This window comes from Pseudophryne corroboree, unplaced genomic scaffold (genome assembly GCF_028390025.1).
Source record: "Pseudophryne corroboree isolate aPseCor3 unplaced genomic scaffold, aPseCor3.hap2 scaffold_498, whole genome shotgun sequence".
Taxonomy (NCBI): Eukaryota; Metazoa; Chordata; class Amphibia; order Anura; family Myobatrachidae; genus Pseudophryne; species Pseudophryne corroboree.
In genome coordinates this window covers 12225-152436 of record NW_026970104.1, presented here as the reverse complement: position 1 = coordinate 152436, position 140212 = coordinate 12225, and the positions used below count along the sequence as shown (strand labels likewise).

The following is a 140212-nucleotide window of genomic DNA, read 5'->3' as shown; positions in this document are numbered from 1 at the left end:
CGCCTGACACGCATACGCATATGCAGCGCCTGACACACACGCACACACACAGCACCTGACACACACACACACACACACACGCACACACACAGCACCTGACACACACACACACAGCACCTGACACTCACACGGACCTGACACACGCGCACACACTCACACGCAGCACCTGACACACACGCAGCACCTGACACACGCACACACAGACGCAGCACCTGACACTCACACGGACCTGACACACACGCACACACTCACACGCGGCGCCTGACGCACATAGACACGCGGCGCCTGACGCACACGCGGCGCCTGACGCACACGCGGCGCCTGACGCACACGCGGCGCCTGACGCACACGCGGCGCCTGGCACACACGCACAGGCAGCGCCTGGCACACACGCACAGGCAGCGCCTGGCACACACACACACGCAGCGCCTGACACACAGACACGCAGTGCCTGACACACACAGACACGCAGTGCCTGACACACACAGACACGCAGCGCCTGACACACACAGACACGCAGCGCCTGACGCACAGGCAGCGCCTGACACACACGCACAGGCAGCGCCTGACACACGCAGCGCCTGACACATGCAGCGCCTGACACACACACGCACCTGACACTCACATGCTCCTGACACACGCAGCACCTGACATGCTCACACGCAGCACCTGACACACACGCAGACACGCAGCATCTGACACACACACACACACACGCAGCACCTGACACACACACGCAGCACCTGACACACAGACACGCAGCGCCTGACACACACGCAGACACGCAGCGCCTGACACACACGCAGCGCCTGACACACACGCAGCGCCTGACACACACGCAGAGCCTGACACACACGCAGCGCCTGACACACACGCAGACACGCAGCGCCTGACACACACGCAGACATGCAGCGCCTGACACACACGCAGCGCCTGACACACACGCAGCGCCTGACACACACGCAGACACGCAGCGCCTGACACACACGCAGACACGCAGCGCCTGACACACACGCAGCGCCTGACACACACGCAGCGCCTGACACACACGCAGCGCCTGACACACACGCAGACACGCAGCGCCTGACACACACGCAGACACGCAGCACCTGACACACACGCAGACACGCAGCACCTGACAGACACGCACACACACACACACACACACACAGCACCTGACACAGATATGCAGCGCCTGACACACACACGCAGACATACAGCGCCTGACACACACACACGCAGACATGCAGCACCTGACACACACATGCAGCACCTGACAGACACACACACACACACAGACATGCAGCACCTGACACACCCACACACACACACATGCATCACCTGACACACCCACACACACAGACATGCATCACCTGACACACCCACACACATATACAGACATGCAGCACCTGACACACACACACACACACACAGACATGCAGCGCCTGACACACACACACATACAGACATGCAGCACCTGACACACACACACACACACGCAGCACCTGACACACATATATACATGTGGCATTTAACGCACACACGCACAGCACCTGACACACAATCATATACACTCAGAGCACCTAACACACACATACACTCGCAGCACCTCACACACACTCGTATACACACGCAGCACCTGCCACTCACACATATATACACATGCAGCACCTGCCACTCCCACATACATGAACAGCACCTGACACACACATACACGCGCAGCACCTGACAGTCACACACATACAGATGCGACAGCTGACACAAACACATACACGCTCAACACCTGACACCCACGTGGCAGCTGACGCATACAAATGCAGCACCTGAAATACACACATATACACGTGCAGCACCTGAGACACACACATACACGTACAGCACCTGAGACACACACACACACATGTATGTACACGCGCGGCTCCAGGCACACACATACGTACGTACGTACGTACACACACGGCACTTGACACACACACGTACACGCGCGGCACCTGACACACACACACACACGTACGTACGTACGTACGTACGTACATGTGTGGCACCTGACACACACACTTATGCACACGTGTGGCTCCTGACACACACGCGCGTTGCTCCTGACACACACACATGTACGTACACGCTCGGCTCCTGACACACACACGTATGTATACGCGCGGCACCTGAAACCTACACGTATGTACGTATATGCGCGGCTCCTGACACCCTCACGCATGTACACGCGTGGCTCCTGGCACACACACACACACACACGTACACGCGCGGCACCTGACACATACACGCGTGTACGTACACACATGCACAGCACCTGACATACACACATGTAGGTACGCGCCACCTGACACACACACACACGTACACGCACGACACCTGACACACACGTACGTACGCGCACGGCACCTGACACACACGTACATACTAGTGATGAGTGGGTTCGGTTCGTCGGAATCCGGACCCCCCGAACTTCACCCATTTTACATGGGTCCGAGGCAGGTTCGAACCTTCCCGCCTTGCTCGGCTAACCCGAGCGCGCCCGAACGTCATCATCCCGCTGTCGGATTCCCGCGAGATTCGGATGTCTGCATTCGTGGAAAGGGGTCCCATGTGTAAACATGGGACCCCTTTCAGTCCGTCTGGTCCGGGTGTTCGGTTTGTTGTTTTGCCAAGTACGTGGATTTAATCTGGAACCTGGATCAGGTGAGTATAATTATCTTTTATTTTCAGGTACCCGTGGATTCTACTTGGAGAAGAGGACCGACTGCTTCGTGTCAACATAGGTAAGTATGTGTGTGTCGGCAGGTGTGAAATAAAGTTATACTTTCACGGTGTCTGTGTCCTGTTTTTATTTGGGTATTTTTTTCCCAGTAGAACTACAGGTACCAGCGGGCCCGTTTTTCTCCCGCATGCTGGTACTTGTGGTTCTCAAAGTACCAGATTGCGGGGGAGGCTTGCTGGGACTTGTAGTACTACTGGAAAAAACAATATTCTTTCAATTTTCTCAAGGCTATCAGCCTCCCATCCGCAGCCCTTGGATGGGGGGGACAGCCTCGGGCTTCACCCCTGGCCCTTGGGTGGCTGGGGGGGGGGACCCCTTGATTGAAGGGGTCCCCACTCCCCCAGGGTACCCCGGCCAGGGGTGACTAGTTGGATATTTAATGCCACGGCCGCAGGGCACTGTATAAAAGTGACCCCCGGCTGTGGCATTATCTGTCCAGCTAGTGGAGCCCGATGCTGGTGTAAAAATAATGGGGGACCCTACTCTTTTTGTCCCCCGTATTTTTTGCACCAGCACCAGGCGCAGAGCCCGGAGCTGGTTTTAAAAATACGGGGGATCCCCTGTCCGTTTTTCCCCCGGATTTTTAGAACCAGGACCGGCTCGAAGAGCCCGAGGCTGGTTATGCTTTGGAGGGGGGACCCCACGCAATTTTTCTTTTCCGGGTTTTTCACATTCCATTTAAAAAAAAATAATAATAATAATAATCTTTTAAAAAATATATAAATAATACTTGTGCCTCCAAAAAAGACAAACCAAGTACCTAATCCCTTCTAATATAAATAGATATGCTATTACCCCAAAAAAATATTATTTTTTATTAGATTCCGCCTGCAAAGTGTGGCGGATTGAAAATGACGAATTTACTGTTTAAAAGCACTGTTGTCGAATTTACAAACTTCAATTGAATATACTTTTGTTGAATTGCCGCATTTGTACCATTGCAGAAAAGACGAATTTGTCAAATGTCGAATTTTAAAAAGTCGAATTTTGAAAGGATGCAAGAATAGGCCCCGCCCCCTTCTTCACATCAGCCGTCCCCTTCTACCCCTGTACCTTGCTCTCTCCTGTCTGTGCTCTCTCCCGTCTGTAGGACTAGGCCCCACCCCCTTCTTACCCTCCAGTGACTGCTCTCTCCTGACAAGTGGACCAGGCCTGCCCCCTACACGCTGCTGGTGTCTTCATTGTTACTTGGTCTGGAGCTCCGTTGGGGAGAGAACTCACGTGAGCTCATTAAGAATGAGGAACTGGGATGTTTTAATTTTATTGTGAGTAGTGTAGTGTGGTGATGTAGTATGTTGTATGGGGGGTATAGTGTAACTATGAAGTGCAGCATATGGGAGGGCTATAGCATAGTGATGTAGTGTGGCATATGGGGGGTGGTAGCGCATAGGCGTGCGTACAGGGGGTGCCTGGTGCGCACAGGCACTCCCTAATGTCCATCACCGCTGCACGCCACGCTTGCTGTGGCACAGTGATCGCTGAGTGTGTGATCGGTGGAGCCTAGCCTGTAGCTCATTTCCGTACCTCCCACCACCGCTGCGCCCGCCCCCCCTCTGCCTGCTGCTAATACTATGCTGAGTGCATTCGTCGGCGGCCTCACTGGGGGGACTGGTGTCACCTTGCAATGTGACGTGGTGATGTCCGCCTATGCTCTCCTCCCGCCCACCCGTGCTTTCCTCCCGCTGCGGTCTCTCAGTCCTAGTGTGCCGCGGCTGCCACACCACTAGCAGTGTTCCTCTAGGGGGGACTGGGAGCCACCGGCAGACACATTCTGCTGAGACTTACTTGTCAGTGCGGGTTCCGGATGGCAGGCGGCGGGTGGGAGGGCAGACGGGGAGCAGGTGTCACAAGGAGTGTGTGGGTAACTAATTCACAATACTTCCGCTCAACGTGGCACTGCTGGTCCTTCATCTCCCATGTCTCTTCACCAGGTGGCGGGCGGCCCGGAAATTAAGTGATGTGTTGTGCAGCAGTCCGTGTGAAGTGACTGTGAGTAACACTGATGGTGCTGATGATGCTGCTGCAGAATCGGGAAGCAATTAATTCATAAATATAATGTACTCTATCAGTGTATTATACATACATAAACATGTACATACGTGTATTTGTGTATACATGTATATACATGAGTGTGTGTGCATGCATATATATATATATATATATATATATATATATATATACAGCCAGTTCCCAGGAACAAAAGTCCTCCCCCGCTTCCGCTAAGTCCACAGCATGACGCTGGGGCTCCACTGGTGGAGCCAGGTGCCCAGGTGCGGTGGGGGCCCGTCTCAAGTGCTTCAGCAATCAGTGGGCTTGCTCACAGGTGGATCCCTGGATTCTACAAGTAGTGTCTCAGGGATTCAAGCTGGAATTCGAGACGTCTCCCCCTCGCCGTTTCCTAAAATCTGCCTTGCCAACATCTCCCTTGGACAGGGAGGCTGTGATAGAGGCAAATTCACAAGCTGTATTTGCAGCAGGTGATAGTCAAGGTACCCCTCCTTCAACAAGGAAGGGGTTACTATTCCACAATGTTTGTGGTACCGAAACCGGACGGTTCGGTGAGACCCATTTTAAATTTTAAATCTTTGAACACGTATATAAAACGGTTCAAGTTCAAGATGGAATCGCTCAGGGCGGTTATCTCAAGCCTGGAGGAAGGGGATTACATGGTATCACTGGACATCAAGGATGCTTACCTGCATGTCCCCATTTACTCTCCTCACCAGGAGTACCTCAGATTTGTGGTAAAGGACTGTCATTCTGCGGCGGGACTGCCGCATTCTAGATCAGTAAAAGCCCATTCCACGAGGAAGGTGGGCTCTTCTTGGGCGGCTGCCCGAGGGGTCTCTGCTTTACAACTTTGCCGAGCTGCTACTTGGTCGGGGTCAAACACATTTGCAAGATTTTACAAGTTTGACACCCTGGCTGAGGAGGACCTGGAGTTCGCTCATTCGGTGCTGCAGAGTCATCCGCACTCTCCCTCCCGTTTGGAAGCTTTGATATAATCCCCATGGTCCTTACGGAGTCCCAGCATCCACTTAGGACGTCCGAGAAAATAAGATTTTACTCACCGGTAAATCTATTTCTCGTAGTCCGTAGTGGATGCTGGGCGCCCATCCCAAGTACTTGTACATAGTTATTGTTAACAAAAGGGTTATTGTTGAGAGCCATCTGTGCAGAGGCTCCGTTGTTGTCATACTGTTAACTGGGTATAATATCACGAGTTGTACGGTGTGATTGGTGTGGCTGGTATGAGTCTTACCCGGGATTCAAAATCCTTCCTTAGTGTCAGCTCTTCCGGGCACAGTATCCTAACTGAGGTCTGGAGGAGGGTCATAGGGGGAGGAGCCAGTGCACACCAGGTAGTCCTAAAGCTCTCTTTAGTTGTGCCAAGTCTCCTGCGGAGCCGCTATTCCCCATGGTCCTTACGGAGTCCCAGCATCCACTACGGACTACGAGAAATAGATTTACCGGTGAGTAAAATCTTATTATATATATATATATATATATATATATGACTTGGGGTTTGTTTTATTAGATAGAGCATGTCCCTGTGAAGTGCCTTTTGGGGTTGTGGTTTTTCAGAAAGTTACAGGTTTTTTTTAATTAAGAGAAATATGCCCCATTATAGAGATCGGGCATTTCAATTTGTTGCGCCTGCGCAGTGGCCGCCAGCAGGGGGTGTACTAGAGTGCCTTCTCTTGAGAGCCGCAATATGGCCGCCTTCTCCCCGGTTATTCTGTAAATAGGAAAATAACCTCACAGGTTCACATAGGGCAGAGTTGCCACTACTAGTGCAGGGCTGTAACTTACAGTACTAAGGAAAAGCCATATACTAAAGCGGCACGGTGACCTCACCCCTCTCAGAGACACCAGGGCGCAGCACATTGGTACACACACCTGTTAGCTCAGGGCAGCACTATAGGACCCTCCTGTAATGCTGTGCTGGCGGCGTGTAGTGATCAGGGCACTGGGAGACTGGCTGGCTGGTCTCCGTCTCTGCTGCCTATAGAACTTCCACCTCTGTTATATATCAGGGCTGCTCTCCTGTTATGATTCCAATACTCTGGTCTGGGGATATCTTATAGCAAGGACCTGAGTACTGGAACGTAATGCTTGGAAAGGGAGTGGGAACGGGAATAGCCCCTGGCGCCCTATCTCCGTTGTCTCGCCCGTGCTGTCAGAAATCTCTTGCGAGACTATGGTTGCTTGGGCCCATGGCAGCCGCGTTTGAAGGGCGGATTACGTCTGCCCAACTCTGATGCCCCCTCAGGTCTTAATGGGAGACAAAGAGAAATCCGAGACAGGGTGATAACAAGGGGCCCTCTACTAAACAACAAAGCCAGGGGCTCAAAATAACTTTAAACTAGAGTATGTGCGGAAAACCGCCAGGGAAAAGGACAACCAAAATACCCACTTGTCCACTCTTCTACCCGGCACCGGCGAGTTCCGGAGAGGAGTGTGGGAGCCTAAACCTCCGCAAATGCACCAACACAGAATACAAAATAAATTGTGCTTCCTAGCTGTTTTTATAAAATCACTGAATCAAATCTAACTCTGATTACATCAGAGAAGGCCAGGTACCCTACACCATAACAGGGGGTTTGAAATTTTGACTTGTCTACTTAAAGATCACCAAAATCTGATAACAAGGTCAATTAGGTCCCTGGGTGGGATTGAACCACCAACCTTTTGGTTAATAGCCGTACATACTAACTGATTGCGCCACAGAGACACTTTGCAAAAGTCCATACTGACAAAGGCTAATAAGCATTCATCTAAAACGTTTCCTAGAAAAACTTTAAAAAGTCAATAATCTGGAGAGTTTTTGTAAGATGTTTCTTCCATCAACCAACGAAGAAACACATTGGTACTTTCCCATGATGAGTGAGTGCTTCAGGATCTCTTGCACTTACATGTGCAGCAGAGTACAGCAATGGAAGCATGCTGGGCCCATAACCCAGAGGTAGGCAGATTGAAACTATCCTCTGCTATATGCATTTTTTTTTGATAATTAAAGTAATCCAAAACTGGGATTGATATTTTGTCTCTTTTATTTTTACTTAAAGTACAATAACTTTTACCATTTTAATTTGTTTTAATAGTATATTGACAGTATTGTTTTCTTTCAAAAATCCACTTCATTTTCTTTACCCTATTATTAAAATGGTAATTGACAAAAACAAACTACATTGTCACCAGAAGAGCAATACAAAATGTACAAGTGATATATTAAAATCATCTTTCCAGCTTGAATTTCAATGATGCATTGGGTCAACAAATTTGTGAGAAACATCTTCACCCTTAAATAAAGATTTTCTTAATTCCTTACCTGTGTGCTAATTAGATATCACCTTGTTTTCACATTAAACAGACTTCCACATGAGAAAGCAGCAAGGAAGCAGTGGCGTTAATGTTTCCTGGTGTCAACTTGTATTATTTCAGTAGACATTGAAATGAGGATGCATCTTGCTGCCTTTCCAATGAAGCAAGTTTAATTTAGTAATAGGTGAAAAACCATCCTTACAAAGGTGTTAATCAGAGACTTGGCTTTGTGGACACTTTTCAGAGAACAAATTTGTTAGCATAAAAATAAAGCCAGAAAATGAAGACCTGTTTAATCACTCGATTGGATTTTTCTGCCAGCATATTTTTTTTCTCTGCAACCCACTGCTAAATTGTGCTTCCTAGCTGTTTTTTATAAAATCACTGAATCAAATCTAACTCTGATTACATCAGAGAAGGCCATGTACCCTACACCATAAGAGGGGGTTTGAAATTTTGACTTGTCTACTTAAATATCACCAAAATCTGATCACAAGTTTAATTACGTCCCTGGGTGGGATTGAACCACCAACCTTTTGGTTAATAGCCGAACACACTAACCGATTGCGCCACAGAGACACTTTGCAAAAAGTGCATACTGACAAAGGCTAATAAGCATACATCTAGAACGTTTCCTAGAAAAACATTAAAAAATCAATAATCTGGAGAGTTTTTGTAAGATGTTTCTTCCATCAACCAACGAATAAACACATTGGTACTTTCCCATGATGAGTGAGTGCTTCAGGATCTCTTGCACTTACATGTGCAGCAGAGTACTGCAATGGAAGCATGCTGGACCCATAACCCAGAGGTAGGCAGATTGAAACTATCCTTTGCTATATGCATTTTTTTTGTTAATTTAAGTAATCAAAACTGGGATTGATATTTTTGCTCTTTTATTTTTACTTAAAGTACAATAACTTTTACCATTTTAATTTGTTTTAATAGTATATTGACAGTATAGTTTTCTTTCAAAAATCCACTTAATTTTCTTTACCCTGTTATTAAAATGGTAATTGACAAAAAAAACTACATTGTCACCAGAAGAGCAATACAAAATGTACAAGTGATATATTAAAATCATCTTTCCAGCTTGAATTTCAATGATGCATTGGGGCAACAATTTTGTGAGAAACATCTTCACCCTTAAATAAAGATTTTCGTAATTCCTTACCTGTGTGCTAATTAGATATCACCTTGTTTTCACATTAAACAGACTTCCACATGAGAAAGCAGCAAGGATGCAGTGGCGTTAATGTTTCCTGGTGTCAACCTGTATTATTTCAGTAGACATTGAAATGAGGATGCATCTTGCTGCCTTTCCAATGAAGCAAGTTTAATTTAGTAATAGGTGAAAAACCATCCCTACAAAGGTGTTAATCAGAGACTTGGCTTTGTGGACACTTTTCAGAGAACAAATTTGTTAGCATAAAAATAAAGCAAGAAAATTAAGAGCTGTTAAATCACACAATTCGATTTTTTTGCCAGCATATTTCTTTTTCTCTGCAACCCACTGCTAAATTGTGCTTCCTAGATGTTTTTATAAAATCACTGAATCAAATCTAACTCTGATTACAGATGTGTCCACTATTACCTTTCTGAAAAAAGTATCATGGCCTGCCGTTCATGGCCCGAGATAAGCTTTCCTCTTAAGATATACACGGCAAGCCATGTGTATCTCCTCTGAAATATAGTGCAGTACCACTTTTCAGACAGCAGGTGGCATTTTCAGAAACTGAGCAAGCAGAAAGTCTGATAAAGAGATTCTAGAGGGAGTAGTTCAGACCTGATTCTAGCAGCATTTTATTTGCAAATGGGCAAAACCATGGGGGTCATTCCGAAATGATCGCACGCTAGGTTGTTTTGCAGCGGTGCGATCAGGTCGAAACTGCACATGCGTATGCACCTCAATGCGCATGTGCGTCGTACGGGTACAAAGCGGATCATTGCTGAGCAATGGATTTAACGAAGAATCGATTCGCACAGCAGATCGCAAGGAGATTGACAGGAAGAGGGCATTTGTGGGTGGCAACTGAACGCTTTCTGGGAGTGTTTGGAAAAACGCAGGCGTGTCCAAGCGTTTGCTGGGCAGGTGTCTGACATCAATTCCGGACACGAACAGGCTAAAGTGTTTGCCCCGAATTTACATCAGACACCCACCCTGCAAACGCATTGACACACCTGCGTTTTTCCAAACACTCCCAGAAAATGGTCAGTTGACATCCACAAATGTTTTCTTCCAGTCAATCTCCTTGCGATTGTCTGTGTGAATGGATTCTTCATTAAATCCATTGCTCAGCAACGATCCACTTTGTACCTGTGCGACGCGCCTGCGTATTGCGGGGCACACACATGCGCAGTTATGTCCTGATCGCAGCTCAGCAAAACAACCTAGCGTGCAATCAGGCCTGCATGACCCCCATGGTTTTGCCCATCTGCTAACAAAATTGCAGCTATGGGGTGTCATTCCGAGTTGATCGTAACCCTGCAAAATTTTGCAGGGCTACGATCAGGAACAGAGACATGCGGGGGATGCCCAGCACAGGGCTAGTCCACCCCGCAGGTCAGTTACGCCCCCCCCCTGCAGAAGTGCAAAAGTATTGCACAGCGGCGATGCTTTTGTACTTCAGGAGTAGCTCCCGGCCAGCGCAGCTTTAGCGTGCTGGCCGGGAGCTACTCATTACTACACGACCCGCAGCGGCTGGTCAGCAGCAGCGATCGGGTCAGAATGACCCCCATGAGCCGTGTGTGCAGGGCAATTTATCGATCATGCACATGGGAATATCAGCTGCAGCAGCTAATTGTGAAGTATTAATATTTTTCCAATACATCTCTCATACTAACTTCCAACATGTACCTGGCTCAATGTTGCCTATATGTTTAAAAAAATCTTTTTCCTTGTGATTGATAATGTGCTGATGAAGAGTTCATACAAACTCCACACAGAGATTCGATATAGAAATTATGATACTAACTAAAAGGCACTATTGATACTTGTCATTTTTTGCAATTGTTTGGTGGTTAAGGTGTGAGTAGAGAGAATTTTTGGTATTTCAATACCACATATATTTCACTGGGATCCGGTCTGAAGATCGACAGTGTCTGCCATACAAGTGGGTGCTGCGTCTGTCTGCCACAAATCGGTCCAGCGCTGAGGCTGTGTTGCCATAATAAGTCACTGGGTGCTCTGTGTGCCATACACGTGGGTGCTGCACCTGTCTGCCACAAATCAGTCCAGTGCTGGGGCTGTGCTGCCTTAATAAGTCACTGGGTGCTCTGTCTGCCATACAAGTGGGTGCTGCGCCTGTCTGCCACAAATCAGTCCAGTGCTGGGGCTGGCTGTGCTCCATAATAAGTCATTCAGTGCTCTGTCTGCCATACAAGCGGGTGAAGAAACATGAGACCCGGGGCCTGAGCAGCCATAAGGCTGCAGCCTGGATGGCTGAGTCCTGGGGGGGGGGCAGCACCGGTCCAATAGACGCTTAGGCTCTACCTACTACTGGAAGCTGCAGATTCAATGCAGACAGCATGGAAGACGGCCCTTTAAAATGGCAGCTGCCTTCTAGGAGACAGATGCTAGAGGTATTACTAGACCATTACCCAGCGCTACCCAGAATGAGCATGTAACCCCCTGGCACTGAGCATGTAACCCCCTGGCACTAAACATGTAACCCCTATGGCAACAAGCATATGTAACCCCTGGCAGCGAGCATATAACCCCTGGCAACGAGCATGTGACCGGGTCCAACTTCCGGTCAGCAGAATCATGGATGCTGGTGGCTTCTCCTCCCACCTCTAGCCACCAACAGCACCGTGGGCAGCAACATGGACATCTGTATGTGCAGGGCAATTTATCCATCAGGCACACAGGAATATTAGCAGCGGCAGCTAATTGTGTAGTATTAATATATCTCCAATACATCTCTCATATTACAGTAACTTCCATATAGGTACCTGGCTCTCTCATCCCAGCAGCCGGGCAGACTTCACACAGATATTTGATATGGAAATTATGATACTAATTAAAAGGCACTATTGATACTTGTCATTTTTTGCAATTGTTTGGTGGTTAAGGTGTGAGTATAGAGAAGCCAATTCTCTCAAAGTATTGTAACGAGGTAATACACCTCTGAGAGATTTTTGGGTATTTCAATACCGCATACTGCATATTTCACTATAATAATACATTGGATTACTGTATCAAAAAGTTTATGATTACAATTTTTACATGTCGCCATGTCGCTTTGTGAGATGATCTTTTTTAATTGTGAATATTAAAAGTTATATTTTATTAATCATTTTTGACAAGTGTGCCCCAGGACAGACTTAAAGTCTCCTTTTGTCTTTACCTCCTATGTAAAGATTTTCCATTTATACAGTTTATTGTACTATTTTTTCTGGGAGCACCACCAACCAGGTGCCAGGAGTATTTGACCCTTTACAGTGCATGTGCTACTTTGTGAGTAAGAGACTGAACAAAAGTCTCAATACAACATCAATTAGCATTAACATAAGGCAGGGGGGAGGGCAAATGGAAATCTAATTAGTTGTCTGTCTTGGGACAGTGCACTGGGCCTGATGTACTAAGCTTAAAGTTTATTGAACTATTTTTTCTGGGAGCACCACCAACCAAGTGCCAGGAGTAATTGACCCTTTATTGCCTTTATGTTGGTTTTTTGAATTTCTAACTAATCATAGTGTGAACCAAACACAGGTCCTGTGCAGTTTTAAAAACCTCTCTTTTTACCTGTCTAATTAATATGCATGTGACCTGAGCATTGTGTCGCAATAAAGAACACTACAAACACACCATTGTACACTCATTATAATGTGTGGAGTTTGTATATTCTCCCCGTACTTGAGTGGGCTTCCTCCGGGTACTCCAGTTTCCTCCCACAATCCCAAAATATAGTGATAGGTTAATTGGTTCCTAACAAAATTAACCCTTGTGCAAATGTGTGTGTGTACATGTGGTAGGGAATATAGATTGTAAGCTCCACTGGGGTAGGGACTGATGTGAATGGCTGAATATTCTCTGTAAAGCGCTGCGGAATATGTGTGCGCTATATAAATTACTGGTAATAATGTAAGACACATACACCTAGACATCAGGTGAGCGCAGATATCACCACCCCTGAAACTACATAATACTACCATGAGCCTGGACAGCTCATTATATACCGACTGCTCCCAAATTAGGAAACAACTACTCACAGCAGCAAATGGTCGACATGGAAATGGTTAAAACACACATATGGTCAACACAAGGTTTTGGGAATGTTTTCATATTTTTTTTACTTTTTCCATCCTTGTCTATCCATGTCACAAATCATAACCTTTAGTATCCTTGTAGTGAGCAAAGCATTTAATGCAGGTCTGAGCACCAAGCATTGGGGGTCATTCTAAGTTGATCACTCGCTGGCCAATTGTAGCAGCCGTGCAAATGCTATGCCGCCGCCCACTGGGGAGTGTATGTTAGCTTAGCAGAAGTGCGAACGCATGTGCAGCCGAGCTCTGCAAAAACAGTTTGTGCAGTTTCTGAGTAGCTCTAAACCTACTCAGTGCTTGCGATCACTTCAGCCTATTCGTGTCCAGATTTGACATCACACATCCACCCAGCGAATGCCCGGCCACGCCTGCATTTTTTCAGACACGCCTGCGTTTTTCCAAACATTCCCTGAAAACGGTCAGTTGACACTCAGAAACGCCCCCTTCCTGTCAATCTTCTAGCGGGCGCCAGTGTGAAGGAAAACTTTGCTAGAATCTGTGCAAAACCACAAAGGGCTATGTACCCGTACGTCGCGCATGCGCATTGCGGGACATATGCATGCACAGAAATGCAGATTTTAAGCCTGATCGCTGTGCTGCGAACAACGGCAGCTAGCGATCAACTTGGAATGACCCCCTTTATGCAGCTCTGTGTGTTCTCCCCTCCCCCAACAGAATGACAACAATCAGGCACAGTGCACACAGCTCAAGCAAGTCCCATCCCCCACGCTGCCCGATCACAGCAGTGGCAGCTCTGTGTGATAGCAATTACTTTACACAGTCACAGTGCACACAAAATAACTAATATTTTTTAAATGGACGAATGGGAAAGAATTATGCTGCGCTATGTAAGAAACTGTAAATAAATAGTTATGATGCTATATTTCTTAAACTGGAACCAGACTTCAACAGTGATTATGTGGCTGATAGGTACTGTATATCCCAAGTACATAGATGTTCAGTTGTCGCAATGGTGCAGCGATTAAGATCCTGCATGCAGGATAAATCTAGTCAGATCGCCTCTCAGGGCCAGTGTTCACTGGCCCTGACAGATCGCTCAGCACACATCGTTGACACATTGTTGTGCAGCGCTGTGTGCTGAGCAATCTTGCTGAGTGATCTAGCATCGCTCAGATCGCTCAGCACAGTCACCCCATGTGTACTGTGTAGGCCCTTTTATACAGTAGATGCTGTGATGCCCACTCCCTACTCTCCTCTAAGGAATGGCACAGGCTCCCCTCACAGACAAGAGTGCATTTCCTGAGCATTTTACATTATTTGACCAGTTATGAAGGAAGTTGAATCAATTATATTTTTTAATACCATATTTGTTTATTGCAAGGAACAAGAAATGTATAAAAAATCTTTTGATATTGTAGCTGCATAGACTAAAGTTAGAAGCTGAAAACACTTAAATTGGAATTGAATTATTCATTTCAAATCCCAGGCCATCCCCCAGACAGGATATATGCTATCTATACTCTCCAAGGAATCTACTACAAAGGCCTCACACACTGAGATTTTCACACCTACTGTAAACAATTAGGAATTGGACTCTAATGCTATGGCATGATTGCTACTTTCCTGTGTTCAATTGGCCACTCACTGTAGTCTGTAAACAGATCTTTATTAATATGGGGTAATATGCTCTTTATTGTACAGCTCCTTTATGGAGAATGATTTTTAGCTTGTGTTTTGCTGTGTGGCTGCTAACATTACAATAAACTATAGTCAGATGGAGAGAGAAAGTGAGACAGTCATGTGAGAGAGATAAAGTCTAGGAGAAAGAAAATTAGAGGGTGGTAGACAATGAGAGACAGAGTTAGGGGAGTGCAATAGAGTCAGGAGGAGAGAGCGACAAAGTCATGGGACAGAGACACAGAGAGATAGTTTAGGGGAAAGAGATAGAGTCAAGAAGAGAGCAATAGAGTTAGAGGGAGAAAGACAAAGTTTGATAGAGAGACAAAGTGAGAGAGTCATGTGAGATAGATAGTCAGAGGGAGAGAGATAAAGTCTAGGATAAAGAAAATTAGAGGGTGGTAGACACTGAGAGACAGTCAGGGGGTGAGCGATAGAGTCGGGAGGAGTGAGCGACAAATTCAGGGGTCAGAGACACAGAGAGATAGTTAAAGGGAGAGAGATAGAGTCAAGGAGAGAGAGAGTGATGGAGTTAGAGGGAGAGAGACAAAGTTTGACGGAGAGACAAAGTGAGACAGAGTCATGTGAGAGAGATTGTCAGAGGGAGAGAGATAAAGTCTAGGAGAAAGAAAATCAAAGGGTGGGAGACACTGAGAGACAGAGTTAGGGGAAGAGCGAAAGAGTTAGGAGGAGGGAGTGACAAATTCAGGGGACAGAGACATAGAGAGATAGTTAAGGGGAGAGAGATAGAGTCAAGGAGAGAGAGTGATAGAGTAATAGGGAGAGAGACAAAGTTTGATGGAGATAAAGAGTCATATGAGAAATAGTCAGGGAGAGAGAGATAAAGTCTAGAAGAAAGTAAATCAGAGGGTGGGAGACACTGAGAGACAGAGTCTGGGGGAGAGCGATAGAGTCAGGAGGAGATAGCGACAAATTCAGGGGACAGAGACACAGATAGTTAAGGGGAGAGAGATAGAGTAAAGGAGGGAGAGAGATAGAGTAAAGGAGAGAGAGTGATAGAGTTAGAGGGAGAGATATAGTCAGATGGAGAGAGACACTGAGACAGAGTCATGTGAGAGAGACAGAGTCAGAGGGAAGGCGATAAAGTCTAGGAGAAAGAAAATCAGAGGGTGGGAGACACAGAGACAGAGTTAGGGGGAGAGCGATAGAGTCAGGAGTAGAGAGTGACAAAGTCAGGGGACAGACACAGAGAGAAAATTAAGGGGAGAGAGATAGAGTTAGAGGGAGAGAGAAAGTCAGATGGAGAGAGAAAGTGAAACAGAGTCACGTGAGAGAGATAAAGTCAGGGGAGAGAGATAAAGTCTACTTGAAAGACAAAATCAGAGGTTGGGAGGTACAGAGACAGAGTCAGGGGGAGAGCGATAGAGTCAGGAGGAGAGAGCGACAAAGTAATGGGACAGAGAGACAGTAAAGAGGAGAGAGATAGAGTCAAGGAGAGAGAGAGTTAGATGGAGAGAGACAAAGTGAGACAGAGTCATGTGAGAGAGATAAAGTCAGAGGGAGAGAGATAAAGTCTAGGAAAAAGAAAATTAGAAGGTGGTAGACACTGAGAGACAGAGTCAGGGGCAGAGCGATAGAGTCAGGAGGAGAGATCAAAAAAATTCAGGGGACAGAGATAGTTAAAGGGAGAGAGATAGAGTCAAAGAGAGAGAGCGACAGAGTTAGAGGGAGAGAGACAAAGTTTGATGGAGAGACAAAGTGAGATAGTCATGTGAGAGAGATAGTCAGAGGGAGAGAGATAAAGTCTAGGAGAAAGAAAATCAAAGGGTGAGAGACAGAGTCAGGCGGAGAGCGATAAAGTTAGGAGAAGAGAGTGACAAATTCAGGGGGCAGAGACATAGAGAGAAAGTTAAGGGGAGAGAGAGAGAGTCAAGGAGAGATAGTGATAGAGTTATAGGGAGAGAGACAAACTTTGATGGAGATAGTCGTGGAGAGAGATAAAGTCTAGGAGAAAGAAAATGAGAGGGTGGGAGACACTGAGAGACAGAGTCAGGGGGAGAGCGATAGAGTCAGGAGGAGATAGCAACAAATTCAGGGGACAGAGACACAGAGATAGTGAAGGGGAGAGATAGATTAAAGGAGAGAGAGCGATAGAGTTAGAGGGAGAGAGACAGTCAGATGGCGAGAGACACTGAGACAGTCATGTAAGAGAGAGTCATGGGGAAGGAGATAAAGTCTAGGAGAAAGAAAATCAGAGGGTGGGAGACACAGAGACAGCAGATCGCAAGGAGATTGACAGGAAGAGGGCATTTGTGGGTGGCAACTGAACATTTTCTGGGAGTGTTTGGAAAAACGCAGGCATGTCCAAGCTTTTGCAGGGCAGGTGTCTGACGTCAATTCCGGACACGAACAGCCTAAAGTGATTGCCCCGAATTTACGTCAGACACCCACCCTGCAAATGCATGGACACACCTGCGTTTTACCAAACACTCCCAGAAAACGTTCCGTTGACATCCACAAATGTTTTCTTCCAGTCAATCTCCTTGCAATTGTCTGTGCGAATGGATTCTTCATTAAATCCATTGCTCAGCAACGATCCACTTTGTACCCGTGCAACGCGCCTGCGTATTGCGGTGCACACGCACGCGCAGTTATGACCTGATCGCAGCGCAGCAAAAAAACCTAGCGTGCGATCAGGTCTGCATGACCCCCATGGTTTTGCCCATCTGCTAACAAAATTGCGGCTATGGGGGGGGTCATTCTAAGTTGATCGTAGCCCTGCAAAATTTTGCAAGGCTACGATCAGGAACTGAGACATGCATGGGGATGCCCAGCACAGGGCTAGTCCGCCCCGCAGGTCAATTCCGCCCCCCTTTCCCCCACAGAAGTACAAAAGCATTGCACAGCGGCAATGCTTTTGTACTTCAGGAGTAGCTCCCGGCCAGCGCAGCTTTAGCGTGCTGGCCGGGAGCTAATCATCGCTACACGCCCCGCAGCGGCTGGTCAGCAGCAGCGTTCGGGTCAGAATGACCCCCATGAACCATATGTGCAGGCCAATTTATCCATCATGCACACGGGAATATCAGCTGTAGCAGCTAATTGTGAAGTATTAATATTTTTCCAATACATCTCTCATACTAACTTCCAACATGTACCTGGCTCAATGTTGCCTATATGTTTGAAAAAATCTTTTCCCTTATGATTGATAATGTGCTGATGAAGAGTTCATACAAACTCCACACAGAGATTCGATATGGAAATTATGATACTAACTAAAAGGCACTATTGATACTTGTCATTTTTTGCAATTGTTTGGTGGTTAAGGTGTGAGTAGAGAGAATTTTTGGTATTTCAATACCGCATATATTTCACTGGGATCCGGTCTGAAGATCGGCAGTGTCTGCCATACAAGTGGGTGCTGCATCTGTCTGCCACAAATCGGTCCAGTGCTGAGGCTGTGTTGCCATAATAAGTAACCGGGTGCTCTGTCTGCCATACAAGTGGGTGCTGTGCCTGTCTGCCACAAATCAGTCCAGTGCTTGGGCTGTGCTGCCATAATAAGTAACCGGGTGCTCTGTCTGCCATACAAGTGGGTGCTGTGCCTGTCTGCCACAAATCAGTCCAGTGCTTGGGCTGTGCTCCATAATAAGTCACTGGGTGCTCTGCCTGCCATACAAGTAGGTGAAGAAACATGAGACCCAGGGCCTCATCAGCCATAAGGCTGCAGCCTGGATGGCTGAGTCCTGGGGCTGGGGGGGGCGCAGCAGCGGCACAATAGATGCTTAGGATCTACCTACTACTGGAAGCTGCAGATTCCATGCAGACAGCATGGAAGACGGCCCTTCTAGGAGACAGATGCCAGGGGTATTACTAGACCAGAGGTTCTCAAACTCGGTCCTCAGGACCCCACACGGTGCATGTTTTGCAGGTAACCCAGCAGGTGCACAGGTGTATTAATTACTCACCGACACATTTTACAAAGTCCACAGGTGGAGCTAATTATTTCACTTGTGGTTCTGTGAGGAGACCTGCAAAACATGCACCGTGTGGGGTACTGAGGACCGAGTTTGAGAACCTGTGTACTAGACCATTACCCAGCGCTACCCAGAATGAGCATGTAACCTCCTGGTACTAAGCATGTAACCCCTATGGCAACAAGCATATGTAACCCCTGGCAACGAGCATGTAACCCCTGGCAACGAGCAAGTGACCGGGTCCGACTTCCGGTCATCAGAATCACAGATGCCGGTGGCTTCTCCTCCCACCTCTAGCCACCAACAGCACCGTGGGCAGCAACATGGACATCCATATGTGCAGGGCAATTTATCCATCAGGCACACGGGAGTATCAGCAGCGGCAGCTAATTGTGAAGTATTAATATATCTCCAATACATGTGGGAGTGCCAGTAGTGTCTTCGGTGCAGAGGTGCAGGTGGTGTAATCAGTGCAGGAGTGCTGGCAGTATCCCCAGCGCAGGGGTGCCAGCAGTGTCAGCAGTCAGGGGTGCCGGCAGTGTGGGAGTGCCGGAAGTGTCCTCGGTGCAGAAGTGCTGGCAGTGTCGGCAGTGTAGGAGGTGTCCTCAGTGCAGGAGTGCTGGCAGTATCCCCAGTGCAGTTGTGCCGGCAGTGTCCTCAGTGCAGGAGTGTCGACAGTGTGGGAGTGCCAGAAGTGTCCTCGGTGCAGGGGTGTCGGCAGTGCCGGCAGTATGCTCAGTGCAGGGGTGCCGGTGACTTACTTACCTGCTGCAATGTTTTCAACCTGTTCGGTCCTAGCTCTGACGTCAAACACTCGCCCTGGACACACTTGCGTTTCTCTCACCATGCCTGCGTTTTTCTTACCACTCCCCGAAAACGGCTGCAAACGGTGAGTTGCCCAGGAACGCCCTCCGCCTGTCAATCTTCGTGCGATTGGTGCTGCGATCGCTTTTTTCGGTCCCAGCGTCGTTGCCCTGCGATGGCCATGCGTGCACATAGCAGCCGCCGCACATGCGCAGCACGGACCCGATTGCAGCTGTGCGAACGACGACATGCTGCGATCGAGTCGTAATGACCCCCTAAGTCCAGACCTACTTAGAAACTGCACAACATTTTTTACCATAGCAGGCCTGCACAAGCGATTGCAGCTTTGCTATGGGAAAAAACCAACCCTCATAGGTGGAGATTAGATGATTGCACGGGCTGCAAAAAGCAGCTTCGTGCGATCAACTCGTAATGAGGCCCTTTATTTGGAAATATTTTATCATTGCAAAATCTTATATGTTCTTTTACTCTCTAGCACTAAGGTTTTTCTTAACTTATTATTTAATTTCACTTTAGACTTCATTCACCTCTGTGCTATGAGCAACATATAGTAACATCCCCCAGCCAGGATAAAATCTGTACCCCCCAAGGAGTCTACTTCAAAGGCCTCTCACACTGTGATTTTCACACCTACACAATTAGCAATTACACTCTAAAGTTGGCCATACATCACAACGACCTGATTACAGTGTCTATTTAACAGCAATGTTGGTGGAAAGCTACGTTACGTGATGCACTGGACACCCAGTGGTGAAACTATGAATTGTCATGAATTGTCACAGCACAACATGATGGCCCAACAACAAAAGGAATTCATGTCATGCCAAATTTACTGCCATGGCACTCTTTTCAGAAAGGTAATAGTGGACACATCTGTACATCAGAGAAGGCCAGGTACCCTACACCATAACAGGGGATATGAAATTTGACTTGTCTACTTAAAGATCACCAAAATCTGATAACAAGGTCAATTACGTCCCTGGGTGGGATTGAACCAACAACCTTTTGGTTAATAGCCGTACACACTAACTGATTGCGCCACAGAGACACTTTGCAAACGTACATACTGACAAAGGCTAATAAGCATTCATCTAAAACGTTTCCTAGAAAAACTTAATAAAGTCAATAATCTGGAGAGTTTTTGTAAGATGTTTCTTCCATCAACCAACGAAGAAACACATTGGTACTTTCCCATGATGAGTGAGTGCTTCAGGATCTCTTGCACTTACATGTGCAGCAGAGTACTGCAATGGAAGCATGCTGGGCCCATAACCCAGAGGTAGGCAGATTGAAACTATCCTCTGCTATATGCATTTTTTTTTTGTTAATTAAAGTAATCCAAAACTGGGATTGATATTTTGTCTCTTTTATTTTTACTTAAAGTACAATAACTTTTACCATTTTAATTTGTTTTAATAGTATATTGACAGTATTGTTTTCTTTCAAAAATCCACTTCATTTTCTTTACCCTATTATTAAAATGGTAATTGACAAAAACAAACTACATTGTCACCAGAAGAGCAATACAAAATGTACAAGTGATATATTAAATTCATCTTTCCAGCTTGAATTTCAATGATGCATTGGGTCAACAATTTTGTGAGAAACATCTTCACCCTTAAATAAAGATTTTCTTAATTCCTTACCTGTGTGCTAATTAGATATCACCTTGTTTTCACATTAAACAGACTTCCACATGAGAAAGCAGCAAGGATGCAGTGGCGTTAATGTTTCCTGGTGTCAACTTGTATTATTTCAGTAGACATTGAAATGAGGATGCATCTTGCTGCCTTTCCAATGAAGCAAGTTTAATTTAGTAATAGGTGAAAAACCATCCTTACAAAGGTGTTAATCAGAGACTTGGCTTTGTGGACACTTTTCAGAGAACAAATTTGTTAGCATAAAAATAAAGCCAGAAAATGAAGAGCTGTTTAATCACTCAATTGGATTTTTCTGCCAGCATATTTTTTTTCTCTGCAACCCACTGCTAAATTGTGCTTCCTAGCTGTTTTTTATAAAATCACTGAATCAAATCTAACTCTGATTACATCAGAGAAGGCCAGGTACCCTACACAATAAGAGGGGGTTTGAAATTTTGACTTGTCTACTTAAATATCACCAAAATCTGATCACAAGGTCAATTACATCCCTGGGTGGGATTGAACCACCAACCTTTTGGTTAATAGTCGTACACACTAACCGATTGCGCCACAGAGACACTTTGCAAAAAGTACATACTGACAAAGGCTAATAAGCATACATCTAGAACGTTTCCTAGAAAAACATTAAAAAATCAATAATCTGGAGAGTTTTTGTAAGATGTTTCTTCTATCAACCAACGAAGAAACACATTGGTACTTTTTCATGATGAGTGAGTGCTTCAGGATCTCTTGCACTTACATGTGCAGCAGAGTACAGCAATGGAAGCATGCTGGGCCCATAACCCAGAGGTAGGCAGATTGAAACTATCCTCTGCTATATGCATATTTTTTTTTGTTAATTAAAGTAATCCAAAACTGGGATTGATATTTTGGCTCTTTTATTTTTACTTAAAGTACAATAACTTTTACCATTTTAATTTGTTTTAATAGTATATTGACAGTATTGTTTTCTTTCAAAAATCCACTTCATTTTCTTTACCCTATTATTAAAATGGTAATTGACAAAAACAAACTACATTGTCACCAGAAGAGCAATACAAAATGTACAAGTGATATATTAAAATCATCTTTCCAGCTTGAATTTCAATGATGCATTGGGGCAACGATTTTGTGAGAAACATCTTCACCCTTAAATAAAGATTTTCTTAATTCCTTACCTGTGTGCTAATTAGATATCACCTTGTTTTCACATTAAACAGACTTCCACATGAGAAAGCAGCAAGGATGCAGTGGCGTTAATGTTTCCTGGTGTCAACTTGTATTATTTCAGTAGACATTGAAATGAGGATGCATCTTGCTGCCTTTCCAATGAAGCAAGTTTAATTTAGTAATAGGTGAAAAACCATCCTTACAAAGGTGTTAATCAGAGACTTTGCTTTGTGGACACTTTTCAGAGAACAAATTTGTTAGCATAAAAATAAAGCCAGAAAATGAAGAGCTGTTTAATCACTCAATTGGATTTTTCTGCCAGCATATTTCTTTTTCTCTGCAACCCACTGCTAAATTGTGCTTCCTAGCTGTTTTTATAAAATCACTGAATCAAATCTAACTCTGATTACATCAGAGAAGGCCAGGTACCCTACACCATAACAGGGGGTTTGAAATTTTAACTTGTCTACTTAAAGATCACCAAAATCTGATAACAAGATCAATTACATCCCTGGGTGGGATTGAACCACCAACCTTTTAATTAATAGCCGTGCACACTAACTGATTGCGCCACAGAGACACTTTGCGAAAGGGCATACTGACAAAGGCTAATAAGCATTCATCTAAAACGTTTCCTAGAAAAACTTTAAAAAGTCAATAATCTGGAGAGTTTTTGTAAGATGTTTCTTCCATCAACCAACGAAGAAACACATTGGTACTTTCCCATGATGAGTGAGTGCTTCAGGATCTCTTGCACTTACATGTGCAGCAGAGTACAGCAATGGAAGCATGCTGGGCTCATAACCCAGAGGTAGGCAGATTGAAACTATCCTCTGCTGTCTGCTTTTTTTTTTTAATTAAAGTAATCCAAAACTGAGATTGATATTTTGGCTCTTTTATTTTTACTTAAAGTACAATAACTTTTACCATTTTAATTTGTTTTAATAGTATATTGACTGTATTGTTTTCTTTCAAAAATCCACTTAATTTTCTTTACCCTATTATTAAAATGGTAATTGACAAAAACAAACTACATTGTCACCAGAAGAGCAATACAAAATGTACAAGTGATATATTAAAATCATCTTTCCAGCTTGAATTTCAATGATGCATTGGGGCAACGATTTTGTGAGAAACATCTTCACCCTTAAATAAAGATTTTCTTAATTCCTTACCTGTGTGCTAATTAGATATCACCTTGTTTTCGCATTAAACAGACTTCCACATGAGAAAGCAGCAAGGATGCAGTGGCGTTAATGTTTCCAGGTGTCAACTTGTATTATTTCAGTAGACATTGAAATGAGGATGCATCTTGCTGCCTTTCCAATGAAGCAAGTTTAATTTAGTAATAGGTGAAAAACCATCCCTACAAAGGTGTTAATCAGAGACTTGGCTTTGTGGACACTTTTCAGAGAACAAATTTGTTAGCATAAAAATAAACCAGAAAATGAAGAGCTGTTTAATCACTCAATTGGATTTTTTTGCCAGCATATTTTTTTTCTCTGTAACCCACTGCTAAATTGTGCTTCCTAGCTTTTTTTTATAAAATCACTGAATCAAATCTAACTCTGATAACATCAGAGAAGGCCAGGTACCCTAAACAATAAAAGGGGGTTTGAAATTTTGACTTGTCTACTTAAATATCACCAAAATCTGATCACAAGGTCAATTACGTCCCTGGGTGGGATTGAACCACCAACCTTTTGGTTAATAGCTTTACACACTAACCAATTGCGCCACAGAGACACTTTGCAAAAGTACATACTGACAAAGGCTAATAAGCATTCATCTAGAACGTTTCCTAGAAAAACTTTAAAAAGTCAATAATCTGGAGAGTTTTTGTAAGATGTTTCTTCCATCAACCAATGAAGAAACACATTGGTACTTTCCCATGATGAGTGAGTGCTTCAGGATCTCTTGCACTTACATGTGCAGCAGAGTACTGCAATGGAAGCATGCTGGGCCCATAACCCAGAGGTAGGCAGATTGAAACTATCCTTTGCTATATGCATTTTTTTTTGTTAATTAAAGTAATCCAAAACTGGAATTGATATTTTTGCTCTTTTATTTTTACTTAAAGTACAATAACTTTTACCATTTTAATTTGTTTTGATAGTATATTGACAGTATTGTTTTCTTTCAAAAATCCACTTAATTTTCTTTACCCTATTATTAAAATGGTAATTGACAAAAACAAACTACATTGTCACCAGAAGAGCAATACAAAATGTACAAGTGATATATTAAAATCATCTTTCCAGCTTGAATTTCAATGATGCATTGGGGCAACGATTTTGTGAGAAACATCTTCACCCTTAAATAAAGATTTTCTTAATTCCTTACCTGTGTGCTAATTAGATATCACCTTGTTTTCACATTAAACAGACTTCCACATGAGAAAGCAGCAAGGATGCAGTGGCGTTAATGTTTCCTGGTGTCAACCTGTATTATTTCAGTAGACATTGAAATGAGGATGCATCTTGTTGCCTTTCCAATGAAGCAAGTTTAATTTAGTAATAGGTGAAAAACCATCCCTACAAAGGTGTTAATCAGAGACTTGGCTTTGTGGACACATTTCAGAGAACAAATTTGTTAGCATAAAAATAAAGCCAGAAAATGAAGAGCTGTTTAATCACTCAATTGTATTTTTTTGCCAGCATATTTTTTTTATCTGCAACCCACTGCTAAATTGTGCTTCCTAGCTGTTTTTTATAAAATCACTGAATCAAATCTAACTCTGATTACATCAGAGAAGGCCAGGTACCCTACACAATAAGAGGGGGTTTGAAATTTTGACTTGTCTACTTAAATATCACCAAAATCTTATCACAAGGTCAATTACATTCCTGGGTGGGATTGAACCACCAACCTTTTGGTTAATAGCCTTACACACTAACCAATTGCACCACAGAGACACTTTGCAAAAGTACATACTGACAAAGGCTAATAAGCATTCATCTAGAACGTTTCCTAGAAAAACTTTAAAAAGGTAATAATCTGGAGAGTTTTTGTAAGATGTTTCTTCCATCAACCAACGAAGAAACACATTGGTACTTTCCCATGATGAGTGAGTGCTTCAGGATCTCATGCACTTACATGTGCAGCAGAGTACAGCAATGGAAGCATGCTGAGCCCATAACCCAGAGGTAGGCAGATTGAAACTATCCTCTGCTATATGCATTTTTTTTTGTTAATTAAAGTAATCCAAAACTGGGATTGATATTTTGCCTCTTTTATTTTTACTTAAAGTACAATAACTTTTACCAATTAATTTGTTTTAATAGTATATTGACAGTATTGTTTTCTTTCAAAAATCCACTTAATTTTCTTTACCCTATTATTAAAATGGTAATTGACAAAAACAAACTACATTGTCACCAGAAGAGCAATACAAAATGTACAAGTGATATATTAAAATCATCTTTCCAGCTTGAATTTCAATGATGCATTGGGGCAACGATTTTGTGAGAAACATCTTCACCCTTAAATAAAGATTTTCTTAATTCCTTACCTGTGTGCTAATTACATATCACCTTGTTTTCACATTAAACAGACTTCCACATGAGAAAGCAGCAAGGATGCAGTGGCGTTAATGTTTCCTGGTATCAACCTGTATTATTTCAGTAGACATTGAAATGAGGATGCATCTTGCTGCCTTTCCAATGAAGCAAGTTTAATTTAGTAATAGGTGAAAAACCATCCTTACAAAGGTGTTAATCAGAGACTTGGCTTTGTGGACACTTTTCAGTGAACAAATTTGTTAGCATAAAAATAAAGCCAGAAAATGAAGAGCTGTTTAATCACTCAATTGGATTTTTCTGCCAGCATATTTTTTTTCTCTGCAACCTACTGCTAAATTGTGCTTCCTAGCTGTTTTTATAAAATCACTGAATCAAATCTAACTCTGATTACATCAGGGAAGGCCAGGTACCCACACCATAACAAGGGGTTTGAAATTTTGACTTGTCTACTTAAATATCACCAAAATCTGATCACAAGGTCAATTACATCCCTGGGTGGGATTGAACCACCAACCTTTTGGTTAATAGCCGAACACACTAACCGATTGCGCCACAGAGACACTTTGCAAAAAGTTCATACTGACAAAGGCTAATAAGCATTCATCTAGAACGTTTCCTAGAAAAACTTTAAAAAGTCAATAATCTGGAGAGTTTTTGTAAGATGTTTCTTCCATCAACCAACGAAGAAACACATTGGTACTTTCCCATGATGAGTGAGTGCTTCAGGATCTCTTGCACTTACATGTGCAGCAGAGTACTGCAATGGAAGCATGCTGGGCCGATAACCCAGAGGTAGGCAGATTGAAACTATCCTCTGCTATATGCATTTTTTTTTAATTAAAGTAATCCAAAATTGGGATTGATATTTTAGCTCTTTTATTTTTACTTAAAGTACAATAACTTTTACCATTTTAATTTGTTTAATAGTATATTGACAGTATTGTTTTCTTTCAAAAATCCACTTAATTTTCTTTACCCTATTATTAAAATGGTAATTGACAAAAACAAACTACATTGTCACCAGAAGAGCAATACAAAATGTACAAGTGATATATTAAAATCATCTTTCCAGCTTGAATTTCAATGATGCATTGGGGCAACGATTTTGTGAGAAACATCTTCACCCTTAAATAAAGATTTTCTTAATTCCTTACCTGTGTGCTAATTAGATATCACCTTGTTTTCACATTAAACAGACTTCCACATGAGAAAGCAGCAAGGATGCAGTGGCGTTAATGTTTCCTGGTGTCAACCTGTATTATTTCAGTAGATATTGAAATGACGATGCATCTTGCTGCCTTTCCAATAAAGCAAGTTTAATTTAGTAATAGGTTAAAAACCATCCCTACAAAGGTGTTAATCAGATACTTGGCTTTGTGGACACTTTTCAGAGAACAAATTTGTTAGCATAAAAATAAAGCCAGAAAATGAAGAGCTGTTTAATCACTCAATTGGATTTTTTTGCCAGCATTTTTCTTTTTCTCTGCAACCCACTGCTAAATTGTGCTTCCTAGCTATTTTTTTTATAAAATCACTTAATCAAATCTAACTCTGATTACATCAGAGAAGGCCAGGTACCCTACACCACAAGAGGGGGTTTGAAATTTTGACTTGTCTACTTAAAGATCACCAAAATCTGATAACAAGGTAAATTACGTCCCTGGGTGGGATTGAACCACCAACCTTTTGGATAATAACCGAACACGCTAACTGATTGCGCCACAGTGACACTTTGCAAACGTACATTCTGACAAACGCTAATAAGCATTCATCTAGAACGTTTCCTAGAAAAACTTTAAAAAGTCAATAATCTGGAGAGTTTTTGTAAGATGTTTCTTCCATCAATCAACGAAGAACATTCAAGCTGATTTCTTGCAGCAGCTGGGCACTGTAACAGCTCCAGAGCTGCTCTGTAAGGCAACTAAAAGGGTGTGGGCCCTGCAGCACTACCTGTAGTTCGCATTGTGCGTTGGAAGGCACAAAGTAAGCAGACGGGAGAAGTCAGGATAGTGCGCAAGGGCATAGAAGGGAGCGGCTCAAGAAAAGAGAAGTGGAAACAGACAGCAAACTAGGCTGGAGAGAGACCTGAGACAAAGAGATCTGAATTATATGAGAGCCGACCAGGGGAAACACAAATTATGCAGTCAAGTTTCCCACATTTGGGGAAATCAAAGGGGCAGCACACCCAGAGTGCAATGGGTGAGCCTTGCCCTGGGAGAAGCACCTACATGATCATAGTATCTCACCTGGCAGGTAAGTAGGAGTTGGGCTAGAGCTGGGGAGGGTCGCTGCTCGGGCACCCCCCTGTCAAGTGGAGGAGATCCAACTGAGGCAGCACAAGGGAACTCTCGAAAGAAGAACAAGGCTAGAGGAAGATCTGAGACAAAGAAATCTGACTTTTACCAGAGCTGACCAGAGGAAAGCACAAACACAGTCCCCCACTACCACAAATAATGCAGTCGAGTTTCCCACATTTGGGGAAATCACAGGGGTCATCATACCCAGAATGCAATGAATGAACCTCACCCTGGGAGAACAATCTTCATGACCATGATATCTCCTATGCAAAATAAGTATGATTTGGGATAGGGCTGGGGAGTGCCGCTGCTCAGGCACATCTCTGTCAAGTAAAGGCGATTCAACTGAGGCAGCACAAGGGAACTCTCATCTGGGGACAACAACTGCAGGGAGAACACATATTTTCAGATGAACATGGGAGGGCAGAAGGCTGCCTAATACTGAAGCACCCCCAAACAACAAACCAAATGCAACAACTAGTGCAAGCATTCCTGGGGGAAGGCCTGCAGCAGATGGATTTGCATATGGTGATGTCATCCAAGCAGTGGGTCAAAGTTGGCTTCAACCCTCGTCTGCATATGAAAAGAGAAAAGGGGCGTGCAGGGCATGGCGGCCTTTTGCGGCGCTTGGGTGACCCTTAGTTCGCATTAAACACCCCCACCCTCCTTCGGTGTGGGGCTCATGTTGGCAATGCCCCAGCCCCTGAAGCATTCAAGCTGATTTCTTGCAGCAGCTGGGTACTGTAACAGCTCCAGAGCTGCTCTGTGAGGCAAGTAAAAGGGTGTGGGCCCTGCAGCACTACCTGTAGTTTGCATTGTGTGTTGGAAGGCACAAAGTAAGCAGACGGGAGAAGTCAGGATAGTGCGCAAGGGCATAGAAGGGAGCGGCTCAAGAAAAGAGAAGTGGAAACAGACAGCAAACTAGGCTGGAGAGAGACCTGAGACAAAGAGATCTGAATTATACGAGAGACGACCAGGGGAAACACAAATTATGCAGTCAAGTTTCCCACATTTGGGGAAATCACAGGGGCAGAACACCCAGAGTGCAATGGGTGAGCCTTGCCCTGGGAGAAGCACCTACATGATCATAGTATCTCACCTGGCAGGTAAGTAGGAGTTGGGCTAGAGCTGGGGAGGGTCGCTGCTCGGGTACCCCCCTGTCAAGTGAAGGAGATCCAACTGAGGCAGCACAAGGGAACTCTCGAAAGAGGAACAAGGCTAGAGGAAGATCTGAGACAAAGAAATCTGATTTTTACCAGAGTTGACCAGAAGAAAGCACAAACACAGTCCCCCACTACCACAAATAATGCAGTCGAGTTTCCCACATTTGGGGAAATCACAGGGGTCAGCATACCCAGAATGCAATGAATGAACCTCACCCTGGGAGAACAATCTTCATGACCATGGTATCTCCTATGCAAAATAAGTATGATTTGGGATAGGGCTGGGGAGGGCCGCTGCTCAGGCACATCTCTGTCAAGTAAAGGAGATTCAACTGAGGCAGCACAAGGGAACTCTCATCTGGGGACACCAACTGCAGGGAGAACACATATTTTCAGATGAACATGGGAGGGCAGAAGGCTGCCTAATACTGAAGCACCCCCAAACAACAAACCAAATGCAACAACTAGTGCAAGCATTCCTGGGGGAAGGCCTGCAGCAGATGGATTTGCATATGGTGATGTCATCCAAGCAGTGGGTCAAAGTTGGCTTCAACCCTCGTCTGCATATGAAAAGAAAAAAGGGATGTGCAGGGCATGGTGTCCTTTTGTGGCGCTTGGATGACCCCTCCTTCGGTGTGGGGCTCATGTTGGCTATGCCCCAGCCCCTGAAGCATTCAAGATGACTTCTTGCAGCAGCTGGGCACTGTAACAGCTCCAGAGCTGTTCTGTAAAGCATGTAAAAGGGTGTGGGCCCTGCAGCACTACCTGTAGTATGCATTGTGCGTTGGAAGGCACAAAGTAAGCAGACGGGAGAGGTCAGGATAGTGCGCAAGGGCATAGAAGGGAGCGGCTCAAGAAAAAAGAAGTGGAAACAGACAGCAAACTAGGCTGGAGAAAGACCTGAGACAAAGAGATCTGAATTATACGAGAGCCGACCAGAGGAAACACAAATTATGCAGTCAAGTTTCCCACATTTGGGGAAATCGCAGGAGCAGCACACCCAGAGTGCAATGGGTGAGCCTTGCCCTGGGAGAAGCACCTTCCTGATCATAGTATCTCACCTGGCAGGTAAGTAGGAGTTGGGCTAGAGCTGGGGAGGGTCGCTGCTCGGGCACCCCCCTGTCAAGTGGAGGAGATCCAACTGAGGCAGCACAAGGGAACTCTCGAAAGAAGAACAAGGCTAGAGGAAGATCTGAGACAAAGAAATCTGACTTTTACCAGAGCTGACCAGAGGAAAGCACAAACACAGTCCCCCACTACCACAAATAATGCAGTCGAGTTTCCCACATTTGGGGAAATCACAGGGGTCATCATACCCAGAATGCAATGAATGAACCTCACCCTGGGAGAACAATCTTCATGACCATGATATCTCCTATGCAAAATAAGTATGATTTGGGATAGGGCTGGGGAGTGCCGCTGCTCAGGCACATCTCTGTCAAGTAAAGGCGATTCAACTGAGGCAGCACAAGGGAACTCTCATCTGGGGACAACAACTGCAGGGAGAACACATATTTTCAGATGAACATGGGAGGGCAGAAGGCTGCCTAATACTGAAGCACCCCCAAACAACAAACCAAATGCAACAACTAGTGCAAGCATTCCTGGGGGAAGGCCTGCAGCAGATGGATTTGCATATGGTGATGTCATCCAAGCAGTGGGTCAAAGTTGGCTTCAACCCTCGTCTGCATATGAAAAGAGAAAAGGGGCATGCAGGGCATGGCGGCCTTTTGCGGCGCTTGGGTGACCCTTAGTTCGCATTAAACACCCCCACCCTCCTTCGGTGTGGGGCTCATGTTGGCAATGCCCCAGCCCCTGAAGCATTCAAGCTGATTTCTTGCAGCAGCTGGGTACTGTAACAGCTCCAGAGCTGCTCTGTGAGGCAAGTAAAAGGGTGTGGGCCCTGCAGCACTACCTGTAGTTTGCATTGTGTGTTGGAAGGCACAAAGTAAGCAGACGGGAGAAGTCAGGATAGTGCGCAAGGGCATAGAAGGGAGCGGCTCAAGAAAAGAGAAGTGGAAACAGACAGCAAACTAGGCTGGAGAGAGACCTGAGACAAAGAGATCTGAATTATACGAGAGACGACCAGGGGAAACACAAATTATGCAGTCAAGTTTCCCACATTTGGGGAAATCACAGGGGCAGCACACCCAGAGTGCAATGGGTGAGCCTTGCCCTGGGAGAAGCACCTACATGATCATAGTATCTCACCTGGCAGGTAAGTAGGAGTTGGGCTAGAGCTGGGGAGGGTCGCTGCTCGGGTACCCCCCTGTCAAGTGAAGGAGATCCAACTGAGGCAGCACAAGGGAACTCTCGAAAGAGGAACAAGGCTAGAGGAAGATCTGAGACAAAGAAATCTGATTTTTACCAGAGTTGACCAGAAGAAAGCACAAACACAGTCCCCCACTACCACAAATAATGCAGTCGAGTTTCCCACATTTGGGGAAATCACAGGGGTCAGCATACCCAGAATGCAATGAATGAACCTCACCCTGGGAGAACAATCTTCATGACCATGGTATCTCCTATGCAAAATAAGTATGATTTGGGATAGGGCTGGGGAGGGCCGCTGCTCAGGCACATCTCTGTCAAGTAAAGGAGATTCAACTGAGGCAGCACAAGGGAACTCTCATCTGGGGACAACAACTGCAGGGAGAACACATATTTTCAGATGAACATGGGAGGGCAGAAGGCTGCCTAATACTGAAGCACCCCCAAACAACAAACCAAATGCAACAACTAGTGCAAGCATTCCTGGGGGAAGGCCTGCAGCAGATGGATTTGCATATGGTGATGTCATCCAAGCAGTGGGTCAAAGTTGGCTTCAACCCACGTCTGCATATGAAAAGAAAAAAGGGATGTGCAGGGCATGGTGTCCTTTTGTGGCGCTTGGATGACCCCTCCTTCGGTGTGGGGCTCATGTTGGCTATGCCCCAGCCCCTGAAGCATTCAAGATGATTTCTTGCAGCAGCTGGGCACTGTAACAGCTCCAGAGCTGTTCTGTAAAGCATGTAAAAGGGTGTGGGCCCTGCAGCACTACCTGTAGTATGCATTGTGCGTTGGAAGGCACAAAGTAAGCAGACGGGAGAGGTCAGGATAGTGCGCAAGGGCATAGAAGGGAGCGGCTCAAGAAAAGAGAAGTGGAAACAGACAGCAAACTAGGCTGGAGAAAGACCTGAGACAAAGAGATCTGAATTATACGAGAGCCGACCAGAGGAAACACAAATTATGCAGTCAAGTTTCCCACATTTGGGGAAATCGCAGGAGCAGCACACCCAGAGTGCAATGGGTGAGCCTTGCCCTGGGAGAAGCACCTTCCTGATCATAGTATCTCACCTGGCAGGTAAGTAGGAGTTGGGCTAGAGCTGGGGAGGGTCGCTGCTCGGGCACCCCCCTGTCAAGTGGAGGAGATCCAACTGAGGCAGCACAAGGGAACTCTCGAAAGAAGAACAAGGCTAGAGGAAGATCTGAGACAAAGAAATCTGACTTTTACCAGAGCTGACCAGAGGAAAGCACAAACACAGTCCCCCACTACCACAAATAATGCAGTCGAGTTTCCCACATTTGGGGAAATCACAGGGGTCATCATACCCAGAATGCAATGAATGAACCTCACCCTGGGAGAACAATCTTCATGACCATGATATCTCCTATGCAAAATAAGTATGATTTGGGATAGGGCTGGGGAGTGCCGCTGCTCAGGCACATCTCTGTCAAGTAAAGGCGATTCAACTGAGGCAGCACAAGGGAACTCTCATCTGGGGACAACAACTGCAGGGAGAACACATATTTTCAGATGAACATGGGAGGGCAGAAGGCTGCCTAATACTGAAGCACCCCCAAACAACAAACCAAATGCAACAACTAGTGCAAGCATTCCTGGGGGAAGGCCTGCAGCAGATGGATTTGCATATGGTGATGTCATCCAAGCAGTGGGTCAAAGTTGGCTTCAACCCTCGTCTGCATATGAAAAGAGAAAAGGGGCATGCAGGGCATGGCGGCCTTTTGCGGCGCTTGGGTGACCCTTAGTTCGCATTAAACACCCCCACCCTCCTTCGGTGTGGGGCTCATGTTGGCAATGCCCCAGCCCCTGAAGCATTCAAGCTGATTTCTTGCAGCAGCTGGGTACTGTAACAGCTCCAGAGCTGCTCTGTGAGGCAAGTAAAAGGGTGTGGGCCCTGCAGCACTACCTGTAGTTTGCATTGTGTGTTGGAAGGCACAAAGTAAGCAGACGGGAGAAGTCAGGATAGTGCGCAAGGGCATAGAAGGGAGCGGCTCAAGAAAAGAGAAGTGGAAACAGACAGCAAACTAGGCTGGAGAGAGACCTGAGACAAAGAGATCTGAATTATACGAGAGACGACCAGGGGAAACACAAATTATGCAGTCAAGTTTCCCACATTTGGGGAAATCACAGGGGCAGCACACCCAGAGTGCAATGGGTGAGCCTTGCCCTGGGAGAAGCACCTACATGATCATAGTATCTCGCCTGGCAGGTAAGTAGGAGTTGGGCTAGAGCTGGGGAGGGTCGCTGCTCGGGTACCCCCCTGTCAAGTGAAGGAGATCCAACTGAGGCAGCACAAGGGAACTCTCGAAAGAGGAACAAGGCTAGAGGAAGATCTGAGACAAAGAAATCTGATTTTTACCAGAGTTGACCAGAAGAAAGCACAAACACAGTCCCCCACTACCACAAATAATGCAGTCGAGTTTCCCACATTTGGGGAAATCACAGGGGTCAGCATACCCAGAATGCAATGAATGAACCTCACCCTGGGAGAACAATCTTCATGACCATGGTATCTCCTATGCAAAATAAGTATGATTTGGGATAGGGCTGGGGAGGGCCGCTGCTCAGGCACATCTCTGTCAAGTAAAGGAGATTCAACTGAGGCAGCACAAGGGAACTCTCATCTGGGGACAACAACTGCAGGGAGAACACATATTTTCAGATGAACATGGGAGGGCAGAAGGCTGCCTAATACTGAAGCACCCCCAAACAACAAACCAAATGCAACAACTAGTGCAAGCATTCCTGGGGGAAGGCCTGCAGCAGATGGATTTGCATATGGTGATGTCATCCAAGCAGTGGGTCAAAGTTGGCTTCAACCCTCGTCTGCATATGAAAAGAAAAAAGGGATGTGCAGGGCATGGTGTCCTTTTGTGGCGCTTGGATGACCCCTCCTTCGGTGTGGGGCTCATGTTGGCTATGCCCCAGCCCCTGAAGCATTCAAGATGATTTCTTGCAGCAGCTGGGCACTGTAACAGCTCCAGAGCTGTTCTGTAAAGCATGTAAAAGGGTGTGGGCCCTGCAGCACTACCTGTAGTATGCATTGTGCGTTGGAAGGCACAAAGTAAGCAGACGGGAGAGGTCAGGATAGTGCGCAAGGGCATAGAAGGGAGCGGCTCAAGAAAAGAGAAGTGGAAACAGACAGCAAACTAGGCTGGAGAAAGACCTGAGACAAAGAGATCTGAATTATACGAGAGCCGACCAGAGGAAACACAAATTATGCAGTCAAGTTTCCCACATTTGGGGAAATCGCAGGAGCAGCACACCCAGAGTGCAATGGGTGAGCCTTGCCCTGGGATAAGCACCTTCCTGATCATAGTATCTCACCTGGCAGGTAAGTAGGAGTTGGGCTAGAGCTGGGGAGGGTCGCTGCTCGGGCACCCCCCTGTCAAGTGAAGGAGATCCAACTGAGGCAGCACAAGGGAACTCTCGAAAGAAGAACAAGGCTAGAGGAAGATCTGAGACAAAGAAATCTGACTTTTACCAGAGCTGACCAGAGGAAAGCACAAACACAGTCCCCCACTACCACAAATAATGCAGTCGAGTTTCCCACATTTGGGGAAATCACAGGGGTCAGCATACCCAGAATGCAATGAATGAACCTCACCCTGGGAGAACAATCTTCATGACCATGGTATCTCCTATGCAAAATAAGTATGATTTGGGATAGGGCTGGGGAGGGCCGCTGCTCAGGCACATCTCTGTCAAGTAAAGGCGATTCAACTGAGGCAGCACAAGGGAACTCTCATCTGGGGACAACAACTGCAGGGAGAACACATATTTTCAGATGAACATGGGAGGGCAGAAGGCTGCCTAATACTGAAGCACCCCCAAACAACAAACCAAATGCAACAACTAGTGCAAGCATTCCTGGGGGAAGGCCTGCAGCAGATGGATTTGCATATGGTGATGTCATCCAAGCAGTGGGTCAAAGTTGGCTTCAACCCTCGTCTGCATATGAAAAGAAAAAAGGGATGTGCAGGGCATGGCGGCCTTTTGCGGCGCTTGCATGACCCCTAATTCGCATTAAACACCTCCACCCTCCTTCGGTGTGGGGCTCATGTTGGCTATGCCCCAGCACCTGAAGCATTCAAGCTGATTTCTTGCAGCAGCTGGGCACTGTAACAGCTCCAGAGCTGCTCTGTAAGGCAACTAAAAGGGTGTGGGCCCTGCAGCACTACCTGTAGTTCGCATTGTGCGTTGGAAGGCACAAAGTAAGCAGACGGGAGAAGTCAGGATAGTGCGCAAGGGCATAGAAGGGAGCGGTTCAAGAAAAGAGAAGTGGAAACAGACAGCAAACTAGGCTGGAGAGAGACCTGAGACAAAGAGATCTGAATTATACGAGAGCCGACCAGAGGAAACACAAATTATGCAGTCAAGTGTCCCACATTTGGGGAAATCGCAGGAGCAGCACACCCAGAGTGCAATGGGTGAGCCTTGCCCTGGGAGAAGCACCTTCCTGATCATAGTATCTCACCTGGCAGGTAAGTAGGAGTTGGGCTAGAGCTGGGGAGGGTCGCTGCTCGGGCACCCCCCTGTCAAGTGAAGGAGATCCAACTGAGGCAGCACAAGGGAACTCTCGAAAGAAGAACAAGGCTAGAGGAAGATCTGAGACAAAGAAATCTGACTTTTACCAGAGCTGACCAGAGGAAAGCACAAACACAGTCCCCCTCTACCACAAATAATGCAGTCGAGTTTTCCACATTTGGGGAAATCACAGGGGTCATCATACCCAGAATGCAATGAATGAACCTCACCCTGGGAGAACAATCTTCATGACCATGATATCTCCTATGCAAAATAAGTATGATTTGGGATAGGGCTGGGGAGGGCCGCTGCTCAGGCACATCTCTGTCAAGTAAAGGAGATTCAACTGAGGCAGCACAAGGGAACTCTCATCTGGGGACAACAACTGCAGGGAGAACACATATTTTCAGATGAACATGGGAGGGCAGAAGGCTGCCTAATACTGAAGCACCCCCAAACAACAAACCAAATGCAACAACTAGTGCAAGCATTCCTGGGGGAAGGCCTGCAGCAGATGGATTTGCATATGGTGATGTCATCCAAGCAGTGGGTCAAAGTTGGCTTCAACCCTCGTCTGCATATGAAAAGAAAAAAGGGATGTGCAGGGCATGGTGTCCTTTTGTGGCGCTTGGATGACCCCTCCTTCGGTGTGGGGCTCATGTTGGCTATGCCCCAGCCCCTGAAGCATTCAAGATGATTTCTTGCAGCAGCTGGGCACTGTAACAGCTCCAGAGCTGTTCTGTAAAGCATGTAAAAGGGTGTGGGCCCTGCAGCACTACCTGTAGTATGCATTGTGCGTTGGAAGGCACAAAGTAAGCAGACGGGAGAGGTCAGGATAGTGCGCAAGGGCATAGAAGGGAGCGGCTCAAGAAAAGAGAAGTGGAAACAGACAGCAAACTAGGCTGGAGAAAGACCTGAGACAAAGAGATCTGAATTATACGAGAGCCGACCAGAGGAAACACAAATTATGCAGTCAAGTTTCCCACATTTGGGGAAATCGCAGGAGCAGCACACCCAGAGTGCAATGGGTGAGCCTTGCCCTGGGATAAGCACCTTCCTGATCATAGTATCTCACCTGGCAGGTAAGTAGGAGTTGGGCTAGAGCTGGGGAGGGTCGCTGCTCGGGCACCCCCCTGTCAAGTGAAGGAGATCCAACTGAGGCAGCACAAGGGAACTCTCGAAAGAAGAACAAGGCTAGAGGAAGATCTGAGACAAAGAAATCTGACTTTTACCAGAGCTGACCAGAGGAAAGCACAAACACAGTCCCCCACTACCACAAATAATGCAGTCGAGTTTCCCACATTTGGGGAAATCACAGGGGTCAGCATACCCAGAATGCAATGAATGAACCTCACCCTGGGAGAACAATCTTCATGACCATGGTATCTCCTATGCAAAATAAGTATGATTTGGGATAGGGCTGGGGAGGGCCGCTGCTCAGGCACATCTCTGTCAAGTAAAGGCGATTCAACTGAGGCAGCACAAGGGAACTCTCATCTGGGGACAACAACTGCAGGGAGAACACATATTTTCAGATGAACATGGGAGGGCAGAAGGCTGCCTAATACTGAAGCACCCCCAAACAACAAACCAAATGCAACAACTAGTGCAAGCATTCCTGGGGGAAGGCCTGCAGCAGATGGATTTGCATATGGTGATGTCATCCAAGCAGTGGGTCAAAGTTGGCTTCAACCCTCGTCTGCATATGAAAAGAAAAAAGGGATGTGCAGGGCATGGCGGCCTTTTGCGGCGCTTGCATGACCCCTAATTCGCATTAAACACCTCCACCCTCCTTCGGTGTGGGGCTCATGTTGGCTATGCCCCAGCACCTGAAGCATTCAAGCTGATTTCTTGCAGCAGCTGGGCACTGTAACAGCTCCAGAGCTGCTCTGTAAGGCAACTAAAAGGGTGTGGGCCCTGCAGCACTACCTGTAGTTCGCATTGTGCGTTGGAAGGCACAAAGTAAGCAGACGGGAGAAGTCAGGATAGTGCGCAAGGGCATAGAAGGGAGCGGTTCAAGAAAAGAGAAGTGGAAACAGACAGCAAACTAGGCTGGAGAGAGACCTGAGACAAAGAGATCTGAATTATACGAGAGCCGACCAGAGGAAACACAAATTATGCAGTCAAGTGTCCCACATTTGGGGAAATCGCAGGAGCAGCACACCCAGAGTGCAATGGGTGAGCCTTGCCCTGGGAGAAGCACCTTCCTGATCATAGTATCTCACCTGGCAGGTAAGTAGGAGTTGGGCTAGAGCTGGGGAGGGTCGCTGCTCGGGCACCCCCCTGTCAAGTGAAGGAGATCCAACTGAGGCAGCACAAGGGAACTCTCGAAAGAAGAACAAGGCTAGAGGAAGATCTGAGACAAAGAAATCTGACTTTTACCAGAGCTGACCAGAGGAAAGCACAAACACAGTCCCCCTCTACCACAAATAATGCAGTCGAGTTTTCCACATTTGGGGAAATCACAGGGGTCATCATACCCAGAATGCAATGAATGAACCTCACCCTGGGAGAACAATCTTCATGACCATGATATCTCCTATGCAAAATAAGTATGATTTGGGATAGGGCTGGGGAGGGCCGCTGCTCAGGCACATCTCTGTCAAGTAAAGGCGATTCAACTGAGGCAGCACAAGGGAACTCTCATCTGGGGACAACAACTGCAGGGAGAACACATATTTTCAGATGAACATGGGAGGGCAGAAGGCTGCCTAATACTGAAGCACCCCCAAACAACAAACCAAATGCAACAACTAGTACAAGCATTCCTGGGGGAAGGCCTGCAGCAGATGGATTTGCATATGGTGATGTCATCCAAGCAGTGGGTCAAAGTTGGCTTCAACCCTCGTCTGCATATGAAAAGAAAAAAGGGATGTGCAGGGCATGGCGTCCTTTTGTGGCGCTTGGATGACCCTTAATTCGCATTAAACATCTCCACCCTCCTTCGGTGTGGGGCTCATGTTGGCTATGCCCCAGCCCCTGAAGCATTCAAGATGATTTCTTGCAGCAGCTGGGCACTGTAACAGCTCCAGAGCTGTTCTGTAAAGCATGTAAAAGGGTGTGGGCCCTGCAGCACTACCTGTAGTATGCATTGTGCGTTGGAAGGCACAAAGTAAGCAGATGGGAGAGGTCAGGATAGTGCGCAAGGGCATAGAAGGGAGCGGCTCAAGAAAAGAGAAGTGGAAACAGACAGCAAACTAGGCTGGAGAAAGACCTGAGACAAAGAGATCTGAATTATACGAGAGCCGACCAGAGGAAACACAAATTATGCAGTCAAGTTTCCCACATTTGGGGAAATCGCAGGAGCAGCACACCCAGAGTGCAATGGGTGAGCCTTGCCCTGGGATAAGCACCTTCCTGATCATAGTATCTCACCTGGCAGGTAAGTAGGAGTTGGGCTAGAGCTGGGGAGGGTCGCTGCTCGGGCACCCCCCTGTCAAGTGAAGGAGATCCAACTGAGGCAGCACAAGGGAACTCTCGAAAGAAGAACAAGGCTAGAGGAAGATCTGAGACAAAGAAATCTGACTTTTACCAGAGCTGACCAGAGGAAAGCACAAACACAGTCCCCCACTACCACAAATAATGCAGTCGAGTTTCCCACATTTGGGGAAATCACAGGGGTCAGCATACCCAGAATGCAATGAATGAACCTCACCCTGGGAGAACAATCTTCATGACCATGGTATCTCCTATGCAAAATAAGTATGATTTGGGATAGGGCTGGGGAGGGCCGCTGCTCAGGCACATCTCTGTCAAGTAAAGGCGATTCAACTGAGGCAGCACAAGGGAACTCTCATCTGGGGACAACAACTGCAGGGAGAACACATATTTTCAGATGAACATGGGAGGGCAGAAGGCTGCCTAATACTGAAGCACCCCCAAACAACAAACCAAATGCAACAACTAGTGCAAGCATTCCTGGGGGAAGGCCTGCAGCAGATGGATTTGCATATGGTGATGTCATCCAAGCAGTGGGTCAAAGTTGGCTTCAACCCTCGTCTGCATATGAAAAGAAAAAAGGGATGTGCAGGGCATGGCGGCCTTTTGCGGCGCTTGCATGACCCCTAATTCGCATTAAACACCTCCACCCTCCTTCGGTGTGGGGCTCATGTTGGCTATGCCCCAGCACCTGAAGCATTCAAGCTGATTTCTTGCAGCAGCTGGGCACTGTAACAGCTCCAGAGCTGCTCTGTAAGGCAACTAAAAGGGTGTGGGCCCTGCAGCACTACCTGTAGTTCGCATTGTGCGTTGGAAGGCACAAAGTAAGCAGACGGGAGAAGTCAGGATAGTGCGCAAGGGCATAGAAGGGAGCGGTTCAAGAAAAGAGAAGTGGAAACAGACAGCAAACTAGGCTGGAGAGAGACCTGAGACAAAGAGATCTGAATTATACGAGAGCCGACCAGAGGAAACACAAATTATGCAGTCAAGTGTCCCACATTTGGGGAAATCGCAGGAGCAGCACACCCAGAGTGCAATGGGTGAGCCTTGCCCTGGGAGAAGCACCTTCCTGATCATAGTATCTCACCTGGCAGGTAAGTAGGAGTTGGGCTAGAGCTGGGGAGGGTCGCTGCTCGGGCACCCCCCTGTCAAGTGAAGGAGATCCAACTGAGGCAGCACAAGGGAACTCTCGAAAGAAGAACAAGGCTAGAGGAAGATCTGAGACAAAGAAATCTGACTTTTACCAGAGCTGACCAGAGGAAAGCACAAACACAGTCCCCCTCTACCACAAATAATGCAGTCGAGTTTTCCACATTTGGGGAAATCACAGGGGTCATCATACCCAGAATGCAATGAATGAACCTCACCCTGGGAGAACAATCTTCATGACCATGATATCTCCTATGCAAAATAAGTATGATTTGGGATAGGGCTGGGGAGGGCCGCTGCTCAGGCACATCTCTGTCAAGTAAAGGCGATTCAACTGAGGCAGCACAAGGGAACTCTCATCTGGGGACAACAACTGCAGGGAGAACACATATTTTCAGATGAACATGGGAGGGCAGAAGGCTGCCTAATACTGAAGCACCCCCAAACAACAAACCAAATGCAACAACTAGTACAAGCATTCCTGGGGGAAGGCCTGCAGCAGATGGATTTGCATATGGTGATGTCATCCAAGCAGTGGGTCAAAGTTGGCTTCAACCCTCGTCTGCATATGAAAAGAAAAAAGGGATGTGCAGGGCATGGCGTCCTTTTGTGGCGCTTGGATGACCCTTAATTCGCATTAAACATCTCCACCCTCCTTCGGTGTGGGGCTCATGTTGGCTATGCCCCAGCCCCTGAAGCATTCAAGATGATTTCTTGCAGCAGCTGGGCACTGTAACAGCTCCAGAGCTGTTCTGTAAAGCATGTAAAAGGGTGTGGGCCCTGCAGCACTACCTGTAGTATGCATTGTGCGTTGGAAGGCACAAAGTAAGCAGATGGGAGAGGTCAGGATAGTGCGCAAGGGCATAGAAGGGAGCGGCTCAAAAAAAGAGAAGTGGAAACAGACAGCAAACTAGGCTGGAGAAAGACCTGAGACAAAGAGATCTGAATTATACGAGAGCCGACCAGAGGAAACACAAATTATGCAGTCAAGTTTCCCACATTTGGGGAAATCGCAGGAGCAGCACACCCAGAGTGCAATGGGTGAGCCTTGCCCTGGGAGAAGCACCTTCCTGATCATAGTATCTCACCTGGCAGGTAAGTAGGAGTTGGGCTAGAGCTGGGGAGGGTCGCTGCTCGGGCACCCCCTTGTCAAGTGAAGGAGATCCAACTGAGGCAGCACAAGGGAACTCTCGAAAGAAGAACAAGGCTAGAGGAAGATCTGAGACAAAGAAATCTGACTTTTACCAGAGCTGAGCAGAGGAAAGCACAAACACAGTCCCCCTCTACCACAAATAATGCAGTCGAGTTTCCCACATTTGGGGAAATCACAGGGGTCAGCATACCCAGAATGCAATGAATGAACCTCACCCTGGGAGAACAATCTTCATGACCATGGTATCTCCTATGCAAAATAAGTATGATTTGGGATAGGGCTGGGGAGGGCCGCTGCTCAGGCACATCTCTGTCAAGTAAAGGAGATTCAACTGAGGCAGCACAAGGGAACTCTCATCTGGGGACAACAACTGCAGGGAGAACACATATTTTCAGATGAACATGGGAGGGCAGAAGGCTGCCTAATACTGAAGCACCCCCAAACAACAAACCAAATGCAACAACTAGTGCAAGCATTCCTGGGGGAAGGCCTGCAGCAGATGGATTTGCATATGGTGATGTCATCCAAGCAGTGGGTCAAAGTTGGCTTCAACCCTCGTCTGCATATGAAAAGAAAAAAGGGATGTGCAGGGCATGGTGTCCTTTTGTGGCGCTTGGATGACCCCTCCTTCGGTGTGGGGCTCATGTTGGCTATGCCCCAGCCCCTGAAGCATTCAAGATGATTTCTTGCAGCAGCTGGGCACTGTAACAGCTCCAGAGCTGTTCTGTAAAGCATGTAAAAGGGTGTGGGCCCTGCAGCACTACCTGTAGTATGCATTGTGCGTTGGAAGGCACAAAGTAAGCAGACGGGAGAGGTCAGGATAGTGCGCAAGGGCATAGAAAGGAGCGGCTCAAGAAAAGAGAAGTGGAAACAGACAGCAAACTAGGCTGGAGAAAGACCTGAGACAAAGAGATCTGAATTATACGAGAGCCGACCAGAGGAAACACAAATTATGCAGTCAAGTTTCCCACATTTGGGGAAATCGCAGGAGCAGCACACCCAGAGTGCAATGGGTGAGCCTTGCCCTGGGAGAAGCACCTTCCTGATCATAGTATCTCACCTGGCAGGTAAGTAGGAGTTGGGCTAGAGCTGGGGAGGGTCGCTGCTCGGGCACCCCCCTGTCAAGTGAAGGAGATCCAACTGAGGCAGCACAAGGGAACTCTCGAAAGAAGAACAAGGCTAGAGGAAGATCTGAGACAAAGAAATCTGACTTTTACCAGAGCTGACCAGAGGAAAGCACAAACACAGTCCCCCACTACCACAAATAATGCAGTCGAGTTTCCCACATTTGGGGAAATCACAGGGGTCAGCATACCCAGAATGCAATGAATGAACCTCACCCTGGGAGAACAATCTTCATGACCATGGTATCTCCTATGCAAAATAAGTATGATTTGGGATAGGGCTGGGGAGGGCCGCTGCTCAGGCACATCTCTGTCAAGTAAAGGCGATTCAACTGAGGCAGCACAAGGGAACTCTCATCTGGGGACAACAACTGCAGGGAGAACACATATTTTCAGATGAACATGGGAGGGCAGAAGGCTGCCTAATACTGAAGCACCCCCAAACAACAAACCAAATGCAACAACTAGTGCAAGCATTCCTGGGGGAAGGCCTGCAGCAGATGGATTTGCATATGGTGATGTCATCCAAGCAGTGGGTCAAAGTTGGCTTCAACCCTCGTCTGCATATGAAAAGAAAAAAGGGATGTGCAGGGCATGGCGGCCTTTTGCGGCGCTTGCATGACCCCTAATTCGCATTAAACACCTCCACCCTCCTTCGGTGTGGGGCTCATGTTGGCTATGCCCCAGCACCTGAAGCATTCAAGCTGATTTCTTGCAGCAGCTGGGCACTGTAACAGCTCCAGAGCTGCTCTGTAAAGCATGTAAAAGGGTGTGGGCCCTGCAGCACTACCTGTAGTATGCATTGTGCGTTGGAAGGCACAAAGTAAGCAGATGGGAGAGGTCAGGATAGTGCGCAAGGGCATAGAAGGGAGCGGCTCAAAAAAAGAGAAGTGGAAACAGACAGCAAACTAGGCTGGAGAAAGACCTGAGACAAAGAGATCTGAATTATACGAGAGCCGACCAGAGGAAACACAAATTATGCAGTCAAGTTTCCCACATTTGGGGAAATCGCAGGAGCAGCACACCCAGAGTGCAATGGGTGAGCCTTGCCCTGGGAGAAGCACCTTCCTGATCATAGTATCTCACCTGGCAGGTAAGTAGGAGTTGGGCTAGAGCTGGGGAGGGTCGCTGCTCGGGCACCCCCTTGTCAAGTGAAGGAGATCCAACTGAGGCAGCACAAGGGAACTCTCGAAAGAAGAACAAGGCTAGAGGAAGATCTGAGACAAAGAAATCTGACTTTTACCAGAGCTGAGCAGAGGAAAGCACAAACACAGTCCCCCTCTACCACAAATAATGCAGTCGAGTTTCCCACATTTGGGGAAATCACAGGGGTCAGCATACCCAGAATGCAATGAATGAACCTCACCCTGGGAGAACAATCTTCATGACCATGGTATCTCCTATGCAAAATAAGTATGATTTGGGATAGGGCTGGGGAGGGCCGCTGCTCAGGCACATCTCTGTCAAGTAAAGGAGATTCAACTGAGGCAGCACAAGGGAACTCTCATCTGGGGACAACAACTGCAGGGAGAACACATATTTTCAGATGAACATGGGAGGGCAGAAGGCTGCCTAATACTGAAGCACCCCCAAACAACAAACCAAATGCAACAACTAGTGCAAGCATTCCTGGGGGAAGGCCTGCAGCAGATTGATTTGCATATGGTAATGCCATCCAAGCAGTGGGTCAAAGTTGGCTTCAGCCCTCGTCTGCATATGAAAAGAGAAAAGGGGCGTGCAGGGCATGGCGGCCTTTTGCGGCGCTTGGGTGACCCTTAGTTCGCATTAAACACCCCCACCCTCCTTCGGTGTGGGGCTCATGTTGGCAATGCCCCAGCCCCTGAAGCATTCAAGCTGATTTCTTGCAGCAGCTGGGTACTGTAACAGCTCCAGAGCTGCTCTGTGAGGCAAGTAAAAGGGTGTGGGCCCTGCAGCACTACCTGTAGTTTGCATTGTGTGTTGGAAGGCACAAAGTAAGCAGACGGGAGAAGTCAGGATAGTGCGCAAGGGCATAGAAGGGAGCGGCTCAAGAAAAGAGAAGTGGAAACAGACAGCAAACTAGGCTGGAGAGAGACCTGAGACAAAGAGATCTGAATTATACGAGAGACGACCAGGGGAAACACAAATTATGCAGTCAAGTTTCCCACATTTGGGGAAATCACAGGGGCAGCACACCCAGAGTGCAATGGGTGAGCCTTGCCCTGGGAGAAGCACCTACATGATCATAGTATCTCACCTGGCAGGTAAGTAGGAGTTGGGCTAGAGCTGGGGAGGGTCGCTGCTTGGGTACCCCCCTGTCAAGTGAAGGAGATCCAACTGAGGCAGCACAAGGGAACTCTCGAAAGAGGAACAAGGCTAGAGGAAGATCTGAGACAAAGAAATCTGATTTTTACCAGAGTTGACCAGAAGAAAGCACAAACACAGTCCCCCACTACCACAAATAATGCAGTCGAGTTTCCCACATTTGGGGAAATCACAGGGGTCAGCATACCCAGAATGCAATGAATGAACCTCACCCTGGGAGAACAATCTTCATGACCATGGTATCTCCTATGCAAAATAAGTATGATTTGGGATAGGGCTGGGGAGGGCCGCTGCTCAGGCACATCTCTGTCAAGTAAAGGAGATTCAACTGAGGCAGCACAAGGGAACTCTCATCTGGGGACAACAACTGCTGGGAGAACACATATTTTCAGATGAACATGGGAGGGCAGAAGGCTGCCTAATACTGAAGCACCCCCAAACAACAAACCAAATGCAACAACTAGTGCAAGCATTCCTGGGGGAAGGCCTGCAGCAGATGGATTTGCATATGGTGATGTCATCCAAGCAGTGGGTCAAAGTTGGCTTCAACCCTCGTCTGCATATGAAAAGAAAAAAGGGATGTGCAGGGCATGGTGTCCTTTTGTGGCGCTTGGATGACCCCTCCTTCGGTGTGGGGCTCATGTTGGCTATGCCCCAGCCCCTGAAGCATTCAAGATGATTTCTTGCAGCAGCTGGGCACTGTAACAGCTCCAGAATTGCTCTGTAAAGCATGTAAAAGGGTGTGGGCCCTGCAGCACTACCTGTAGTATGCATTGTGCGTTGGAAGGCACAAAGTAAGCAGACGGGAGAGGTCAGGATAGTGCGCAACTGCATAGAAGGGAGCGGCTCAAGAAAAGAGAAGTGGAAACAGACAGCAAACTAGGCTGGAGAAAGACCTGAGACAAAGAGATCTGAATTATATGAGAGCCGACCAGAGGAAACACAAATTATGCAGTCAAGTGTCCCACATTTGGGGAAATCGCAGGAGCAGCACACCCAGAGTGCAATGGGTGAGCCTTGCCCTGGGAGAAGCACCTTCCTGATCATAGTATCTCACCTGGCAGGTAAATAGGAGTTGGGCTAGAGCTGGGGAGGGTCGCTGCTCGTGCACCCCCCTGTCAAGTGAAGGAGATCCAACTGAGGCAGCACAAGGGAACTCTCGAAAGAAGAACAAGGCTAGAGGAAGATCTGAGACAAAGAAATCTGACTTTTACCAGAGCTGACCAGAGGAAAGCACAAACACAGTCCCCCACTACCACAAATAATGCAGTCGAGTTTCCCACATTTGGGGAAATCACAGGGGTCAGCATACCCAGAATGCAATGAATGAACCTCACCCTGGGAGAACAATCTTCATGACCATGGTATCTCCTATGCAAAATAAGTATGATTTGAGATAGGGCTGGGGAGGGCCGCTGCTCAGGCACATCTCTGTCAAGTAAAGGAGATTCAACTGAGGCAGCACAAGGGAACTCTCATCTGGGGACAACAACTGCAGGGAGAACACATATTTTCAGATGAACATGGGAGGGCAGAAGGCTGCCTAATACTGAAGCACCCCCAAACAACAAACCAAATGCAACAACTAGTGCAAGCATTCCTGGGGGAAGGCCTGCAGCAGATTGATTTGCATATGGTAATGCCATCCAAGCAGTGGGTCAAAGTTGGCTTCAACCCTCGTCTGCATATGAAAAGAGAAAAGGGGCGTGCAGGGCATGGCGGCCTTTTGCGGCGCTTGGATGACCCCTAGTTCGCATTAAACACCTCCACCCTCCTTCGGTGTGGGGCTCATGTTGGCTATGCCCCAGCCCCTGAAGCATTCAAGCTGATTTCTTGCAGCAGCTGGGCACTGTAACAGCCCCAGAGCTGCTCTGTAAGGCAAGTAAAAGGGTGTGGGCCCAGAAGTACTACCTGTAGTTTGCATTGTGCATTGGAAAGCACAAAGTAAGCAGACGGGAGAAGTCAGGATAGTGCGCAAGGGCATAGAAGGGAGCGGCTCAAGAAAAGAGAAGTGGAAACAGACAGCAAACTAGGCTGGAGAGAGACCTGAGACAAAGAGATCTGAATTATACGAGAGCCGACCAGGGGAAACACAAATTATGCAGTCAAGTTTCCCACATTTGGGGAAATCGCAGGAGCAGCACACCCAGAGTGCAATGGGTGAGCTTTGCCCTGGGAGAAGCACCTTCATGATCATAGTATCTCACCTGGCAGGTAAGTAGGAGTTGGGCTAGAGCTGGGGAGGGTTGCTGCTCGGGTACCCCCCTGTCAAGTGAAGGAGATCCAACTGAGGCAGCGCAAGGGAACTCTAGAAAAAAGAACAAGGCTAGAGGAAGATCTGAGACAAAGAAATCTGACTTTTACCAGAGCTGACCAGAGGAAAGCACAAACACAGTCCCCCACTACCACAAATAATGCAGTCGAGTTTCCCACATTTGGGGAAATCATAGGGGTCAGCATACCCAGAATGCAATGAATGAACCTCACCCTGGGAGAACAATCTTCATGACCATGGTATCTCCTATGCAAAATAAGTATGATTTGGGATAGAGCTGGGGAGGGCCGCTGCTCAGGCACATCTCTGTCAAGTAAAGGAGATTCAACTGAGGCAGCACAAGGGAACTCTCATCTGGGGACAACAACTGCAGGGAGAACACATATTTTCAGATGAACATGGGAGGGCAGAAGGCTGCCTAATACTGAAGCACCCCCAAACAACAAACCAAATGCAACAACTAGTGCAAGCATTCCTGGGGGAAGGCCTGCAGCAGATGGATTTGCATATGGTGATGTCATCCAAGCAGTGGGTCAAAGTTGGCTTCAACCCTCGTCTGCATATGAAAAGAGAAAAGGGGCGTGCAGGGCATGGCGGCCTTTTGCGGCGCTTGGATGACCCCTAGTTCGCATTAAACACCTCCACCCTCCTTCGGTGTGGGGCTCATGTTGGCTATGCCCCAGCCCCTTAAGCATTCAAGCTGATTTCTTGCAGCAGCTGGGCACTGTAACAGCTCCAGAGCTGCTCTGTAAGGCAAGTAAAAGGGTCTCTGTGGCGCAATCAGTTAGTATGTACGGCTATTAACCAAAAGGTTGGTGGTTCAATCCCACCCAGGGACCTGATTGACCTTGTGATCAGATTTTGGTGATATTTAAGTAGACAAGTCAAAATTTCAAACCCCCTCTTATTGTGTAGGGTACCTGGCCTTCTCTGATGTAATCAGAGTTAGATTTGATTCAGTGATTTTATAAAAAACAGCTAGGAAGCACAATTTAGCAGTGGGTTGCAGAGAAAAAAAATATGCTGGCAGAAAAATCCAATTGAGTGATTAAACAGCTCTTCATTTTCTGGCTTTATTTTTATGCTAACAAATTTGTTCTCTGAAAAGTGTCCACAAAGCCAAGTCTCTGATTAACACCTTTGTAAGGATGGTTTTTCACCTATTACTAAATTAAACTTGCTTCATTGGAAAGGCAGCAAGATGCATCCTCATTTCAATGTCTACTGAAATAATACAAGTTGACACCAGGAAACATTAACGCCACTGCATCCTTGCTGCTTTCTCATGTGGAAGTCTGTTTAATGTGAAAACAAGGTGATATCTAATTAGCACACAGGTAAGGAATTAAGAAAATCTTTATTTAAGGGTGAAGATGTTTCTCACAAAATTGTTGACCCAATGCATCATTGAAATTCAAGCTGGAAAGATGAATTTGATATATCACTTGTACATTTTGTATTGCTCTTCTGGTGACAATGTAGTTTGTTTTTGTCAATTACCATTTTAATAATAGGGTAAAGAAAATGAAGTGGATTTTTGAAAGAAAACAATACTGTCAATATACTATTAAAACAAATTAAAATGGTAAAAGTTATTGTACTTTAAGTAAAAATAAAAGAGACAAAATATCAATCCCAGTTTTGGATTACTTTAATTAACAAAAAAAAATGCATATAGCAGAGGATAGTTTCAATCTGCCTACCTCTGGGTTATGGGCCCAGCATGCTTCCATTGCAGTACTCTGCTGCACATGTAAGTGCAAGAGATCCTGAAGCACTCACTCATCATGGGAAAGTACCAATGTGTTTCTTCGTTGGTTGATGGAAGAAACATCTTACAAAAACTCTCCAGATTATTGACTTTTTAAAGTTTTGCTAGGAAACGTTTTAGATGAATGCTTATTAGCCTTTGTCAGTATGGACTTTTGCAAAGTGTCTCTGTGGCGCAATCAGTTAGTATGTACGGCTATTAACCAAAAGGTTGGTGGTTCAATCTTACTCAGGGACCTAATTGACCTTGTTATCAGATTTTGGTGATCTTTAAGTAGACAAGTCAAATTTCATACCCCCTGTTATGGTGTAGGGTACCTGGCCTTCTCTGATGTAATCAGAGTTAGATTTGATTCAGTGATTTTATAAAAACATCTAGGAAGCACAATTTAGCAGTGGGTTGCAGAGAAAAAGAAATATGCTGGCAAAAAAATCAAATTGCGTGATTAAACAGCTTTTCATTTTCTGGCTTTATTTTTATGCTAACAAATTTGTTCTCTGAAAAGTGTCCACAAAGCCAAGTCTCTGATTAACACCTTTGTAAGGATGGTTTTTCACCTATTACTAAATTAAACTTGCTTCATTGGAAAGGCAGCAAGATGCATCCTCATTTCAATGTCTACTGAAATAATACAGGTTGACACCAGGAAATATTAACGCCACTGCATCCTTGCTGCTTTCTCATGTGGAAGTCTGTTTAATGTGAAAACAAGGTGATATCTAATTAGCACACAGGTAAGAAATTACGAAAATCTTTATTTAAGGGTGAAGATGTTTCTCACAAAATTGTTGCCCCAATGCATCATTGAAATTCAAGCTGGAAATATGATTTTAATATATCACTTGTACATTTTGTATTGCTCTTCTGGAGACAATGTAGTTTTTTTTGTCAATTACCATTTTAATAATAGGGTAAAGAAAATTAAGTGGATTTTTGAAAGAAAACTATACTGTCAATATACTATTAAAACAAATTAAAATGGTAAAAGTTATTGTACTTTAAGTAAAAATAAAAGAGCAAAAATATCAATCCCAGTTTTGATTACTTAAATTAACAAAAAAAAAATGCATATAGCAAAGGACAGTTTCAATCTGCCTACCTCTGGGTTATGGGTCCAGCATGCTTCCATTGCAGTACTCTGCTGCACATGTAAGTGCAAGAGATCCTGAAGCACTCACTCATCATGGGAAAGTACCAATGTGTTTATTCGTTGGTTGATGGAAGAAACATCTTACAAAAACTCTCCAGATTATTGATTTTTTTATGTTTTTCTAGGAAACGTTCTAGATGTATGCTTATTAGCCTTTGTCAGTATGGACTCTGTGGCGCAATCGGTTAGTGTGTTTGGCTATTAACCAAAAGGTTGGTGGTTCAATCCCACCCAGGGATGTAATTAACCTTGTGATCAGATTTTGGTGATATTTAAGTAGACAAGTCAAAATTTCAAACATCCTCTTATGGTGTAGGGTACATGGCCTTCTCTGATGTAATCAGAGTTAGATTTGATTCAGTGATTTTATAAAAAACAGCTAGGAAGCACAATTTAGCAGTGGGTTGCAGAGAAAAAAAATATGCTGGCAGAAAAATCCAATCGAGTGATTAAACATCTCTTCATTTTCTGGCTTTATTTTTATGCTAACAAATTTGTTCTCTGAAAAGTGTCCACAAAGCCAAGTCTCTGATTAACACCTTTGTAAGGATGGTTTTTCACCTATTACTAAATTAAACTTGCTTCATTGGAAAGGCAGCAAGATGCATCCTCATTTCAATGTCTACTGAAATAATACAAGTTGACACCAGGAAACATTAACGCCACTGCATCCTTGCTGCTTTCTCATGTGGAAGTCTGTTTAATGTGAAAACAAGGTGATATCTAATTAGCACACAGGTAAGGAATTAAGAAAATCTTTATTTAAGGGTGAAGATGTTTCTCACAAAATTGTTGACCCAATGCATCATTGAAATTCAAGCTGGAAAGATGATTTTAATATATCACTTGTACATTTTGTATTGCTCTTCTGGTGACAATGTAGTTTGTTTTTGTCAATTACCATTTTAATAATAGGGTAAAGAAAATTAAGTGGATTTTTGAAAGAAAACAATACTGTCAATATACTATTAAAACAAATTAAAATGGTAAAAGTTATTGTACTTTAAGTAAAAATAAAAGAGCCAAAATATCAATCCCTGTTTTGGATTACTTAAATTAACAAACAAAAAAATGCATATAGCAGAGGATAGTTTCAATCTGCCTACCTCTGGGTTATGGGCCCAGCATGCTTCCATTGCTGTACTCTGCTGCACATGTAAGTGCAAGAGATCCTGAAGCACTCACTCATCATGGGAAAGTACCAATGTGTTTCTTCGTTGGTTGATTAGAAGAAACATCTTACAAAAACTCTCCAGATTATTGACTTTTTTAAGTTTTTCTAGGAAACGTTTTAGATGAATGCTTATTAGCCTTTGTCAGTATGAACTTTTGCAAAGTGTCTCTGTGGCGCAATCAGTTAGTATGTACGGCTATTAACCAAAAGGTTGGTGGTTCAATCCCACCCAGGGACCTAATTGACCTTGTTATCAGATTTTGGTGATCTTTAAGTAGACAAGTCAAATTTCATACCCCCTGTTATGGTGTAGGGTACCTGGCCTTCTCTGATGTAATCAGAGTTAGATTTGATTCAGTGATTTTATAAAAACATCTAGGAAGCACAATTTAGCAGTGGGTTGCAGAGAAAAAGAAATATGCTGGCAAAAAAATCAAATTGCGTGATTAAACAGCTCAATTTCTGGCTTTATTTTTATGCTAACAAATTTGTTCTCTGAAAAGTGTCCACAAAGCCAAGTCTCTGATTAACACCTTTGTAAGGATGGTTTTTCACCTATTACTAAATTAAACTTGCTTCATTGGAAAGGCAGCAAGATGCATCCTCATTTCAATGTCTACTGAAATAATACAAGTTGACACCAGGAAACATTAACGCCACTGCATCCTTGCTGCTTTCTCATGTGGAAGTCTGTTTAATGTGAAAACAAGGTGATATCTAATTAGCACACAGGTAAGGAATTAAGAAAATCTTTATTTAAGGGTGAAGATGTTTCTCACAAAATCGTTGCCCCAATGCATCATTGAAATTCAAGCTGGAAAGATGATTTTAATATATCACTTGTACATTTTGTATTGCTCTTCTGGTGACAATGTAGTTTGTTTTTGTCAATTACCATTTTAATAATAGGGTAAAGAAAATTAAGTGGATTTTTGAAAGAAAACAATACTGTCAATATACTATTAAAACAAATTAAAATGGTAAAAGTTATTGTACTTTAAGTAAAAATAAAAGAGCCAAAATATCAATCCCAGTTTTGGATTACTTTAATTAACAAAAAAAAAAAGCATACAGCAGAGGATAGTTTCAATCTGCCTACCTCTGGGTTATGGGTCCAGCATGCTTCCATTGCTGTACTCTGCTGCACATGTAAGTGCAAGAGATCCTGAAGCACTCACTCATCATGGGAAAGTACCAATGTGTTTCTTCGTTGGTTGATGGAAGAAACATCTTACAAAAACTCTCCAGATTATTGACTTTTTAAAGTTTTGCTAGGAAACGTTTTAGATGAATGCTTATTAGCCTTTGTCATTATGGACTTTTGCAAAGTGTCTCTGTGGCGCAATCAGTTAGTATGTACGGCTATTAACCAAAAGGTTGGTGGTTCAATCCCACCTAGGGACCTAATTGACCTTGTTATCAGATTTTGGTGATCTTTAAGTAGACAAGTCAAAATTTCAAACCCCCTGTTATGGTGTACGGTACTTGGCCTTCTCTGATGTAATCAGAGTTAGATTTGATTCAGTGATTTTATAAAAACAGCTAGGAAGCACAATTTAGCAGTGGGTTGCAGAGAAAAAGAAATATGCTGGGCAAAAAAATCAAATTGCGTGATTAAACAGCTCTTCATTTTCTGGCTTTATTTTTATGCTAACAAATTTGTTCTCTGAAAAATGTCCACAAAGCCAAGTCTCTGATTAACACCTTTGTAGGGATGGTTTTTCACCTATTACTAAATTAAACTTGCTTCATTGGAAAGGCAGCAAGATGCATCCTCATTTCAATGTCTACTGAAATAATACAGGTTGACACCAGGAAACATTAACGCCACTGCATCCTTGCTGCTTTCTCATGTGGAAGTCTGTTTAATATGAAAACAAGGTGATATCTAATTAGCACACAGGTAAGGAATTAAGAAAATCTTTATTTAAGGGTGAAGATGTTTCTCACAAAATCGTTGCCCCAATGCATCATTGAAATTCAAGCTGGAAAGATGATTTTAATATATCACTTGTACATTTTGTATTGCTCTTCTGGTGACAATGTAGTTTGTTTTTGTCAATTACCATTTTAATAATAGGGTAAAGAAAATGAAGTGGATTTTTGAAAGAAAACAATACTGTCAATATACTATTAAAACAAATTAAAATGGTAAAAGTTATTGTACTTTAAGTAAAAATAAAAGAGCCAAAATATCAATCCCAGTTTTGGATTACTTTAATTAACAAAAAAAAATGCATATAGCAGAGGATAGTTTCAATCTGCCTACCTCTGGGTTATGGGCCCAGCATGCTTCCATTGCAGTACTCTGCTGCACATGTAAGTGCAAGAGATCCTGAAGCACTCACTCATCATGGGAAAGTACCAATGTGTTTCTTCGTTGGTTGATGGAAGAAACATCTTACAAAAACTCTCCAGATTATTGACTTTTTAAACTTTTTCTAGGAAACGTTTTAGATGAATGCTTATTAGCCTTTGTCAGTATGAACTTTTGCAAAGTGTCTCTGTGGCGCAATCAGTTAGTATGTACGGCTATTAACCAAAAGGTTGGTGGTTCAATCCCACCCAGGGACCTAATTGACCTTGTTATCAGATTTTGGTGATCTTTAAGTAGACAAGTCAAATTTCATACCCCCTGTTATGGTGTAGGGTACCTGGCCTTCTCTGATGTAATCAGAGTTAGATTTGATTCAGTGATTTTATAAAAACATCTAGGAAGCACAATTTAGCAGTGGGTTGCAGAGAAAAAGAAATATGCTGGCAAAAAAATCAAATTGCGTGATTAAACAGCTCTTCATTTTCTGGCTTTATTTTTATGCTAACAAATTTGTTCTCTGAAAAGTGTCCACAAAGCCAAGTCTCTGATTAACACCTTTGTAGGGATGGTTTTTCACCTATTACTAAATTAAACTTGCTTCATTGGAAAGGCAGAGAGATGCATCCTCATTTCAATGTCTACTGAAATAATACAGGTTGACACCAGGAAACATTAACGCCACTGCATCCTTGCTGCTTTCTCATGTGGAAGTCTGTTTAATGTGAAAACAAGGTGATATCTAATTAGCACACAGGTAAGGAATTAAGAAAATCTTTATTTAAGGGTGAAGATGTTTCTCACAAAATTGTTGCCCCAATGCATCATTGAAATTCAAGCTGGAAAGATGATTTTAATATATCACTTGTACATTTTGTATTGCTCTTCTGGTGACAATGTAGTTTTTTTTGTCAATTACCATTTTAATAATAGGGTAAAGAAAATTAAGTGGATTTTTGAAAGAAAACTATACTGTCAATATACTATTAAAACAAATTAAAATGGTAAAAGTTATTGTACTTTAAGTAAAAATAAAAGAGCAAAAATATCAATCCCAGTTTTGATTACTTAAATTAACAAAAAAAATGCATATAGCAAAGGATAGTTTCAATCTGCCTACCTCTGGGTTATGGGTCCAGCATGCTTCCATTGCAGTACTCTGCTGCACATGTAAGTGCAAGAGATCCTGAAGCACTCACTCATCATGGGAAAGTACCAATGTGTTTATTCATTGGTTGATGGAAGAAACATCTTACAAAAACTCTCCAGATTATTGATTTTTTAATGTTTTTCTAGGAAACGTTCTAGATGTATGCTTATTAGCCTTTGTCAGTAAGTACTGTTTGCAAAGTGTCTCGGTGGCGCAATCGGTTAGTGTGTTCGGCTATTAACCAAAAGGTTGGTGGTTCAATCCCACCCAGGGACGTAATTGACCTTGTGATCAGATTTTGGTGATATTAAAGTAGACAAGTCAAAATTTCAAACCCCCTCTTATTGTGTAGGGTACCTGGCCTTCTCTGATGTAATCAGAGTTAGATTTGATTCAGTGATTTTATAAAAAACAGCTAGGAAGCACAATTTAGCAGTGGGTTGCAGAGAAAAAAAATATGCTGGCAGAAAAATCCAATTGAGTGATTAAACAGCTCTTCATTTTCTGGCTTTATTTTTATGCTAACAAATTTGTTCTCTGAAAAGTGTCCACAAAGCCAAGTCTCTGATTAACACCTTTGTAAGGATGGTTTTTCACCTATTACTAAATTAAACTTGCTTCATTGGAAAGGCAGCAAGATGCATCCTCATTTCAATGTCTACTGAAATAATACAGGTTGACACCAGGAAACATTAACGCCACTGCATCCTTGCTGCTTTCTCATGTGGAAGTCTGTTTAATGTGAAAACAAGGTGATATCTAATTAGCACACAGGTAAGGAATTACGAAAATCTTTATTTAAGGGTGAAGATGTTTCTCACAAAATTGTTGCCCCAATGCATCATTGAAATTCAAGCTGGAAAGATGATTTTAATATATCACTTGTACATTTTGTATTGCTCTTCTGGTGACAATGTAGTTTGTTTTTGTCAATTACCATTTTAATAATAGGGTAAAGAAAATGAAGTGGATTTTTGAAAGAAAACAATACTGTCAATATACTATTAAAACAAATTAAAATGGTAAAAGTTATTGTACTTTAAGTAAAAATAAAAGAGCCAAAATATCAATCCCAGTTTTGGATTACTTTAATTAACAAAAAAAAATGCATATAGCAGAGGATAGTTTCAATCTGCCTACCTCTGGGTTATGGGCCCAGCATGCTTCCATTGCAGTACTCTGCTGCACATGTAAGTGCAAGAGATCCTGAAGCACTCACTCATCATGGGAAAGTACCAATGTGTTTCTTCGTTGGTTGATGGAAGAAACATCTTACAAAAACTCTCCAGATTATTGACTTTTTAAACTTTTTCTAGGAAACGTTTTAGATGAATGCTTATTAGCCTTTGTCAGTATGAACTTTTGCAAAGTGTCTCTGTGGCGCAATCAGTTAGTATGTACGGCTATTAACCAAAAGGTTGGTGGTTCAATCCCACCCAGGGACCTAATTGACCTTGTTATCAGATTTTGGTGATCTTTAAGTAGACAAGTCAAATTTCATACCCCCTGTTATGGTGTAGGGTACCTGGCCTTCTCTGATGTAATCAGAGTTAGATTTGATTCAGTGATTTTATAAAAACATCTAGGAAGCACAATTTAGCAGTGGGTTGCAGAGAAAAAGAAATATGCTGGCAAAAAAATCAAATTGCGTGATTAAACAGCTCTTCATTTTCTGGCTTTATTTTTATGCTAACAAATTTGTTCTCTGAAAAGTGTCCACAAAGCCAAGTCTCTGATTAACACCTTTGTAGGGATGGTTTTTCACCTATTACTAAATTAAACTTGCTTCATTGGAAAGGCAGAGAGATGCATCCTCATTTCAATGTCTACTGAAATAATACAGGTTGACACCAGGAAACATTAACGCCACTGCATCCTTGCTGCTTTCTCATGTGGAAGTCTGTTTAATGTGAAAACAAGGTGATATCTAATTAGCACACAGGTAAGGAATTAAGAAAATCTTTATTTAAGGGTGAAGATGTTTCTCACAAAATTGTTGCCCCAATGCATCATTGAAATTCAAGCTGGAAAGATGATTTTAATATATCACTTGTACATTTTGTATTGCTCTTCTGGTGACAATGTAGTTTTTTTTGTCAATTACCATTTTAATAATAGGGTAAAGAAAATTAAGTGGATTTTTGAAAGAAAACTATACTGTCAATATACTATTAAAACAAATTAAAATGGTAAAAGTTATTGTACTTTAAGTAAAAATAAAAGAGCAAAAATATCAATCCCAGTTTTGATTACTTAAATTAACAAAAAAAATGCATATAGCAAAGGATAGTTTCAATCTGCCTACCTCTGGGTTATGGGTCCAGCATGCTTCCATTGCAGTACTCTGCTGCACATGTAAGTGCAAGAGATCCTGAAGCACTCACTCATCATGGGAAAGTACCAATGTGTTTATTCATTGGTTGATGGAAGAAACATCTTACAAAAACTCTCCAGATTATTGATTTTTTAATGTTTTTCTAGGAAACGTTCTAGATGTATGCTTATTAGCCTTTGTCAGTAAGTACTGTTTGCAAAGTGTCTCGGTGGCGCAATCGGTTAGTGTGTTCGGCTATTAACCAAAAGGTTGGTGGTTCAATCCCACCCAGGGACGTAATTGACCTTGTGATCAGATTTTGGTGATATTAAAGTAGACAAGTCAAAATTTCAAACCCCCTCTTATTGTGTAGGGTACCTGGCCTTCTCTGATGTAATCAGAGTTAGATTTGATTCAGTGATTTTATAAAAAACAGCTAGGAAGCACAATTTAGCAGTGGGTTGCAGAGAAAAAAAATATGCTGGCAGAAAAATCCAATTGAGTGATTAAACAGCTCTTCATTTTCTGGCTTTATTTTTATGCTAACAAATTTGTTCTCTGAAAAGTGTCCACAAAGCCAAGTCTCTGATTAACACCTTTGTAAGGATGGTTTTTCACCTATTACTAAATTAAACTTGCTTCATTGGAAAGGCAGCAAGATGCATCCTCATTTCAATGTCTACTGAAATAATACAGGTTGACACCAGGAAACATTAACGCCACTGCATCCTTGCTGCTTTCTCATGTGGAAGTCTGTTTAATGTGAAAACAAGGTGATATCTAATTAGCACACAGGTAAGGAATTACGAAAATCTTTATTTAAGGGTGAAGATGTTTCTCACAAAATTGTTGCCCCAATGCATCATTGAAATTCAAGCTGGAAAGATGATTTTAATATATCACTTGTACATTTTGTATTGCTCTTCTGGTGACAATGTAGTTTTTTTTTGTCAATTACCATTTTAATAACAGGGTAAAGAAAATTAAGTGGATTTTTGAAAGAAAACTATACTGTCAATATACTATTAAAACAAATTAAAATGGTAAAAGTTATTGTACTTTAAGTAAAAATAAAAGAGCAAAAATATCAATCCCAGTTTTGATTACTTAAATTAACAAAAAAAATGCATATAGCAAAGGATAGTTTCAATCTGCCTACCTCTGGGTTATGGGTCCAGCATGCTTCCATTGCAGTACTCTGCTGCCCATGTAAGTGCAAGAGATCCTGAAGCACTCACTCATCATGGGAAAGTACCAATGTGTTTCTTCGTTGGTTGATGGAAGAAACATCTTACAAAAACTCTCCAGATTATCGACTTTTTAAAGTTTTTCTAGGAAACGTTTTAGATGAATGCTTATTAGCCTTTGTCAGTATAGACTTTTGCAAAGTGTCTCTGTGGCGCAATCAGTTAGTATGTACGGCTATTAACCAAAAGGTTGGTGGTTCAATCCCACCCAGGGACCTAATTGACCTTGTTATCAGATTTTGGTGATCTTTAAGTAGACAAGTCAAAATTTCAAACCGCCTGTTATGGTGTAGGGTACCTGGCCTTCTCTGATGTAATCAGAGTTAGATTTGATTCAGTGATTTTATAAAAACAGCTAGGAAGCACAATTTAGCAGTGGGTTGCAGAGAAAAAAAATATGCTGGCAGAAAAATCCAATTGAGTGATTAAACAGCTCTTTATTTTCTGGCTTTATTTTTATGCTAACAAATTTGTTCTCTGAAAAGTGTCCACAAAGCCAAGTCTCTGATTAACACCTTTGTAAGGATGGTTTTTCACCTATTACTAAATTAAACTTGCTTCATTGGAAAGGCAGCAAGATGCATCCTCATTTCAATGTCTACTGAAATAATACAGGTTGACACCAGGAAACATTAACGCCACTGCATCCTTGCTGCTTTCTCATGTGGAAGTCTGTTTAATGTGAAAACAAGGTGATATCTAATTAGCACACAGGTAAGGAATTAAGAAAATCTTTATTTAAGGGTGAAGATGTTTCTCACAAAATCGTTGCACCAATGCATCATTGAAATTCAAGCTGGAAAGATGATTTTAATATATCACTTGTACATTTTGTATTGCTCTTCTGGTGACAATGTAGTTTGTTTTTGTCAATTACCATTTTAATAATAGGGTAAAGAAAATTAAGTGGATTTTTGAAAGAAAACAATACTGTCAATATACTATTAAAACAAATTAAAATGGTAAAAGTTATTGTACTTTAAGTAAAAATAAAAGAGCCAAAATATCAATCCCAGTTTTGGATTACTTTAATTAACAAACAAAAAAATGCATATAGCAGAGGATAGTTTCAATCTGCCTACCTCTGGGTTATGGGCCCAGCATTCTTCCATTGCTGTACTCTGCTGCACATGTAAGTGCAAGAGATCCTGAAGCACTCACTCATCATGGGAAAGTACCAATGTGTTTCTTCGTTGGTTGATAGAAGAAACATCTTACAAAAACTCTCCAGATTATTGACTTTTTAAAGTTTTGCTAGGAAACGTTTTAGATGAATGCTTATTAGCCTTTGTCAGTATGGACTTTTGCAAAGTGTCTCTGTGGCGCAATCAGTTAGTATGTATGGCTATTAACCAAAAGGTTGGTGGTTCAATCCCACCCAGGGACCTAACTGACCTTGTTATCAGATTTTGGTGATCTTTAAGTAGACAAGTCAAATTTCATACCCCCTGTTATGGTGTAGGGTACCTGGCCTTCTCTGATGTAATCAGAGTTAGATTTGATTCAGTGATTTTATAAAAACATCTAGGAAGCACAATTTAGCAGTGGGTTGCAGAGAAAAAGAAATATGCTGGCAAAAAAATCAAATTGCGTGATTAAACAGCTCTTCATTTTCTGGCTTTATTTTTATGCTAACAAATTTGTTCTCTGAAAAGTGTCCACAAAGCCAAGTCTCTGATTAACACCTTTGTAGGGATGGTTTTTCACCTATTACTAAATTAAACTTGCTTCATTGGAAAGGCAGAGAGATGCATCCTCATTTCAATGTCTACTGAAATAATACAGGTTGACACCAGGAAACATTAACGCCACTGCATCCTTGCTGCTTTCTCATGTGGAAGTCTGTTTAATGTGAAAACAAGGTGATATCTAATTAGCACACAGGTAAGGAATTAAGAAAATCTTTATTTAAGGGTGAAGATGTTTCTCACAAAATTGTTGCCCCAATGCATCATTGAAATTCAAGCTGGAAAGATGATTTTAATATATCACTTGTACATTTTGTATTGCTCTTCTGGTGACAATGTAGTTTGTTTTTGTCAATTACCATTTTAATAATAGGGTAAAGAAAATTAAGTGGATTTTTGAAAGAAAACTATACTGTCAATATACTATTAAAACAAATTAAAATGGTAAAAGTTATTGTACTTTAAGTAAAAATAAAAGAGCAAAAATATCAATCCCAGTTTTGATTACTTAAATTAACAAAAAAAATGCATATAGCAAAGGATAGTTTCAATCTGCCTACCTCTGGGTTATGGGTCCAGCATGCTTCCAGTGCAGTACTCTGCTGCACATGTAAGTGCAAGAGATCCTGAAGCACTCACTCATCATGGGAAAGTACCAATGTGTTTATTCATTGGTTGATGGAAGAAACATCTTACAAAAACTCTCCAGATTATTGATTTTTTAATGTTTTTCTAGGAAACGTTCTAGATGTATGCTTATTAGCCTTTGTCACTTGTACATTTTGTATTGCTCTTCTGGTGACAATGTAGTTTGTTTTTGTCAATTACCATTTTAATAATAGGGTAAAGAAAATTAAGTGGATTTTTGAAAGAAAACAATACTGTGAATATACTATTAAAACAAATTAAAATGGTAAAAGTTATTGTACTTTAAGTAAAAATAAAAGAGTCAAAATATCAATCCCAGTTTTGGATTACTTTAATTAACAAAAAAAAATGCATATAGCAGAGGATAGTTTCAATCTGCCTACCGCTGGGTTATGGGCACAGCATGCTTCCATTGCTGTACTCTGCTGCACATGTAAGTGCAAGAGATCCTGAAGCACTCACTCATCATGGGAAAGTACCAATGTGTTTCTTCGTTGGTTGATGGAAGAAACATCTTACAAAAACTCTCCAGATTATTGACTTTTTAAAGTTTTTCTAGGAAACGTTTTAGATGAATGCTTATTAGCCTTTGTCAGTATTTACTTCTGCAAAGTGTCTCTGTGGCGCAATCAGTTAGTGTGTACGGCTACTAACCAAAATGTTGGTGGTTCAATCACACCCAGGGACGTAATTGACCTTGTGATCAGATTTTGGTGATCTTTAAGTAGACAAGTCAAAATTTCAAACCCCCTGTTATGGTGTAGGGTACCTGGCCTTCTCTGATGTAATCAGAGTTAGATTTGATTCAGTGATTTTATAAAAACAGCTAGGAAGCACAATTTAGCAGTGGGTTGCAGAGAAAAAGAAATATGCTGGCAAAAAAATCCAATTGAGTGATTAAACAGCTCTTCATTTTCTGGCTTTATTTTTATGCTAACAAATTTGTTCTCTGAAAAGTGTCCACAAAGCCAAGTCTCTGATTAACACCTTTGTAGGGATGGTTTTTCACCTATTACTAAATTAAACTTGCTTCATTGGAAAGGCAGCAAGATGCATCCTCATTTCAATGTCTACTGAAATAATACAGGTTGACACCAGGAAACATTAACGCCACTGCATCCTTGCTGCTTTCTCATGTGGAAGTCTGTTTAATGTGAAAACAAGGTGATATCTAATTAGCACACAAGTAAGGAATTAAGAAAATCTTTATTTAAGGGTGAAGATGTTTCTCACAAAATCGTTGCCCCAATGCATCATTGAAATTCAAGCTGGAAAGATGATTTTAATATATCACTTGTACATTTTGTATTGCTCTTCTGGTGACAATGTAGTTTGTTTTTGTCAATTACCATTTTAATAATAGGGTAAAGAAAATTAAGTGGATTTTTGAAAGAAAACAATACTGTCAATATACTATTAAAACAAATTAAAATGGTAAAAGTTATTGTACTTTAAGTAAAAATAAAAGAGCCAAAATATCAATCCCAGTTTTGGATTACTTTAATTAACAAAAAAAAATGCATATAGTAGAGGATAGTTTCAATCTGCCTACCTCTGGGTTATGGGCCCAGCATGCTTCCATTGCTGTACTCTGCTGCACATGTAAGTGCAAGAGATCCTGAAGCACTCACTCATCATGGGAAAGTACCAATGTGTTTCTTCGTTGGTTGATGGAAGAAACATCTTACAAAAACTCTCCAGATTATTGACTTTTTAAAGTTTTTCTAGGAAACGTTTTAGATGAATGCTTATTAGCCTTTGTCAGTATTTACTTCTGCAAAGTGTCTCTGTGGCGCAATCAGTTAGTGTGTATGGCTACTAACCAAAAGGTTAGTGGTTCAATCACACCCAGGGACGTAATTGACCTTGTGATCAGATTTTGGTGATCTTTAAGTAGACAAGTCAAAATTTCAACCCCCCTGTTATGGTGTAGGGTACCTGGCCTTCTCTGATGTAATCAGAGTTAGATTTGATTCAGTGATTTTATAAAAACAGCTAGGAAGCACAATTTAGCAGTGGGTTGCAGAGAAAAAGAAATATGCTGGCAAAAAAATCCAATTGAGTGATTAAACAGCTCTTCATTTTCTGGCTTTATTTTTATGCTAACAAATTTGTTCTCTGAAAAGTGTCCACAAAGCCAAGTCTCTGATTAACACCTTTGTAGGGATGGTTTTTCACCTATTACTAAATTAAACTTGCTTCATTGGAAAGGCAGCAAGATGCATCCTCATTTCAATGTCTACTGAAATAATACAGGTTGACACCAGGAAACATTAACGCCACTGCATCCTTGCTGCTTTCTCATGTGGAAGTCTGTTTAATGTGAAAACAAGGTGATATCTAATTAGCACACAGGTAAGGAATTAAGAAAATCTTTATTTAAGGGTGAAGATGTTTCTCATAAAATCGTTGCCCCAATGCATCATTGAAATTCAAGCTGGAAAGATGATTTTAATATATCACTTGTACATTTTGTATTGCTCTTCTGGCAGTTGTTGTCCCCAGATGAGAGTTCCCTTGTGCTGCCTCAGTTGAATCTCCTTTACTTGACAGAGATGTGCCTGAGCAGCGGCCCTCCCCAGCCCTATCCCAAATCATACTTATTTTGCATAGGAGATACCATGGTCATGAAGATTGTTCTCCCAGGGTGAGATTCATTCATTGCATTCTGGGTATGCTGACCCCTGTGATTTCCCCAAATGTGGGAAACTCAACTGCATTATTTGTGGTAGTGGGGGACTGTGTTTGTGCTTTCTTCTGGTCAACTCTGGTAAAAATCAGATTTCTTTGTCTCAGATCTTTCTCTAGCCTTGTTCCTCTTTCAAGAGTTCCCTTGTGCTGCCTCAGTTGGATCTCCTTCACTTGACAGGGGGGTACCCGAGCAGCGACCCTTCGCAGCTCTAGCCCAACTCCTACTTACCTGCCAGGTGAGATACTATGATCATGCAGGTGCTTCTCCCAGGGCAAGGCTCACCCATTGCACTCTGGGTGTGCTGCCCCTGTGATTTCCCCAAATGAGGGAAACTTGACTGCATAATTTGTGTTTCCCCTGGTCGGCTCTCATATAATTCAGATCTCTTTGTCTCAGGTCTCTCTCCAGCCTAGTTTGCTGTCTGTTTCCACTTCTCTTTTCTTGAGCCGCTCCCTTCTATGCCCTTGCGCACTATCCTGACTTCTCCCGTCTGCTTACTTTGTGCCTTCCAACACACAATGCAAACTACAGGTAGTGCTGCAGGGCCCACACCCTTTTACTTGCCTCACAGAGCAGCTCTGGAGCTGTTACAGTGCCCAGCTGCTGCAAGAAATCAGCTTGAATGCTTCAGGGGCTGGGGCATTGCCAACATGAGCCCCACACCGAAGGAGGGTGGGGGTGTTTAATGCGAACTAAGGGTCACCCAAGCGCCGCAAAAGGCCGCCATGCCCTGCACGCCCCTTTTCTCTTTTCATATGCAGACGAGGGTTGAAGCCAACTTTGACCCACTGCTTGGATGGCATTACCATATGCAAATCAATCTGCTGCAGGCCTTCCCCCAGGAATGCTTGCACTAGTTGTTGCATTTGGTTTGTTGTTTGGGGGTGCTTCAGTATTAGGCAGCCTTCTGCCCTCCCATGTTCATCTGAAAATATGTGTTCTCCCTGCAGTTGTTGTCCCCAGATGAGAGTTCCCTTGTGCTGCCTCAGTTGAATCTCCTTTACTTGACAGAGATGTGCCTGAGCAGCGGCCCTCCCCAGCCCTATCCCAAATCATACTTATTTTGCATAGGAGATACCATGGTCATGAAGATTGTTCTCCCAGGGTGAGGTTCATTCATTGCATTCTGAGTATGCTGACTCCTATGATTTCCCCAAATGTGGGAAACTCAACTGCATTATTTGTGGTAGTGGGGGACTATGTTTGTGCTTTCCTCTGGTCAGCTCTGGTAAAAGTCAGATTTATTTGTCTCAGATCTTCCTCTAGCCTTGTTCTTCTTTCGAGAGTTCCCTTGTGCTGCCTCAGTTGGATCTCCTTCACTTGACAGGGGGGTGCCCGAGCATCGACCCTCCCCAGCTCAAGCCCAACTCCTACTTACCTGCCAGGTGAGATACTATGATCATGAAGGTGCTTCTCCCAGGGCAAGGCTCACCCATTGCACTCTGGGTGTGCTGCTCCTGTGATTTCCCCAAATGTGGGAAACTTGACTGCATAATTTGTGTTTCCCCTGGTCAGCTCTCGTATAATTCAGATCTGTTTGTCTCAGGTCTCTCTCCAGCCTAGTTTGCTGTCTGTTTCAACTTCTCTTTTCTTGAGCCGCTCCCTTCTATGCCCTTGCGCACTATCTTGACTTCTCCCATCTGCTTACTTTGTGCCTTCCAACGCACAATGCGAACTACAGGTAGTGCTGCAGGGCCCACACCCTTTTACTTGCCTTACAGAGCAGCTCTGGAGCTATTACAGTGCCCAGCTGCTGCAAGTAATCAGCTTGAATGCTTCAGGGGCTGGGGCATAGCCAACAAGAGCCCCACACCGAAGTAGGGTGGAGGTGTTTAATGCGAACTAGGGGTCATCCAAGCGCCGCAAAAGGCCGCCATGCCCTGCACGCCCCTTTTCTCTTTTCATATGCAGACGAGGGTTGAAGCCAACTTTGACCCACTGCTTGGATGACATCACCATATGCAAATCCATCTGCTGCAGGCCTTCCCCCAGGAATGCTTGTACTAGTTATTGCATTTGGTTTGTTGTTTGGGGGTGCTTCAGTATTAGGCAGCCTTCTGCCCTCCCATGTTCATCTGAAAATATGTGTTCTCCCTGCAGTTGTTGTCCCCAGATGAGAGTTCCCTTGTGCTGCCTCAGTTGAATCTCCTTTACTTGACAGAGATGTGCCTGAGCAGCGGCCCTCCCCAGCCCTATCCCAAATCATACTTATTTTGCATAGGAGATACCATGGTCATGAAGATTGTTCTCCCAGGGTGAGGTTCATTCATTGCATTCTGGGTATGCTGACCCTTGTGATTTCCCCAAATGTGGGAAACTCGACTGCATTATTTGTGGTAGTGGGGGACTGTGTTTGTGCTTTCCTCTGGTCAGCTCTGGTAAAAGCCAGATTTCTGTGTCTCAGATCTTCCTCTAGCCTTGTTCTTCTTTCGAGAGTTCTCTTGTGCTGCCTCAGTTGGATCTCCTTCACTTGACAGGGGGGTGCCCGAGCAGCGACCCTCCTCAGCTCTTGCCCAACTCCTACTTACCTGCCAGGTGAGATACTATGATCATGAAGGTGCTTCTCCCAGGGCAAGGCTCACCCATTGCACTCTGTGTGTGCTGCTCCAGCGATTTCCCCAAATGTGGGAAACTCGACTGCATAATTTGTGTTTCCCCTGGTCGGCTCTCATATAATTCAGATCTCTTTGTCTCAGGTCTCTCTCCAGCCTAGTTTGCTGTCTGTTTCCACTTCTCTTTTCTTGAGCCGCTCCCTTCTATGCCCTTGCGCACTATCTTGACTTCTCCCGTCTGCTTACTTTGTGCCTTCCAACGCACAATGCGAACTACAGGTAGTGCTGCAGGGCCCACACCCTTTTAGTTGCCTTACAGAGCAGCTCTGGAGCTGTTACAGTGCCCAGCTGCTGCAAGAAATCAGCTTGAATGTTCTTCGTTGATTGATGGAAGAAACATCTTACAAAAACTCTCCAGATTATTGACTTTTTAAAGTTTTTCTAGGAAACGTTCTAGATGAATGCTTATTAGCGTTTGTCAGAATGTACGTTTGCAAAGTGTCACTGTGGCGCAATCAGTTAGCGTGTTCGGTTTTTATCCAAAAGGTTGGTGGTTCAATCCCACCCAGGGACGTAATTTACCTTGTTATCTGATTTTGGTGATATTAAAGTAGACAAGTCAAAATTTCAAACCCCCTCTTATTGTGTAGGGTACCTGGCCTTCTCTGATGTAATCAGAGTTAGATTTGATTCAGTGATTTTATAAAAAACAGCTAGGAAGCACAATTTAGCAGTGGGTTGCAGAGAAAAAAAATATGCTGGCAGTAAAAATCCAATTGAGTGATTAAACAGCTCTTCATTTTCTGGCTTTATTTTTATGCTAACAAATTTGTTCTCTGAAAAGTGTCCACAAAGCCAAGTCTCTGATTAACACCTTTGTAAGGATGGTTTTTCACCTATTACTAAATTAAACTTGCTTCATTGGAAAGGCAGCAAGATGCATCCTCATTTCAATGTCTACTGAAATAATACAGGTTGACACCAGGAAACATTAACGCCACTGCATCCTTGCTGCTTTCTCATGTGGAAGTCTGTTTAATGTGAAAACAAGGTGATATCTAATTAGCACACAGGTAAGGAATTACGAAAATCTTTATTTAAGGGTGAAGATGTTTCTCACAAAATTGTTGCCCCAATGCATCATTGAAATTCAAGCTGGAAAGATGATTTTAATATATCACTTGTACATTTTGTATTGCTCTTCTGGTGACAATGTAGTTTTTTTTGTCAATTACCATTTTAATAACAGGGTAAAGAAAATTAAGTGGATTTTTGAAAGAAAACTATACTGTCAATATACTATTAAAACAAATTAAAATGGTAAAAGTTATTGTACTTTAAGTAAAAATAAAAGAGCAAAAATATCAATCCCAGTTTTGATTACTTAAATTAAAAAAAAAATGCATATAGCAAAGGATAGTTTCAATCTGCCTACCTCTGGGTTATGGGTCCAGCATGCTTCCATTGCAGTACTCTGCTGCCCATGTAAGTGCAAGAGATCCTGAAGCACTCACTCATCATGGGAAAGTACCAATGTGTTTATTCGTTGGTTGATGGAAGAAACATCTTACAAAAACTCTCCAGATTATTGATTTTTTAATGTTTTTCTAGGAAACGTTCTAGATGTATGCTTATTAGCCTTTGTCAGTATGTACTTTTTGCAAAGTGTCTCTGTGGCGCAATCGGTTAGTGTGTTTGGCTATTAACCAAAAGGTTGGTGGTTCAATCCCACCCAGGGACGTAATTAACCTTGTGATCAGATTTTGGTGATATTTAAGTAGACAAATCAAAATTTCAAACCTCCTCTTATGGTGTAGGGTACATGGCCTTCTCTGATGTAATCAGAGTTAGATTTGATTCAGTGATTTTATAAAAAACAGCTAGGAAGCACAATCTAGCAGTGGGTTGCAGAGAAAAAAAATATGCTGGCAGAAAAATCCAATCGAGTGATTAAACAGCTCTTCATTTTCTGGCTTTATTTTTATGCTAACAAATTTGTTCTCTGAAAAGTGTCCACAAAGCCAAGTCTCTGATTAACACCTTTGTAAGGATGGTTTTTCACCTATTACTAAATTAAACTTGCTTCATTGGAAAGGCAGCAAGATGCATCCTCATTTCAATGTCTACTGAAATAATACAAGTTGACACCAGGAAACATTAACGCCACTGCATCCTTGCTGCTTTCTCATGTGGAAGTCTGTTTAATGTGAAAACAAGGTGATATCTAATTAGCACACAGGTAAGGAATTACGAAAATCTTTATTTAAGGGTTAAGATGTTTCTCACAAAATTGTTGACCCAATGCATCATTGAAATTCAAGCTGGAAAGATGATTTTAATATATCACTTGTACATTTTGTATTGCTCTTCTGGTGACAATGTAGTTTGTTTTTGTCAATTACCATTTTAATAATAGGGTAAAGAAAATGAAGTGGATTTTTGAAAGAAAACAATACTGTCAATATACTATTAAAACAAATTAAAATGGTAAAAGTTATTGTACTTTAAGTAAAAATAAAAGAGACAAAATATCAATCCCAGTTTTGGATTACTTTAATTAACAAAAAAAAATGCATATAGCAGAGGATAGTTTCAATCTGCCTACCTCTGGGTTATGGGCCCAGCATTCTTCCATTGCTGTACTCTGCTGCACATGTAAGTGCAAGAGATCCTGAAGCACTCACTCATCATGGGAAAGTACCAATGTGTTTCTTCGTTGGTTGATAGAAGAAACATCTTACAAAAACTCTCCAGATTATTGACTTTTTTAAGTTTTTCTAGGAAACGTTTTAGATTAATGCTTATTAGCATTTGTCAGTATGTACTTTTGCAAAGTGTCTCTGTGGTGCAATCAGTTAGTGTGTACGGCTATTAACCAAAAGGTTGGTGGTTCAATCCCACCCAGGGACGTAATTGACCTTGTTATCAGATTTTGGTGATCTTTAAGTAGACAAGTCAAATTTCATACCCCCTGTTATGGTGTAGGGTACCTGGCCTTCTCTGATGTAATCAGAGTTAGATTTGATTCAGTGATTTTATAAAAACATCTAGGAAGCACAATTTAGCAGTGGGTTGCAGAGAAAAATAAATATGCTGGCAAAAAAATCAAATTGCGTGATTAAACAGCTCTTCATTTTCTGGCTTTATTTTTATGCTAACAAATTTGTTCTCTGAAAAGTGTCCACAAAGCCAAGTCTCTGATTAACACCTTTGTAGGGATGGTTTTTCACCTATTACTAAATTAAACTTGCTTCATTGGAAAGGCAGCAAGATGTATCCTCATTTCAATGTCTACTGAAATAATACAGGTTGACACCAGGAAACATTAACGCCACTGCATCCTTGCTGCTTTCTCATGTGGAAGTCTGTTTAATGTGAAAACAAGGTGATATCTAATTAGCACACAGGTAAGGAATTAAGAAAATCTTTATTTAAGGGTGAAGATGTTTCTCACAAAATTATTGACCCAATGCATCATTGAAATTCAAGCTGGAAAGATGATTTTAATATATCACTTGTACATTTTGTATTGCTCTTCTGGTGACAATGTAGTTTGTTTTTGTCAATTACCATTTTAATAATAGGGTAAAGAAAATGAAGTGGATTTTTGAAAGAAAACAATACTGTCAATATACTATTAAAACAAATTAAAATGGTAAAAGTTATTGTACTTTAAGTAAAAATAAAAGAGACAAAATATCAATCCCAGTTTTGGATTACTTTAATTAACAAAAAAAATGCATATAGCAGAGGATAGTTTCAATCTGCCTACCTCTGGGTTATGGGCCCAGCATGCTTCCATTGCAGTACTCTGCTGCACATGTAAGTGCAAGAGATCCTGAAGCACTCACTCATCATGGGAAAGTACCAATGTGTTTCTTCGTTGGTTGATGGAAGAAACATCTTACAAAAACTCTCCAGATTATTGACTTTTTAAAGTTTTTCTAGGAAACGTTTTAGATGAATGCTTATTAGCCTTTGTCAGTATAGACTTTTGCAAAGTGTCTCTGTGGCGCAATCAGTTAGTATGTACGGCTATTAACCAACAGGTTGGTGGTTCAATCCCACCCAGGGACCTAATTGACCTTGTTATCAGATTTTGGTGATCTTTAAGTAGACAAGTCAAAATTTCAAACCCCCTGTTATAGTGTAGGGTACCTGGCCTTCTCTGATGTAATCAGAGTTAGATTTGATTCAGTGATTTTATAAAAACAGCTAGGAAGCACAATTTAGCAGTGGGTTGCAGAGAAAAAAAATATGCTGGCAGAAAAATCCAATTGAGTGATTAAACAGCTCTTTATTTTCTGGCTTTATTTTTATGCTAACAAATTTGTTCTCTGAAAAGTGTCCACAAAGCCAAGTCTCTGATTAACACCTTTGTAAGGATGGTTTTTCACCTATTACTAAATTAAACTTGCTTCATTGGAAAGGCAGCAAGATGCATCCTCATTTCAATGTCTACTGAAATAATACAGGTTGACACCAGGAAACATTAACGCCACTGCATCCTTGCTGCTTTCTCATGTGGAAGTCTGTTTAATGTGAAAACAAGGTGATATCTAATTAGCACGAAGGTAAGGAATTAAGAAAATCTTTATTTAAGGGTGAAGATGTTTCTCACAAAATCGTTGCCCCAATGCATCATTGAAATTCAAGCTGGAAAGATGATTTTAATATATCACTTGTACATTTTGTATTGCTCTTCTGGTGACAATGTAGTTTGTTTTTGTCAATTACCATTTTAATAATAGGGTAAAGAAAATGAAGTGGATTTTTGAAAGAAAACAATACTGTCAATATACTATTAAAACAAATTAAAATGGTAAAAGTTATTGTACTTTAAGTAAAAATAAAAGAGCCAAAATGTCAATCCCAGTTTTGGATTACTTTTATTAACAAAAAAAAAATGCATATAGCAGAGGATAGTTTCAATCTGCCTACCTCTGGGTTATGGGCCCAGCATGCTTCCATTGCAGTACTCTGCTGCACATGTAAGTGCAAGAGATCCTGAAGCACTCACTCATCATGGGAAAGTACCAATGTGTTTCTTCGTTGGTTGATGGAAGAAACATCTTACAAAAACTCTCCAGATTATTGACTTTTTAAAGTTTTTCTAGGAAACGTTTTAGATGAATGCTTATTAGCCTTTGTCAGTATGAACTTTTGCAAAGTGTCTCTGTGGCGCAATCAGTTAGTATGTACGGCTATTAACCAAAAGGTTGGTGGTTCAATCCCACCCAGGGACCTAATTGACCTTGTTATCAGATTTTGGTGATCTTTAAGTAGACAAGTCAAAATTTCAAACCCCCTGTTATGGTGTAGGGTACCTGGCCTTCTCTGATGTAATCAGAGTTAGATTTGATTCAGTGATTTTATAAAAACAGCTAGGAAGCACAATTTAGCAGTGGGTTGCAGAAAAAAAAAATATGCTGGCAGAAAAATCCAATTGAGTGATTAAACAGCTCTTTATTTTCTGGCTTTATTTTTATGCTAACAAATTTGTTCTCTGAAAAGTGTCCACAAAGCCAAGTCTCTGATTAACACCATTGTAAGGATGGTTTTTCACCTATTACTAAATTAAACTTGCTTCATTGGAAAGGCAGCAAGATGCATCCTCATTTCAATGTCTACTGAAATAATACAGGTTGACACCAGGAAACATTAACGCCACTGCATCCTTGCTGCTTTCTCATGTGGAAGTCTGTTTAATGTGAAAACAAGGTGATATCTAATTAGCACACAGGTAAGGAATTAAGAAAATCTTTATTTAAGGGTGAAGATGTTTCTCACAAAATCGTTGCCCCAATGCATCATTGAAATTCAAGCTGGAAAGATGATTTTAATATATCACTTGTACATTTTGTATTGCTCTTCTGGTGACAATGTAGTTTGTTTTTGTCAATTACCATTTTAATAATAGGGTAAAGAAAATTAAGTGGATTTTTGAAAGAAAACAATACTGTCAATATACTATTAAAACAAATTAAAATGGTAAAAGTTATTGTACTTTAAGTAAAAATAAAAGAGCCAAAATATCAATCCCAGTTTTGGATTACTTTAATTAACAAACAAAAAAATGCATATAGCAGAGGATAGTTTCAATCTGCCTACCTCTGGGTTATGGGCCCAGCATTCTTCCATTGCTGTACTCTGCTGCACATGTAAGTGCAAGAGATCCTGAAGCACTCACTCATCATGGGAAAGTACCAATGTGTTTCTTCGTTGGTTGATAGAAGAAACATCTTACGAAAACTCTCCAGATTATTGACTTTTTTAAGTTTTTCTAGGAAACGTTTTAGATGAATGCTTATTAGCATTTGTCAGTATGTACTTTTGCAAAGTGTCTCTGTGGTGCAATCAGTTAGTGTGTACGGCTATTAACCAAAAGGTTGGTGGTTCAATCCCACCCAGGGACGTAATTGACCTTGTTATCAGATTTTGGTGATCTTTAAGTAAACAAGTCAAATTTCATACCCCCTGTTATGGTGTAGGGTACCTGGCCTTCTCTGATGTAATCAGAGTTAGATTTGATTCAGTGATTTTATAAAAACATCTAGGAAGCACAATTTAGCAGTGGGTTGCAGAGAAAAAGAAATATGCTGGCAAAAAAATCAAATTGCGTGATTAAACAGCTCTTCATTTTCTGGCTTTATTTTTATGCTAACAAATTTGTTCTCTGAAAAGTGTCCACAAAGCCAAGTCTCTGATTAACACCTTTGTAGGGATGGTTTTTCACCTATTACTAAATTAAACTTGCTTCATTGGAAAGGCAGCAAGATGTATCCTCATTTCAATGTCTACTGAAATAATACAGGTTGACACCAGGAAACATTAACGCCACTGCATCCTTGCTGCTTTCTCATGTGGAAGTCTGTTTAATGTGAAAACAAGGTGATATCTAATTAGCACACAGGTAAGGAATTAAGAAAATCTTTATTTAAGGGTGAAGATGTTTCTCACAAAATTATTGACCCAATGCATCATTGAAATTCAAGCTGGAAAGATGATTTTAATATATCACTTGTACATTTTGTATTGCTCTTCTGGTGACAATGTAGTTTGTTTTTGTCAATTACCATTTTAATAATAGGGTAAAGAAAATGAAGTGGATTTTTGAAAGAAAACAATACTGTCAATATACTATTAAAACAAATTAAAATGGTAAAAGTTATTGTACTTTAAGTAAAAATAAAAGAGACAAAATATCAATCCCAGTTTTGGATTACTTTAATTAACAAAAAAAATGCATATAGCAGAGGATAGTTTCAATCTGCCTACCTCTGGGTTATGGGCCCAGCATGCTTCCATTGCAGTACTCTGCTGCACATGTAAGTGCAAGAGATCCTGAAGCACTCACTCATCATGGGAAAGTACCAATGTGTTTCTTCGTTGGTTGATGGAAGAAACATCTTACAAAAACTCTCCAGATTATTGACTTTTTAAAGTTTTTCTAGGAAACGTTTTAGATGAATGCTTATTAGCCTTTGTCAGTATGGACTTTTGCATAGTGTCTCTGTGGCGCAATCAGTTAGTATGTACGGCTATTAACCAAAAGGTTGGTGGTTCAATCCCACCCAGGGACCTAATTGACCTTGTTATCAGATTTTGGTGATCTTTAAGTAGACAAGTCAAAATTTCAAACCCCCTGTTATGGTGTAGGGTACCTGGCCTTCTCTGATGTAATCAGAGTTAGATTTGATTCAGTGATTTTATAAAAACAGCTAGGAAGCACAATTTAGCAGTGGGTTGCAGAGAAAAAAAATATGCTGGCAGAAAAATCCAATTGAGTGATTAAACAGCTCTTTATTTTCTGGCTTTATTTTTATGCTAACAAATTTGTTCTCTGAAAAGTGTCCACAAAGCCAAGTCTCTGATTAACACCTTTGTAAGGATGGTTTTTCACCTATTACTAAATTAAACTTGCTTCATTGGAAAGGCAGCAAGATGCATCCTCATTTCAATGTCTACTGAAATAATACAGGTTGACACCAGGAAACATTAACGCCACTGCATCCTTGCTGCTTTCTCATGTGGAAGTCTGTTTAATGTGAAAACAAGGTGATATCTAATTAGCACGAAGGTAAGGAATTAAGAAAATCTTTATTTAAGGGTGAAGATGTTTCTCACAAAATCGTTGCCCCAATGCATCATTGAAATTCAAGCTGGAAAGATGATTTTAATATATCACTTGTACATTTTGTATTGCTCTTCTGGTGACAATGTAGTTTGTTTTTGTCAATTACCATTTTAATAATAGGGTAAAGAAAATGAAGTGGATTTTTGAAAGAAAACAATACTGTCAATATACTATTAAAACAAATTAAAATGGTAAAAGTTATTGTACTTTAAGTAAAAATAAAAGAGCCAAAATATCAATCCCAGTTTTGGATTACTTTAATTAACAAAAAAAAAAATGCATATAGCAGAGGATAGTTTCAATCTGCCTACCTCTGGGTTATGGGCCCAGCATGCTTCCATTGCAGTACTCTGCTGCACATGTAAGTGCAAGAGATCCTGAAGCACTCACTCATCATGGGAAAGTACCAATGTGTTTCTTCGTTGGTTGATGGAAGAAACATCTTACAAAAACTCTCCAGATTATTGACTTTTTAAAGTTTTTCTAGGAAACGTTTTAGATGAATGCTTATTAGCCTTTGTCAGTATGAACTTTTGCAAAGTGTCTCTGTGGCGCAATCAGTTAGTATGTACGGCTATTAACCAAAAGGTTGGTGGTTCAATCCCACCCAGGGACCTAATTGACCTTGTTATCAGATTTTGGTGATCTTTAAGTAGACAAGTCAAAATTTCAAACCCCCTGTTATGGTGTAGGGTACCTGGCCTTCTCTGATGTAATCAGAGTTAGATTTGATTCAGTGATTTTATAAAAACAGCTAGGAAGCACAATTTAGCAGTGGGTTGCAGAGAAAAAAAATATGCTGGCAGAAAAATCCAATTGAGTGATTAAACAGCTCTTCATTTTCTGGCTTTATTTTTATGCTAACAAATTTGTTCTCTGAAAAGTGTCCACAAAGCCAAGTCTCTGATTAACACCTTTGTAAGGATGGTTTTTCACCTATTACTAAATTAAACTTGCTTCATTGGAAAGGCAGCAAGATGCATCCTCATTTCAATGTCTACTGAAATAATACAGGTTGACACCAGGAAACATTAACGCCACTGCATCCTTGCTGCTTTCTCATGTGGAAGTCTGTTTAATGTGAAAACAAGGTGATATCTAATTAGCACACAGGTAAGGAATTACGAAAATCTTTATTTAAGGGTGAAGATGTTTCTCACAAAATTGTTGCCCCAATGCATCATTGAAATTCAAGCTGGAAAGATGATTTTAATATATCACTTGTACATTTTGTATTGCTCTTCTGGTGACAATGTAGTTTTTTTTGTCAATTACCATTTTAATAACAGGGTAAAGAAAATTAAGTGGATTTTTGAAAGAAAACTATACTGTCAATATACTATTAAAACAAATTAAAATGGTAAAAGTTATTGTACTTTAAGTAAAAATAAAAGAGCAAAAATATCAATCCCAGTTTTGATTACTTAAATTAACAAAAAAAATGCATATAGCAAAGGATAGTTTCAATCTGCCTACCTCTGGGTTATGGGTCCAGCATGCTTCCATTGCAGTACTCTGCTGCCCATGTAAGTGCAAGAGATCCTGAAGCACTCACTCATCATGGGAAAGTACCAATGTGTTTCTTCGTTGGTTGATGGAAGAAACATCTTACAAAAACTCTCCAGATTATCGACTTTTTAAAGTTTTTCTAGGAAACGTTTTAGATGAATGCTTATTAGCCTTTGTCAGTATAGACTTTTGCAAAGTGTCTCTGTGGCGCAATCAGTTAGTATGTACGGCTATTAACCAAAAGGTTGGTGGTTCAATCCCACCCAGGGACCTAATTGACCTTGTTATCAGATTTTGGTGATCTTTAAGTAGACAAGTCAAAATTTCAAACCCCCTGTTATGGTGTAGGGTACCTGGCCTTCTCTGATGTAATCAGAGTTAGATTTGATTCAGTGATTTTATAAAAACAGCTAGGAAGCACAATTTAGCAGTGGGTTGCAGAGAAAAAAAATATGCTGGCAGAAAAATCCAATTGAGTGATTAAACAGCTCTTTATTTTCTGGCTTTATTTTTATGCTAACAAATTTGTTCTCTGAAAAGTGTCCACAAAGCCAAGTCTCTGATTAACACCTTTGTAAGGATGGTTTTTCACCTATTACTAAATTAAACTTGCTTCATTGGAAAGGCAGCAAGATGCATCCTCATTTCAATGTCTACTGAAATAATACAGGTTGACACCAGGAAACATTAACGCCACTGCATCCTTGCTGCTTTCTCATGTGGAAGTCTGTTTAATGTGAAAACAAGGTGATATCTAATTAGCACACAGGTAAGGAATTAAGAAAATCTTTATTTAAGGGTGAAGATGTTTCTCACAAAATCGTTGCACCAATGCATCATTGAAATTCAAGCTGGAAAGATGATTTTAATATATCACTTGTACATTTTGTATTGCTCTTCTGGTGACAATGTAGTTTGTTTTTGTCAATTACCATTTTAATAATAGGGTAAAGAAAATGAAGTGGATTTTTGAAAGAAAACAATACTGTCAATATACTATTAAAACAAATTAAAATGGTAAAAGTTATTGTACTTTAAGTAAAAATAAAAGAGCCAAAATATCAATCCCAGTTTTGGATTACTTTAATTAACAAACAAAAAAATGCATATAGCAGAGGATAGTTTCAATCTGCCTACCTCTGGGTTATGGGCCCAGCATTCTTCCATTGCTGTACTCTGCTGCACATGTAAGTGCAAGAGATCCTGAAGCACTCACTCATCATGGGAAAGTACCAATGTGTTTCTTCGTTGGTTGATAGAAGAAACATCTTACAAAAACTCTCCAGATTATTGACTTTTTAAAGTTTTGCTAGGAAACGTTTTAGATGAATGCTTATTAGCCTTTGTCAGTATGGACTTTTGCAAAGTGTCTCTGTGGCGCAATCAGTTAGTATGTATGGCTATTAACCAAAAGGTTGGTGGTTCAATCCCACCCAGGGACCTAACTGACCTTGTTATCAGATTTTGGTGATCTTTAAGTAGACAAGTCAAATTTCATACCCCCTGTTATGGTGTAGGGTACCTGGCCTTCTCTGATGTAATCAGAGTTAGATTTGATTCAGTGATTTTATAAAAACATCTAGGAAGCACAATTTAGCAGTGGGTTGCAGAGAAAAAGAAATATGCTGGCAAAAAAATCAAATTGCGTGATTAAACAGCTCTTCATTTTCTGGCTTTATTTTTATGCTAACAAATTTGTTCTCTGAAAAGTGTCCACAAAGCCAAGTCTCTGATTAACACCTTTGTAGGGATGGTTTTTCACCTATTACTAAATTAAACTTGCTTCATTGGAAAGGCAGAGAGATGCATCCTCATTTCAATGTCTACTGAAATAATACAGGTTGACACCAGGAAACATTAACGCCACTGCATCCTTGCTGCTTTCTCATGTGGAAGTCTGTTTAATGTGAAAACAAGGTGATATCTAATTAGCACACAGGTAAGGAATTAAGAAAATCTTTATTTAAGGGTGAAGATGTTTCTCACAAAATTGTTGCCCCAATGCATCATTGAAATTCAAGCTGGAAAGATGATTTTAATATATCACTTGTACATTTTGTATTGCTCTTCTGGTGACAATGTAGTTTGTTTTTGTCAATTACCATTTTAATAATAGGGTAAAGAAAATTAAGTGGATTTTTGAAAGAAAACTATACTGTCAATATACTATTAAAACAAATTAAAATGGTAAAAGTTATTGTACTTTAAGTAAAAATAAAAGAGCAAAAATATCAATCCCAGTTTTGATTACTTAAATTAACAAAAAAAATGCATATAGCAAAGGATAGTTTCAATCTGCCTACCTCTGGGTTATGGGTCCAGCATGCTTCCAGTGCAGTACTCTGCTGCACATGTAAGTGCAAGAGATCCTGAAGCACTCACTCATCATGGGAAAGTACCAATGTGTTTATTCATTGGTTGATGGAAGAAACATCTTACAAAAACTCTCCAGATTATTGATTTTTTAATGTTTTTCTAGGAAACGTTCTAGATGTATGCTTATTAGCCTTTGTCACTTGTACATTTTGTATTGCTCTTCTGGTGACAATGTAGTTTGTTTTTGTCAATTACCATTTTAATAATAGTGTAAAGAAAATTAAGTGGATTTTTGAAAGAAAACAATACTGTCAATATACTATTAAAACAAATTAAAATGGTAAAAGTTATTGTACTTTAAGTAAAAATAAAAGAGTCAAAATATCAATCCCAGTTTTGGATTACTTTAATTAACAAAAAAAAATGCATATAGCAGAGGATAGTTTCAATCTGCCTACAGCTGGGTTATGGGCACAGCATGCTTCCATTGCTGTACTCTGCTGCACATGTAAGTGCAAGAGATCCTGAAGCACTCACTCATCATGGGAAAGTACCAATGTGTTTCTTCGTTGGTTGATGGAAGAAACATCTTACAAAAACTCTCCAGATTATTGACTTTTTAAAGTTTTTCTAGGAAACGTTTTAGATGAATGCTTATTAGCCTTTGTCAGTATTTACTTTTGCAAAGTGTCTCTGTGGCGCAATCAGTTAGTGTGTACGGCTACTAACCAAAATGTTGGTGGTTCAATCACACCCAGGGACGTAATTGACCTTGTGATCAGATTTTGGTGATCTTTAAGTAGACAAGTCAAAATTTCAAACCCCCTGTTATGGTGTAGGGTACCTGGCCTTCTCTGATGTAATCAGAGTTAGATTTGATTCAGTGATTTTATAAAAACAGCTAGGAAGCACAATTTAGCAGTGGGTTGCAGAGAAAAAGAAATATGCTGGCAAAAAAATCCAATTGAGTGATTAAACAGCTCTTCATTTTCTGGCTTTATTTTTATGCTAACAAATTTGTTCTCTGAAAAGTGTCCACAAAGCCAAGTCTCTGATTAACACCTTTGTAGGGATGGTTTTTCACCTATTACTAAATTAAACTTGCTTCATTGGAAAGGCAGCAAGATGCATCCTCATTTCAATGTCTACTGAAATAATACAGGTTGACACCAGGAAACATTAACGCCACTGCATCCTTGCTGCTTTCTCATGTGGAAGTCTGTTTAATGTGAAAACAAGGTGATATCTAATTAGCACACAAGTAAGGAATTAAGAAAATCTTTATTTAAGGGTGAAGATGTTTCTCACAAAATCGTTGCCCCAATGCATCATTGAAATTCAAGCTGGAAAGATGATTTTAATATATCACTTGTACATTTTGTATTGCTCTTCTGGTGACAATGTAGTTTGTTTTTGTCAATTACCATTTTAATAATAGGGTAAAGAAAATTAAGTGGATTTTTGAAAGAAAACAATACTGTCAATATACTATTAAAACAAATTAAAATGGTAAAAGTTATTGTACTTTAAGTAAAAATAAAAGAGCCAAAATATCAATCCCAGTTTTGGATTACTTTAATTAACAAAAAAAAATGCATATAGTAGAGGATAGTTTCAATCTGCCTACCTCTGGGTTATGGGCCCAGCATGCTTCCATTGCTGTACTCTGCTGCACATGTAAGTGCAAGAGATCCTGAAGCACTCACTCATCATGGGAAAGTACCAATGTGTTTCTTCGTTGGTTGATGGAAGAAACATCTTACAAAAACTCTCCAGATTATTGACTTTTTAAAGTTTTTCTAGGAAACGTTTTAGATGAATGCTTATTAGCCTTTGTCAGTATTTACTTCTGCAAAGTGTCTCTGTGGCGCAATCAGTTAGTGTGTATGGCTACTAACCAAAAGGTTAGTGCTTCAATCACACCCAGGGACGTAATTGACCTTGTGATCAGATTTTGGTGATCTTTAAGTAGACAAGTCAAAATTTCAACCCCCCTGTTATGGTGTAGGGTACCTGGCCTTCTCTGATGTAATCAGAGTTAGATTTGATTCAGTGATTTTATAAAAACAGCTAGGAAGCACAATTTAGCAGTGGGTTGCAGAGAAAAAGAAATATGCTGGCAAAAAAATCCAATTGAGTGATTAAACAGCTCTTCATTTTCTGGCTTTATTTTTATGCTAACAAATTTGTTCTCTGAAAAGTGTCCACAAAGCCAAGTCTCTGATTAACACCTTTGTAAGGATGGTTTTTCACCTATTACTAAATTAAACTTGCTTCATTGGAAAGGCAGCAAGATGCATCCTCATTTCAATGTCTACTGAAATAATACAGGTTGACACCAGGAAACATTAACGCCACTGCATCCTTGCTGCTTTCTCATGTGGAAGTCTGTTTAATGTGAAAACAAGGTGATATCTAATTAGCACACAGGTAAGGAATTACGAAAATCTTTATTTAAGGGTGAAGATGTTTCTCACAAAATTGTTGCCCCAATGCATCATTGAAATTCAAGCTGGAAAGATGATTTTAATATATCACTTGTACATTTTGTATTGCTCTTCTGGTGACAATGTAGTTTTTTTTGTCAATTACCATTTTAATAACAGGGTAAAGAAAATTAAGTGGATTTTTGAAAGAAAACTATACTGTCAATATACTATTAAAACAAATTAAAATGGTAAAAGTTATTGTACTTTAAGTAAAAATAAAAGAGCAAAAATATCAATCCCAGTTTTGATTACTTAAATTAAAAAAAAAATGCATATAGCAAAGGATAGTTTCAATCTGCCTACCTCTGGGTTATGGGTCCAGCATGCTTCCATTGCAGTACTCTGCTGCCCATGTAAGTGCAAGAGATCCTGAAGCACTCACTCATCATGGGAAAGTACCAATGTGTTTATTCGTTGGTTGATGGAAGAAACATCTTACAAAAACTCTCCAGATTATTGATTTTTTAATGTTTTTCTAGGAAACGTTCTAGATGTATGCTTATTAGCCTTTGTCAGTATGTACTTTTTGCAAAGTGTCTCTGTGGCGCAATCGGTTAGTGTGTTTGGCTATTAACCAAAAGGTTGGTGGTTCAATCCCACCCAGGGACGTAATTAACCTTGTGATCAGATTTTGGTGATATTTAAGTAGACAAATCAAAATTTCAAACCTCCTCTTATGGTGTAGGGTACATGGCCTTCTCTGATGTAATCAGAGTTAGATTTGATTCAGTGATTTTATAAAAAACAGCTAGGAAGCACAATCTAGCAGTGGGTTGCAGAGAAAAAAAATATGCTGGCAGAAAAATCCAATCGAGTGATTAAACAGCTCTTCATTTTCTGGCTTTATTTTTATGCTAACAAATTTGTTCTCTGAAAAGTGTCCACAAAGCCAAGTCTCTGATTAACACCTTTGTAAGGATGGTTTTTCACCTATTACTAAATTAAACTTGCTTCATTGGAAAGGCAGCAAGATGCATCCTCATTTCAATGTCTACTGAAATAATACAAGTTGACACCAGGAAACATTAACGCCACTGCATCCTTGCTGCTTTCTCATGTGGAAGTCTGTTTAATGTGAAAACAAGGTGATATCTAATTAGCACACAGGTAAGGAATTACGAAAATCTTTATTTAAGGGTTAAGATGTTTCTCACAAAATTGTTGACCCAATGCATCATTGAAATTCAAGCTGGAAAGATGATTTTAATATATCACTTGTACATTTTGTATTGCTCTTCTGGTGACAATGTAGTTTGTTTTTGTCAATTACCATTTTAATAATAGGGTAAAGAAAATGAAGTGGATTTTTGAAAGAAAACAATACTGTCAATATACTATTAAAACAAATTAAAATGGTAAAAGTTATTGTACTTTAAGTAAAAATAAAAGAGACAAAATATCAATCCCAGTTTTGGATTACTTTAATTAACAAAAAAAAATGCATATAGCAGAGGATAGTTTCAATCTGCCTACCTCTGGGTTATGGGCCCAGCATTCTTCCATTGCTGTACTCTGCTGCACATGTAAGTGCAAGAGATCCTGAAGCACTCACTCATCATGGGAAAGTACCAATGTGTTTCTTCGTTGGTTGATAGAAGAAACATCTTACAAAAACTCTCCAGATTATTGACTTTTTTAAGTTTTTCTAGGAAACGTTTTAGATTAATGCTTATTAGCATTTGTCAGTATGTACTTTTGCAAAGTGTCTCTGTGGTGCAATCAGTTAGTGTGTACGGCTATTAACCAAAAGGTTGGTGGTTCAATCCCACCCAGGGACGTAATTGACCTTGTTATCAGATTTTGGTGATCTTTAAGTAGACAAGTCAAATTTCATACCCCCTGTTATGGTGTAGGGTACCTGGCCTTCTCTGATGTAATCAGAGTTAGATTTGATTCAGTGATTTTATAAAAACATCTAGGAAGCACAATTTAGCAGTGGGTTGCAGAGAAAAAGAAATATGCTGGCAAAAAAATCAAATTGCGTGATTAAACAGCTCTTCATTTTCTGGCTTTATTTTTATGCTAACAAATTTGTTCTCTGAAAAGTGTCCACAAAGCCAAGTCTCTGATTAACACCTTTGTAGGGATGGTTTTTCACCTATTACTAAATTAAACTTGCTTCATTGGAAAGGCAGCAAGATGTATCCTCATTTCAATGTCTACTGAAATAATACAGGTTGACACCAGGAAACATTAACGCCACTGCATCCTTGCTGCTTTCTCATGTGGAAGTCTGTTTAATGTGAAAACAAGGTGATATCTAATTAGCACACAGGTAAGGAATTAAGAAAATCTTTATTTAAGGGTGAAGATGTTTCTCACAAAATTATTGACCCAATGCATCATTGAAATTCAAGCTGGAAAGATGATTTTAATATATCACTTGTACATTTTGTATTGCTCTTCTGGTGACAATGTAGTTTGTTTTTGTCAATTACCATTTTAATAATAGGGTAAAGAAAATGAAGTGGATTTTTGAAAGAAAACAATACTGTCAATATACTATTAAAACAAATTAAAATGGTAAAAGTTATTGTACTTTAAGTAAAAATAAAAGAGACAAAATATCAATCCCAGTTTTGGATTACTTTAATTAACAAAAAAAATGCATATAGCAGAGGATAGTTTCAATCTGCCTACCTCTGGGTTATGGGCCCAGCATGCTTCCATTGCAGTACTCTGCTGCACATGTAAGTGCAAGAGATCCTGAAGCACTCACTCATCATGGGAAAGTACCAATGTGTTTCTTCGTTGGTTGATGGAAGAAACATCTTACAAAAACTCTCCAGATTATTGACTTTTTAAAGTTTTTCTAGGAAACGTTTTAGATGAATGCTTATTAGCCTTTGTCAGTATAGACTTTTGCAAAGTGTCTCTGTGGCGCAATCAGTTAGTATGTACGGCTATTAACCAAAAGGTTGGTGGTTCAATCCCACCCAGGGACCTAATTGACCTTGTTATCAGATTTTGGTGATCTTTAAGTAGACAAGTCAAAATTTCAAACCCCCTGTTATGGTGTAGGGTACCTGGCCTTCTCTGATGTAATCAGAGTTAGATTTGATTCAGTGATTTTATAAAAACAGCTAGGAAGCACAATTTAGCAGTGGGTTGCAGAGAAAAAAAATATGCTGGCAGAAAAATCCAATTGAGTGATTAAACAGCTCTTTATTTTCTGGCTTTATTTTTATGCTAACAAATTTGTTCTCTGAAAAGTGTCCACAAAGCCAAGTCTCTGATTAACACCTTTGTAAGGATGGTTTTTCACCTATTACTAAATTAAACTTGCTTCATTGGAAAGGCAGCAAGATGCATCCTCATTTCAATGTCTACTGAAATAATACAGGTTGACACCAGGAAACATTAACGCCACTGCATCCTTGCTGCTTTCTCATGTGGAAGTCTGTTTAATGTGAAAACAAGGTGATATCTAATTAGCACGAAGGTAAGGAATTAAGAAAATCTTTATTTAAGGGTGAAGATGTTTCTCACAAAATCGTTGCCCCAATGCATCATTGAAATTCAAGCTGGAAAGATGATTTTAATATATCACTTGTACATTTTGTATTGCTCTTCTGGTGACAATGTAGTTTGTTTTTGTCAATTACCATTTTAATAATAGGGTAAAGAAAATGAAGTGGATTTTTGAAAGAAAACAATACTGTCAATATACTATTAAAACAAATTAAAATGGTAAAAGTTATTGTACTTTAAGTAAAAATAAAAGAGCCAAAATGTCAATCCCAGTTTTGGATTACTTTTATTAACAAAAAAAAAATGCATATAGCAGAGGATAGTTTCAATCTGCCTACCTCTGGGTTATGGGCCCAGCATGCTTCCATTGCAGTACTCTGCTGCACATGTAAGTGCAAGAGATCCTGAAGCACTCACTCATCATGGGAAAGTACCAATGTGTTTCTTCGTTGGTTGATGGAAGAAACATCTTACAAAAACTCTCCAGATTATTGACTTTTTAAAGTTTTTCTAGGAAACGTTTTAGATGAATGCTTATTAGCCTTTGTCAGTATGAACTTTTGCAAAGTGTCTCTGTGGCGCAATCAGTTAGTATGTACGGCTATTAACCAAAAGGTTGGTGGTTCAATCCCACCCAGGGACCTAATTGACCTTGTTATCAGATTTTGGTGATCTTTAAGTAGACAAGTCAAAATTTCAAACCCCCTGTTATGGTGTAGGGTACCTGGCCTTCTCTGATGTAATCAGAGTTAGATTTGATTCAGTGATTTTATAAAAACAGCTAGGAAGCACAATTTAGCAGTGGGTTGCAGAGAAAAAAAATATGCTGGCAGAAAAATCCAATTGAGTGATTAAACAGCTCTTTATTTTCTGGCTTTATTTTTATGCTAACAAATTTGTTCTCTGAAAAGTGTCCACAAAGCCAAGTCTCTGATTAACACCATTGTAAGGATGGTTTTTCACCTATTACTAAATTAAACTTGCTTCATTGGAAAGGCAGCAAGATGCATCCTCATTTCAATGTCTACTGAAATAATACAGGTTGACACCAGGAAACATTAACGCCACTGCATCCTTGCTGCTTTCTCATGTGGAAGTCTGTTTAATGTGAAAACAAGGTGATATCTAATTAGCACACAGGTAAGGAATTAAGAAAATCTTTATTTAAGGGTGAAGATGTTTCTCACAAAATCGTTGCCCCAATGCATCATTGAAATTCAAGCTGGAAAGATGATTTTAATATATCACTTGTACATTTTGTATTGCTCTTCTGGTGACAATGTAGTTTGTTTTTGTCAATTACCATTTTAATAATAGGGTAAAGAAAATTAAGTGGATTTTTGAAAGAAAACAATACTGTCAATATACTATTAAAACAAATTAAAATGGTAAAAGTTATTGTACTTTAAGTAAAAATAAAAGAGCCAAAATATCAATCCCAGTTTTGGATAACTTTAATTAACAAACAAAAAAATGCATATAGCAGAGGATAGTTTCAATCTGCCTACCTCTGGGTTATGGGCCCAGCATTCTTCCATTGCTGTACTCTGCTGCACATGTAAGTGCAAGAGATCCTGAAGCACTCACTCATCATGGGAAAGTACCAATGTGTTTCTTCGTTGGTTGATAGAAGAAACATCTTACGAAAACTCTCCAGATTATTGACTTTTTTAAGTTTTTCTAGGAAACGTTTTAGATGAATGCTTATTAGCATTTGTCAGTATGTACTTTTGCAAAGTGTCTCTGTGGTGCAATCAGTTAGTGTGTACGGCTATTAACCAAAAGGTTGGTGGTTCAATCCCACCCAGGGACGTAATTGACCTTGTTATCAGATTTTGGTGATCTTTAAGTAAACAAGTCAAATTTCATACCCCCTGTTATGGTGTAGGGTACCTGGCCTTCTCTGATGTAATCAGAGTTAGATTTGATTCAGTGATTTTATAAAAACATCTAGGAAGCACAATTTAGCAGTGGGTTGCAGAGAAAAAGAAATATGCTGGCAAAAAAATCAAATTGCGTGATTAAACAGCTCTTCATTTTCTGGCTTTATTTTTATGCTAACAAATTTGTTCTCTGAAAAGTGTCCACAAAGCCAAGTCTCTGATTAACACCTTTGTAGGGATGGTTTTTCACCTATTACTAAATTAAACTTGCTTCATTGGAAAGGCAGCAAGATGTATCCTCATTTCAATGTCTACTGAAATAATACAGGTTGACACCAGGAAACATTAACGCCACTGCATCCTTGCTGCTTTCTCATGTGGAAGTCTGTTTAATGTGAAAACAAGGTGATATCTAATTAGCACACAGGTAAGGAATTAAGAAAATCTTTATTTAAGGGTGAAGATGTTTCTCACAAAATTATTGACCCAATGCATCATTGAAATTCAAGCTGGAAAGATGATTTTAATATATCACTTGTACATTTTGTATTGCTCTTCTGGTGACAATGTAGTTTGTTTTTGTCAATTACCATTTTAATAATAGGGTAAAGAAAATGAAGTGGATTTTTGAAAGAAAACAATACTGTCAATATACTATTAAAACAAATTAAAATGGTAAAAGTTATTGTACTTTAAGTAAAAATAAAAGAGACAAAATATCAATCCCAGTTTTGGATTACTTTAATTAACAAAAAAAATGCATATAGCAGAGGATAGTTTCAATCTGCCTACCTCTGGGTTATGGGCCCAGCATGCTTCCATTGCAGTACTCTGCTGCACATGTAAGTGCAAGAGATCCTGAAGCACTCACTCATCATGGGAAAGTACCAATGTGTTTCTTCGTTGGTTGATGGAAGAAACATCTTACAAAAACTCTCCAGATTATTGACTTTTTAAAGTTTTTCTAGGAAACGTTTTAGATGAATGCTTATTAGCCTTTGTCAGTATGGACTTTTGCATAGTGTCTCTGTGGCGCAATCAGTTAGTATGTACGGCTATTAACCAAAAGGTTGGTGGTTCAATCCCACCCAGGGACCTAATTGACCTTGTTATCAGATTTTGGTGATCTTTAAGTAGACAAGTCAAAATTTCAAACCCCCTGTTATGGTGTAGGGTACCTGGCCTTCTCTGATGTAATCAGAGTTAGATTTGATTCAGTGATTTTATAAAAACAGCTAGGAAGCACAATTTAGCAGTGGGTTGCAGAGAAAAAAAATATGCTGGCAGAAAAATCCAATTGAGTGATTAAACAGCTCTTTATTTTCTGGCTTTATTTTTATGCTAACAAATTTGTTCTCTGAAAAGTGTCCACAAAGCCAAGTCTCTGATTAACACCTTTGTAAGGATGGTTTTTCACCTATTACTAAATTAAACTTGCTTCATTGGAAAGGCAGCAAGATGCATCCTCATTTCAATGTCTACTGAAATAATACAGGTTGACACCAGGAAACATTAACGCCACTGCATCCTTGCTGCTTTCTCATGTGGAAGTCTGTTTAATGTGAAAACAAGGTGATATCTAATTAGCACGAAGGTAAGGAATTAAGAAAATCTTTATTTAAGGGTGAAGATGTTTCTCACAAAATCGTTGCCCCAATGCATCATTGAAATTCAAGCTGGAAAGATGATTTTAATATATCACTTGTACATTTTGTATTGCTCTTCTGGTGACAATGTAGTTTGTTTTTGTCAATTACCATTTTAATAATAGGGTAAAGAAAATGAAGTGGATTTTTGAAAGAAAACAATACTGTCAATATACTATTAAAACAAATTAAAATGGTAAAAGTTATTGTACTTTAAGTAAAAATAAAAGAGCCAAAATATCAATCCCAGTTTTGGATTACTTTAATTAACAAAAAAAAAAATGCATATAGCAGAGGATAGTTTCAATCTGCCTACCTCTGGGTTATGGGCCCAGCATGCTTCCATTGCAGTACTCTGCTGCACATGTAAGTGCAAGAGATCCTGAAGCACTCACTCATCATGGGAAAGTACCAATGTGTTTCTTCGTTGGTTGATGGAAGAAACATCTTACAAAAACTCTCCAGATTATTGACTTTTTAAAGTTTTTCTAGGAAACGTTTTAGATGAATGCTTATTAGCCTTTGTCAGTATGAACTTTTGCAAAGTGTCTCTGTGGCGCAATCAGTTAGTATGTACGGCTATTAACCAAAAGGTTGGTGGTTCAATCCCACCCAGGGACCTAATTGACCTTGTTATCAGATTTTGGTGATCTTTAAGTAGACAAGTCAAAATTTCAAACCCCCTGTTATGGTGTAGGGTACCTGGCCTTCTCTGATGTAATCAGAGTTAGATTTGATTCAGTGATTTTATAAAAACAGCTAGGAAGCACAATTTAGCAGTGGGTTGCAGAGAAAAAAAATATGCTGGCAGAAAAATCCAATTGAGTGATTAAACAGCTCTTCATTTTCTGGCTTTATTTTTATGCTAACAAATTTGTTCTCTGAAAAGTGTCCACAAAGCCAAGTCTCTGATTAACACCTTTGTAAGGATGGTTTTTCACCTATTACTAAATTAAACTTGCTTCATTGGAAAGGCAGCAAGATGCATCCTCATTTCAATGTCTACTGAAATAATACAGGTTGACACCAGGAAACATTAACGCCACTGCATCCTTGCTGCTTTCTCATGTGGAAGTCTGTTTAATGTGAAAACAAGGTGATATCTAATTAGCACACAGGTAAGGAATTACGAAAATCTTTATTTAAGGGTGAAGATGTTTCTCACAAAATTGTTGCCCCAATGCATCATTGAAATTCAAGCTGGAAAGATGATTTTAATATATCACTTGTACATTTTGTATTGCTCTTCTGGTGACAATGTAGTTTTTTTTGTCAATTACCATTTTAATAACAGGGTAAAGAAAATTAAGTGGATTTTTGAAAGAAAACTATACTGTCAATATACTATTAAAACAAATTAAAATGGTAAAAGTTATTGTACTTTAAGTAAAAATAAAAGAGCAAAAATATCAATCCCAGTTTTGATTACTTAAATTAACAAAAAAAATGCATATAGCAAAGGATAGTTTCAATCTGCCTACCTCTGGGTTATGGGTCCAGCATGCTTCCATTGCAGTACTCTGCTGCCCATGTAAGTGCAAGAGATCCTGAAGCACTCACTCATCATGGGAAAGTACCAATGTGTTTCTTCGTTGGTTGATGGAAGAAACATCTTACAAAAACTCTCCAGATTATCGACTTTTTAAAGTTTTTCTAGGAAACATTTTAGATGAATGCTTATTAGCCTTTGTCAGTATAGACTTTTGCAAAGTGTCTCTGTGGCGCAATCAGTTAGTATGTACGGCTATTAACCAAAAGGTTGGTGGTTCAATCCCACCCAGGGACCTAATTGACCTTGTTATCAGATTTTGGTGATCTTTAAGTAGACAAGTCAAAATTTCAAACCCCCTGTTATGGTGTAGGGTACCTGGCCTTCTCTGATGTAATCAGAGTTAGATTTGATTCAGTGATTTTATAAAAACAGCTAGGAAGCACAATTTAGCAGTGGGTTGCAGAGAAAAAAAATATGCTGGCAGAAAAATCCAATTGAGTGATTAAACAGCTCTTTATTTTCTGGCTTTATTTTTATGCTAACAAATTTGTTCTCTGAAAAGTGTCCACAAAGCCAAGTCTCTGATTAACACCTTTGTAAGGATGGTTTTTCACCTATTACTAAATTAAACTTGCTTCATTGGAAAGGCAGCAAGATGCATCCTCATTTCAATGTCTACTGAAATAATACAGGTTGACACCAGGAAACATTAACGCCACTGCATCCTTGCTGCTTTCTCATGTGGAAGTCTGTTTAATGTGAAAACAAGGTGATATCTAATTAGCACACAGGTAAGGAATTAAGAAAATCTTTATTTAAGGGTGAAGATGTTTCTCACAAAATCGTTGCACCAATGCATCATTGAAATTCAAGCTGGAAAGATGATTTTAATATATCACTTGTACATTTTGTATTGCTCTTCTGGTGACAATGTAGTTTGTTTTTGTCAATTACCATTTTAATAATAGGGTAAAGAAAATTAAGTGGATTTTTGAAAGAAAACAATACTGTCAATATACTATTAAAACAAATTAAAATGGTAAAAGTTATTGTACTTTAAGTAAAAATAAAAGAGCCAAAATATCAATCCCAGTTTTGGATTACTTTAATTAACAAACAAAAAAATGCATATAGCAGAGGATAGTTTCAATCTGCCTACCTCTGGGTTATGGGCCCAGCATTCTTCCATTGCTGTACTCTGCTGCACATGTAAGTGCAAGAGATCCTGAAGCACTCACTCATCATGGGAAAGTACCAATGTGTTTCTTCGTTGGTTGATAGAAGAAACATCTTACAAAAACTCTCCAGATTATTGACTTTTTAAAGTTTTGCTAGGAAACGTTTTAGATGAATGCTTATTAGCCTTTGTCAGTATGGACTTTTGCAAAGTGTCTCTGTGGCGCAATCAGTTAGTATGTATGGCTATTAACCAAAAGGTTGGTGGTTCAATCCCACCCAGGGACCTAACTGACCTTGTTATCAGATTTTGGTGATCTTTAAGTAGACAAGTCAAATTTCATACCCCCTGTTATGGTGTAGGGTACCTGGCCTTCTCTGATGTAATCAGAGTTAGATTTGATTCAGTGATTTTATAAAAACATCTAGGAAGCACAATTTAGCAGTGGGTTGCAGAGAAAAAGAAATATGCTGGCAAAAAAATCAAATTGCGTGATTAAACAGCTCTTCATTTTCTGGCTTTATTTTTATGCTAACAAATTTGTTCTCTGAAAAGTGTCCACAAAGCCAAGTCTCTGATTAACACCTTTGTAGGGATGGTTTTTCACCTATTACTAAATTAAACTTGCTTCATTGGAAAGGCAGAGAGATGCATCCTCATTTCAATGTCTACTGAAATAATACAGGTTGACACCAGGAAACATTAACGCCACTGCATCCTTGCTGCTTTCTCATGTGGAAGTCTGTTTAATGTGAAAACAAGGTGATATCTAATTAGCACACAGGTAAGGAATTAAGAAAATCTTTATTTAAGGGTGAAGATGTTTCTCACAAAATTGTTGCCCCAATGCATCATTGAAATTCAAGCTGGAAAGATGATTTTAATATATCACTTGTACATTTTGTATTGCTCTTCTGGTGACAATGTAGTTTGTTTTTGTCAATTACCATTTTAATAATAGGGTAAAGAAAATTAAGTGGATTTTTGAAAGAAAACTATACTGTCAATATACTATTAAAACAAATTAAAATGGTAAAAGTTATTGTACTTTAAGTAAAAATAAAAGAGCAAAAATATCAATCCCAGTTTTGATTACTTAAATTAACAAAAAAAATGCATATAGCAAAGGATAGTTTCAATCTGCCTACCTCTGGGTTATGGGTCCAGCATGCTTCCAGTGCAGTACTCTGCTGCACATGTAAGTGCAAGAGATCCTGAAGCACTCACTCATCATGGGAAAGTACCAATGTGTTTATTCATTGGTTGATGGAAGAAACATCTTACAAAAACTCTCCAGATTATTGATTTTTTAATGTTTTTCTAGGAAACGTTCTAGATGTATGCTTATTAGCCTTTGTCACTTGTACATTTTGTATTGCTCTTCTGGTGACAATGTAGTTTGTTTTTGTCAATTACCATTTTAATAATAGGGTAAAGAAAATTAAGTGGATTTTTGAAAGAAAACAATACTGTCAATATACTATTAAAACAAATTAAAATGGTAAAAGTTATTGTACTTTAAGTAAAAATAAAAGAGTCAAAATATCAATCCCAGTTTTGGATTACTTTAATTAACAAAAAAAAATGCATATAGCAGAGGATAGTTTCAATCTGCCTACAGCTGGGTTATGGGCACAGCATGCTTCCATTGCTGTACTCTGCTGCACATGTAAGTGCAAGAGATCCTGAAGCACTCACTCATCATGGGAAAGTACCAATGTGTTTCTTCGTTGGTTGATGGAAGAAACATCTTACAAAAACTCTCCAGATTATTGACTTTTTAAAGTTTTTCTAGGAAACGTTTTAGATGAATGCTATTAGCCTTTGTCAGTATTTACTTCTGCAAAGTGTCTCTGTGGCGCAATCAGTTAGTGTGTACGGCTACTAACCAAAATGTTGGTGGTTCAATCACACCCAGGGACGTAATTGACCTTGTGATCAGATTTTGGTGATCTTTAAGTAGACAAGTCAAAATTTCAAACCCCCTGTTATGGTGTAGGGTACCTGGCCTTCTCTGATGTAATCAGAGTTAGATTTGATTCAGTGATTTTATAAAAACAGCTAGGAAGCACAATTTAGCAGTGGGTTGCAGAGAAAAAGAAATATGCTGGCAAAAAAATCCAATTGAGTGATTAAACAGCTCTTCATTTTCTGGCTTTATTTTTATGCTAACAAATTTGTTCTCTGAAAAGTGTCCACAAAGCCAAGTCTCTGATTAACACCTTTGTAGGGATGGTTTTTCACCTATTACTAAATTAAACTTGCTTCATTGGAAAGGCAGCAAGATGCATCCTCATTTCAATGTCTACTGAAATAATACAGGTTGACACCAGGAAACATTAACGCCACTGCATCCTTGCTGCTTTCTCATGTGGAAGTCTGTTTAATGTGAAAACAAGGTGATATCTAATTAGCACACAAGTAAGGAATTAAGAAAATCTTTATTTAAGGGTGAAGATGTTTCTCACAAAATCGTTGCCCCAATGCATCATTGAAATTCAAGCTGGAAAGATGATTTTAATATATCACTTGTACATTTTGTATTGCTCTTCTGGTGACAATGTAGTTTGTTTTTGTCAATTACCATTTTAATAATAGGGTAAAGAAAATTAAGTGGATTTTTGAAAGAAAACAATACTGTCAATATACTATTAAAACAAATTAAAATGGTAAAAGTTATTGTACTTTAAGTAAAAATAAAAGAGCCAAAATATCAATCCCAGTTTTGGATTACTTTAATTAACAAAAAAAAATGCATATAGTAGAGGATAGTTTCAATCTGCCTACCTCTGGGTTATGGGCCCAGCATGCTTCCATTGCTGTACTCTGCTGCACATGTAAGTGCAAGAGATCCTGAAGCACTCACTCATCATGGGAAAGTACCAATGTGTTTCTTCGTTGGTTGATGGAAGAAACATCTTACAAAAACTCTCCAGATTATTGACTTTTTAAAGTTTTTCTAGGAAACGTTTTAGATGAATGCTTATTAGCCTTTGTCAGTATTTACTTCTGCAAAGTGTCTCTGTGGCGCAATCAGTTAGTGTGTATGGCTACTAACCAAAAGGTTAGTGGTTCAATCACACCCAGGGACGTAATTGACCTTGTGATCAGATTTTGGTGATCTTTAAGTAGACAAGTCAAAATTTCAACCCCCCTGTTATGGTGTAGGGTACCTGGCCTTCTCTGATGTAATCAGAGTTAGATTTGATTCAGTGATTTTATAAAAACAGCTAGGAAGCACAATTTAGCAGTGGGTTGCAGAGAAAAAGAAATATGCTGGCAAAAAAATCCAATTGAGTGATTAAACAGCTCTTCATTTTCTGGCTTTATTTTTATGCTAACAAATTTGTTCTCTGAAAAGTGTCCACAAAGCCAAGTCTCTGATTAACACCTTTGTAGGGATGGTTTTTCACCTATTACTAAATTAAACTTGCTTCATTGGAAAGGCAGCAAGATGCATCCTCATTTCAATGTCTACTGAAATAATACAGGTTGACACCAGGAAACATTAACGCCACTGCATCCTTGCTGCTTTCTCATGTGGAAGTCTGTTTAATGTGAAAACAAGGTGATATCTAATTAGCACACAGGTAAGGAATTAAGAAAATCTTTATTTAAGGGTGAAGATGTTTCTCATAAAATCGTTGCCCCAATGCATCATTGAAATTCAAGCTGGAAAGATGATTTTAATATATCACTTGTACATTTTGTATTGCTCTTCTGGCAGTTGTTGTCCCCAGATGAGAGTTCCCTTGTGCTGCCTCAGTTGAATCTCCTTTACTTGACAGAGATGTGCCTGAGCAGCGGCCCTCCCCAGCCCTATCCCAAATCATACTTATTTTGCATAGGAGATACCATGGTCATGAAGATTGTTCTCCCAGGGTGAGATTCATTCATTGCATTCTGGGTATGCTGACCCCTGTGATTTCCCCAAATGTGGGAAACTCAACTGCATTATTTGTGGTAGTGGGGGACTGTGTTTGTGCTTTCTTCTGGTCAACTCTGGTAAAAATCAGATTTCTTTGTCTCAGATCTTTCTCTAGCCTTGTTCCTCTTTCGAGAGTTCCCTTGTGCTGCCTCAGTTGGATCTCCTTCACTTGACAGGGGGGTACCCGAGCAGCGACCCTTCGCAGCTCTAGCCCAACTCCTACTTACCTGCCAGGTGAGATACTATGATCATGCAGGTGCTTCTCCCAGGGCAAGGCTCACCCATTGCACTCTGGGTGTGCTGCCCCTGTGATTTCCCCAAATGAGGGAAACTTGACTGCATAATTTGTGTTTCCCCTGGTCGGCTCTCATATAATTCAGATCTCTTTGTCTCAGGTCTCTCTCCAGCCTAGTTTGCTGTCTGTTTCCACTTCTCTTTTCTTGAGCCGCTCCCTTCTATGCCCTTGCGCACTATCCTGACTTCTCCCGTCTGCTTACTTTGTGCCTTCCAACACACAATGCAAACTACAGGTAGTGCTGCAGGGCCCACACCCTTTTACTTGCCTCACAGAGCAGCTCTGGAGCTGTTACAGTGCCCAGCTGCTGCAAGAAATCAGCTTGAATGCTTCAGGGGCTGGGGCATTGCCAACATGAGCCCCACACCGAAGGAGGGTGGGGGTGTTTAATGCGAACTAAGGGTCACCCAAGCGCCGCAAAAGGCCGCCATGCCCTGCACGCCCCTTTTCTCTTTTCATATGCAGACGAGGGTTGAAGCCAACTTTGACCCACTGCTTGGATGGCATTACCATATGCAAATCAATCTGCTGCAGGCCTTCCCCCAGGAATGCTTGCACTAGTTGTTGCATTTGGTTTGTTGTTTGGGGGTGCTTCAGTATTAGGCAGCCTTCTGCCCTCCCATGTTCATCTGAAAATATGTGTTCTCCCTGCAGTTGTTGTCCCCAGATGAGAGTTCCCTTGTGCTGCCTCAGTTGAATCTCCTTTACTTGACAGAGATGTGCCTGAGCAGCGGCCCTCCCCAGCCCTATCCCAAATCATACTTATTTTGCATAGGAGATACCATGGTCATGAAGATTGTTCTCCCAGGGTGAGGTTCATTCATTGCATTCTGAGTATGCTGACTCCTATGATTTCCCCAAATGTGGGAAACTCAACTGCATTATTTGTGGTAGTGGGGGACTATGTTTGTGCTTTCCTCTGGTCAGCTCTGGTAAAAGTCAGATTTATTTGTCTCAGATCTTCCTCTAGCCTTGTTCTTCTTTCGAGAGTTCCCTTGTGCTGCCTCAGTTGGATCTCCTTCACTTGACAGGGGGGTGCCCGAGCATCGACCCTCCCCAGCTCAAGCCCAACTCCTAATTACCTGCCAGGTGAGATACTATGATCATGAAGGTGCTTCTCCCAGGGCAAGGCTCACCCATTGCACTCTGGGTGTGCTGCTCCTGTGATTTCCCCAAATGTGGGAAACTTGACTGCATAATTTGTGTTTCCCCTGGTCAGCTCTCGTATAATTCAGATCTGTTTGTCTCAGGTCTCTCTCCAGCCTAGTTTGCTGTCTGTTTCAACTTCTCTTTTCTTGAGCCGCTCCCTTCTATGCCCTTGCGCACTATCTTGACTTCTCCCATCTGCTTACTTTGTGCCTTCCAACGCACAATGCGAACTACAGGTAGTGCTGCAGGGCCCACACCCTTTTACTTGCCTTACAGAGCAGCTCTGGAGCTATTACAGTGCCCAGCTGCTGCAAGTAATCAGCTTGAATGCTTCAGGGGCTGGGGCATAGCCAACAAGAGCCCCACACCGAAGTAGGGTGGAGGTGTTTAATGCGAACTAGGGGTCATCCAAGCGCCGCAAAAGGCCGCCATGCCCTGCACGCCCCTTTTCTCTTTTCATATGCAGACGAGGGTTGAAGCCAACTTTGACCCACTGCTTGGATGACATCACCATATGCAAATCCATCTGCTGCAGGCCTTCCCCCAGGAATGCTTGTACTAGTTATTGCATTTGGTTTGTTGTTTGGGGGTGCTTCAGTATTAGGCAGCCTTCTGCCCTCCCATGTTCATCTGAAAATATGTGTTCTCCCTGCAGTTGTTGTCCCCAGATGAGAGTTCCCTTGTGCTGCCTCAGTTGAATCTCCTTTACTTGACAGAGATGTGCCTGAGCAGCGGCCCTCCCCAGCCCTATCCCAAATCATACTTATTTTGCATAGGAGATACCATGGTCATGAAGATTGTTCTCCCAGGGTGAGGTTCATTCATTGCATTCTGGGTATGCTGACCCCTGTGATTTCCCCAAATGTGGGAAACTCGACTGCATTATTTGTGGTAGTGGGGGACTGTGTTTGTGCTTTCCTCTGGTCAGCTCTGGTAAAAGCCAGATTTCTGTGTCTCAGATCTTCCTCTAGCCTTGTTCTTCTTTCGAGAGTTCTCTTGTGCTGCCTCAGTTGGATCTCCTTCACTTGACAGGGGGGTGCCCGAGCAGCGACCCTCCTCAGCTCTTGCCCAACTCCTACTTACCTGCCAGGTGAGATACTATGATCATGAAGGTGCTTCTCCCAGGGCAAGGCTCACCCATTGCACTCTGTGTGTGCTGCTCCAGCGATTTCCCCAAATGTGGGAAACTCGACTGCATAATTTGTGTTTCCCCTGGTCGGCTCTCATATAATTCAGATCTCTTTGTCTCAGGTCTCTCTCCAGCCTAGTTTGCTGTCTGTTTCCACTTCTCTTTTCTTGAGCCGCTCCCTTCTATGCCCTTGCGCACTATCTTGACTTCTCCCGTCTGCTTACTTTGTGCCTTCCAACGCACAATGCGAACTACAGGTAGTGCTGCAGGGCCCACACCCTTTTAGTTGCCTTACAGAGCAGCTCTGGAGCTGTTACAGTGCCCAGCTGCTGCAAGAAATCAGCTTGAATGTTCTTCGTTGATTGATGGAAGAAACATCTTACAAAAACTCTCCAGATTATTGACTTTTTAAAGTTTTTCTAGGAAACGTTCTAGATGAATGCTTATTAGCGTTTGTCAGAATGTACGTTTGCAAAGTGTCACTGTGGCGCAATCAGTTAGCGTGTTCGGTTTTTATCCAAAAGGTTGGTGGTTCAATCCCACCCAGGGACGTAATTTACCTTGTTATCTGATTTTGGTGATATTAAAGTAGACAAGTCAAAATTTCAAACCCCCTCTTATTGTGTAGGGTACCTGGCCTTCTCTGATGTAATCAGAGTTAGATTTGATTCAGTGATTTTATAAAAAACAGCTAGGAAGCACAATTTAGCAGTGGGTTGCAGAGAAAAAAAATATGCTGGCAGTAAAAATCCAATTGAGTGATTAAACAGCTCTTCATTTTCTGGCTTTATTTTTATGCTAACAAATTTGTTCTCTGAAAAGTGTCCACAAAGCCAAGTCTCTGATTAACACCTTTGTAAGGATGGTTTTTCACCTATTACTAAATTAAACTTGCTTCATTGGAAAGGCAGCAAGATGCATCCTCATTTCAATGTCTACTGAAATAATACAGGTTGACACCAGGAAACATTAACGCCACTGCATCCTTGCTGCTTTCTCATGTGGAAGTCTGTTTAATGTGAAAACAAGGTGATATCTAATTAGCACACAGGTAAGGAATTACGAAAATCTTTATTTAAGGGTGAAGATGTTTCTCACAAAATTGTTGCCCCAATGCATCATTGAAATTCAAGCTGGAAAGATGATTTTAATATATCACTTGTACATTTTGTATTGCTCTTCTGGTGACAATGTAGTTTTTTTTGTCAATTACCATTTTAATAACAGGGTAAAGAAAATTAAGTGGATTTTTGAAAGAAAACTATACTGTCAATATACTATTAAAACAAATTAAAATGGTAAAAGTTATTGTACTTTAAGTAAAAATAAAAGAGCAAAAATATCAATCCCAGTTTTGATTACTTAAATTAAAAAAAAAATGCATATAGCAAAGGATAGTTTCAATCTGCCTACCTCTGGGTTATGGGTCCAGCATGCTTCCATTGCAGTACTCTGCTGCCCATGTAAGTGCAAGAGATCCTGAAGCACTCACTCATCATGGGAAAGTACCAATGTGTTTATTCGTTGGTTGATGGAAGAAACATCTTACAAAAACTCTCCAGATTATTGATTTTTTAATGTTTTTCTAGGAAACGTTCTAGATGTATGCTTATTAGCCTTTGTCAGTATGTACTTTTTGCAAAGTGTCTCTGTGGCGCAATCGGTTAGTGTGTTTGGCTATTAACCAAAAGGTTGGTGGTTCAATCCCACCCAGGGACGTAATTAACCTTGTTATCAGATTTTGGTGATATTTAAGTAGACAAATCAAAATTTCAAACCTCCTCTTATGGTGTAGGGTACATGGCCTTCTCTGATGTAATCAGAGTTAGATTTGATTCAGTGATTTTATAAAAAACAGCTAGGAAGCACAATCTAGCAGTGGGTTGCAGAGAAAAAAAATATGCTGGCAGAAAAATCCAATCGAGTGATTAAACAGCTCTTCATTTTCTGGCTTTATTTTTATGCTAACAAATTTGTTCTCTGAAAAGTGTCCACAAAGCCAAGTCTCTGATTAACACCTTTGTAAGGATGGTTTTTCACCTATTACTAAATTAAACTTGCTTCATTGGAAAGGCAGCAAGATGCATCCTCATTTCAATGTCTACTGAAATAATACAAGTTGACACCAGGAAACATTAACGCCACTGCATCCTTGCTGCTTTCTCATGTGGAAGTCTGTTTAATGTGAAAACAAGGTGATATCTAATTAGCACACAGGTAAGGAATTACGAAAATCTTTATTTAAGGGTTAAGATGTTTCTCACAAAATTGTTGACCCAATGCATCATTGAAATTCAAGCTGGAAAGATGATTTTAATATATCACTTGTACATTTTGTATTGCTCTTCTGGTGACAATGTAGTTTGTTTTTGTCAATTACCATTTTAATAATAGGGTAAAGAAAATGAAGTGGATTTTTGAAAGAAAACAATACTGTCAATATACTATTAAAACAAATTAAAATGGTAAAAGTTATTGTACTTTAAGTAAAAATAAAAGAGACAAAATATCAATCCCAGTTTTGGATTACTTTAATTAACAAAAAAAAATGCATATAGCAGAGGATAGTTTCAATCTGCCTACCTCTGGGTTATGGGCCCAGCATTCTTCCATTGCTGTACTCTGCTGCACATGTAAGTGCAAGAGATCCTGAAGCACTCACTCATCATGGGAAAGTACCAATGTGTTTCTTCGTTGGTTGATAGAAGAAACATCTTACAAAAACTCTCCAGATTATTGACTTTTTTAAGTTTTTCTAGGAAACGTTTTAGATTAATGCTTATTAGCATTTGTCAGTATGTACTTTTGCAAAGTGTCTCTGTGGTGCAATCAGTTAGTGTGTACGGCTATTAACCAAAAGGTTGGTGGTTCAATCCCACCCAGGGACGTAATTGACCTTGTTATCAGATTTTGGTGATCTTTAAGTAGACAAGTCAAATTTCATACCCCCTGTTATGGTGTAGGGTACCTGGCCTTCTCTGATGTAATCAGAGTTAGATTTGATTCAGTGATTTTATAAAAACATCTAGGAAGCACAATTTAGCAGTGGGTTGCAGAGAAAAAGAAATATGCTGGCAAAAAAATCAAATTGCGTGATTAAACAGCTCTTCATTTTCTGGCTTTATTTTTATGCTAACAAATTTGTTCTCTGAAAAGTGTCCACAAAGCCAAGTCTCTGATTAACACCTTTGTAGGGATGGTTTTTCACCTATTACTAAATTAAACTTGCTTCATTGGAAAGGCAGCAAGATGTATCCTCATTTCAATGTCTACTGAAATAATACAGGTTGACACCAGGAAACATTAACGCCACTGCATCCTTGCTGCTTTCTCATGTGGAAGTCTGTTTAATGTGAAAACAAGGTGATATCTAATTAGCACACAGGTAAGGAATTAAGAAAATCTTTATTTAAGGGTGAAGATGTTTCTCACAAAATTATTGACCCAATGCATCATTGAAATTCAAGCTGGAAAGATGATTTTAATATATCACTTGTACATTTTGTATTGCTCTTCTGGTGACAATGTAGTTTGTTTTTGTCAATTACCATTTTAATAATAGGGTAAAGAAAATGAAGTGGATTTTTGAAAGAAAACAATACTGTCAATATACTATTAAAACAAATTAAAATGGTAAAAGTTATTGTACTTTAAGTAAAAATAAAAGAGACAAAATATCAATCCCAGTTTTGGATTACTTTAATTAACAAAAAAAATGCATATAGCAGAGGATAGTTTCAATCTGCCTACCTCTGGGTTATGGGCCCAGCATGCTTCCATTGCAGTACTCTGCTGCACATGTAAGTGCAAGAGATCCTGAAGCACTCACTCATCATGGGAAAGTACCAATGTGTTTCTTCGTTGGTTGATGGAAGAAACATCTTACAAAAACTCTCCAGATTATTGACTTTTTAAAGTTTTTCTAGGAAACGTTTTAGATGAATGCTTATTAGCCTTTGTCAGTATAGACTTTTGCAAAGTGTCTCTGTGGCGCAATCAGTTAGTATGTACGGCTATTAACCAAAAGGTTGGTGGTTCAATACCACCCAGGGACCTAATTGACCTTGTTATCAGATTTTGGTGATCTTTAAGTAGACAAGTCAAAATTTCAAACCCCCTGTTATGGTGTAGGGTACCTGGCCTTCTCTGATGTAATCAGAGTTAGATTTGATTCAGTGATTTTATAAAAACAGCTAGGAAGCACAATTTAGCAGTGGGTTGCAGAGAAAAAAAATATGCTGGCAGAAAAATCCAATTGAGTGATTAAACAGCTCTTTATTTTCTGGCTTTATTTTTATGCTAACAAATTTGTTCTCTGAAAAGTGTCCACAAAGCCAAGTCTCTGATTAACACCTTTGTAAGGATGGTTTTTCACCTATTACTAAATTAAACTTGCTTCATTGGAAAGGCAGCAAGATGCATCCTCATTTCAATGTCTACTGAAATAATACAGGTTGACACCAGGAAACATTAACGCCACTGCATCCTTGCTGCTTTCTCATGTGGAAGTCTGTTTAATGTGAAAACAAGGTGATATCTAATTAGCACACAGGTAAGGAATTACGAAAATCTTTATTTAAGGGTGAAGATGTTTCTCACAAAATCGTTGCCCCAATGCATCATTGAAATTCAAGCTGGAAAGATGATTTTAATATATCACTTGTACATTTTGTATTGCTCTTCTGGTGACAATGTAGTTTGTTTTTGTCAATTACCATTTTAATAATAGGGTAAAGAAAATGAAGTGGATTTTTGAAAGAAAACAATACTGTCAATATACTATTAAAACAAATTAAAATGGTAAAAGTTATTGTACTTTAAGTAAAAATAAAAGAGCCAAAATGTCAATCCCAGTTTTGGATTACTTTTATTAACAAAAAAAAAATGCATATAGCAGAGGATAGTTTCAATCTGCCTACCTCTGGGTTATGGGCCCAGCATGCTTCCATTGCAGTACTCTGCTGCACATGTAAGTGCAAGAGATCCTGAAGCACTCACTCATCATGGGAAAGTACCAATGTGTTTCTTCGTTGGTTGATGGAAGAAACATCTTACAAAAACTCTCCAGATTATTGACTTTTTAAAGTTATTCTAGGAAACGTTTTAGATGAATGCTTATTAGCCTTTGTCAGTATGAACTTTTGCAAAGTGTCTCTGTGGCGCAATCAGTTAGTATGTACGGCTATTAACCAAAAGGTTGGTGGTTCAATCCCACCCAGGGACCTAATTGACCTTGTTATCAGATTTTGGTGATCTTTAAGTAGACAAGTCAAAATTTCAAACCCCCTGTTATGGTGTAGGGTACCTGGCCTTCTCTGATGTAATCAGAGTTAGATTTGATTCAGTGATTTTATAAAAACAGCTAGGAAGCACAATTTAGCAGTGGGTTGCAGAGAAAAAAAATATGCTGGCAGAAAAATCCAATTGAGTGATTAAACAGCTCTTTATTTTCTGGCTTTATTTTTATGCTAACAAATTTGTTCTCTGAAAAGTGTCCACAAAGCCAAGTCTCTGATTAACACCTTTGTAAGGATGGTTTTTCACCTATTACTAAATTAAACTTGCTTCATTGGAAAGGCAGCAAGATGCATCCTCATTTCAATGTCTACTGAAATAATACAGGTTGACACCAGGAAACATTAACGCCACTGCATCCTTGCTGCTTTCTCATGTGGAAGTCTGTTTAATGTGAAAACAAGGTGATATCTAATTAGCACACAGGTAAGGAATTAAGAAAATCTTTATTTAAGGGTGAAGATGTTTCTCACAAAATCGTTGCCCCAATGCATCATTGAAATTCAAGCTGGAAAGATGATTTTAATATATCACTTGTACATTTTGTATTGCTCTTCTGGTGACAATGTAGTTTGTTTTTGTCAATTACCATTTTAATAATAGGGTAAAGAAAATTAAGTGGATTTTTGAAAGAAAACAATACTGTCAATATACTATTAAAACAAATTAAAATGGTAAAAGTTATTGTACTTTAAGTAAAAATAAAAGAGCCAAAATATCAATCCCAGTTTTGGATTACTTTAATTAACAAACAAAAAAATGCATATAGCAGAGGATAGTTTCAATCTGCCTACCTCTGGGTTATGGGCCCAGCATTCTTCCATTGCTGTACTCTGCTGCACATGTAAGTGCAAGAGATCCTGAAGCACTCACTCATCATGGGAAAGTACCAATGTGTTTCTTCGTTGGTTGATAGAAGAAACATCTTACGAAAACTCTCCAGATTATTGACTTTTTTAAGTTTTTCTAGGAAACGTTTTAGATGAATGCTTATTAGCATTTGTCAGTATGTACTTTTGCAAAGTGTCTCTGTGGTGCAATCAGTTAGTGTGTACGGCTATTAACCAAAAGGTTGGTGGTTCAATCCCACCCAGGGACGTAATTGACCTTGTTATCAGATTTTGGTGATCTTTAAGTAAACAAGTCAAATTTCATACCCCCTGTTATGGTGTAGGGTACCTGGCCTTCTCTGATGTAATCAGAGTTAGATTTGATTCAGTGATTTTATAAAAACATCTAGGAAGCACAATTTAGCAGTGGGTTGCAGAGAAAAAGAAATATGCTGGCAAAAAAATCAAATTGCGTGATTAAACAGCTCTTCATTTTCTGGCTTTATTTTTATGCTAACAAATTTGTTCTCTGAAAAGTGTCCACAAAGCCAAGTCTCTGATTAACACCTTTGTAGGGATGGTTTTTCACCTATTACTAAATTAAACTTGCTTCATTGGAAAGGCAGCAAGATGTATCCTCATTTCAATGTCTACTGAAATAATACAGGTTGACACCAGGAAACATTAACGCCACTGCATCCTTGCTGCTTTCTCATGTGGAAGTCTGTTTAATGTGAAAACAAGGTGATATCTAATTAGCACACAGGTAAGGAATTAAGAAAATCTTTATTTAAGGGTGAAGATGTTTCTCACAAAATTATTGACCCAATGCATCATTGAAATTCAAGCTGGAAAGATGATTTTAATATATCACTTGTACATTTTGTATTGCTCTTCTGGTGACAATGTAGTTTGTTTTTGTCAATTACCATTTTAATAATAGGGTAAAGAAAATGAAGTGGATTTTTGAAAGAAAACAATACTGTCAATATACTATTAAAACAAATTAAAATGGTAAAAGTTATTGTACTTTAAGTAAAAATAAAAGAGACAAAATATCAATCCCAGTTTTGGATTACTTTAATTAACAAAAAAAATGCATATAGCAGAGGATAGTTTCAATCTGCCTACCTCTGGGTTATGGGCCCAGCATGCTTCCATTGCAGTACTCTGCTGCACATGTAAGTGCAAGAGATCCTGAAGCACTCACTCATCATGGGAAAGTACCAATGTGTTTCTTCGTTGGTTGATGGAAGAAACATCTTACAAAAACTCTCCAGATTATTGACTTTTTAAAGTTTTTCTAGGAAACGTTTTAGATGAATGCTTATTAGCCTTTGTCAGTATGGACTTTTGCAAAGTGTCTCTGTGGCGCAATCAGTTAGTATGTACGGCTATTAACCAAAAGGTTGGTGGTTCAATCCCACCCAGGGACCTAATTGACCTTGTTATCAGATTTTGGTGATCTTTAAGTAGACAAGTCAAAATTTCAAACCCCCTGTTATGGTGTAGGGTACCTGGCCTTCTCTGATGTAATCAGAGTTAGATTTGATTCAGTGATTTTATAAAAACAGCTAGGAAGCACAATTTAGCAGTGGGTTGCAGAGAAAAAAAATATGCTGGCAGAAAAATCCAATTGAGTGATTAAACAGCTCTTTATTTTCTGGCTTTATTTTTATGCTAACAAATTTGTTCTCTGAAAAGTGTCCACAAAGCCAAGTCTCTGATTAACACCTTTGTAAGGATGGTTTTTCACCTATTACTAAATTAAACTTGCTTCATTGGAAAGGCAGCAAGATGCATCCTCATTTCAATGTCTACTGAAATAATACAGGTTGACACCAGGAAACATTAACGCCACTGCATCCTTGCTGCTTTCTCATGTGGAAGTCTGTTTAATGTGAAAACAAGGTGATATCTAATTAGCACACAGGTAAGGAATTAAGAAAATCTTTATTTAAGGGTGAAGATGTTTCTCACAAAATCGTTGCCCCAATGCATCATTGAAATTCAAGCTGGAAAGATGATTTTAATATATCACTTGTACATTTTGTATTGCTCTTCTGGTGACAATGTAGTTTGTTTTTGTCAATTACCATTTTAATAATAGGGTAAAGAAAATTAAGTGGATTTTTGAAAGAAAACAATACTGTCAATATACTATTAAAACAAATTAAAATGGTAAAAGTTATTGTACTTTAAGTAAAAATAAAAGAGCCAAAATATCAATCCCAGTTTTGGATTACTTTAATTAACAAACAAAAAAATGCATATAGCAGAGGATAGTTTCAATCTGCCTACCTCTGGGTTATGGGCCCAGCATTCTTCCATTGCTGTACTCTGCTGCACATGTAAGTGCAAGAGATCCTGAAGCACTCACTCATCATGGGAAAGTACCAATGTGTTTCTTCGTTGGTTGATAGAAGAAACATCTTACAAAAACTCTCCAGATTATTGACTTTTTTAAGTTTTTCTAGGAAACGTTTTAGATGAATGCTTATTAGCATTTGTCAGTATGTACTTTTGCAAAGTGTCTCTGTGGTGCAATCAGTTAGTGTGTACGGCTATTAACCAAAAGGTTGGTGGTTCAATCCCACCCAGGGACGTAATTGACCTTGTTATCAGATTTTGGTGATCTTTAAGTAGACAAGTCAAATTTCATACCCCCTGTTATGGTGTAGGGTACCTGGCCTTCTCTGATGTAATCAGAGTTAGATTTGATTCAGTGATTTTATAAAAATATCTAGGAAGCACAATTTAGCAGTGGGTTGCAGAGAAAAAGAAATATGCTGGCAAAAAAATCAAATTGCGTGATTAAACAGCTCTTCATTTTCTGGCTTTATTTTTATGCTAACAAATTTGTTCTCTGAAAAGTGTCCACAAAGCCAAGTCTCTGATTAACACCTTTGTAGGGATGGTTTTTCACCTATTACTAAATTAAACTTGCTTCATTGGAAAGGCAGCAAGATGTATCCTCATTTCAATGTCTACTGAAATAATACAGGTTGACACCAGGAAACATTAACGCCACTGCATCCTTGCTGCTTTCTCATGTGGAAGTCTGTTTAATGTGAAAACAAGGTGATATCTAATTAGCACACAGGTAAGGAATTAAGAAAATCTTTATTTAAGGGTGAAGATGTTTCTCACAAAATTATTGACCCAATGCATCATTGAAATTCAAGCTGGAAAGATGATTTTAATATATCACTTGTACATTTTGTATTGCTCTTCTGGTGACAATGTAGTTTGTTTTTGTCAATTACCATTTTAATAATAGGGTAAAGAAAATGAAGTGGATTTTTGAAAGAAAACAATAATGTCAATATACTATTAAAACAAATTAAAATGGTAAAAGTTATTGTACTTTAAGTAAAAATAAAAGAGCCAAAATATCAATCCCAGTTTTGGATTACTTTAATTAACAAAAAAAAATGCATATAGCAGAGGATAGTTTCAATCTGCTTACCTCTGGGTTATGGGCCCAGCATGCTTCCATTGCAGTACTCTGCTGCACATGTAAGTGCAAGAGATCCTGAAGCACTCACTCATCATGGGAAAGTACCAATGTGTTTCTTCGTTGGTTGATGGAAGAAACATCTTACAAAAACTCTCCAGATTATTGACTTTTTAAAGTTTTTCTAGGAAACGTTATAGATGAATGCTTATTAGCCTTTGTCAGTATGACCTTTTGCAAAGTGTCTCTGTGGCGCAATCAGTTAGTGTGTACGGCTATTAACCAAAAGGTTGGTGGTTCAATCCCACCCAGGGACCTAATTGACCTTGTTATCAGATTTTGGTGATCTTTAAGTAGACAAGTCAAATTTCATACCCCCTCTTATGGTGTAGGGTACCTGGCCTTCTCTGATGTAATCAGAGTTAGATTTGATTCAGTGATTTTATAAAAACATCTAGGAAGCACAATTTAGCAGTGGGTTGCAGAGAAAAAGAAATATGCTGGCAAAAAAATCAAATTGTGTGATTAAACAGCTCTTTATTTTCTGGCTTTATTTTTATGCTAACAAATTTGTTCTCTGAAAAGTGTCCACAAAGCCAAGTCTCTGATTAACACCTTTGTAGGGATTGTTTTTCACCTATTACTAAATTAAACTTGCTTCATTGGAAAGGCAGCAAGATGCATCCTCATTTCAATGTCTACTGAAATAATACAGGTTGACACCAGGAAACATTAACGCCACTGCATCCTTGCTGCTTTCTCATGTGGAAGTCTGTTTAATGTGAAAACAAGGTGATATCTAATTAGCACACAGGTAAGGAATTACGAAAATCTTTATTTAAGGGTGAAGATGTTTCTCACAAAATTGTTGCCCCAATGCATCATTGAAATTCAAGCTGGAAAGATGATTTAAATATATCACTTGTACATTTTGTATTGCTCTTCTGGTGACAATGTAGTTTTTTTGTCAATTACCATTTTAATAACAGGGTAAAGAAAATTAAGTGGATTTTTGAAAGAAAACTATACTGTCAATATACTATTAAAACAAATTAAAATGGTAAAAGTTATTGTACTTTAAGTAAAAATAAAAGAGCAAAAATATCAATCCCAGTTTTGATTACTTAAATTAACAAAAGAAATGCATATAGCAAAGGATAGTTTCAATCTGCCTACCTCTGGGTTATGGGTCCAGCATGCTTCCATTGCAGTACTCTGCTGCCCATGTAAGTGCAAGAGATCCTGAAGCACTCACTCATCATGGGAAAGTACCAATGTGTTTATTCGTTGGTTGATGGAAGAAACATCTTACAAAAACTCTCCAGATTATTGATTTTTTAATGTTTTCTAGGAAACGTTCTAGATGTATGCTTATTAGCCTTTGTCAGTATGTACTTTTTGCAAAGTGTCTCTGTGGCGCAATCGGTTAGTGTGTTTGGCTATTAACCAAAAGGTTGGTGGTTCAATCCCACCCAGGGACGTAATTAACCTTGTGATCAGATTTTGGTGATATTTAAGTAGACAAGTCAAAATTTCAAACCTCCTCTTATGGTGTAGGGTACATGGCCTTCTCTGATGTAATCAGAGTTAGATTTGATTCAGTGATTTTATAAAAAACAGCTAGGAAGCACAATTTAGCAGTGGGTTGCAGAGAAAAAAAATATGCTGGCAGAAAAATCCAATCGAGTGATTAAACAGCTCTTCATTTTCTGGCTTTATTTTTATGCTAACAAATTTGTTCTCTGAAAAGTGTCCACAAAGCCAAGTCTCTGATTAACACCTTTGTAAGGATGGTTTTTCACCTATTACTAAATTAAACTTGCTTCATTGGAAAGGCAGCAAGATGCATCCTCATTTCAATGTCTACTGAAATAATACAAGTTGACACCAGGAAATATTAACGCCACTGCATCCTTGCTGCTTTCTCATGTGGAAGTCTGTTTAATGTGAAAACAAGGTGATATCTAATTAGCACACAGGTAAGGAATTAAGAAAATCTTTATTTAAGGGTGAAGATGTTTCTCACAAAATTGTTGACCCAATGCATCATTGAAATTCAAGCTGGAAAGATGATTTTAATATATCACTTGTACATTTTGTATTGCTCTTCTGGTGACAATGTAGTTTGTTTTTGTCAATTACCATTTTAATAATAGGGTAAAGAAAATGAAGTGGATTTTTGAAAGAAAACAATAATGTCAATATACTATTAAAACAAATTAAAATGGTAAAAGTTATTATACTTTAAGTAAAAATAAAAGAGACAAAATATCAATCCCAGTTTTGGATTACTTTAATTAACAAAAAAAAAATGCATATAGCAGAGGATAGTTTCAATCTGCTTACCTCTGGGTTATGGGCCCAGCATGCTTCCATTGCAGTACTCTGCTGCACATGTAAGTTCAAGAGATCCTGAAGCACTCACTCATCATGGGAAAGTACCAATGTGTTTCTTCGTTGGTTGATGGAAGAAACATCTTACAAAAACTCTCCAGATTATTGACTTTTTAAAGTTTTTCTAGGAAACGTTTTAGATGAATGCTTATTAGCCTTTGTCAGTATGGACTTTTGCAAGGTGTCTCTGTGGTGCAATCAGTTAGTATGTACGGCTATTAACCAAAAGGTTGGTGGTTCAATCCCACCCAGGGACCTAATTGACCTTGTTATCAGATTTTGGTGATCTTTAAGTAGACAAGTCAAAATTTCAAACCCCCTGTTATGGTGTAGGGTACCTGGCCTTCTCTGATGTAATCAGAGTTAGATTTGATTCAGTGATTTTATAAAAACAGCTAGGAAGCACAATTTAGCAGTGGGTTGCAGAGAAAAAAAATATGCTGGCAGAAAAATCCAATTGAGTGATTAAACAGCTCTTTATTTTCTGGCTTTATTTTTATGCTAACAAATTTGTTCTCTGAAAAGTGTCCACAAAGCCAAGTCTCTGATTAACACCTTTGTAAGGATGGTTTTTCACCTATTACTAAATTAAACTTGCTTCATTGGAAAGGCAGCAAGATGCATCCTCATTTCAATGTCTACTGAAATAATACAGGTTGACACCAGGAAACATTAACGCCACTGCATCCTTGCTGCTTTCTCATGTGGAAGTCTGTTTAATGTGAAAACAAGGTGATATCTAATTAGCACACAGGTAAGGAATTAAGAAAATCTTTATTTAAGGGTGAAGATGTTTCTCACAAAATCGTTGCCCCAATGCATCATTGAAATTCAAGCTGGAAAGATGATTTTAATATATCACTTGTACATTTTGTATTGCTCTTCTGGTGACAATGTAGTTTGTTTTTGTCAATTACCATTTTAATAATAGGGTAAAGAAAATGAAGTGGATTTTTGAAAGAAAACAATACTGTCAATATACTATTAAAACAAATTAAAATGGTAAAAGTTATTGTACTTTAAGTAAAAATAAAAGAGCCAAAATATCAATCCCAGTTTTGGATTACTTTAATTAACAAACAAAAAAATGCATATAGGAGAGGATAGTTTCAATCTGCCTACCTCTGGGTTATGGGCCCAGCATGCTTCCATTGCTGTACTCTGCTGCACATGTAAGTGCAAGAGATCCTGAAGCACTCACTCATCATGGGAAAGTACCAATGTGTTTCTTCGTTGGTTGATAGAAGAAACATCTTACAAAAACTCTCCAGATTATTGACTTTTTTAAGTTTTTCTAGGAAACGTTTTAGATGAATGCTTATTAGCCTTTGTCAGTATGTACTTTTGCAAAGTGTCTCTGTGGCGCAATCAGTTAGTGTGTACGGCTATTAACCAAAAGGTTGGTGGTTCAATCCCACCCAGGGACGTAATTGACCTTGTTATCAGATTTTGGTGATCTTTAAGTAGACAAGTCAAATTTCATACCCCCTGTTATGGTGTAGGGTACCTGGCCTTCTCTGATGTAATCAGAGTTAGATTTGATTCAGTGATTTTATAAAAACATCTAGGAAGCACAATTTAGCAGTGGGTTGCAGAGAAAAAGAAATATGCTGGCAAAAAAATCAAATTGCGTGATTAAACAGCTCTTCATTTTCTGGCTTTATTTTTATGCTAACAAATTTGTTCTCTGAAAAGTGTCCACAAAGCCAAGTCTCTGATTAACACCTTTGTAGGGATGGTTTTTCACCTATTACTAAATTAAACTTGCTTCATTGGAAAGGCAGCAAGATGTATCCTCATTTCAATGTCTACTGAAATAATACAGGTTGACACCAGGAAACATTAACGCCACTGCATCCTTGCTGCTTTCTCATGTGGAAGTCTGTTTAATGTGAAAACAAGGTGATATCTAATTAGCACACAGGTAAGGAATTAAGAAAATCTTTATTTAAGGGTGAAGATGTTTCTCACAAAATTATTGACCCAATGCATCATTGAAATTCAAGCTGGAAAGATGATTTTAATATATCACTTGTACATTTTGTATTGCTCTTCTGGTGACAATGTAGTTTGTTTTTGTCAATTACCATTTTAATAATAGGGTAAAGAAAATGAAGTGGATTTTTGAAAGAAAACAATAATGTCAATATACTATTAAAACAAATTAAAATGGTAAAAGTTATTGTACTTTAAGTAAAAATAAAAGAGCCAAAATATCAATCCCAGTTTTGGATTACTTTAATTAACAAAAAAAAATGCATATAGCAGAGGATAGTTTCAATCTGCTTACCTCTGGGTTATGGGCCCAGCATGCTTCCATTGCAGTACTCTGCTGCACATGTAAGTGCAAGAGATCCTGAAGCACTCACTCATCATGGGAAAGTACCAATGTGTTTCTTCGTTGGTTGATGGAAGAAACATCTTACAAAAACTCTCCAGATTATTGACTTTTTAAAGTTTTTCTAGGAAACGTTATAGATGAATGCTTATTAGCCTTTGTCAGTATGACATTTTGCAAAGTGTCTCTGTGGCGCAATCAGTTAGTGTGTACGGCTATTAACCAAAAGGTTGGTGGTTCAATCCCACCCAGGGACCTAATTGACCTTGTTATCAGATTTTGGTGATCTTTAAGTAGACAAGTCAAATTTCATACCCCCTCTTATGGTGTAGGGTACCTGGCCTTCTCTGATGTAATCAGAGTTAGATTTGATTCAGTGATTTTATAAAAACATCTAGGAAGCACAATTTAGCAGTGGGTTGCAGAGAAAAAGAAATATGCTGGCAAAAAAATCAAATTGCGTGATTAAACAGCTCTTTATTTTCTGGCTTTATTTTTATGCTAACAAATTTGTTCTCTGAAAAGTGTCCACAAAGCCAAGTCTCTGATTAACACCTTTGTAGGGATTGTTTTTCACCTATTACTAAATTAAACTTGCTTCATTGGAAAGGCAGCAAGATGCATCCTCATTTCAATGTCTACTGAAATAATACAGGTTGACACCAGGAAACATTAACGCCACTGCATCCTTGCTGCTTTCTCATGTGGAAGTCTGTTTAATGTGAAAACAAGGTGATATCTAATTAGCACACAGGTAAGGAATTACGAAAATCTTTATTTAAGGGTGAAGATGTTTCTCACAAAATTGTTGCCCCAATGCATCATTGAAATTCAAGCTGGAAAGATGATTTAAATATATCACTTGTACATTTTGTATTGCTCTTCTGGTGACAATGTAGTTTTTTTGTCAATTACCATTTTAATAACAGGGTAAAGAAAATTAAGTGGATTTTTGAAAGAAAACTATACTGTCAATATACTATTAAAACAAATTAAAATGGTAAAAGTTATTGTACTTTAAGTAAAAATAAAAGAGCAAAAATATCAATCCCAGTTTTGATTACTTAAATTAACAAAAAAAATGCATATAGCAAAGGATAGTTTCAATCTGCCTACCTCTGCGTTATGGGTCCAGCATGCTTCCATTGCAGTACTCTGCTGCCCATGTAAGTGCAAGAGATCCTGAAGCACTCACTCATCATGGGAAAGTACCAATGTGTTTATTCGTTGGTTGATGGAAGAAACATCTTACAAAAACTCTCCAGATTATTGATTTTTTAATGTTTTCTAGGAAACGTTCTAGATGTATGCTTATTAGCCTTTGTCAGTATTTACTTTTTGCAAAGTGTCTCTGTGGCGCAATCGGTTAGTGTGTTTGGCTATTAACCAAAAGGTTGGTGGTTTAATCCCACCCAGGGACGTAATTAACCTTGTGATCAGATTTTGGTGATATTTAAGTAGACAAGTCAAAATTTCAAACCTCCTCTTATGGTGTAGGGTACATGGCCTTCTCTGATGTAATCAGAGTTAGATTTGATTCAGTGATTTTATAAAAAACAGCTAGGAAGCACAATTTAGCAGTGGGTTGCAGAGAAAAAAAATATGCTGGCAGAAAAATCCAATCGAGTGATTAAACAGCTCTTCATTTTCTGGCTTTATTTTTATGCTAACAAATTTGTTCTCTGAAAAGTGTCCACAAAGCCAAGTCTCTGATTAACACCTTTGTAAGGATGGTTTTTCACCTATTACTAAATTAAACTTGCTTCATTGGAAAGGCAGCAAGATGCATCCTCATTTCAATGTCTACTGAAATAATACAAGTTGACACCAGGAAATATTAACGCCACTGCATCCTTGCTGCTTTCTCATGTGGAAGTCTGTTTAATGTGAAAACAAGGTGATATCTAATTAGCACACAGGTAAGGAATTAAGAAAATCTTTATTTAAGGGTGAAGATGTTTCTCACAAAATTGTTGACCCAATGCATCATTGAAATTCAAGCTGGAAAGATGATTTTAATATATCACTTGTACATTTTGTATTGCTCTTCTGGTGACAATGTAGTTTGTTTTTGTCAATTACCATTTTAATAATAGGGTAAAGAAAATGAAGTGGATTTTTGAAAGAAAACAATAATGTCAATATACTATTAAAACAAATTAAAATGGTAAAAGTTATTATACTTTAAGTAAAAATAAAAGAGACAAAATATCAATCCCAGTTTTGGATTACTTTAATTAACAAAAAAAAAATGCATATAGCAGAGGATAGTTTCAATCTGCTTACCTCTGGGTTATGGGCCCAGCATGCTTCCATTGCAGTACTCTGCTGCACATGTAAGTTCAAGAGATCCTGAAGCACTCACTCATCATGGGAAAGTACCAATGTGTTTCTTCGTTGGTTGATGGAAGAAACATCTTACAAAAACTCTCCAGATTATTGACTTTTTAAAGTTTTTCTAGGAAACGTTTTAGATGAATGCTTATTAGCCTTTGTCAGTATGGACTTTTGCAAGGTGTCTCTGTGGTGCAATCAGTTAGTATGTACGGCTATTAACCAAAAGGTTGGTGGTTCAATCCCACCCAGGGACCTAATTGACCTTGTTATCAGATTTTGGTGATCTTTAAGTAGACAAGTCAAAATTTCAAACCCCCTGTTATGGTGTAGGGTACCTGGCCTTCTCTGATGTAATCAGAGTTAGATTTGATTCAGTGATTTTATAAAAACATCTAGGAAGCACAATTTAGCAGTGGGTTGCAGAGAAAAAGAAATATGCTGGCAAAAAAATCAAATTGCGTGATTAAACAGCTCTTCATTTTCTGGCTTTATTTTTATGCTAACAAATTTGTTCTCTGAAAAGTGTCCACAAAGCCAAGTCTCTGATTAACACCTTTGTAGGGATGGTTTTTCACCTATTACTAAATTAAACTTGCTTCATTGGAAAGGCAGCAAGATGTATCCTCATTTCAATGTCTACTGAAATAATACAGGTTGACACCAGGAAACATTAACGCCACTGCATCCTTGCTGCTTTCTCATGTGGAAGTCTGTTTAATGTTAAAACAAGGTGATATCTAATTAGCACACAGGTAAGGAATTAAGAAAATCTTTATTTAAGGGTGAAGATGTTTCTCACAAAATTGTTGACCCAATGCATCATTGAAATTCAAGCTGGAAAGATGATTTTAATATATCACTTGTACATTTTGTATTGCTCTTCTGGTGACAATGTAGTTTGTTTTTGTCAATTACCATTTTAATAATAGGGTAAAGAAAATGAAGTGGATTTTTGAAAGAAAACAATACTGTCAATATACTATTAAAACAAATTAAAATGGTAAAAGTTATTGTACTTTAAGTAAAAATAAAAGAGACAAAATATCAATCCCAGTTTTGGATTACTTTAATTAACAAAAAAAATGCATATAGCAGAGGATAGTTTCAATCTGCCTACCTCTGGGTTATGGGCCCAGCATGCTTCCATTGCAGTACTCTGCTGCACATGTAAGTGCAAGAGATCCTGAAGCACTCACTCATCATGGGAAAGTACCAATGTGTTTCTTCGTTGGTTGATGGAAGAAACATCTTACAAAAACTCTCCAGATTATTGACTTTTTAAACTTTTTCTAGGAAACGTTTTAGATGAATGCTTATTAGCCTTTGTCAGTATGGACTTTTGCAAAGTGTCTCTGTGGTGCAATCGGTTAGTGTGTTTGGCTATTAACCAAAAGGTTGGTGGTTCAATCCCACCCAGGGACGTAATTAACCTTGTGATCAGATTTTGGTGATCTTTAAGTAGACAAGTCAAAATTTCAAACCCCCTGTTATGGTGTAGGGTACCTGGCCTTCTCTGATGTAATCAGAGTTAGATTTGATTCAGTGATTTTATAAAAACAGTTAGGAAGCACAATTTAGCAGTGGGTTGCAGAGAAAAAAAATATGCTGGCAGAAAAATCCAATTGAGTGATTAAACAGCTCTTTATTTTCTGGCTTTATTTTTATGCTAACAAATTTGTTCTCTGAAAAGTGTCCACAAAGCCAAGTCTCTGATTAACACCTTTGTAAGGATGGTTTTTCACCTATTACTAAATTAAACTTGCTTCATTGGAAAGGCAGCAAGATGCATCCTCATTTCAATGTCTACTGAAATAATACAAGTTGACACCAGGAAACATTAACGCCACTGCATCCTTGCTGCTTTCTCATGTGGAAGTCTGTTTAATATGAAAACAAGGTGATATCTAATTAGCACACAGGTAAGGAATTAAGAAAATCTTTATTTAAGGGTGAAGATGTTTCTCACAAAATCGTTGCCCCAATGCATCATTGAAATTCAAGCTGGAAAGATGATTTTAATATATCACTTGTACATTTTGTATTGCTCTTCTGGTGACAATGTAGTTTGTTTTTGTCAATTACCATATTAATAATAGGGTAAAGAAAATGAAGTGGATTTTTGAAAGAAAACAATACTGTCAATATACTATTAAAACAAATTAAAATGGTAAAAGTTATTGTACTTTAAGTAAAAATAAAAGAGACAAAATATCAATCCCAGTTTTGGATTACTTTAATTAACAAAAAAAATGCATATAGCAGAGGATAGTTTCAATCTGCCTACCTCTGGGTTATGGGCCCAGCATGCTTCCATTGCAGTACTCTGCTGCACATGTAAGTGCAAGAGATCCTGAAGCACTCACTCATCATGGGAAAGTACCAATGTGTTTCTTCGTTGGTTGATGGAAGAAACATCTTACAAAAACTCTCCAGATTATTGACTTTTTAAAGTTTTTCTAGGAAACGTTTTAGATGAATGCTTATTAGCCTTTGTCAGTATGGACTTTTGCAAAGTGTCTCTGTGGCGCAATCGGTTAGTGTGTTTGGCTATTAACCAAAAGGTTGGTGGTTCAATCCCACCCAGGGACGTAATTAACCTTGTGATCAGATTTTGGTGATATTTAAGTAGACAAGTCAAAATTTCAAACCTCCTCTTATGGTGTAGGGTACATGGCCTTCTCTGATGTAATCAGAGTTAGATTTGATTCAGTGATTTTATAAAAAACAGCTAGGAAGCACAATTTAGCAGTGGGTTGCAGAGAAAAAAAATATGCTGGCAGAAAAATCCAATCGAGTGATTAAACAGCTCTTCATTTTCTGGCTTTATTTTTATGCTAACAAATTTGTTCTCTGAAAAGTGTCCACAAAGCCAAGTCTCTGATTAACACCTTTGTAAGGATGGTTTTTCACCTATTACTAAATTAAACTTGCTTCATTGGAAAGGCAGCAAGATGCATCCTCATTTCAATGTCTACTGAAATAATACAAGTTGACACCAGGAAACATTAACGCCACTGCATCCTTGCTGCTTTCTCATGTGGAAGTCTGTTTAATGTGAAAACAAGGTGATATCTAATTAGCACACAGGTAAGGAATTAAGAAAATCTTTATTTAAGGGTGAAGATGTTTCTCACAAAATTGTTGACCCAATGCAACATTGAAATTCAAGCTGGAAAGATGATTTTAATATATCACTTGTACATTTTGTATTGCTCTTCTGGTGACAATGTAGTTTGTTTTTGTCAATTACCATTTTAATAATAGGGTAAAGAAAATGAAGTGGATTTTTGAAAGAAAACAATACTGTCAATATACTATTAAAACAAATTAAAATGGTAAAAGTTATAGTACTTTAAGTAAAAATAAAAGAGACAAAATATCAATCCCAGTTTTGGATTACTTTAATTAACAAAAAAAAATGCATATAGCAGAGGATAGTTTCAATCTGCCTACCTCTGGGTTATGGGCCCAGCATGCTTCCATTGCAGTACTCTGCTGCACATGTAAGTTCAAGAGATCCTGAAGCACTCACTCATCATGGGAAAGTACCAATGTGTTTCTTCGTTGGTTGATGGAAGAAACATCTTACAAAAACTCTCCAGATTATTGACTTTTTTAAGTTTTTCTAGGAAACGTTTTAGATGAATGCTTATTAGCCTTTGTCAGTATGTACTTTTGCAAAGTGTCTCTGTGGCGCAATCAGTTAGTGTGTACGGCTATTAACCAAAAGGTTGGTGGTTCAATCCCACCCAGGGACGTAATTGACCTTGTTATCAGATTTTGGTGATCTTTAAGTAGACAAGTCAAATTTCATACCCCCTGTTATGGTGTAGGGTACCTGGCCTTCTCTGATGTAATCAGAGTTAGATTTGATTCAGTGATTTTATAAAAACATCTAGGAAGCACAATTTAGCAGTGGGTTGCAGAGAAAAAGAAATATGCTGGCAAAAAAATCAAATTGCGTGATTAAACAGCTCTTCATTTTCTGGCTTTATTTTTATGCTAACAAATTTGTTCTCTGAAAAGTGTCCACAAAGCCAAGTCTCTGATTAACACCTTTGTAGGGATGGTTTTTCACCTATTACTAAATTAAACTTGCTTCATTGGAAAGGCAGCAAGATGTATCCTCATTTCAATGTCTACTGAAATAATACAGGTTGACACCAGGAAACATTAACGCCACTGCATCCTTGCTGCTTTCTCATGTGGAAGTCTGTTTAATGTGAAAACAAGGTGATATCTAATTAGCACACAGGTAAGGAATTAAGAAAATCTTTAAGGGTGAAGATGTTTCTCACAAAATTATTGACCCAATGCATCATTGAAATTCAAGCTGGAAAGATGATTTTAATATATCACTTGTACATTTTGTATTGCTCTTCTGGTGACAATGTAGTTTGTTTTTGTCAATTACCATTTTAATAATAGGGTAAAGAAAATGAAGTGGATTTTTGAAAGAAAACAATACTGTCAATATACTATTAAAACAAATTAAAATGGTAAAAGTTATTGTACTTTAAGTAAAAATAAAAGAGACAAAATATCAATCCCAGTTTTGGATTACTTTAATTAACAAAAAAAATGCATATAGCAGAGGATAGTTTCAATCTGCCTACCTCTGGGTTATGGGCCCAGCATGCTTCCATTGCAGTACTCTGCTGCACATGTAAGTGCAAGAGATCCTGAAGCACTCACTCATCATGGGAAAGTACCAATGTGTTTCTTCGTTGGTTGATGGAAGAAACATCTTACAAAAACTCTCCAGATTATTGACTTTTTAAACTTTTTCTAGGAAACGTTTTAGATGAATGCTTATTAGCCTTTGTCAGTATGGACTTTTGCAAAGTGTCTCTGTGGCGCAATCGGTTAGTGTGTTTGGCTATTAACCAAAAGGTTGGTGGTTCAATCCCACCCAGGGACGTAATTAACCTTGTGATCAGATTTTGGTGATCTTTAAGTAGACAAGTCAAAATTTCAAACCCCCTGTTATGGTGTAGGGTACCTGGCCTTCTCTGATGTAATCAGAGTTAGATTTGATTCAGTGATTTTATAAAAACAGCTAGGAAGCACAATTTAGCAGTGGGTTGCAGAGAAAAAAAATATGCTGGCAGAAAAATCCAATTGAGTGATTAAACAGCTCTTTATTTTCTGGCTTTATTTTTATGCTAACAAATTTGTTCTCTGAAAAGTGTCCACAAAGCCAAGTCTCTGATTAACACCTTTGTAAGGATGGTTTTTCACCTATTACTAAATTAAACTTGCTTCATTGGAAAGGCAGCAAGATGCATCCTCATTTCAATGTCTACTGAAATAATACAAGTTGACACCAGGAAACATTAACGCCACTGCATCCTTGCTGCTTTCTCATGTGGAAGTCTGTTTAATATGAAAACAAGGTGATATCTAATTAGCACACAGGTAAGGAATTAAGAAAATCTTTATTTAAGGGTGAAGATGTTTCTCACAAAATCGTTGCCCCAATGCATCATTGAAATTCAAGCTGGAAAGATGATTTTAATATATCACTTGTACATTTTGTATTGCTCTTCTGGTGACAATGTAGTTTGTTTTTGTCAATTACCATATTAATAATAGGGTAAAGAAAATGAAGTGGATTTTTGAAAGAAAACAATACTGTCAATATACTATTAAAACAAATTAAAATGGTAAAAGTTATTGTACTTTAAGTAAAAATAAAAGAGACAAAATATCAATCCCAGTTTTGGATTACTTTAATTAACAAAAAAAATGCATATAGCAGAGGATAGTTTCAATCTGCCTACCTCTGGGTTATGGGCCCAGCATGCTTCCATTGCAGTACTCTGCTGCACATGTAAGTGCAAGAGATCCTGAAGCACTCACTCATCATGGGAAAGTACCAATGTGTTTCTTCGTTGGTTGATGGAAGAAACATCTTACAAAAACTCTCCAGATTATTGACTTTTTTAAGTTTTTCTAGGAAACGTTTTAGATGAATGCTTATTAGCCTTTGTCAGTATGTACTTTTGCAAAGTGTCTCTGTGGCGCAATCAGTTAGTGTGTACGGCTATTAACCAAAAGGTTGGTGGTTCAATCCCACCCAGGGACGTAATTGACCTTGTTATCAGATTTTGGTGATCTTTAAGTAGACAAGTCAAATTTCATACCCCCTGTTATGGTGTAGGGTACCTGGCCTTCTCTGATGTAATCAGAGTTAGATTTGATTCAGTGATTTTATAAAAACATCTAGGAAGCACAATTTAGCAGTGGGTTGCAGAGAAAAAGAAATATGCTGGCAAAAAAATCAAATTGCGTGATTAAACAGCTCTTCATTTTCTGGCTTTATTTTTATGCTAACAAATTTGTTCTCTGAAAAGTGTCCACAAAGCCAAGTCTCTGATTAACACCTTTGTAGGGATGGTTTTTCACCTATTACTAAATTAAACTTGCTTCATTGGAAAGGCAGCAAGATGTATCCTCATTTCAATGTCTACTGAAATAATACAGGTTGACACCAGGAAACATTAACGCCACTGCATCCTTGCTGCTTTCTCATGTGGAAGTCTGTTTAATGTGAAAACAAGGTGATATCTAATTAGCACACAGGTAAGGAATTAAGAAAATCTTTATTTAAGGGTGAAGATGTTTCTCACAAAATTATTGACCCAATGCATCATTGAAATTCAAGCTGGAAAGATGATTTTAATATATCACTTGTACATTTTGTATTGCTCTTCTGGTGACAATGTAGTTTGTTTTTGTCAATTACCATTTTAATAATAGGGTAAAGAAAATGAAGTGGATTTTTGAAAGAAAACAATAATGTCAATATACTATTAAAACAAATTAAAATGGTAAAAGTTATTATACTTTAAGTAAAAATAAAAGAGACAAAATATCAATCCCAGTTTTGGATTACTTTAATTAACAAAAAAAAAATGCATATAGCAGAGGATAGTTTCAATCTGCTTACCTCTGGGTTATGGGCCCAGCATGCTTCCATTGCAGTACTCTGCTGCACATGTAAGTTCAAGAGATCCTGAAGCACTCACTCATCATGGGAAAGTACCAATGTGTTTCTTCGTTGGTTGATGGAAGAAACATCTTACAAAAACTCTCCAGATTATTGACTTTTTAAAGTTTTTCTAGGAAACGTTTTAGATGAATGCTTATTAGCCTTTGTCAGTATGGACTTTTGCAAGGTGTCTCTGTGGTGCAATCAGTTAGTATGTACGGCTATTAACCAAAAGGTTGGTGGTTCAATCCCACCCAGGGACCTAATTGACCTTGTTATCAGATTTTGGTGATCTTTAAGTAGACAAGTCAAAATTTCAAACCCCCTGTTATGGTGTAGGGTACCTGGCCTTCTCTGATGTAATCAGAGTTAGATTTGATTCAGTGATTTTATAAAAACAGCTAGGAAGCACAATTTAGCAGTGGGTTGCAGAGAAAAAAAATATGCTGGCAGAAAAATCCAATTGAGTGATTAAACAGCTCTTTATTTTCTGGCTTTATTTTTATGCTAACAAATTTGTTCTCTGAAAAGTGTCCACAAAGCCAAGTCTCTGATTAACACCTTTGTAAGGATGGTTTTTCACCTATTACTAAATTAAACTTGCTTCATTGGAAAGGCAGCAAGATGCATCCTCATTTCAATGTCTACTGAAATAATACAGGTTGACACCAGGAAACATTAACGCCACTGCATCCTTGCTGCTTTCTCATGTGGAAGTCTGTTTAATGTGAAAACAAGGTGATATCTAATTAGCACACAGGTAAGGAATTAAGAAAATCTTTATTTAAGGGTGAAGATGTTTCTCACAAAATCGTTGCCCCAATGCATCATTGAAATTCAAGCTGGAAAGATGATTTTAATATATCACTTGTACATTTTGTATTGCTCTTCTGGTGACAATGTAGTTTGTTTTTGTCAATTACCATTTTAATAATAGGGTAAAGAAAATGAAGTGGATTTTTGAAAGAAAACAATACTGTCAATATACTATTAAAACAAATTAAAATGGTAAAAGTTATTGTACTTTAAGTAAAAATAAAAGAGCCAAAATATCAATCCCAGTTTTGGATTACTTTAATTAACAAACAAAAAAATGCATATAGGAGAGGATAGTTTCAATCTGCCTACCTCTGGGTTATGGGCCCAGCATGCTTCCATTGCTGTACTCTGCTGCACATGTAAGTGCAAGAGATCCTGAAGCACTCACTCATCATGGGAAAGTACCAATGTGTTTCTTCGTTGGTTGATAGAAGAAACATCTTACAAAAACTCTCCAGATTATTGACTTTTTTAAGTTTTTCTAGGAAACGTTTTAGATGAATGCTTATTAGCCTTTGTCAGTATGTACTTTTGCAAAGTGTCTCTGTGGCGCAATCAGTTAGTGTGTACGGCTATTAACCAAAAGGTTGGTGGTTCAATCCCACCCAGGGACGTAATTGACCTTGTTATCAGATTTTGGTGATCTTTAAGTAGACAAGTCAAATTTCATACCCCCTGTTATGGTGTAGGGTACCTGGCCTTCTCTGATGTAATCAGAGTTAGATTTGATTCAGTGATTTTATAAAAACATCTAGGAAGCACAATTTAGCAGTGGGTTGCAGAGAAAAAGAAATATGCTGGCAAAAAAATCAAATTGCGTGATTAAACAGCTCTTCATTTTCTGGCTTTATTTTTATGCTAACAAATTTGTTCTCTGAAAAGTGTCCACAAAGCCAAGTCTCTGATTAACACCTTTGTAGGGATGGTTTTTCACCTATTACTAAATTAAACTTGCTTCATTGGAAAGGCAGCAAGATGTATCCTCATTTCAATGTCTACTGAAATAATACAGGTTGACACCAGGAAACATTAACGCCACTGCATCCTTGCTGCTTTCTCATGTGGAAGTCTGTTTAATGTGAAAACAAGGTGATATCTAATTAGCACACAGGTAAGGAATTAAGAAAATCTTTATTTAAGGGTGAAGATGTTTCTCACAAAATTATTGACCCAATGCATCATTGAAATTCAAGCTGGAAAGATGATTTTAATATATCACTTGTACATTTTGTATTGCTCTTCTGGTGACAATGTAGTTTGTTTTTGTCAATTACCATTTTAATAATAGGGTAAAGAAAATGAAGTGGATTTTTGAAAGAAAACAATAATGTCAATATACTATTAAAACAAATTAAAATGGTAAAAGTTATTGTACTTTAAGTAAAAATAAAAGAGCCAAAATATCAATCCCAGTTTTGGATTACTTTAATTAACAAAAAAAAATGCATATAGCAGAGGATAGTTTCAATCTGCTTACCTCTGGGTTATGGGCCCAGCATGCTTCCATTGCAGTACTCTGCTGCACATGTAAGTGCAAGAGATCCTGAAGCACTCACTCATCATGGGAAAGTACCAATGTGTTTCTTCGTTGGTTGATGGAAGAAACATCTTACAAAAACTCTCCAGATTATTGACTTTTTAAAGTTTTTCTAGGAAACGTTATAGATGAATGCTTATTAGCCTTTGTCAGTATGACATTTTGCAAAGTGTCTCTGTGGCGCAATCAGTTAGTGTGTACGGCTATTAACCAAAAGGTTGGTGGTTCAATCCCACCCAGGGACCTAATTGACCTTGTTATCAGATTTTGGTGATCTTTAAGTAGACAAGTCAAATTTCATACCCCCTCTTATGGTGTAGGGTACCTGGCCTTCTCTGATGTAATCAGAGTTAGATTTGATTCAGTGATTTTATAAAAACATCTAGGAAGCACAATTTAGCAGTGGGTTGCAGAGAAAAAGAAATATGCTGGCAAAAAAATCAAATTGCGTGATTAAACAGCTCTTTATTTTCTGGCTTTATTTTTATGCTAACAAATTTGTTCTCTGAAAAGTGTCCACAAAGCCAAGTCTCTGATTAACACCTTTGTAGGGATTGTTTTTCACCTATTACTAAATTAAACTTGCTTCATTGGAAAGGCAGCAAGATGCATCCTCATTTCAATGTCTACTGAAATAATACAGGTTGACACCAGGAAACATTAACGCCACTGCATCCTTGCTGCTTTCTCATGTGGAAGTCTGTTTAATGTGAAAACAAGGTGATATCTAATTAGCACACAGGTAAGGAATTACGAAAATCTTTATTTAAGGGTGAAGATGTTTCTCACAAAATTGTTGCCCCAATGCATCATTGAAATTCAAGCTGGAAAGATGATTTAAATATATCACTTGTACATTTTGTATTGCTCTTCTGGTGACAATGTAGTTTTTTTGTCAATTACCATTTTAATAACAGGGTAAAGAAAATTAAGTGGATTTTTGAAAGAAAACTATACTGTCAATATACTATTAAAACAAATTAAAATGGTAAAAGTTATTGTACTTTAAGTAAAAATAAAAGAGCAAAAATATCAATCCCAGTTTTGATTACTTAAATTAACAAAAAAAATGCATATAGCAAAGGATAGTTTCAATCTGCCTACCTCTGCGTTATGGGTCCAGCATGCTTCCATTGCAGTACTCTGCTGCCCATGTAAGTGCAAGAGATCCTGAAGCACTCACTCATCATGGGAAAGTACCAATGTGTTTATTCGTTGGTTGATGGAAGAAACATCTTACAAAAACTCTCCAGATTATTGATTTTTTAATGTTTTCTAGGAAACGTTCTAGATGTATGCTTATTAGCCTTTGTCAGTATTTACTTTTTGCAAAGTGTCTCTGTGGCGCAATCGGTTAGTGTGTTTGGCTATTAACCAAAAGGTTGGTGGTTTAATCCCACCCAGGGACGTAATTAACCTTGTGATCAGATTTTGGTGATATTTAAGTAGACAAGTCAAAATTTCAAACCTCCTCTTATGGTGTAGGGTACATGGCCTTCTCTGATGTAATCAGAGTTAGATTTGATTCAGTGATTTTATAAAAAACAGCTAGGAAGCACAATTTAGCAGTGGGTTGCAGAGAAAAAAAATATGCTGGCAGAAAAATCCAATCGAGTGATTAAACAGCTCTTCATTTTCTGGCTTTATTTTTATGCTAACAAATTTGTTCTCTGAAAAGTGTCCACAAAGCCAAGTCTCTGATTAACACCTTTGTAAGGATGGTTTTTCACCTATTACTAAATTAAACTTGCTTCATTGGAAAGGCAGCAAGATGCATCCTCATTTCAATGTCTACTGAAATAATACAAGTTGACACCAGGAAATATTAACGCCACTGCATCCTTGCTGCTTTCTCATGTGGAAGTCTGTTTAATGTGAAAACAAGGTGATATCTAATTAGCACACAGGTAAGGAATTAAGAAAATCTTTATTTAAGGGTGAAGATGTTTCTCACAAAATTGTTGACCCAATGCATCATTGAAATTCAAGCTGGAAAGATGATTTTAATATATCACTTGTACATTTTGTATTGCTCTTCTGGTGACAATGTAGTTTGTTTTTGTCAATTACCATTTTAATAATAGGGTAAAGAAAATGAAGTGGATTTTTGAAAGAAAACAATAATGTCAATATACTATTAAAACAAATTAAAATGGTAAAAGTTATTATACTTTAAGTAAAAATAAAAGAGACAAAATATCAATCCCAGTTTTGGATTACTTTAATTAACAAAAAAAAAATGCATATAGCAGAGGATAGTTTCAATCTGCTTACCTCTGGGTTATGGGCCCAGCATGCTTCCATTGCAGTACTCTGCTGCACATGTAAGTTCAAGAGATCCTGAAGCACTCACTCATCATGGGAAAGTACCAATGTGTTTCTTCGTTGGTTGATGGAAGAAACATCTTACAAAAACTCTCCAGATTATTGACTTTTTAAAGTTTTTCTAGGAAACGTTTTAGATGAATGCTTATTAGCCTTTGTCAGTATGGACTTTTGCAAGGTGTCTCTGTGGTGCAATCAGTTAGTATGTACGGCTATTAACCAAAAGGTTGGTGGTTCAATCCCACCCAGGGACCTAATTGACCTTGTTATCAGATTTTGGTGATCTTTAAGTAGACAAGTCAAAATTTCAAACCCCCTGTTATGGTGTAGGGTACCTGGCCTTCTCTGATGTAATCAGAGTTAGATTTGATTCAGTGATTTTATAAAAACATCTAGGAAGCACAATTTAGCAGTGGGTTGCAGAGAAAAAGAAATATGCTGGCAAAAAAATCAAATTGCGTGATTAAACAGCTCTTCATTTTCTGGCTTTATTTTTATGCTAACAAATTTGTTCTCTGAAAAGTGTCCACAAAGCCAAGTCTCTGATTAACACCTTTGTAGGGATGGTTTTTCACCTATTACTAAATTAAACTTGCTTCATTGGAAAGGCAGCAAGATGTATCCTCATTTCAATGTCTACTGAAATAATACAGGTTGACACCAGGAAACATTAACGCCACTGCATCCTTGCTGCTTTCTCATGTGGAAGTCTGTTTAATGTTAAAACAAGGTGATATCTAATTAGCACACAGGTAAGGAATTAAGAAAATCTTTATTTAAGGGTGAAGATGTTTCTCACAAAATTGTTGACCCAATGCATCATTGAAATTCAAGCTGGAAAGATGATTTTAATATATCACTTGTACATTTTGTATTGCTCTTCTGGTGACAATGTAGTTTGTTTTTGTCAATTACCATTTTAATAATAGGGTAAAGAAAATGAAGTGGATTTTTGAAAGAAAACAATACTGTCAATATACTATTAAAACAAATTAAAATGGTAAAAGTTATTGTACTTTAAGTAAAAATAAAAGAGACAAAATATCAATCCCAGTTTTGGATTACTTTAATTAACAAAAAAAATGCATATAGCAGAGGATAGTTTCAATCTGCCTACCTCTGGGTTATGGGCCCAGCATGCTTCCATTGCAGTACTCTGCTGCACATGTAAGTGCAAGAGATCCTGAAGCACTCACTCATCATGGGAAAGTACCAATGTGTTTCTTCGTTGGTTGATGGAAGAAACATCTTACAAAAACTCTCCAGATTATTGACTTTTTAAACTTTTTCTAGGAAACGTTTTAGATGAATGCTTATTAGCCTTTGTCAGTATGGACTTTTGCAAAGTGTCTCTGTGGTGCAATCGGTTAGTGTGTTTGGCTATTAACCAAAAGGTTGGTGGTTCAATCCCACCCAGGGACGTAATTAACCTTGTGATCAGATTTTGGTGATCTTTAAGTAGACAAGTCAAAATTTCAAACCCCCTGTTATGGTGTAGGGTACCTGGCCTTCTCTGATGTAATCAGAGTTAGATTTGATTCAGTGATTTTATAAAAACAGTTAGGAAGCACAATTTAGCAGTGGGTTGCAGAGAAAAAAAATATGCTGGCAGAAAAATCCAATTGAGTGATTAAACAGCTCTTTATTTTCTGGCTTTATTTTTATGCTAACAAATTTGTTCTCTGAAAAGTGTCCACAAAGCCAAGTCTCTGATTAACACCTTTGTAAGGATGGTTTTTCACCTATTACTAAATTAAACTTGCTTCATTGGAAAGGCAGCAAGATGCATCCTCATTTCAATGTCTACTGAAATAATACAAGTTGACACCAGGAAACATTAACGCCACTGCATCCTTGCTGCTTTCTCATGTGGAAGTCTGTTTAATATGAAAACAAGGTGATATCTAATTAGCACACAGGTAAGGAATTAAGAAAATCTTTATTTAAGGGTGAAGATGTTTCTCACAAAATCGTTGCCCCAATGCATCATTGAAATTCAAGCTGGAAAGATGATTTTAATATATCACTTGTACATTTTGTATTGCTCTTCTGGTGACAATGTAGTTTGTTTTTGTCAATTACCATATTAATAATAGGGTAAAGAAAATGAAGTGGATTTTTGAAAGAAAACAATACTGTCAATATACTATTAAAACAAATTAAAATGGTAAAAGTTATTGTACTTTAAGTAAAAATAAAAGAGACAAAATATCAATCCCAGTTTTGGATTACTTTAATTAACAAAAAAAATGCATATAGCAGAGGATAGTTTCAATCTGCCTACCTCTGGGTTATGGGCCCAGCATGCTTCCATTGCAGTACTCTGCTGCACATGTAAGTGCAAGAGATCCTGAAGCACTCACTCATCATGGGAAAGTACCAATGTGTTTCTTCGTTGGTTGATGGAAGAAACATCTTACAAAAACTCTCCAGATTATTGACTTTTTAAAGTTTTTCTAGGAAACGTTTTAGATGAATGCTTATTAGCCTTTGTCAGTATGGACTTTTGCAAAGTGTCTCTGTGGCGCAATCGGTTAGTGTGTTTGGCTATTAACCAAAAGGTTGGTGGTTCAATCCCACCCAGGGACGTAATTAACCTTGTGATCAGATTTTGGTGATATTTAAGTAGACAAGTCAAAATTTCAAACCTCCTCTTATGGTGTAGGGTACATGGCCTTCTCTGATGTAATCAGAGTTAGATTTGATTCAGTGATTTTATAAAAAACAGCTAGGAAGCACAATTTAGCAGTGGGTTGCAGAGAAAAAAAATATGCTGGCAGAAAAATCCAATCGAGTGATTAAACAGCTCTTCATTTTCTGGCTTTATTTTTATGCTAACAAATTTGTTCTCTGAAAAGTGTCCACAAAGCCAAGTCTCTGATTAACACCTTTGTAAGGATGGTTTTTCACCTATTACTAAATTAAACTTGCTTCATTGGAAAGGCAGCAAGATGCATCCTCATTTCAATGTCTACTGAAATAATACAAGTTGACACCAGGAAACATTAACGCCACTGCATCCTTGCTGCTTTCTCATGTGGAAGTCTGTTTAATGTGAAAACAAGGTGATATCTAATTAGCACACAGGTAAGGAATTAAGAAAATCTTTATTTAAGGGTGAAGATGTTTCTCACAAAATTGTTGACCCAATGCAACATTGAAATTCAAGCTGGAAAGATGATTTTAATATATCACTTGTACATTTTGTATTGCTCTTCTGGTGACAATGTAGTTTGTTTTTGTCAATTACCATTTTAATAATAGGGTAAAGAAAATGAAGTGGATTTTTGAAAGAAAACAATACTGTCAATATACTATTAAAACAAATTAAAATGGTAAAAGTTATAGTACTTTAAGTAAAAATAAAAGAGACAAAATATCAATCCCAGTTTTGGATTACTTTAATTAACAAAAAAAAATGCATATAGCAGAGGATAGTTTCAATCTGCCTACCTCTGGGTTATGGGCCCAGCATGCTTCCATTGCAGTACTCTGCTGCACATGTAAGTTCAAGAGATCCTGAAGCACTCACTCATCATGGGAAAGTACCAATGTGTTTCTTCGTTGGTTGATGGAAGAAACATCTTACAAAAACTCTCCAGATTATTGACTTTTTTAAGTTTTTCTAGGAAACGTTTTAGATGAATGCTTATTAGCCTTTGTCAGTATGTACTTTTGCAAAGTGTCTCTGTGGCGCAATCAGTTAGTGTGTACGGCTATTAACCAAAAGGTTGGTGGTTCAATCCCACCCAGGGACGTAATTGACCTTGTTATCAGATTTTGGTGATCTTTAAGTAGACAAGTCAAATTTCATACCCCCTGTTATGGTGTAGGGTACCTGGCCTTCTCTGATGTAATCAGAGTTAGATTTGATTCAGTGATTTTATAAAAACATCTAGGAAGCACAATTTAGCAGTGGGTTGCAGAGAAAAAGAAATATGCTGGCAAAAAAATCAAATTGCGTGATTAAACAGCTCTTCATTTTCTGGCTTTATTTTTATGCTAACAAATTTGTTCTCTGAAAAGTGTCCACAAAGCCAAGTCTCTGATTAACACCTTTGTAGGGATGGTTTTTCACCTATTACTAAATTAAACTTGCTTCATTGGAAAGGCAGCAAGATGTATCCTCATTTCAATGTCTACTGAAATAATACAGGTTGACACCAGGAAACATTAACGCCACTGCATCCTTGCTGCTTTCTCATGTGGAAGTCTGTTTAATGTGAAAACAAGGTGATATCTAATTAGCACACAGGTAAGGAATTAAGAAAATCTTTAAGGGTGAAGATGTTTCTCACAAAATTATTGACCCAATGCATCATTGAAATTCAAGCTGGAAAGATGATTTTAATATATCACTTGTACATTTTGTATTGCTCTTCTGGTGACAATGTAGTTTGTTTTTGTCAATTACCATTTTAATAATAGGGTAAAGAAAATGAAGTGGATTTTTGAAAGAAAACAATACTGTCAATATACTATTAAAACAAATTAAAATGGTAAAAGTTATTGTACTTTAAGTAAAAATAAAAGAGACAAAATATCAATCCCAGTTTTGGATTACTTTAATTAACAAAAAAAATGCATATAGCAGAGGATAGTTTCAATCTGCCTACCTCTGGGTTATGGGCCCAGCATGCTTCCATTGCAGTACTCTGCTGCACATGTAAGTGCAAGAGATCCTGAAGCACTCACTCATCATGGGAAAGTACCAATGTGTTTCTTCGTTGGTTGATGGAAGAAACATCTTACAAAAACTCTCCAGATTATTGACTTTTTAAACTTTTTCTAGGAAACGTTTTAGATGAATGCTTATTAGCCTTTGTCAGTATGGACTTTTGCAAAGTGTCTCTGTGGCGCAATCGGTTAGTGTGTTTGGCTATTAACCAAAAGGTTGGTGGTTCAATCCCACCCAGGGACGTAATTAACCTTGTGATCAGATTTTGGTGATCTTTAAGTAGACAAGTCAAAATTTCAAACCCCCTGTTATGGTGTAGGGTACCTGGCCTTCTCTGATGTAATCAGAGTTAGATTTGATTCAGTGATTTTATAAAAACAGCTAGGAAGCACAATTTAGCAGTGGGTTGCAGAGAAAAAAAATATGCTGGCAGAAAAATCCAATTGAGTGATTAAACAGCTCTTTATTTTCTGGCTTTATTTTTATGCTAACAAATTTGTTCTCTGAAAAGTGTCCACAAAGCCAAGTCTCTGATTAACACCTTTGTAAGGATGGTTTTTCACCTATTACTAAATTAAACTTGCTTCATTGGAAAGGCAGCAAGATGCATCCTCATTTCAATGTCTACTGAAATAATACAAGTTGACACCAGGAAACATTAACGCCACTGCATCCTTGCTGCTTTCTCATGTGGAAGTCTGTTTAATATGAAAACAAGGTGATATCTAATTAGCACACAGGTAAGGAATTAAGAAAATCTTTATTTAAGGGTGAAGATGTTTCTCACAAAATCGTTGCCCCAATGCATCATTGAAATTCAAGCTGGAAAGATGATTTTAATATATCACTTGTACATTTTGTATTGCTCTTCTGGTGACAATGTAGTTTGTTTTTGTCAATTACCATATTAATAATAGGGTAAAGAAAATGAAGTGGATTTTTGAAAGAAAACAATACTGTCAATATACTATTAAAACAAATTAAAATGGTAAAAGTTATTGTACTTTAAGTAAAAATAAAAGAGACAAAATATCAATCCCAGTTTTGGATTACTTTAATTAACAAAAAAAATGCATATAGCAGAGGATAGTTTCAATCTGCCTACCTCTGGGTTATGGGCCCAGCATGCTTCCATTGCAGTACTCTGCTGCACATGTAAGTGCAAGAGATCCTGAAGCACTCACTCATCATGGGAAAGTACCAATGTGTTTCTTCGTTGGTTGATGGAAGAAACATCTTACAAAAACTCTCCAGATTATTGACTTTTTTAAGTTTTTCTAGGAAACGTTTTAGATGAATGCTTATTAGCCTTTGTCAGTATAGACTTTTGCAAAGTGTCTCTGTGGCGCAATCGGTTAGTGTGTTTGGCTATTAACCAAAAGGTTGGTGGTTCAATCCCACCCAGGGACGTAATTAACCTTGTGATCAGATTTTGGTGATATTTAAGTAGACAAGTCAAAATTTCAAACCTCCTCTTATGGTGTAGGGTACATGGCCTTCTCTGATGTAATCAGAGTTAGATTTGATTCAGTGATTTTATAAAAAACAGCTAGGAAGCACAATTTAGCAGTGGGTTGCAGAGAAAAAAAATATGCTGGCAGAAAAATCCAATCGAGTGATTAAACAGCTCTTCATTTTCTGGCTTTATTTTTATGCTAACAAATTTGTTCTCTGAAAAGTGTCCACAAAGCCAAGTCTCTGATTAACACCTTTGTAGGGATGGTTTTTCACCTATTACTAAATTAAACTTGCTTCATTGGAAAGGCAGCAAGATGTATCCTCATTTCAATGTCTACTGAAATAATACAGGTTGACACCAGGAAACATTAACGCCACTGCATCCTTGCTGCTTTCTCATGTGGAAGTCTGTTTAATGTGAAAACAAGGTGATATCTAATTAGCACACAGGTAAGGAATTAAGAAAATCTTTATTTAAGGGTGAAGATGTTTCTCACAAAATTGTTGACCCAATGCAACATTGAAATTCAAGCTGGAAAGATGATTTTAATATATCACTTGTACATTTTGTATTGCTCTTCTGGTGACAATGTAGTTTGTTTTTGTCAATTACCATTTTAATAATAGGGTAAAGAAAATGAAGTGGATTTTTGAAAGAAAACAATACTGTCAATATACTATTAAAACAAATTAAAATGGTAAAAGTTATTGTACTTTAAGTAAAAATAAAAGAGACAAAATATCAATCCCAGTTTTGGATTACTTTAATTAACAAAAAAAAATGCATATAGCAGAGGATAGTTTCAATCTGCCTACCTCTGGGTTATGGGCCCAGCATGCTTCCATTGCAGTACTCTGCTGCACATGTAAGTGCAAGAGATCCTGAAGCACTCACTCATCATGGGAAAGTACCAATGTGTTTCTTCGTTGGTTGATGGAAGAAACATCTTACAAAAACTCTCCAGATTATTGACTTTTTAAACTTTTTCTAGGAAACGTTTTAGATGAATGCTTATTAGCCTTTGTCAGTATGGACTTTTGCAAAGTGTCTCTGTGGCGCAATCGGTTAGTGTGTTTGGCTATTAACCAAAAGGTTGGTGGTTCAATCCCACCCAGGGACGTAATTAACCTTGTGATCAGATTTTGGTGATCTTTAAGTAGACAAGTCAAAATTTCAAACCCCCTGTTATGGTGTAGGGTACCTGGCCTTCTCTGATGTAATCAGAGTTAGATTTGATTCAGTGATTTTATAAAAACAGCTAGGAAGCACAATTTAGCAGTGGGTTGCAGAGAAAAAAAATATGCTGGCAGAAAAATCCAATTGAGTGATTAAACAGCTCTTTATTTTCTGGCTTTATTTTTATGCTAACAAATTTGTTCTCTGAAAAGTGTCCACAAAGCCAAGTCTCTGATTAACACCTTTGTAAGGATGGTTTTTCACCTATTACTAAATTAAACTTGCTTCATTGGAAAGGCAGCAAGATGCATCCTCATTTCAATGTCTACTGAAATAATACAAGTTGACACCAGGAAACATTAACGCCACTGCATCCTTGCTGCTTTCTCATGTGGAAGTCTGTTTAATATGAAAACAAGGTGATATCTAATTAGCACACAGGTAAGGAATTAAGAAAATCTTTATTTAAGGGTGAAGATGTTTCTCACAAAATCGTTGCCCCAATGCATCATTGAAATTCAAGCTGGAAAGATGATTTTAATATATCACTTGTACATTTTGTATTGCTCTTCTGGTGACAATGTAGTTTGTTTTTGTCAATTACCATATTAATAATAGGGTAAAGAAAATGAAGTGGATTTTTGAAAGAAAACAATACTGTCAATATACTATTAAAACAAATTAAAATGGTAAAAGTTATTGTACTTTAAGTAAAAATAAAAGAGACAAAATATCAATCCCAGTTTTGGATTACTTTAATTAACAAAAAAAAATGCATATAGCAGAGGATAGTTTCAATCTGCCTACCTCTGGGTTATGGGCCCAGCATGCTTCCATTGCAGTACTCTGCTGCACATGTAAGTGCAAGAGATCCTGAAGCACTCACTCATCATGGGAAAGTACCAATGTGTTTCTTCGTTGGTTGATGGAAGAAACATCTTACAAAAACTCTCCAGATTATTGACTTTTTAAAGTTTTTCTAGGAAACGTTTTAGATGAATGCTTATTAGCCTTTGTCAGTATGGACTTTTGCAAAGTGTCTCTGTGGCGCAATCGGTTAGTGTGTTTGGCTATTAACCAAAAGGTTGGTGGTTCAATCCCACCCAGGGACGTAATTAACCTTGTGATCAGATTTTGGTGATATTTAAGTAGACAAGTCAAAATTTCAAACCTCCTCTTATGGTGTAGGGTACATGGCCTTCTCTGATGTAATCAGAGTTAGATTTGATTCAGTGATTTTATAAAAAACAGCTAGGAAGCACAATTTAGCAGTGGGTTGCAGAGAAAAAAAATATGCTGGCAGAAAAATCCAATCGAGTGATTAAACAGCTCTTCATTTTCTGGCTTTATTTTTATGCTAACAAATTTGTTCTCTGAAAAGTGTCCACAAAGCCAAGTCTCTGATTAACACCTTTGTAAGGATGGTTTTTCACCTATTACTAAATTAAACTTGCTTCATTGGAAAGGCAGCAAGATGCATCCTCATTTCAATGTCTACTGAAATAATACAAGTTGACACCAGGAAACATTAACGCCACTGCATCCTTGCTGCTTTCTCATGTGGAAGTCTGTTTAATGTGAAAACAAGGTGATATCTAATTAGCACACAGGTAAGGAATTAAGAAAATCTTTATTTAAGGGTGAAGATGTTTCTCACAAAATTGTTGACCCAATGCAACATTGAAATTCAAGCTGGAAAGATGATTTTAATATATCACTTGTACATTTTGTATTGCTCTTCTGGTGACAATGTAGTTTGTTTTTGTCAATTACCATTTTAATAATAGGGTAAAGAAAATGAAGTGGATTTTTGAAAGAAAACAATACTGTCAATATACTATTAAAACAAATTAAAATGGTAAAAGTTATAGTACTTTAAGTAAAAATAAAAGAGACAAAATATCAATCCCAGTTTTGGATTACTTTAATTAACAAAAAAAAAATGCATATAGCAGAGGACAGTTTCAATCTGCCTACCTCTGGGTTATGGGCCCAGCATGCTTCCATTGCAGTACTCTGCTGCACATGTAAGTTCAAGAGATCCTGAAGCACTCACTCATCATGGGAAAGTACCAATGTGTTTCTTCGTTGGTTGATGGAAGAAACATCTTACAAAAACTCTCCAGATTATTGACTTTTTTAAGTTTTTCTAGGAAACGTTTTAGATGAATGCTTATTAGCATTTGTCAGTATGTACTTTTAGCAAAGTGTCTCTGTGGCGCAATCAGTTAGTGTGTACGGCTATTAACCAAAAGGTTGGTGGTTCAATCCCACCCAGGGACGTAATTGACCTTGTTATCAGATTTTGGTGATCTTTAAGTAGACAAGTCAAATTTCATACCCCCTGTTATGGTGTAGGGTACCTGGCCTTCTCTGATGTAATCAGAGTTAGATTTGATTCAGTGATTTTATAAAAACATCTAGGAAGCACAATTTAGCAGTGGGTTGCAGAGAAAAAGAAATATGCTGGCAAAAAAACCAAATTGCGTGATTAAACAGCTCTTCATTTTCTGGCTTTATTTTTATGCTAACAAATTTGTTCTCTGAAAAGTGTCCACAAAGCCAAGTCTCTGATTAACACCTTTGTAGGGATGGTTTTTCACCTATTACTAAATTAAACTTGCTTCATTGGAAAGGCAGCAAGATGTATCCTCATTTCAATGTCTACTGAAATAATACAGGTTGACACCAGGAAACATTAACGCCACTGCATCTTTGCTGCTTTCTAATGTGGAAGTCTGTTTAATGTGAAAACAAGGTGATTTCTAATTAGCACACAGGTAAGGAATTAAGAAAATCTTTATTTAAGGGTGAAGATGTTTCTCACAAAATCGTTGCCCCAATGCATCATTGAAATTAAAGCTGGAAAGATGATTTTAATATATCACTTGTACATTTTGTATTGCTCTTCTGGTGACAATGTAGTTTGTTTTTGTCAATTACCATTTTAATAATAGGGTAAAGAAAATGAAGTGGATTTTTGAAAGAAAACAATACTGTCAATATACTATTAAAACAAATTAAAATGGTAAAAGTTATAGTACTTTAAGTAAAAATAAAAGAGACAAAATATCAATCCCAGTTTTGGATTACTTTAATTAACAAAAAAAAAAATGCATATAGCAGAGGATAGTTTCAATCTGCCTACCTCTGGGTTATGGGCCCAGCATGCTTCCATTGCAGTACTCTGCTGCACATGTAAGTTCAAGAGATCCTGAAGCACTCACTCATCATGGGAAAGTACCAATGTGTTTCTTCGTTGGTTGATAGAAGAAACATCTTACAAAAACTCTCCAGATTATTGACTTTTTTAAGTTTTTCTAGGAAACGTTTTAGATGAATGCTTATTAGCATTTGTCAGTATGTACTTTTAGCAAAGTGTCTCTGTGGCGCAATCAGTTAGTGTGTACGGCTATTAACCAAAAGGTTGGTGGTTCAATCCCACCCAGGGACGTAATTGACATTGTTATCAGATTTTGGTGATCTTTAAGTAGACAAGTCAAATTTCATACCCCCTGTTATGGTGTAGGGTACCTGGCCTTCTCTGATGTAATCAGAGTTAGATTTGATTCAGTGATTTTATAAAAACATCTAGGAAGCACAATTTAGCAGTGGGTTGCAGAGAAAAAGAAATATGCTGGCAAAAAAACCAAATTGCGTGATTAAACAGCTCTTCATTTTCTGGCTTTATTTTTATGCTAACAAATTTGTTCTCTGAAAAGTGTCCACAAAGCCAAGTCTCTGATTAACACCTTTGTAGGGATGGTTTTTCACCTATTACTAAATTAAACTTGCTTCATTGGAAAGGCAGCAAGATGTATCCTCATTTCAATGTCTACTGAAATAATACAGGTTGACACCAGGAAACATTAACGCCACTGCATCCTTGCTGCTTTCTCATGTGGAAGTCTGTTTAATGTGAAAACAAGGTGATATCTTATTAGCACACAGGTAAGGAATTAAGAAAATCTTTATTTAAGGGTGAAGATGTTTCTCACAAAATCGTTGCCCCAATGCATCATTGAAATTCAAGCTGGAAAGATGATTTTAATATATCACTTGTACATTTTGTATTGCTCTTCTGGTGACAATGTAGTTTGTTTTTGTCAATTACCATTTTAATAATAGGGTAAAGAAAATGAAGTGGATTTTTGAAAGAAAACAATACTGTCAATATACTATTAAAACAAATTAAAATGGTAAAAGTTATTGTACTTTAAGTAAAAATAAAAGAGACAAAATATCAATCCCAGTTTTGGATTACTTTAATTAACAAAAAAAAATGCATATAGCAGAGGATAGTTTCAATCTGCCTACCTCTGGGTTATGGGCCCAGCATGCTTCCATTGCAGTACTCTGCTGCACATGTAAGTGCAAGAGATCCTGAAGCACTCACTCATCATGGGAAAGTACCAATGTGTTTCTTCGTTGGTTGATGGAAGAAACATCTTACAAAAACTCTCCAGATTATTGACTTTTTAAAGTTTTTCTAGGAAACGTTTTAGATGAATGCTTATTAGCTTTTGTCAGTATGGACTTTTGCAAAGTGTCTCTGTGGCGCAATCAGTTAGTATGTACGGCTATTAACCATAAGGTTGGTGGTTCAATCCCACCCAGGGACCTAATAGACTTTGTTATCAGATTTTGGTGATCTTTAAGTAGACAAGTCAAAATTTCAAACCCCCTGTTATGGTGTAGGGTACCTGGCCTTCTCTGATGTAATCAGAGTTAGATTTGATTCAGTGATTTTATAAAAACATCTAGGAAGCACAATTTAGCAGTGGGTTGCAGAGAAAAAGAAATATTCTGGCAAAAAAATCAAATTGCGTGATTAAACAGCTCTTCATTTTCTGGCTTTATTTTTATGCTAACAAATTTGTTCTCTGAAAAGTGTCCACAAAGCCAAGTCTCTGATTAACACCTTTGTAAGGATGGTTTTTCACCTATTACTAAATTAAACTTGCTTAATTGGAAAGGCAGCAAGATGCATCCTCATTTCAATGTCTACTGAAATAATACAGGTTGACACCAGGAAACATTAACGCCACTGCATCCTTGCTGCTTTCTCATGTGGAAGTCTGTTTAATGTGAAAACAAGGTGATATCTAATTAGCACACAGGTAAGGAATTGAGAAAATCTTTATTTAAGGGTGAAGATGTTTCTCACAAAATCGTTGCCCCAATGCATCATTGAAATTCAAGCTGGAAAGATGATTTTAATATATCACTTGTACATTTTGTATTGCTCTTCTGGTGACAATGTAGTTTGTTTTTGTCAATTACCATTTTAATAATAGGGTAAAGAAAATTAAGTGGATTTTTGAAAGAAAACAATACTGTCAATATACTATTAAAACAAATTAAAATGGTAAAAGTTATTGTACTTTAAGTAAAAATAAAAGAGACAAAATATCAATCCCAGTTTTGGATTACTTTAATTAACAAACAAAAAAATGCATATAGCAGAGAATAGTTTCAATCTGCCTACCTCTGGGTTATGGGCCCAGCATGCTTCCATTGCAGTACTCTGCTGCACATGTAAGTGCAAGAGATCCTGAAGCACTCACTCATCATGGGAAAGTACCAATGTGTTTCTTCGTTGGTTGATAGAAGAAACATCTTACAAAAACTCTCCAGATTATTGACTTTTTTAAGTTTTTCTAGGAAACGTTTTAGATGAATGCTTATTAGCATTTGTCAGTATGTACTTTTAGCAAAGTGTCTCTGTGGCGCAATCAGTTAGTGTGTACGGCTATTAACCAAAAGGTTGGTGGTTCAATCCCACCCAGGGACGTAATTGACCTTGTTATCAGATTTTGGTGATCTTTAAGTAGACAAGTCAAATTTCATACCCCCTGTTATGGTGTAGGGTACCTGGCCTTCTCTGATGTAATCAGAGTTAGATTTGATTCAGTGATTTTATAAAAACATCTAGGAAGCACAATTTAGCAGTGGGTTGCAGAGAAAAAGAAATATGCTGGCAAAAAAATCAAATTGCGTGATTAAACAGCTCTTCATTTTCTGGCTTTATTTTTATGCTAACAAATTTGTTCTCTGAAAAGTGTCCACAAAGCCAAGTCTCTGATTAACACCTTTGTAGGGATGGTTTTTCACCTATTACTAAATTAAACTTGCTTCATTGGAAAGGCAGCAAGATGTATCCTCATTTCAATGTCTACTGAAATAATACAGGTTGACACCAGGAAACATTAACGCCACTGCATCCTTGCTGCTTTCTCATGTGGAAGTCTGTTTAATGTGAAAACAAGGTGATATCTAATTAGCACACAGGTAAGGAATTAAGAAAATCTTTATTTAAGGGTGAAGATGTTTCTCACAAAATTATTGACCCAATGCATCATTGAAATTCAAGCTGGAAAGATGATTTTAATATATCACTTGTACATTTTGTATTGCTCTTCTGGTGACAATGTAGTTTGTTTTTGTCAATTACCATTTTAATAATAGGGTAAAGAAAATGAAGTGGATTTTTGAAAGAAAACAATACTGTCAATATACTATTAAAACAAATTAAAATGGTAAAAGTTATTGTACTTTTAGTAAAAATAAAAGAGACAAAATATCAATCCCAGTTTTGGATTACTTTAATTAACAAAAAAAATGCATATAGCAGAGGATAGTTTCAATCTGCCTACCTCTGGGTTATGGGCCAAGCATGCTTCCATTGCAGTACTCTGCTGCACATGTAAGTGCAAGAGATCCTGAAGCACTCACTCATCATGGGAAAGTACCAATGTGTTTCTTCGTTGGTTGATGGAAGAAACATCTTACAAAAACTCTCCAGATTATTGATTTTTTAAAGTGTTTCTAGGAAACGTTTTAGATGAATGCTTATTAGCCTTTGTCAGTATGGACTTTTGCAAAGTGTCTCTGTGGCGCAATCAGTTAGTATGTACGGCTATTAACCAAAAGGTTGGTGGTTCAATCCCACCCAGGGACCTAATTGACCTTGTGATCAGATTTTGGTGATCTTTAAGTAGACAAGTCAAAATTTCAAACCCCCTGTTATGGTGTAGGGTACCTGGCCTTCTCTGATGTAATCAGAGTTAGATTTGATTCAGTGATTTTATAAAAACATCTAGGAAGCACAATTTAGCAGTGGGTTGCAGAGAAAAAGAAATATGCTGGCAAAAAAATCAAATTGCGTGATTAAACAGCTCTTTATTTTCTGGCTTTATTTTTATGCTAACAAATTTGTTCTCTGAAAAGTGTCCACAAAGCCAAGTCTCTGAATAACACCTTTGTAAGGATGGTTTTTCACCTATTACTAAATTAAACTTGCTTCATTGGAAAGGCAGCAAGATGCATCCTCATTTCAATGTCTACTGAAATAATACAGGTTGACACCAGGAAACATTAACGCCACTGCATCCTTGCTGCTTTCTCATGTGGAAGTCTGTTTAATGTGAAAACAAG

The 140212-nt window shown here is 39.5% G+C and overlaps 54 non-coding genes and 5 pseudogenes across 54 annotated transcripts; 23 read left to right on the top strand and 36 right to left on the bottom strand.

Moving 5' to 3' along the window:
* Window positions 1-28220: 28220 nt before the first annotated feature.
* LOC135030417 (U1 spliceosomal RNA) lies at window positions 28221-28362 on the bottom strand (annotated as a pseudogene).
* Window positions 28363-28514: 152 nt separating this feature from the next.
* LOC135030441 (U1 spliceosomal RNA) lies at window positions 28515-28678 on the bottom strand. The gene has a single exon (XR_010226453.1). It is a non-coding gene; the product is annotated as a U1 spliceosomal RNA (small nuclear RNA).
* A 671-nt stretch (window positions 28679-29349) lies between these two features.
* Window positions 29350-29512, bottom strand: LOC135030420 (U1 spliceosomal RNA). The gene has a single exon (XR_010226431.1). It is a non-coding gene; the product is annotated as a U1 spliceosomal RNA (small nuclear RNA).
* A 152-nt stretch (window positions 29513-29664) lies between these two features.
* On the bottom strand, window positions 29665-29828 carry LOC135030434 (U1 spliceosomal RNA). Its single transcript, XR_010226446.1, has one exon. It is a non-coding gene; the product is annotated as a U1 spliceosomal RNA (small nuclear RNA).
* A 646-nt stretch (window positions 29829-30474) lies between these two features.
* Window positions 30475-30637, bottom strand: LOC135030449 (U1 spliceosomal RNA). The gene has a single exon (XR_010226462.1). It is a non-coding gene; the product is annotated as a U1 spliceosomal RNA (small nuclear RNA).
* Window positions 30638-30789: 152 nt separating this feature from the next.
* LOC135030440 (U1 spliceosomal RNA) lies at window positions 30790-30953 on the bottom strand. The gene has a single exon (XR_010226452.1). It is a non-coding gene; the product is annotated as a U1 spliceosomal RNA (small nuclear RNA).
* A 671-nt stretch (window positions 30954-31624) lies between these two features.
* LOC135030415 (U1 spliceosomal RNA) lies at window positions 31625-31787 on the bottom strand. Its single transcript, XR_010226429.1, has one exon. It is a non-coding gene; the product is annotated as a U1 spliceosomal RNA (small nuclear RNA).
* Window positions 31788-31939: 152 nt separating this feature from the next.
* Window positions 31940-32103, bottom strand: LOC135030433 (U1 spliceosomal RNA). Its single transcript, XR_010226445.1, has one exon. It is a non-coding gene; the product is annotated as a U1 spliceosomal RNA (small nuclear RNA).
* Window positions 32104-32749: 646 nt separating this feature from the next.
* On the bottom strand, window positions 32750-32912 carry LOC135030448 (U1 spliceosomal RNA). Its single transcript, XR_010226461.1, has one exon. It is a non-coding gene; the product is annotated as a U1 spliceosomal RNA (small nuclear RNA).
* Window positions 32913-33064: 152 nt separating this feature from the next.
* LOC135030439 (U1 spliceosomal RNA) lies at window positions 33065-33228 on the bottom strand. The gene has a single exon (XR_010226451.1). It is a non-coding gene; the product is annotated as a U1 spliceosomal RNA (small nuclear RNA).
* A 671-nt stretch (window positions 33229-33899) lies between these two features.
* On the bottom strand, window positions 33900-34062 carry LOC135030416 (U1 spliceosomal RNA). The gene has a single exon (XR_010226430.1). It is a non-coding gene; the product is annotated as a U1 spliceosomal RNA (small nuclear RNA).
* Window positions 34063-34214: 152 nt separating this feature from the next.
* On the bottom strand, window positions 34215-34378 carry LOC135030432 (U1 spliceosomal RNA). The gene has a single exon (XR_010226444.1). It is a non-coding gene; the product is annotated as a U1 spliceosomal RNA (small nuclear RNA).
* A 646-nt stretch (window positions 34379-35024) lies between these two features.
* LOC135030408 (U1 spliceosomal RNA) lies at window positions 35025-35187 on the bottom strand. Its single transcript, XR_010226424.1, has one exon. It is a non-coding gene; the product is annotated as a U1 spliceosomal RNA (small nuclear RNA).
* A 152-nt stretch (window positions 35188-35339) lies between these two features.
* On the bottom strand, window positions 35340-35503 carry LOC135030426 (U1 spliceosomal RNA). The gene has a single exon (XR_010226438.1). It is a non-coding gene; the product is annotated as a U1 spliceosomal RNA (small nuclear RNA).
* A 671-nt stretch (window positions 35504-36174) lies between these two features.
* On the bottom strand, window positions 36175-36337 carry LOC135030404 (U1 spliceosomal RNA). Its single transcript, XR_010226420.1, has one exon. It is a non-coding gene; the product is annotated as a U1 spliceosomal RNA (small nuclear RNA).
* Window positions 36338-36489: 152 nt separating this feature from the next.
* Window positions 36490-36653, bottom strand: LOC135030444 (U1 spliceosomal RNA). The gene has a single exon (XR_010226456.1). It is a non-coding gene; the product is annotated as a U1 spliceosomal RNA (small nuclear RNA).
* Window positions 36654-37299: 646 nt separating this feature from the next.
* On the bottom strand, window positions 37300-37462 carry LOC135030407 (U1 spliceosomal RNA). The gene has a single exon (XR_010226423.1). It is a non-coding gene; the product is annotated as a U1 spliceosomal RNA (small nuclear RNA).
* A 152-nt stretch (window positions 37463-37614) lies between these two features.
* Window positions 37615-37778, bottom strand: LOC135030425 (U1 spliceosomal RNA). The gene has a single exon (XR_010226437.1). It is a non-coding gene; the product is annotated as a U1 spliceosomal RNA (small nuclear RNA).
* Window positions 37779-38449: 671 nt separating this feature from the next.
* LOC135030451 (U1 spliceosomal RNA) lies at window positions 38450-38612 on the bottom strand. The gene has a single exon (XR_010226464.1). It is a non-coding gene; the product is annotated as a U1 spliceosomal RNA (small nuclear RNA).
* Window positions 38613-38764: 152 nt separating this feature from the next.
* On the bottom strand, window positions 38765-38928 carry LOC135030443 (U1 spliceosomal RNA). The gene has a single exon (XR_010226455.1). It is a non-coding gene; the product is annotated as a U1 spliceosomal RNA (small nuclear RNA).
* A 671-nt stretch (window positions 38929-39599) lies between these two features.
* LOC135030406 (U1 spliceosomal RNA) lies at window positions 39600-39762 on the bottom strand. Its single transcript, XR_010226422.1, has one exon. It is a non-coding gene; the product is annotated as a U1 spliceosomal RNA (small nuclear RNA).
* A 152-nt stretch (window positions 39763-39914) lies between these two features.
* LOC135030424 (U1 spliceosomal RNA) lies at window positions 39915-40078 on the bottom strand. Its single transcript, XR_010226436.1, has one exon. It is a non-coding gene; the product is annotated as a U1 spliceosomal RNA (small nuclear RNA).
* Window positions 40079-40749: 671 nt separating this feature from the next.
* LOC135030450 (U1 spliceosomal RNA) lies at window positions 40750-40912 on the bottom strand. Its single transcript, XR_010226463.1, has one exon. It is a non-coding gene; the product is annotated as a U1 spliceosomal RNA (small nuclear RNA).
* Window positions 40913-41064: 152 nt separating this feature from the next.
* Window positions 41065-41228, bottom strand: LOC135030442 (U1 spliceosomal RNA). The gene has a single exon (XR_010226454.1). It is a non-coding gene; the product is annotated as a U1 spliceosomal RNA (small nuclear RNA).
* A 671-nt stretch (window positions 41229-41899) lies between these two features.
* On the bottom strand, window positions 41900-42062 carry LOC135030447 (U1 spliceosomal RNA). Its single transcript, XR_010226460.1, has one exon. It is a non-coding gene; the product is annotated as a U1 spliceosomal RNA (small nuclear RNA).
* Window positions 42063-42214: 152 nt separating this feature from the next.
* LOC135030428 (U1 spliceosomal RNA) lies at window positions 42215-42378 on the bottom strand. The gene has a single exon (XR_010226440.1). It is a non-coding gene; the product is annotated as a U1 spliceosomal RNA (small nuclear RNA).
* A 646-nt stretch (window positions 42379-43024) lies between these two features.
* On the bottom strand, window positions 43025-43187 carry LOC135030446 (U1 spliceosomal RNA). The gene has a single exon (XR_010226458.1). It is a non-coding gene; the product is annotated as a U1 spliceosomal RNA (small nuclear RNA).
* Window positions 43188-43339: 152 nt separating this feature from the next.
* Window positions 43340-43503, bottom strand: LOC135030423 (U1 spliceosomal RNA). The gene has a single exon (XR_010226435.1). It is a non-coding gene; the product is annotated as a U1 spliceosomal RNA (small nuclear RNA).
* Window positions 43504-44174: 671 nt separating this feature from the next.
* LOC135030445 (U1 spliceosomal RNA) lies at window positions 44175-44337 on the bottom strand. Its single transcript, XR_010226457.1, has one exon. It is a non-coding gene; the product is annotated as a U1 spliceosomal RNA (small nuclear RNA).
* Window positions 44338-44489: 152 nt separating this feature from the next.
* On the bottom strand, window positions 44490-44653 carry LOC135030427 (U1 spliceosomal RNA). Its single transcript, XR_010226439.1, has one exon. It is a non-coding gene; the product is annotated as a U1 spliceosomal RNA (small nuclear RNA).
* A 671-nt stretch (window positions 44654-45324) lies between these two features.
* Window positions 45325-45487, bottom strand: LOC135030414 (U1 spliceosomal RNA). The gene has a single exon (XR_010226428.1). It is a non-coding gene; the product is annotated as a U1 spliceosomal RNA (small nuclear RNA).
* A 152-nt stretch (window positions 45488-45639) lies between these two features.
* LOC135030431 (U1 spliceosomal RNA) lies at window positions 45640-45803 on the bottom strand. The gene has a single exon (XR_010226443.1). It is a non-coding gene; the product is annotated as a U1 spliceosomal RNA (small nuclear RNA).
* Window positions 45804-46449: 646 nt separating this feature from the next.
* On the bottom strand, window positions 46450-46612 carry LOC135030410 (U1 spliceosomal RNA). The gene has a single exon (XR_010226426.1). It is a non-coding gene; the product is annotated as a U1 spliceosomal RNA (small nuclear RNA).
* A 152-nt stretch (window positions 46613-46764) lies between these two features.
* LOC135030422 (U1 spliceosomal RNA) lies at window positions 46765-46928 on the bottom strand. The gene has a single exon (XR_010226434.1). It is a non-coding gene; the product is annotated as a U1 spliceosomal RNA (small nuclear RNA).
* Window positions 46929-47599: 671 nt separating this feature from the next.
* On the bottom strand, window positions 47600-47762 carry LOC135030405 (U1 spliceosomal RNA). The gene has a single exon (XR_010226421.1). It is a non-coding gene; the product is annotated as a U1 spliceosomal RNA (small nuclear RNA).
* Window positions 47763-47914: 152 nt separating this feature from the next.
* On the bottom strand, window positions 47915-48078 carry LOC135030429 (U1 spliceosomal RNA). Its single transcript, XR_010226441.1, has one exon. It is a non-coding gene; the product is annotated as a U1 spliceosomal RNA (small nuclear RNA).
* Window positions 48079-63867: 15789 nt separating this feature from the next.
* LOC135030436 (U1 spliceosomal RNA) lies at window positions 63868-64031 on the top strand. Its single transcript, XR_010226448.1, has one exon. It is a non-coding gene; the product is annotated as a U1 spliceosomal RNA (small nuclear RNA).
* Window positions 64032-64183: 152 nt separating this feature from the next.
* On the top strand, window positions 64184-64325 carry LOC135030419 (U1 spliceosomal RNA; annotated as a pseudogene).
* Window positions 64326-65017: 692 nt separating this feature from the next.
* On the top strand, window positions 65018-65181 carry LOC135030438 (U1 spliceosomal RNA). Its single transcript, XR_010226450.1, has one exon. It is a non-coding gene; the product is annotated as a U1 spliceosomal RNA (small nuclear RNA).
* A 152-nt stretch (window positions 65182-65333) lies between these two features.
* Window positions 65334-65496, top strand: LOC135030409 (U1 spliceosomal RNA). The gene has a single exon (XR_010226425.1). It is a non-coding gene; the product is annotated as a U1 spliceosomal RNA (small nuclear RNA).
* A 671-nt stretch (window positions 65497-66167) lies between these two features.
* Window positions 66168-66331, top strand: LOC135030430 (U1 spliceosomal RNA). The gene has a single exon (XR_010226442.1). It is a non-coding gene; the product is annotated as a U1 spliceosomal RNA (small nuclear RNA).
* Window positions 66332-66483: 152 nt separating this feature from the next.
* LOC135030413 (U1 spliceosomal RNA) lies at window positions 66484-66625 on the top strand (annotated as a pseudogene).
* A 1557-nt stretch (window positions 66626-68182) lies between these two features.
* Window positions 68183-68256, top strand: TRNAN-AUU (transfer RNA asparagine (anticodon AUU)). Its single transcript has one exon. It is a non-coding gene; the product is annotated as a tRNA-Asn (tRNA).
* A 13245-nt stretch (window positions 68257-81501) lies between these two features.
* On the top strand, window positions 81502-81575 carry TRNAN-AUU (transfer RNA asparagine (anticodon AUU)). The gene has a single exon. It is a non-coding gene; the product is annotated as a tRNA-Asn (tRNA).
* Window positions 81576-94466: 12891 nt separating this feature from the next.
* Window positions 94467-94630, top strand: LOC135030435 (U1 spliceosomal RNA). The gene has a single exon (XR_010226447.1). It is a non-coding gene; the product is annotated as a U1 spliceosomal RNA (small nuclear RNA).
* A 152-nt stretch (window positions 94631-94782) lies between these two features.
* Window positions 94783-94924, top strand: LOC135030418 (U1 spliceosomal RNA; annotated as a pseudogene).
* A 692-nt stretch (window positions 94925-95616) lies between these two features.
* LOC135030437 (U1 spliceosomal RNA) lies at window positions 95617-95780 on the top strand. Its single transcript, XR_010226449.1, has one exon. It is a non-coding gene; the product is annotated as a U1 spliceosomal RNA (small nuclear RNA).
* A 152-nt stretch (window positions 95781-95932) lies between these two features.
* LOC135030411 (U1 spliceosomal RNA) lies at window positions 95933-96095 on the top strand. Its single transcript, XR_010226427.1, has one exon. It is a non-coding gene; the product is annotated as a U1 spliceosomal RNA (small nuclear RNA).
* Window positions 96096-96766: 671 nt separating this feature from the next.
* On the top strand, window positions 96767-96930 carry LOC135030421 (U1 spliceosomal RNA). Its single transcript, XR_010226432.1, has one exon. It is a non-coding gene; the product is annotated as a U1 spliceosomal RNA (small nuclear RNA).
* Window positions 96931-97082: 152 nt separating this feature from the next.
* LOC135030412 (U1 spliceosomal RNA) lies at window positions 97083-97224 on the top strand (annotated as a pseudogene).
* Window positions 97225-98781: 1557 nt separating this feature from the next.
* Window positions 98782-98855, top strand: TRNAN-AUU (transfer RNA asparagine (anticodon AUU)). The gene has a single exon. It is a non-coding gene; the product is annotated as a tRNA-Asn (tRNA).
* A 9270-nt stretch (window positions 98856-108125) lies between these two features.
* Window positions 108126-108199, top strand: TRNAN-AUU (transfer RNA asparagine (anticodon AUU)). Its single transcript has one exon. It is a non-coding gene; the product is annotated as a tRNA-Asn (tRNA).
* An 8103-nt stretch (window positions 108200-116302) lies between these two features.
* TRNAN-AUU (transfer RNA asparagine (anticodon AUU)) lies at window positions 116303-116376 on the top strand. The gene has a single exon. It is a non-coding gene; the product is annotated as a tRNA-Asn (tRNA).
* Window positions 116377-118634: 2258 nt separating this feature from the next.
* TRNAN-AUU (transfer RNA asparagine (anticodon AUU)) lies at window positions 118635-118708 on the top strand. The gene has a single exon. It is a non-coding gene; the product is annotated as a tRNA-Asn (tRNA).
* A 9269-nt stretch (window positions 118709-127977) lies between these two features.
* Window positions 127978-128051, top strand: TRNAN-AUU (transfer RNA asparagine (anticodon AUU)). The gene has a single exon. It is a non-coding gene; the product is annotated as a tRNA-Asn (tRNA).
* A 2258-nt stretch (window positions 128052-130309) lies between these two features.
* On the top strand, window positions 130310-130383 carry TRNAN-AUU (transfer RNA asparagine (anticodon AUU)). Its single transcript has one exon. It is a non-coding gene; the product is annotated as a tRNA-Asn (tRNA).
* Window positions 130384-131476: 1093 nt separating this feature from the next.
* On the top strand, window positions 131477-131550 carry TRNAN-AUU (transfer RNA asparagine (anticodon AUU)). Its single transcript has one exon. It is a non-coding gene; the product is annotated as a tRNA-Asn (tRNA).
* Window positions 131551-132645: 1095 nt separating this feature from the next.
* TRNAN-AUU (transfer RNA asparagine (anticodon AUU)) lies at window positions 132646-132719 on the top strand. The gene has a single exon. It is a non-coding gene; the product is annotated as a tRNA-Asn (tRNA).
* Window positions 132720-133813: 1094 nt separating this feature from the next.
* Window positions 133814-133887, top strand: TRNAN-AUU (transfer RNA asparagine (anticodon AUU)). Its single transcript has one exon. It is a non-coding gene; the product is annotated as a tRNA-Asn (tRNA).
* The last annotated feature ends 6325 nt before the right edge of the window (window positions 133888-140212 follow it).